At 42.6% G+C, this 142857-nt stretch overlaps 8 protein-coding genes across 15 annotated transcripts in view; 5 read left to right on the plus strand and 3 right to left on the minus strand.

Moving 5' to 3' along the window:
- The window catches only part of adprhl1 (ADP-ribosylhydrolase like 1), a 5081-nt gene extending 2394 nt beyond the window's left edge, over positions 1-2687 (plus strand). The window contains exons 2-7 of the mRNA XM_035627375.2: positions 402-566; positions 643-768; positions 965-1105; positions 1279-1406; positions 1500-1632; positions 1721-2687. Of these exons, the coding sequence (XP_035483268.1) occupies positions 402-566; positions 643-768; positions 965-1105; positions 1279-1406; positions 1500-1632; positions 1721-1890 (863 nt within the window). The 3' untranslated portion in view covers positions 1891-2687. The remainder of the gene's footprint in view (positions 1-401; positions 567-642; positions 769-964; positions 1106-1278; positions 1407-1499; positions 1633-1720) is intronic.
- A 5688-nt stretch (positions 2688-8375) lies between these two features.
- Positions 8376-17018, plus strand: grtp1a (growth hormone regulated TBC protein 1a). The gene is made up of 8 exons (XM_035627377.2): positions 8376-9081; positions 10555-10706; positions 10811-10969; positions 11943-12067; positions 13210-13306; positions 13739-13911; positions 15041-15226; positions 15321-17018. The coding sequence occupies exons 1-8, from the start codon at positions 8996-8998 to the stop codon at positions 15411-15413; spliced, it is 1071 nt and encodes a 356-aa protein (XP_035483270.2). The 5' UTR covers positions 8376-8995; the 3' UTR covers positions 15414-17018.
- Positions 16223-25323, minus strand: lamp1a (lysosomal associated membrane protein 1a). The gene is made up of 9 exons (XM_035627374.2): positions 24834-25323; positions 21462-21571; positions 21140-21359; positions 20187-20348; positions 19544-19728; positions 19323-19448; positions 19153-19219; positions 18885-19052; positions 16223-17272 (listed from the first exon to the last, which is right to left on the minus strand). The coding sequence occupies exons 1-9, from the start codon at positions 24886-24888 to the stop codon at positions 17133-17135; spliced, it is 1233 nt and encodes a 410-aa protein (XP_035483267.2). The 5' UTR covers positions 24889-25323; the 3' UTR covers positions 16223-17132.
- Positions 25324-26960: 1637 nt separating this feature from the next.
- On the minus strand, positions 26961-36165 carry cul4a (cullin 4A). Its single transcript, XM_035628732.2, has 20 exons — positions 35494-36165; positions 34218-34333; positions 33542-33645; positions 32790-32859; positions 32631-32704; positions 32389-32551; positions 32203-32292; positions 32027-32109; positions 31356-31423; positions 30886-31004; positions 30580-30772; positions 30375-30479; positions 30037-30147; positions 29738-29823; positions 29480-29587; positions 28660-28773; positions 28463-28568; positions 28199-28371; positions 27961-28113; positions 26961-27873 (listed from the first exon to the last, which is right to left on the minus strand). Exons 1-20 carry the CDS (start codon positions 35636-35638, stop codon positions 27778-27780), a joined length of 2277 nt encoding a protein of 758 aa, XP_035484625.1. The 5' UTR covers positions 35639-36165; the 3' UTR covers positions 26961-27777.
- Positions 36166-37500: 1335 nt separating this feature from the next.
- Positions 37501-49302, plus strand: tgfbrap1 (transforming growth factor, beta receptor associated protein 1). Of its 3 annotated transcripts, none has more exons than XM_035629412.2 (14): positions 37501-37746; positions 39382-40097; positions 40730-40924; positions 41069-41223; positions 41375-41457; positions 42157-42337; positions 42422-42582; positions 43093-43150; positions 43273-43416; positions 43574-43717; positions 44111-44270; positions 44532-45007; positions 45993-46127; positions 48687-49302. In XM_035629412.2, exons 2-14 carry the CDS (start codon positions 39401-39403, stop codon positions 48921-48923), a joined length of 2826 nt encoding a protein of 941 aa, XP_035485305.1. In that variant the 5' UTR covers positions 37501-37746; positions 39382-39400; the 3' UTR covers positions 48924-49302. The 3 variants fall into 3 exon arrangements, with proteins under 3 accessions (XP_035485305.1, XP_035485306.1, XP_035485307.1); XM_035629413.2 differs by having other exon boundaries at positions 39387-40097; XM_035629414.2 differs by lacking the exon at positions 48687-49302 and having other exon boundaries at positions 45993-48557.
- Positions 49303-49868: 566 nt separating this feature from the next.
- Positions 49869-58776, plus strand: LOC118302902 (F-box/LRR-repeat protein 3-like). The gene is made up of 6 exons (XM_035629416.2): positions 49869-50199; positions 52340-52559; positions 53683-53847; positions 53978-54100; positions 54546-54717; positions 54881-58776. The coding sequence occupies exons 2-6, from the start codon at positions 52341-52343 to the stop codon at positions 55519-55521; spliced, it is 1320 nt and encodes a 439-aa protein (XP_035485309.1). The 5' UTR covers positions 49869-50199; position 52340; the 3' UTR covers positions 55522-58776.
- Positions 58777-59361: 585 nt separating this feature from the next.
- LOC118302903 (LIM and senescent cell antigen-like-containing domain protein 1) lies at positions 59362-66951 on the plus strand. Of its 2 annotated transcripts, XM_035629418.2 has the most exons (11): positions 59362-59520; positions 60973-61129; positions 61303-61369; positions 62202-62322; positions 62519-62668; positions 62793-62943; positions 63826-63918; positions 64071-64119; positions 64239-64314; positions 64547-64716; positions 65238-66951. In XM_035629418.2, the coding sequence occupies exons 1-10, from the start codon at positions 59492-59494 to the stop codon at positions 64683-64685; spliced, it is 1032 nt and encodes a 343-aa protein (XP_035485311.1). In that variant the 5' UTR covers positions 59362-59491; the 3' UTR covers positions 64686-64716; positions 65238-66951. The 2 variants fall into 2 exon arrangements, with proteins under 2 accessions (XP_035485311.1, XP_035485312.1); XM_035629419.2 differs by lacking the exon at positions 64547-64716.
- On the minus strand, positions 66784-107013 carry nkpd1 (NTPase, KAP family P-loop domain containing 1). Of its 5 annotated transcripts, XM_047331700.1 has the most exons (7): positions 106811-107013; positions 106078-106122; positions 76853-76924; positions 73505-73621; positions 71973-72295; positions 69767-71227; positions 66784-69010 (listed from the first exon to the last, which is right to left on the minus strand). In XM_047331700.1, exons 2-7 carry the CDS (start codon positions 106115-106117, stop codon positions 68717-68719), a joined length of 2307 nt encoding a protein of 768 aa, XP_047187656.1. In that variant the 5' UTR covers positions 106118-106122; positions 106811-107013; the 3' UTR covers positions 66784-68716. The 5 variants fall into 5 exon arrangements, with proteins under 5 accessions (XP_047187656.1, XP_047187658.1, XP_035485308.2 ...); XM_047331702.1 differs by lacking the exon at positions 106078-106122; XM_035629415.2 differs by lacking the exon at positions 106811-107013 and having other exon boundaries at positions 106078-106132.
- Between the last annotated feature and the right edge of the window lie 35844 nt (positions 107014-142857).

Raw genomic sequence — 142857 nt, forward strand, 5'->3', positions numbered from 1 at the left:
CTCTTTCTCACATACACACACACACACACACCCATACAGTACACACATAAACACATTGTAAGAGGGAGGCTGGAGACTCTACTCCGGGCTCTCAGTTGACCCTAATGGTGTGTGGAAGTGACTCTCCTCGCTTCCGAGGCATGCTGGTCCTAATCTGTGGCGAGGCAGGCTGAGGCTAAACTTAGCCCGCCACCCACCACTCATCTCGCCTTGCATGCCAGTCATGAATGACTCTTGGTCACTATGCGTGTGTGTGTGTGTGTGTGTGTGTGTGTGTGTGTGTGTGTGTGTGTGTGTGTGTGTGTGTGTGTGTGTGTGTGTGTGTGTGTGTGTGTGTGTGTGTGTGTGTGTGTGTGTGTGTGTGTGTGTGTGTGTGTGTGTGTGTGTGTGTCCGTGTCCAGATTATTGGTGTCTAGAGGACCTATACCGGGAGCTGGTGCGTCTCTATGTGGAAGCCATGGTGTCTCTCCAGGGCAGAGCCCCTGATCCTGCCACAGTGGAGGGGTGCGTTCACCTCAACCCGCGCAACTTCCTGCTCGCCTGGCACACACCCTTTAATGAAAAAGGTTATTGGAGATTTTATTTCTAAGTGTATGAGTCCAACACAACTGCAATATATAAAAAACGTGTGTCTGTGTCCAGGGTCCGGGTTCGGGGCAGCTGCCAAGGCTATGTGTGTGGGTATGAGATACTGGCAGCCTGAGAGAATAGACAACCTGGTGGAGGTCAGCATTGAGATTGGCAGAATGACGCACAACCACCCCACAGGTGACAGTTGTTGGTGGTTTTCAACATATCCTAATAAATCTAGCAACTACAGACTGACTACTGTTAAACTGCAAGCCTCTCTATTTGCATTTTACCTGCCAGAACATTGATTCAATACTTAGTTCATTGGTGACTTTTGAGGTGTCATCAGACAGGACTGGCGTTGTGACTTTTTGGTGTCTCCCTTCACTCCAAGGCTTCCTTGGCTCCCTGACAACGGCACTGTTTGCATCCTATGCGCTCCAGGGGAAATCTCCTGTGACCTGGGGCCGGGAGCTCATGAAGGTCATTCCTCGGGCTGAGGAGTACTGCAGGAAGACCATACGACACATGGCTGGTAAGACTGTGTTTATGTCCGTGTTAGTGTGCAAGAGGCAGCATCATTTTACAGCTTAGCAGATTCATCCAATCAGTTGCATATATACAGTACAGTCATTTTCGGTGTGTGTCTGAGAAAGCATGACTATCAGCTGATCCCAGTAATGTGTGTGTCTGTGCATTTCTATGCAGAGTATCAGGAAAACTGGTTCTATTTTGAGGCCAAGTGGCAGTTTTACCTTGAAGAGCGAGAGATAGAAAAGGAAGGACAGAACAAACCTCTGTTCGCTGATCGCTACGACGCTGAGGAGACAGACAAGGTGAGTCCTGCCTCTGTGACTCGGGAACAAAAAAATTACAAAGCTCAGCTTGTTTTCTCTCCATCAGTGTCCCTCTGTACTTTGTACATACAGGTATATAAACGCTGGAGCTCAGAGGGCCGTGCAGGTCGCAGAGGTCACGACTCCCCCATGATCGCCTACGATGCCCTTCTGGCTGCGGGGAGCGACTGGTCTGAGCTGTGTAAACGAGCCATGTTCCACGGAGGTGAGAAAAATACAGCATTCTGTGCCTGCGAGGCCTTTTAAAACAGATGCTCACTGTGGACTCCTGTGCAAACTCTATGTCGTTTCAGGTGAGAGTGAAGCCACAGGCCTGATCGCAGGGTGTCTTTATGGCCTCCTGCACGGCCTGAGCCAGGTTCCCCCAGGCCTTTACCAGGATCTGGACAAAAGAGAGCGCCTGGAGGAGCTGGGGGAGTCGCTGTACAAGGCAGCCTCTGCAGAGAAATGCATAGACAAGTAATCCTGATCTTCACTGGCCTGAACCCTACTGGCTATCAGCGGAAACTGCACATGACTCTAAAACTGCTTCCCTCTGTCCCACACTACCCTCTAGCCCTCCACGGCAGTATCTCAATAGTCTTGAATGAGATCCTGTCCTCTGCTCACCCATCTTGCCCTATTCTCCTTGATTTCTGCTGTCCACCATCCACAGATCTGACATGAATACTTTCTTCTAGATAATCTTTCTGTTTCTCCATCTGGAGTCAATTAATGGGCGGGGATATACACAGTGTGACTTCAAGTCCAACTGAAAGACTTGTACACAAGGCCTGAAGATCAATTCCTTCTCTGACATTTTCCTTCTCTGAAGCTATCATCAAGCACAGAGTTGTATCATGGGAGTAATTCAAAACAATCTAGATCAAGTCTTTGTGAAAACATCGTCCACCATGGGTTTTGACAATTGATTTCAAGGTCTCAGCAGTTGGCTCAGCATACCTAATTTCCTGCTTTTATCTAAAAATATTAACTGAAACTAAGGCGCCTTATCAATTAATGTTTTCAATCTAGATCCAACATATCTATCTTTAGCGTACTGGTGCATGTACTGTAAATGTGGTTGAAATAATGAAATGATTTTAACTATTATGCGTACCAGTATTGAGTTGTGGAATAGTAGTTATGTTTTCTTATACTATTTCATACTGTTTGCACTGTGATGCTCTGATCTGGTACAGTGTACTATATTGTGAAAGCACCATTACATGGTGACTATTAATATGACATGACGATTAAAATGGACTCGGATATATATCACGCATGAGGTGCCTGTCTCTTTATATTAACTGCATCAATCATTTTGATGGATAGCATCTTAATGTTGTTCCTTTTCCTGTTGCACAACCGTCTCCTGAACTAATCATCTGTAACAAGTCCGCACTTCTCACCTCACTTGAAGTACTGTACTCTACTGGAGGGGTGGGATCACTACTGGTATCTCCAGTTCAATGGGAGTACTGTTAATTGATTCAAATATTACCATGTTAGAAGATTAATAAGTAAAGGTAAAAAATACAGTTTTTGGAGATTTTTGGAGATACAGGGATTAAGTTTTGTATGTCCTCTATTCTAGACCAGATTCTTGGAACACCAGTATCATTCCTGATGCCAATATGTTGAGGAAGTTGGTTAGAGATCGCAACTGCAGTCCAGTGCTCCGAGGGATTTTTGAGAGTCTCCTGCATTACCTAACGCAAGATCTGCCCAAGTGCTCCACCAGAAAGAGAAACCTGGAGGAGCCAGAGTCTGGTTCTGTAGCTGTCAGAGACTCAAGAAAAGATTGTCCAGATCAGAGTTCAAAGAAACAGACTCAACTTCAGCTCACCGAGGAGCATCAAAGGACGCAGAAAATGACTGCTGAGACCAGTTCCAGGGTCCTAGAAAAATGCTGTTCGGATCCACAGAAAGAAAGACTTTCAATAGGGTGTGGAGAAGACCAAAGAGCAGGAGACTTCATACCTCGGCGACTTACCACATTCCAGCTCCTCCAATCTAAATTCACAAGGTCTACACCTAGACCTTCCATCACCCACCAAAGGCAGGTAGGAGCCCTGTCCTCCAGCATTGGAGTGGCAGGTAAGGTGAACCACAGCCAAGATGGTGAGCATGACAATCACAAGAAGGACCAAGTTAAAAGACAACTAGGACAGAAAAGAGGAGGCAGTGTGAAGGATATGGTGGCCAAGTTTGCCATGGCTGAGCAGAAAGAAGGGAGACTAAATGTGGTACAGAACCAGCCAGTCAAACCAAGACTCATTGGAAGAGGGATCCTCTTATCTTCCTTGATGGAGAGGTTTGAGACCATCGCCACTGTATGCAAGGGGAGTGGCTTGAAACGTTCAAATAAAAGATCTTCGGGAGGAATTGACAAGAAGGTGACCAGTTGTATAAAGCAGAAGGTAGCTTGTTACGAAAAAGAGCAACAACAGGCGGTAGACAAAACCGTCCGCAAACGAAACCAACACAAGCCAATGAAAAGTAAATCTGTTGGACAGCAGTTGAAAATAAATCTAATTGCAAATGGAGAAGAAAGACCGGAGCAGGCAGTAGACATCTTAACAAAAGTAAACTCAAACCTGGGAGAAGTAATGAGGCAAATTGGTGACCAGCCTTCAGATCAAAAGGCTGCTGGTCATTGTTCATTAAAACATATGAATGGTCAAGCTTATGATAACAATATTGAGGGTTGGAGGTCGGGGGAAGATGGCAAAATTCAGACCACAGCTGATGAAACTCGTATCACCAGCAGGTTAAAATATGGATGTCTAGAGCTGCTCTGTTTAACTTCTGCCTCAGAGTGGTCACCACCAGAACCCTGCAGGCTTTCTCCACAGGTAGAGGCCTCCTTGAACTGGCATGTGGCAACCATCACGACCTGCTCTACTGTGTGGTCAACATGTGTGGATTCCTCCGCCAAACAATATCAGCAAGAAGAAACCAAACCTGAGACGTCAGAAAAGACACCAATTGTGAAGAAACACGGTCCTGGTGGAGCTCTACAATACAATACTCACGGCGAGACCACTGAAGTCACTGTGAAACCCAAGGTTCAGGGACTTTCTACGGATGCTGGTCATGACCCCATGGAGAGCAGAGCAGCGGAAGATCCAAATCGCCCCACAACAGAGACCATTCAGAGAAGGCTGCGCAAATATGTCATCACACGTGTTTACAGACTTGATTATGAACAAGGTGATCATCCTGATCAGACTAGTTCTTCTTCTCAGTCGGCACCGGACCGAGAAGCTATAACTCCACCGTCACAGTCTGATACTTCTCCAACTGCTCTTAACGCTGTGTTAAGAGCAGTGGTAACGGAATCTTTTCAAGCGCTACAAGACACAAGCTCTTCCAATCCCATCACCCTCCATAATATAACAAAAATGAAATCAGCAGAGGCTAAACCACGAGAAAACGACAGGGAGGCCGGGGAGGAAAAAGAAATAGTAACACTAGTGGACATAAAAGATACCGATATGCAGCAAAGACTGAGACTTTCTGAAGACACTGGAAATAAGGTTGAATTTGAAGACAGCAACAACCTTGATGTAACATTACCTGAGATAAAACCTGAGCGAGACAAACCAAAAGAGAGGCCAAAGTATACAACAATCAGCTATGGGGATCCTTCAGTCAAGCAAACATATAAACCCAAAACCATACGTTTTACTGACACCTTCACTTTTTAGGTTGGTGCTAATGGACGGACGGCGAACTCAGAACTAGAATCAGTGGTTGCTGGTCAAGCACTGTTTGCTTTTACAGATAGATTCTCTGTTTATATATGTCATTGACGATCACAGCTGGAGAAACAAAAGTACAGTGGAAGCAACAAGTAACACTGGTGTTTTTCCATAGAAGTTGCACACATATCCACAAACTACATGCTACTATGTAGTAGAGCTCGACTAATATGGATTTTCAGGGTACGATATTTTACAGAGAAATTTCTGATATATCAGCCATTTTATATTTTTAAAAAAAACTGGCAGTAATTCCTAAATTTCCATTTAACAAAGACAGATTTATATTATACTGTTTATCTAAAAATATTATTATAAATAGTCATAAATTAAAAAAAGAAAACAAATGCAACCACTTCTTTTTAGAATTATACAATAATAGACAAAATAAACATAAAATGTGAACATAGATGCAAGTCGCTCCTCTGCATTGTTTATTCTGTAAAATAAAAAGTTCTAATATTGGCGCATATTGGCAAACATGAACACAGATACCAATATGTTTGTGACAGGCGTTTTGGTCAACATATTAAGAAAAATACAGAAAAAGCCGATTAGCTAACTCTTACCATGTGTTTATTTGTCCTAACATTAATGATACAAAAATGATTCTGCATTGTAATATGTTTGTATCAAATGCTATTCAGTGTTTTTTGCATAGAAATCCATTAAAAGGGCTCGACAGATAAGAAGAAAGATTATTGATAGTAATAAAATAACACTGATAACCTCCAAGCGACATACAACGGTTTGTCTGGCCGCCTGACTTATCAAGGTTGTATTGTTTAAAACAGTGCTGCCAACATGGTTAAGTTTTTAAGTCTCATCTTTTCTACCTTAAAGAAAAAAAGCAGTGCACAAACAATTACACGGCATAATATGAAACAACGACTGGGCAACATAAGAGTTTAACCAGCATTTCATTTTGAACCTGTATTATAATGTAATCATTTGTTTGGTGCACACAGCTCCAGTGTGTCTGTATGTTGTTTATGTCAAATTGTTTAACATGCCAAATGCCTTTTACAGCTAAATTCCTTTTCTTTTCTTTCCCTGACTATGAAGACACAACACAGTATAATAATTAGCTTGTGAATTTTTTTTAAATAAACTATATAATGGATCTCTCTTTATGCTGCCTGATTTATTCATTACTGGTATACTGTAGTGGAGTGTGGTTGTTTTAGTTGATTTGATGACAAATATTTTGTATGAATAGAATTATTCATATTTGTATAATACAAACTGATTGCTGTGTATTCACATAACTTTGTGGGGAGCTGGATAAATATATGGTCAAAATGGTTACAAGGTTGTTTTCCAGGAAGCTAAAGGGTTTTGTTCCTCTTCAATCCACCACGTCAATGAGGACACGCTAACACACTAGCTGGACTTAGACGACCTTGTCTCTGGAACATTGCCTACTACACACCTACACAGAAGCCTAGTGTTTAAATGTGGTGACGAATGCTGAGAGCAGATGAATGGCCAAAGCAGCGGCGCCAAAACGCGTCAGTGGTGGGAAGTTCATCCAGTTCACACTTACAAACCTGCCGGCCAGCAGGATTACACTACTGCAGAAAGATGAGTCTGCATTACGACTTAAGTATTTTCACTAGAGGATGAGAGATTGAAGCCTTCATGAGCCATCATGTGTCCATCCCAAGGCTTATCCCAATGAGGAGTTTGGTGCTGTCATTCAGCTGTATGTAGGGCAGAAACACTTACATCAAATATTAAGTAATCAGATTTAAGTTAAGGATAACTTTCAACATAAATGGTGGATTTCCATGTAATCACGTTCTGTTATATAATGAATTATATGGGATATTTGTGGTGTTTATGACACTGTTAATAATTTAGTTTATCCTCACCTATCTTTACATCATTGTATTTCTATTTGTAACTAAAACATTATTTCTGACAGTGTTTACCATGTATAAAATTTAAAAAAAACTCAGCAACTCCAAAAAGGGCCACATCAAACAATATATGTAAGCTTTCAGTTTAGTTTTACAAGTGTCCTTTACCTAACCTCTTTTGAGTACAACTCTAACTTTTACAAGAAAAAAAGGCAACATGAACAACTTTAGAGGTTCTTTTGTGGTAAACTTGCCTGGAGCAGGATGACAGTGTTGGGACAGTGTCTGCAGCTCTGCTCCAGTTTCTCTCATCACCTCATAATCAAATTGTAGAAACTGGTGACTTGATGTGAGGTTTGTTTCAGTGTGATACTCGTCACCTTTTCCAGTAAGTGCAAGGTCATCTACTCTTACTTGTGCAAGTCTTTTAAGTAGTTTCAATGTTTACTGTGTTTTGGTAATATTGGCTCAGTGATAAAAAATAAACCTCAATAATTCATTATATGTTTCACGAAAGATGTGAAACTGTGCAGTTACATATTTTCCTATATTTCATTTAGAAAATAAATCCTAGATCTTTAATTATCATTGGTCATATTTTACTGCAGCACATATATTTGAACCCTAAATTTTAGCGGCGACCGATATATCGGTTGGCCAATAATATAAGTCGATAATAGCCTTTCACAGACACGTCGGTATACATACAATAAATGTTTATTTTCTTAACCAAAGTTCTAAATATTTGGTTGTATTTGTATTTTTTTTTCAATTTACAGTTATTTATGATTTTAAGTCTTTGGTTTGACTAAAATTTCTTTCTCATAAAGGTTTGATAAGAAAACATCTTAGGAATCATTGACAGATTTAAAATAATTTTTTAAAATCGGTCAAAGTATCGGTATCAGGAATCTTATACTCCTTAAATTCGATATCGACCCCAGAAAAATCCATATCGGTCGGGGTCTACTCTATTTGACTGGAGTACTCAGGTGAGCAGGCGACTGTATACTTACCTGTGCTACGTGGCTTTGCTGAAGAGGGCGCGGCTTTTTACCATGTTTGCTGCCTTCACGTGTTATCGGACAAAAGTGTTAAGGTCAAATGAGAGTCCCATATACAAAATTCTGAATAATCAATATGACTTCTTTTTTTTTTTAAACATTTTTTAAATAAAATAAAACTCGATAAATATAAAATTGGTTGTCAGTTTTCGTTGAAGGAATGGTGAAGATTTTCCCACAGCAAGAGCCTGTTGTTGTTTTTTACATCCGATAAGTCGTGAATGCACCATTCACTTAACCTCCAAAACAGGATATTTACGGGAGTCCTTTGAACGCACCATTGGGTCTGATTGACGTGTGTGTCCCGGGGCAAACGTCACCGAGTCCGAAATCCTCCATGGAGCCGCGAAGACCGCGCGAGACGGAGTGGAAGGGTGACTTGAACGATTTGAATGACGCCGAGTTGCCTTCACCTAACCAGCCGTTGTGTTTTTGTGCGTGTCGATAGTCGAGCTACCGGGGCCGGAGTGAGTAACACTCCGGGTAAGAGAGGAGTGGGACCAGCGGCAGCAGCAGGTGCATGTGGATGGCGATAAAACTCAAGACCAACTCCGCTCTCTCCGCACGGATTCGATAAAACACCTCCAGAAGCCGAGTTAAAACGAAGTCTCTATTCGACGGGAATCGCCTTCACTTTTCACCGCTTTCCATCGCCCGGAATTGTGCATTTTAATCCCCAAGAACAGCAGCGTCTCGTCCCGCGAACATGGAGAAAGTGGCCGCGAACTCACCTCAACTAACACGGTGACTCGGGACACTCGCGCCTGTTGTAAACTTTGGTGTTGTTTGTGGAGATAAAACAACAACACGGCGACGGTGGATTCATGGTGAGACTATAGCGCGGATTTCTTTCAGGAGGAGGACGTCACCGGAGCAGAAGAAGAAGAAGAGGTGCGATGGAGAAGAAGAAGAACAAGGCGGCGGCGACGGCGGCCGACAGGAGCCACTCCGCCGCCGGCAGCGCGAAGGACCGAGTGGGCAGGTACAGTGACGTTAGCTCAAAACGTAACGCGGTGGTTGTGAAAACATATATATATTTTTACTGTTTTAGAATGTCGGCGTTATTTTTAAGTAACTTACCTGATAAAGTAAATCCCGGAGCAGGTGATTACTTTAATCCTCATTTCGTGGAAAACGAGCAGTAACGTTAGCTAACTGCTACTTCCGACTGTTCCTCCTCGAGCCAACTCGGGTTATGTATTTTCCTGTTTCACTAAATTAATATAACTGATGAAGGTTGTGATAGTTGTATTTTTTGTCTCATTAATGTAATTTGTAATCCACAATTTTTTAATGAACTTCAATGAAATAACATATTAATAACTACATTTTTACTCAGGCACCTAAACGGACCTCTGCCCTCCAGCTGAAATAATTAGTCTCTTGATTGGTTGATTGACAGGAAATTAATGCCAATATTTATATATATATATCTATATCTATATATATATATATATATATATATATATATATATATATATATAAAGTATTCATTGTTTTAATAATAATTTAAAAAATCTTTTTAATGGATGATAAACTCTATATTTCTGGATTTCAGACGAAAACGAAGCAATTTGATCATGAAAATAAATTGTTGGTTGCAGGTGTACAGTTCTCCTATGGTGGAATAATATTGGTATACCCATTGTTTGCTACTTGGAAAAAAAAAGCAAATGACCACAATGTAAACTAAAACATTTAAGGTCATAGAACCTATGTTGACAATTTCCTTGTCAAGACCAGCGCCACAAGACTGACGGTAGAAGGTCATATAGCAGATTTTTTTTTTTGACTTTTAAGTGGTTCACATTTCTAACTAATGTAATTTGATTTTATTAATCAAATTATGTAAACAAAGGAGTAGTGTAAACCTGGAGCTTTTTGGGGACCTTGAGAGTCTTGGTTTCTGGGACAGGTACAGTTGGTAATCTAGCCTACATGGGAATAATGCACAAATTGTGCCCTCTGTATATAGACTTCACTTCATAGGTCTCTTAATAATCTAATTTGGCTTTTGCCTGCTAATGTTTGCGTTCACATCAGAAATTGGACAAATGGTAATTCAAGTGAAATTGAACTGTTGATAAGTGCCGTTGTCCTCTTAAAAACGGATGTCGCATCCCAACACATTGCTGATCTTTAGGTGCATCTCTTCTTCAGGCATGACTTTGCTCTCATGAAAGGGTTAAGCTGCAGGAAGATAATCGTGTTACCTAAGGCATTAAGTTGAGACACACATACACACACGCACACCCAACTTTTTTTTTTATCCAGAACCAGACTGTAGTTGTAGGTATTTCAGATACAAGTGTTTAAAAAAATTGTTGTTTAAGGTGCACAGTTCTTAATGTGAATGCTTGGCAACTCTTATAATGTGACACACTTGCCTGACAAGAATCCTTTGACGAATTAAATTAGTTGTTGACTGTTTCAAACCTCGTGCTTTTTGGCTCAGGCTGGATCCATACGGCTTTGAGCGCATGGAGGACTTTGACTACGACTCGTACGAGGAGCTCATGTCCGAGTATCTCGCCGTGCTCACAAGGCGGTCCATCAAGTGGTCCAAACTACTCAAGGGCAAAGGCAAGGTGCAGAGGAATGTAAAATGTAAGTGTGAAAACTGAACTCACCCATAATCCTCAAGGAGCGAGTCCTGAATTAAGTGAAAGAGGGGAATTAAAGTGGAATGTTGCCCCTCTCTCTCCCTCCAGTAAAGCGCTATGTGCGGAAGGGGATTCCCAATGAGCACCGGGCTCTGATCTGGATGGCAGCCAGCGGGGCTCAAGACCAGTTAGAGAAGAACCCAGGATACTACCAGTCGCTGCTCGGAGCCCAGCACGACCCCAAACTGGTGGAGACCATCTGCACAGGTCAGCTGTGAGCCCTGGCACACACACATCAAATGAAAAAGACACATAGATCACTTCTTTTATAAATTACACGTGAATCTCTTTGATCAGAGGAAATAACCGTTTGTCATCCAAACATCATGAACATCCAAACGTAAATAAGCCAATTTATGTCTTGTCAATGTGAACCTCATTAAAGGTCTCATGATTACGGTATGTTAGGATTACGAAATGTTCCAGCTGAAAGATTTGTTTTGTACTGACATTGGCATCGCGTGTTTTTTTCCCCCCAGTAAGTAAAATTAGAGATTTTGTTTTAACACGCTGTCAGGGAATTCTTTATTGGATGGCTGCCCCTGTGGCTGATTCAGTTCACTGATTCAGCTCTTCAGTTAATGCTGACAGTGGTGCCACCGGACACACTGCGAAAACCTAAAGGCAACAGTCGGCCACACAGAACACAATGACGATGCCCAACAGTTTGGTGTCTCAGAGCTGGTACGTTTTACAGAATGAGCTGTGTAAGTGACACTTCCCTTCAGCCGAACCTGCTAAAATGCGATAGAATGATATGTGAGATACTGACATCATGGTCTCCAGGATGAAAATGGCACCGCGCTGACAGAACCCCAGGGATGGCGCATTGTTTCAGGTACTGCTGAAATGAAGTAATAGAGAGTTACTGTATAGTGATTGTAAAATGATCCTTCTCCCCCCGAAGTGAAGAATGGGCAGAAGAAAGACTGTCAGTGCTTCGGTATTTAGTTTCCACAGCTGTCTTGAGCAGGGTGGAGTCCTAACAGCTGCACATGCAGCCACAACATCTAGAAAAGTTTCAAGTTACTGTTTGCACATAACGTCAACGTGAGAGTGAGGCTGCAGAGTTTTTCTCTCCCCTTGGTGCTTCTCATTCACTCACACTCATGTCTGTATCGTGACACAAGCACACAGCAACAGGGCGATGATTGGCGTCTGTGTGGTATTTTCTCTCAAGACTTGAACAGAACATTTCCAGACAACATCCAGTTCCGCAAGACGTCAAACCCGTGTCTGCAGAAGGCGCTGTACAACGTGCTGCTGGCCTACGGTCACCACAATCCCACCGTGGGCTACTGCCAGGTAATACTGAATAACTGCAGAATACTACACTTGGTATTGATTTTCTGAATCTGTGTTTGTTGTGTGGTATTGGTGAGGATTATGGGACAAAAGTTCACTCAAATTGTCCTTTTTTATCTTTACAAGCAAAATAAAGTAAACAATGCTTTTGAATTTATATTTTGACGTGTTCATTCAAGTAGAGATGAAACTGTTAATCGATGACCAAATAAATAGCCAACTATTTTGATAATCGATTAATCGGTTCAAGTAGTTTTTAGGGGGGGGAAGTCAAAATTCTATGATATCAGCTTATTAAATGGGAATATTTTCCAATTTCTTTGCTCTAGGGCAGCAACTCACGATTATTATCATAATCCATTAATCTGTCGATTATTTTCTCGATTAATTGATTCGTTTTTTTGGTCCATAAAATGTCATAAAATTTTGAAAAATGTCAATTGTGTTTCCCAAAACCCAAAACCATTTTTTTATTTCGTCCACACAAACTAAAGATATTTAGTTTATTGGTCACAGAGGAGCAAAGAAACCAACGACTTGAACCGATTAATGGATTATCAAAATAGTTGGCTATTAATTTCGTAATCGATTACTAAGTGATTAACTGTTGCAGCTCTTCTTTGCTCCTCTATGACAGTAAACTAAATATGTTTGGTGTGTGGACACAACAAAATATCATCTTGGGGTTTGGGAGACACATTGGTCGACATTTTTTTGCCCTTTTTTGTGCCATTTTATGGGCCAAAAAATGAATCGAGAAAATGATCGACGGTTTAATAGATAATAAAAACAATTTTCTTACGGCATTATAATATCAACACTTATTTCAGTCATTACTCCCAGGCAGGAAGTATGTTTTTGTGTCAGTGTCAGCTCTGTGTAGTCAAATAATAATGTCAATAATTTGAAAGGCAAATTTCCTTCACATCACGCAGCTTGTTTTGCAATTCAAACGAGCAGCAGGATGTTGATGGTCTCATCTCTTGTTGAGTCTTCTTAACTAGAGCCCATTCATCTCTGATCATACTCTGGTAGCCTGCTTCAGTTGGGGAAGGTTATATTCCCTCTTATTTCATGTCCACTGTTCACTTTGCTTTGTTCTAGAGCTCCTCTCCATGTGTGTCTCTCTCTTTTATCCACAGGGGATGAACTTCATAGCCGGGTACCTGCTTATCATCACAAAAGATGAAGAGAAATCCTTCTGGCTGATGGATGCACTACTCGGCAGGATTTTGCCAGGTGTGTGTGTGTGTGTCTGTATACGTGTGTGTATACACACTAAATTGGCCCCGTCCTGCCAACTGTATTGTGCAAGTGTATTGTGCTCTGGTTGTTCCTTTTGCTCCAGGCTCAGAATAATCTCGTCAGAGGTCACGTGATCTTTATCTGTCTGTGGCTTAAGACCTACACTGTGTTTTCATTTGGAACTTACACTCACTCAAATTTATGGAATGTCAATATCAATTTTAAAAAAAGTTGGTAGCAGTTTGAAAGGAGTAACAATCAGCTGTTTTGTGTGAGACAAAAAACACTCAATTCGGTTTTACTATTCTAGATGTAAATCCATCTTTTTTTTTTCTTTCAGAAATGCAGCTTATTAATTAATTGAGATGTACTGCAAAAAGTGAAACTCACAATCGTGTGTGTGTCTGTGTGCGTGTGTGTTTATAGACTACTACAGTCCAGCCATGCTGGGGCTAAAGACGGACCAGGAGGTGTTAGGGGAGCTACTGAAAATAAAAGTCCCCAGCGTGTGGCAGACCATGGTGGATCAGAACGTCATGTGGACCCTGGTGGTCTCCCGGTGGTTCATTTGCCTCTACATAGACGTCTTGCCAGTGGAGGTGAGTGTCAACACGTCACTGCAATTTATCACAATTTCTTTATATTAAAGGGGCAGGAAGTGATTTCTAATCCAAAACACTTTTTGTGAAGTTCTGTGTGTGCGCTGGAAAGAAATCCAGTTTATCGGCACAACCCTCTCTGTAAATTGAAAACAACAGTGTGTGAAATTGGTAAACATCACTCCCCGACACCTTAAGGAGACGTGCTAGCGCTACATGCTACAACTCAGGGGTTTTTGGCCTCGTGGTTAGCGCGTCGCAGTCCCGTACCCGAGACTGCGGGTTCGATCCCCGACCACGGCGGTCAGGAAATTAATAATCTTTCTCCAAATTCCCTTACTGCACCTTTAAGATGTTTGGGAAAGATTTGTGGTTTCTAATCTCCCAAACATTACAAAACAACATTCATAGCTCAGCACAATCACTCAATGTTTTGGTTTGCTGGTTTTAGTAGACTCACAAAACAGACTATGGCCAGTCCACCATATAAAACAATCCCTGTTGTTTCTTACTCCCTCTGTTGGCCTGGAGTGGGTGTGACATGTCACTCGTAGCAGTTCATGCTATTCCCTCAAGAATTCACTCTACCCTGAGGCACCTTTGCCAACGAGTAGCAGTTGTTAGAACATGACTTCTCAATAATTTCACCACCAGGATTGATTCAGAGTCACTGCCACACTGTCTGAGCTTCTCTCTTCTCCCCTTGAAACAAAAACACGAGTAACTTTTAAAGCAGATGTTAAAGTACTGTAGCTGGAATTGAGCATAACAGTGAAGATATGGGGGAAAAAAATACATTGATTGTTCAACTCACTTTATTTTCAGTTTTATGATGATTATTTTCATGTATTTTTCTGTGCACTAGAAATACAGCAAGTCATTAAAATATTCTAACAAATGATGACCAATAGTGTTTATGCATTTTCAGTAGTTCTTACACTCGCTGATTGAACTTGGATATGACTCTTTACACAACATACTGTAACTGGTGGTTGTTGTCGTCTAATCAGTCTTATCACTTACTAACATCTCTAGACATTTGGTCAATCCACAGGTTAAACTTCATAAACTTCATCACGACATGTTCCTGGTAGGATTTTCCTTCTACGATGTTGTTGTTTTTTTGCAGACTGTTCTGCGGATCTGGGATTGCATGTTCTACGAGGGATCGAAAATCCTCTTCCGCGTAGCCCTGACGCTGATCCACCACAACCAGGCTCCGATCCAACAGGCCCAGTCACTGCCAGACGTCTGCCAGATCTTCAAGCAGATCACTCACGGACCATTTGTTGACGAATGCCACACTTTCATGCAGGTAAAACGAGACGGATGAATGAAAGGACAAACATCCCTTTTTGTAATTGGCTTTCTTTAATTCCATAATCCTGCCGTTTCCTCACCTTTCCCAGAAAATCTTCTCTGAACCGGGAAGTCTCTCCATGGCAACCCTGACTAAGCTGCGGGCGACATGTCGATCTCGCATCATCGCAGAAGAGTCGTGACCCAAACTGACTCACCTGTCGCTCAATCTCAAAACACATTCCACGGGGGGGAAAACAACCCAGCAGCTTTTTTTGCACCTTTTTTCAGAATACCTGTCACAATAACTACATGTAGTTTTTTTGTCTTAATCATTTCCATACAATCTACATGTGTGTGTGTGTGTGTATATGATCATGTGAGAATATTCATTGCAATGTACTGCATGAGCTGACTATTCCATTTGAAATCAACACGTGCTGTAGTTTATCTTAAGTTAATATTCTTTTGGTAAAATGTTGAATGATGCACTTTACTACAAAAAGTCAGAGACACTGAAGAGAACAGATTTGGCGGCAAATTTCCCGGTCAGATGAAGTATGTGTTGCACAATGTCAACGCAGGCCTACTGCATTTCACATTGTAGTCTCAGTAATGAATATTATATGGGGGGACACGCCAAAACAATCCAGTGTGAATCATATTGATTTCATGACAGAAACATCTTAAAAAAATTCTTTATCTAATGTATTCATTTCAAGTGCATTATGGTAAAGCGATGTAAACACAATTCGAAGGGCTGCTCTCTTTTCTAACAATGGCATTTCAACTTTGTTCTGTGTCTGGGGTTTGTTGCCCTGCAGACAGCCGTAGTACTATTATCAGATTTCGATTCACTGGACAGAAATAACCTTGGTGTCGATCTAAGTCTTGTGTAATACACACCTGCTTGAACAGCTCTCAGTAAACGGCCCTTTTTTACTTCACACACTCCTCGATTAAACCAATCATAAACGGTACTGTAGCACGAAATACTCATGGGGAAAAAAACTGTCCTGAAATTCTAAGATCTTTATTAACTTTCAGTTAGATGCATAATAGAAAACGAGATCACGTCATTTTCTATAAAAAAAAAAAATAAAGGATCAAATCACTACAATGTACATTTCTTTTTTTAGGAGAAGGCGGCCGAAATCACGACTAGAGAATGAACCCATGCACCTGTTCACTCGTCCTGTTAAATGAGACGGAAGAGTTACGCAGTTACCTTATTGAGCCTCGGTCCACTGATGGGGCGGTTTAAGCTTTTAGCAGATTCCAGGCTTTCCCTTCTCTTAAGTCATCTTATGCTCGTGAAATTAAACAGAAAAGCAGTCGGCATGAGTACTAATAAAACTCCCAGGAAGGGGGCTTGGAGAGCACATACCTGTGCCAAGGCTAACACCCAATCACCAGGTTATAAAGAAGAGAGGTGAAAAATAAGTTCTGGAAGCGCACCAAATTTTTAATGGGTTCTTCGTTGGGTCATGTCGTTTTTTGTTGCGTGATCCTGATGATCAACAAACGGACAAACAAACGCAGATGGATGAAAACATAACAACAAACAGCAGTTCAAGCAAATTTCAACTGATTCCTAGAGCAGAGCCAAGCAGCTGATGGTCAACTTAGTAAAGCGAATTCAAACGTTCCCTCCATCCTCGATTATGTGGTGTCCTCTTCACGCTTCACCGTTTAAAATTTAGCAGATGTTTTTGCTTCAGGTCATTCCACGGAAAAGCCGAGAGGAAAAATAAAACATCCAGAGGTCACACAGGATGCGCACACACACAAAAAAAAACAGTACAACATGCCGTCACCACGGAGAAAAGAACTTATTCCATTCACTCATGTTCCGAGTCCAATTGCTCATTCACACGCTAAGGCTCGTCCCTCCACTGTTCAGTTCGTCGGGGGTACTCCATTCAGATGGTCTGGTATCCGGCGTGGCTCCTCCTCCTGCCTATTAGGTACGCGATGAGCACGATCAGCACCAGGCCGGCGAGGGCCGCCCCGACGACGATGGGGATGAGCATCTGGTCCTGGTCCATCTGACACTCCTCCGCTGCGGACGGAAAAAGGCGGAAAAATTTGAAATGTTCAAGCCCCGTCAGTGAACACTCGACCCAGAGTCTCTACTCACATCTCTGATTAGATATTATCTTCAGCGATTCGCATGCGGGAGCTGAGATCCGTTGGGTTTCCTCGGAGGGACTCGTGTACACCAGTCGTAGTAGGAAAAGGCTTCACAGTACGAAACATTTATTCCCCCTGTTTGTGAAACCTCACAGATGTATCCAAACCCAAAGTATTCTCCGTACAGAAAGGTATACCACGGTAAGAAAAAACCATATGGCTTGGTCGGTTTGTGAATCTCAACCGAACAATGCTAGTTGACTTCAAAGCGATGCTCACAAACTTTAAAGGCACAAGGCATCAAAACCGCTGTGACCTCAAAGCTACTTCTCTTAAAATGACAGTAACATGCTTCCCTAGTAAGACATAAAATACTAAACAAGATACAAACTGCACTTGTGTAACTTTTTCTGCAGCAGAAATGGCAACAAGCAGAGTTTCCAGACACACGATAATTTTTGCATTTGTGCGATAATTTTGCCCTCTGTACGATGCCTGATCAATAAATCCAAAATTCCTCTACTCAATGTATGATCATTTCATAATTTAGTGACGGAATTACGAGTTGTAATAATTTATATTGTAAAATTTGGATCCCACGTCTGTGTGGCGATGAACATGAACATGGACCATGTTTTTTTTTACACATCTCTTACGTCAGCACCTTTTTTTTAAATTTTGATTTAAAAAAAAATTTAATAATAGCAACTCTCATATCCACAGTGTTCCACCTCCGTGTGAAACGTCCAAGGAGAAGATTGATTACACTCGGCCAGCAATAGCTGAATTTTGCTTGGGGTAAAAACTGCTCAGAGGTAAACACGTCTAACTCTCTCCATTAATTAACTAAAGGTCACTGATTTACATGTTGTATATCTTTTGTTTAATCTGTACAATAATGTAATAATGATGAGCTGTGGTTTTCTGGGGAGTTGTATACTGGTATTCTGGATGTTTTCATCTTATTATTGGCAAGAAAGCAATTTATCAAAGCTACAGTGTGTAATTTTTGTACTCCTCTGGCGGCATCTGGTGGTAAAGTTGCAAACTGCAACCAACTGAGCACCTGACAGGGGACACTTTACCGTGACGCACCGCTGACTCTGATAATTCACTGTGAGTGCGACGTATCTTGAACCGTTTGGTGCAACAACCGTATTCAACACGACGTAGCAAACATGGCGACTCACACGGAGGTCGGGTCCACCTCATGGAACTATATTTAACTCATTCAAAGTTGACGAAAAAACTATACATTATACATGTATGAACACATCGTTAAGGAAAATATATTCCATTACTGTGAATAATTTCTCCTAAATATTACACACTGTAGCTTTAAGCACTTTTCCCAATTCGGCAGTGTTCCATTAAATCTGCATGTTTCTACAAACGGCATACAAAATGTTAACAGCTCGCAACCGCGCACTTTATTTGAATGAAAATTCCGTCTGATTATCAGACTAAGGCGGCCCAAGACCAAAGGACAAAAGGAAATTTGGAATACAAAGGCTTAAGGAGGGGGAAAAAAGCAGTTGTACCTGTTGCGAACTGGTTGGTGGTGAGTCCAAAGGGTTGGACCTGCAGTCTGAATGTGTTCAGAGAGAAGGTCGGTTCCACAACCAGAGTTTGCGCTGCGCTGCACATGTAGGAGCGGCCCAGCGTGCTGCGCAGGTAGTCCAGACTAGCGTTACTGGCTGAGAATGGAGCTGGGGAGAGGAGGGGAAGACGATTTCATCGAAATCAAACCATTAGAAAAACAAAAAAGGAACAAGGGCGCGTTCGCTTATCGTTGTACAATTCGCATACCAATCATATCAGGCCAAATGGCGAGCAGAGCTAACCCGCTCAGGTGGTACTTGCTGGTCGTGGAGTTCTGTGGACGGGAGGAGGAGGAACTGAGTGGATACTTGTATCTACGCATACACGACAACAAAAACAAAGCGCTCACGCAAACCAGAAAAGAGGGATGCATTTACCAAGGTGAAGGTGAAGTTGAGTGTGGTGGCTTGCTCTTGTGTCAAAACCAAGGTAGCTCTGCTGGCTTCACATGATCCCGACGCATTTGTCAGATGAGGAGTCAGGTTTACTAGATGCTGGACCGTCTGGAATACGGGGCGGGAAAAATTGGTTAGGGTCCCTTCAAGGTAGTTAAAAATCATTTCAACACTAAGTTTTCTGTGCGATGTCCCCACGTCACCTTATTCTGAGATTTAGACACGTAGGAGATGTTGAACTGCAGTCCCATCTGGGCCAGGAGACACACGCTGCCGTTGTTGTCTACAGAGTAGGTGCCCTGCTCGGGTGTCCCAGGAGGGGTCGGTACCGGAGCAGCAGTGGTGGACGGCGCTGTCGTGCTGGCCGTATCCGCCGTGCATACGCTTTCTATGACAAGAAAAAGGGTTCAATCGACCATAGTCCTCTTCAAGAGCGAGAACACAACTAAGCTGTTTTCAGACGTGAAGGTTTCCCAGAGTTTGCCGTTCACGTATGGAGAACGCCGCAGGAGATGGTCCCTGGGTAGAGCGCCCACTCCCCTTGCTATGAATCTTCCAGGGACGTCTTCTGGACATTTTTACCAGGGGGTTGGCAGGAAAAGTTGCAGAAAATGCCCAGACCTCAGTGCATGTCTCAAAGCAGCTCTAGAAGGAAAGCACATGCCCCTGCCAGGGGCCAAACGCCCTGTCTCACCATGTTAGAGACAGCCTGGATCCACCTGTTCATCCAGATCTGCCCCAGCACCACTCCACGCAATCTTAACGGGAAATCGGCTGAGTGGTTTTGGAGTAATCCTACCGACAACCACGCACAACCTCCTGCGGGGAAGGTAATCAGAGTCATACCTGCTGGACTCAGGTCATTTCCGGGCATGTACGCCTCCAGCTTCATGTCGGAGAACGTGACGGTGGCTCCGCCAACGCTGAATGCCGAGGGGCTCATACAGCGGAAGGTGGTGTTGACCGCTGCCCAGATCCCAACGGACGACGACACCACCGTGACCACATCTAGGACACAATCAAACGCGGCAAATGACTGACATCTGTTACATACGCTCTGTCGCGAATGAGCCCGTTTGTCCTGCGTGAGCGACACATTTAAAGGTGACATATTATGCAAAAGTAACTTTTTCAGTATGTGTGCACATAAATGTGGGTATTTGTGATGCGTGCCGTCCCACAAACTTTTAAAATAGGTTTTCATTTATTTGTTGGCTGGCTGAGCCCTACAGCTCCGAACAACTGCTTCAGATTTCTCTCCCACTGTGATGTCACAGTTGGACTCTTTTGGGGGTAACCCCCGCCTGCAATCTGAGAATCTCCACTCCTCTGGTAAAGGGGAAGTGACATTTTTCTACAAGTTTTGAAAGTGGTTGACCAATCATAACAGACTGGGCCAGCTGGCCAATCAGAGCAGACTGGGCTTTTTCATCGGGAGGCGGGGCTAAAAATAAATCCAGCCGTTTGCGACGGAGGATAAAAATAGAAGCTGCAGGAATGTGCAGTATGAGAACACTGATGCCTTTCCTGAACATTAGATGTAAAACTTCACAAGTGGTAACATAAATTAAAAGTACGAACCTGAATATGAGCATACATATGTCACCTTTAATAATCTATTCTGTTTAATCTGCTGTAGCTCCTCTTTGCACCATACACTGTTTTTTAGATTTAAATGCTATGATAAAATATTTTTTTACTTGCCTAATATTTTTGTTTGATGTGAAAGTTAACTTGTATTTAATCACACTTGACAACAACTTCAATCTGTACTGTTTGTGGGGAGTGTTTGCTCTCACCGGAGCTGTTGGCGTCCGGGAAGGTCGACGCGTCGCTGAGGTTGTACTGCAGCGTCAGGTTGGCGACGCTGTACACACTCCCATTGGAGGAGAAGCTCAGGCCCAGCGCGTGGCCCGGTCCGAACACCGCCACCAGCCACGGGAGGCCGCCGCCTGCGCCACACGAGCTGCTGACCGCATCGACTGTGGCGGAGGCGGGCAGAGCGAATTGCACTGTTCTCTGAGGAAAAGACAAAGTGTTTTTTTAGGCTGGTGATACAACTGGAGGGGAATCCGGCAGAGATTTGAAAACCTGAACACTGCTGTGGCTGGCTGTACACACTGTGCTCCTGGAGGTGGTGTTGTATGTGACGGAGAAGGACGCAGAAAGCTCCGCCTTAATGCAGGTGGAGTTCCCCTCGTTCACCTGGAGAGTAACAGCCTGAATACAACCTGCAGGGGAGAAAACAATGACCACGGATGAAATGATGAAGTAATAAAGGGGAAAACGTGTCAAGCGTTTGGATAAGTTTACAGCATGGATATTAGAATACAGTAGAGCTGCAACAGTTAATCGATTAGTAATCGATTACTAAATTAGTCGTTAACTATTTTGATAATCGAATAATCGGTTCAAGTAGTTTTATAGGAGAAAAAAAAGTCAAAATTCTCTGATTTCATCTTCTTAAATGTGAATATCTTCTGGTTTCTTTGCAACTCTGTCACAGTAAGACTTAATATTTTTGGTGTTTGGACAAATCAAAAAACATCGTCTTGGAGTTTTGGGAAACACAATCTTCATTTTTCACAATTCTATGACATTTTATGGACCAAACAACCAATGGATTAATCGAGAAAAATAATCGAGAAAAGTAATCGACAGATTAATCGATTATGAAAACAATCGTTAGTTGCCGCCCTGGAATACAGACTTGTAAATAAATATGAGTATTCATTATCAGGTTTTTATTTGACTTGCGTTGTTAAATAAATTGGCATGCAGCCAATTAAAACAGTGATGATTGGTAAAACATAAGCTGTTACATGAGTCCATGTTGAACATATACACTAAAGCAGTTCACACAAACCACCACCAGAGGTCAGCAGACGGCTAAAAGTGAGGCATCTATACCACAAACCCGCCCAGAATAGATCCTTTTTTATGACATGTGAAAGCAGGAAAACCAAAATATTACCACAAAAAGAAAGAAAGAAAGAAAAGATGTCAGCTGTGTCGCATTCAGGTGAGCAATTCCCCGGTTTTGGTTTTGCACACGTTGGCTTGTATGATATACACAATGGCATGCAGGAGGGGCTTCCTTTGATGGAACAAATGGCCATACTAATTTGAATCGAAGCAGAATCACTCAGCCAACTTGGCAACTTGTGCACTTGCATTTTAAAACTATGAGTATCTTTATGCCCTGGAAGCTGCCATCTCACGGTGTTGTGTGTCGACGAATGTGCCACAGGGGCTGTTCTTCAACAGGGGCTCTACGGGACTTATCATCCCCTACGACTCTCGTCCTTACTCAGCCATTTCATGACGCAGTAACGCCATACAGCAGTTTTCCAGCGCTTCAGACGACCCAGAAGTTGTCGAGGCAGCGTGTCTCTCAAATGTGGCAGACTCCTCCTCCTGGCCCCCCCCCCCGTGCTACTGGTACTAATGCCATAACTCGCTTACCTTGCGACACAGCGGACTGACTGAACCGCTGCCTCTTTCACTTCCCCTTATCTTCCTCCATCTTTCAACATTAATACAATCTACTGATCCTGATTGGAAAAACGATGGTGTGCTTCAGTCTGTTGGTCACCCCCCCCCCCCCAAACTGCCTCGCTGAAACTTGACCCCGGGGTAACCTCAGTTCAGCCTGCAAACCACACAGTTTACACAACACTTAAATGATCTGATCATGAAAGGGGGGGGGGGGGGGCGCGCGGCCGTGTGTACAAAGTATGAAGCTGCAGATGAAAGTCAGTGTGGTGAGAATAACAGAAGAAGGTGATAGCATCCGGTCGAGGGGAAACCTTTGCTCTGGTGGCTTTTAAAACTCCGCAGTTCACGCTTGAGCAAAAGAGCCTCGACGCGTTGATGAGTGGAAGACGAGACTGAAAACAAAAACTACAGTTGTATATGTTTTATAAAACATACTGCAACTTCTTGAACTACATCAAAATATCACTCCGTTTCCCTGCTGGCAGCCATTGAACGGGTCATAAACACACACGGCCAGGCCTCACTGTGCTGCTCTGTTCTGACACAAAGCCGTCATGGCAGTCACATGAAGCGCTCAAATGACACAACAATGAGGCCGATGTGCCGGTGCACAACATTAACAAAACCCGGGGATTACAGTGGAACAGAATAGATCCGAATAGAATAGAATAGAATGAAGTCCAGGGACTTCTCGGGTCTGCTTTCACCAGAACACCTACAAGGACAGCTGACCTTTGGATTTTGGACTTTGGAAAAGACAGTTTCCTGTGGAAACCTTCAAATGCCGTGGGTTATATTACACGCTGTACATCGAGTCAAGCCATGAAGTGGTCAAGTGGTTTAAAATGAAAGAGACTGACTTGTTCCTTTAACGTATACATAATGCCAAGTGCAAACATAACTGTATAGCTTCGTTTAGACATTGCCAATTCATCTGCTGTTTATCTTCTGTAATAATAAATGAGCTATAGGGCTACAATGGAAAATTGTTTTTAAAAATAATTAAACTATCGATCATTTTTGTCAGAAAAGGAGGAAAACCCATTTTTTGCCGAAAGCCCAAGGTGGCATCTTCAAATGTTCCGAATTCTACATGATAACTTGACCATCAACGGAGACCAGTGAAGAAGTATTCATATCTTTTGCTGGAGGAAAAGCACTAATGCCTTATTTTTATCTTATTTTGTCCATTGAAAGGTAAATTCCTGCATTGAGCATTATGAAGGAAAAGTTGTTGCTCCCTGTTACTGTCATACTACAATATCATTAGATTAGTATTACTGGTGCGCAGCCAGGTGAGGATTTAAGTCCTGTTTTTCTTCATGAATTGATTCAATTGGTGGTTTGGTATAAAAGTGAAACATTCAACTAGCGTGTGTTTGTATTTCTTATATTTTGCACTTTGATATTTTGTAAGGTGTGTTGCGTGACTGACACCTGCTGCTGTAACACAGTTTGGGATCAATCAAGTACATGTTCATATCTCTATATCTATCTAGCATCTACATTGATAACCAGGTAACTGTTTCAGATATGGTCAAGCAAAAATAGTACAAATAAATATAAACGTAAAAATAAATAAATAAAATGTTCCTGCTACTCAAATGAGGCCCTTTTTTTCTTAAATTTGGCTTTTGGGACTTTTGTTTGTGCAAAACAAGAAAATGCAAAGTCAATGTCTCCATGGCTTCTGTTTTTATTTTTCATTTTTAATTTGAATTACGAGTCTGATGAATGGACGAAGTGAACAATTGGAATGTTGCGGCCCCTGCAATTTTGCTTGGTCACATTTCACTGCTTGCAGCGTGTTGTCGAACGACTGCGTCGCATCTGCGCGATTATTCGACTCCTCGACGGAACCAGGGCAGGTGCAGCGACGCTCGGTCCAACGGCCGAGTCGCTGTTACAACCGCAAAGAAACAACGACGACGACAACAACAACAACAACAACAACAACAACGACGACGACGACGACGACCACCACGACGCACTCACCTGGAGCCGCGCAGCAGGCGACGAGCAGCGCGCACAGAGCGCCGCGGAGTTTCATCCTGCGCGTCACGGCGCGTCACGGCGCAGACTTCACCTCGTCTCTGCGCAGGAGGACCGGATGAACACGACCGACCGAATACCAGAGGAGGAGGAGGAGGAGGAGGAGGAGAGGGTTGTGTGGTTGCCGTCAACCGGCAGGTCGGTCGGTCGGTCGGTGGAGCGACGAGCTGCACTCGACTTCACGGAGCGTTCAACAACCCGATGCGTCACCGTGGTGGGGGTTGTTGTTGTTGTTGTTGTTGTTGTTGTTGTTGCTGCTGCTGTTGCTGTTTACGTTTTCCTCTGCGGTCTGACGATAGAAGGAGCCGAGTTCTGGAGTGTTTCGTGAAGCCGAGCAGAGAAGGAATCGCGTCGATGTCGGTCAACAGCCACAGTGACGGAATAAACCATGTCCCGTCATGTGAACCGCTCGTTCACAGCCACAGTCACGTGAGACGCCACCACCCCTCCCTCCTCCTCCTCCTCCTCCTCCTCCCTCCCTCCTCCTCCTCCTCCTCCCTCCCTCCCTCCCTCAGGCCAGTCAGAGCTCTATGATAAAACACATAATAGCCCTATAATAAAACATTCAAAACGTCACAAGGTAAAGCATCATTTTATCCTGTGTGTAAAAAATGATAATGCAATTGCTGCTGTTGACTGAGGGTTTTTTTACTGAATGGATATGTGATAGCGACACGGTGTGAAGAGAGAGACCCACCTGATGAGAGAGAAGGGGGGAATGAACTGCCAGGAATTATTATTACAGTGAAAACTCACACGAGAGACACAACAGGGGTTGATTCATTAAAATAATAATTATAATAATAATTAAAAAATGTAATAATAACATGAAGTAACTCGTTGGCTTCGGTTGGTTTTGTTTGGTTGCTTTGCCATAATCATCCCTCGCTCTTTCCATTCAAAATTCATGTTTAAATAATAATTAAGTGTAATCTCCTGAATACACTAATTTCCCTGATAGAATAGTGGACACCTGAATGCAACACTTACTGATCTAACAGTAAGATCTGTTATAATAATGGTGTATGAACATGAGAGATCTGGACCACAGCATATAGTTGGAACATGTGAGTGTCCACCACACACACACACACACACACACACACACACACACACACACACACACACACACACACACACACACACACACACACACACACACACACACACACACACACACACACACACACACACACACACACACACAACGCTGTTCCGGCTGCAAGTGAATGTGTTGTGGGAAGTCAGCTGACACTTTCATCAATTCACGAGGGGGTGAGAAACACTGGAAGGAACGCGGAGGCTGCTTACGGCCTCGGTCCAAAAGACTTTTATGAGGAGCCTGCTACATTCTCTCTGCATACTTCCCACCGTGCTTTTCTACAAAGGGACAAGCAGTTTTCCTCGTCTTTAATCCAAGACTGTAAATGCCAGACGAGGACTATAGGACGTTGAGGACAAGCTGCTCTTTCCCTGCTGTGATAGTGAAAGTGTCCAGAAAAAAAAACCTTTTTGATTTTCTGTTCCATCTTCCAGTAACTTGACATACTTCTCTTTTTTAAATAGGAAGGGATGGCTGGTATTTGTTGAAATCAGTGGAATACAGTAAATGGAATATTTGGGTTTTTCAGACAAAACACAATCAACATTTTAGGAATCAAACACCTTATCGATTTTATCGAGCAAATGAGGAACAAATGAATCGTTCCCGAAAATGATCTGTTAGTTGCAGCAGCCCCAGTACAGACAACCCTTCCTCTTCCTCATCGTATCATTTCGGCTGAGTAATGTAAAGTGGAACACGACAACTTGGTGCTGTGTAACAGACGTTCTGTTCCAAGAAGTTATGTTTTATTGCATTATGATAGAAATCCTCATCCTTCATTACCTTCATCTTGTTCTGTCTTTTTCTTATTTTACAAAGATAGTTTTGATTAATGAAACTAGACTTGTCAGCAAGAATTAATTACTCAGCAAACTTAAGATGAGGAAAAATTCATCACAATGAGAAAAACAAAACAAAAACAAAAAACGAATTCTCGCCGGTTCTCCAAAAATCATTAAATTGAATCATTAAATATCCATTTATTCAGGTTCACTTTTCTCACTCGTACATAGAATACAATCTGATCTACAAAAACATCACGCACGTGACATTGGACATTTTGGTCAAAACATACATGATAACCAAAGACATACCCAAGTGGCCTGTCTGCAAATCATTTAGCGTCTGTGTTACAAGTAATAACCCCTCCCTCCCCTCCCCTCCCCCCTGACCTAAACACATCTGACTCCGCCCCTCTGGAACACTTCGTCCATCCTCTCCTCTTGTGTCCTCAACAGCTGCTTCTCTGCCAAATCAAGCAACCAACCAAACCGTTGGAAGAGGAAACCCCCCAACCAAAAAAAACAAAAACAAAAAAAATCTTAAAAACTCATGACAAACCAACTACTGTAGAAAATAGGTGATTTTTTTTAGAATGACAAGTCAAAAGAAAAAGGAAGAAAAAAAAATCCCAATCCAGAGGATGGTCAAAAAAAACAAACAAACCCCAAAACAAAAACAAGAGGAAAAGTGCTAGTTATTTTCAGTTGAGTTTTGCATTAGCAGATTTGTAAGTCACATAAACCAACCATCAACAAACCAGGCCAGCCCCGTGTCAGCGTCCCACCGAAGATGTCGCAGGGTGGGAACAGTACGGCCAAGTGTCTCTCGTCGTCACCGGAGCCTTGAGTGTGAGATCCGGACGCTGTGTCCGGGTACTGTTGATGAAGGGAGAGACAGGCACCAGAGAGCTGGGTGGCTGTAATGCTGCTTTGATGGGGTGGGTGGGGGGCAGCTGTCCGCTCGCCGTGAGGAAAGCTTGGTGGTGCCAGTGGATCCCCCTCAGGCAACATAGTGGTACTGGTTAGGTGTCTCCTTGTCCCGTTCCATGTAGTCTCTGTCTATGAGCGACTCGATGCGCTTCTTGAGATCGCCCGGCTGCGGAGAGGGAGAACGGGTGAGACGCTGTGTGAGTGAGCTAAACGCTGAAACTATGAGAATGGGCAAGCTTGGAATATACGTCACCTTGACGGGAAACTTCAGCTGGTTGTAGAGCTCCGACACGAGGAGGTTGTGACTGAGTGTCTTTCTCATCTTCATGATGCGGACCACGGCCGCGTCGATTTGATACTGCCGGTCTTGAAACACGCGCTCGGTGGTGCTCACCTGCTCCTCCACCTGTGGAAGGAAAAAACGTATGTGAAAATGAGAACAAGCGCACCCTGGTGGAGGAAGGGTGTGTGTGAAGAAAAGTATATTTTACCGTCTCCTTCATTTGGATCTGGTTGATCTTGATGCGGAACAGTTTGTGTTTAAAATCATAGTTGAAATTGAAGCGGTCTCCGTCCTCCACCTCTTTCCCTCGAGGGTTCTTGTTGAGGACACGTGCTTTCCCACAGGCCAGGGACTGCAGCGTGCGCTTGAGCTCGCCCTCCTCTGTGCACAACAAGACACATTCATAGTGTGATACTCTCTCTCCCATAACAGGACGGTTGTAATACACATTTGAAGACATGCGTCACCTCACCTATGCCGGTGGCCGTGCGAATCTCCTCTATGCTAAATTCCTCCCCCTCGTTGAACATCAGCAACACCAGAGTCTGGAACAGGGAGACCTGCAGCTCCTTCTTACCCTGCGGGATAAAGGAGTCATTGTGGCTGCAGTTCAAACCGTCTCTTTTCCCTGCGCCCCCCCCCCCCCCCTAGGATTAACCAGTTTCTCACCTCTTTGAACTCTGATTTTAACACGGCGTGGCCCAGTGTCGGCTGCCACTGTAGCTTCCTCCCACTGTGCTTCCCCAGGTAGAACAGCTTGAACACCTCCTGGAGTTTTACCATCTACCAAAACAAAAAGAAGTGATTACATTTGTACCTAGTTGATGAGCAACATTAGCAGGTATTTCAGGAGGCAAATACCGCATCAATCGCGGTCGAAAGATATGATCTTCATTGCTGGTAAGTGTGCAAAGGCCATGTTTGATATTGGACAACACTACCCGGTCACACTTAACAGATCTAGTACTCTACTACTAAATGTGGGTGCACTGATTTGACACAACAAAAATGTACAATAAATTTATTATTGTTGAAGGAAAAAGTCACTTAAAGCCCCAGTGTATAATTTTGTACTTTTCTGGCTCCATCTGGTGGAAAAGTTGCAAACCGTAATCAACTGAGCACCTGACAGGGGACACTTGATGGTGGTGCACCTCTGATTCCATTTCTGGTTTCCCACAGCGCTGGAAATTGAGCGCAAATGCAAAGTATTCTGGTACCGTTCTGCAGCCGTATTTACAACCGAGCTGCGTTCCATTATACCTCAGTGGTTTTATTCCGACCTCCCGAGTCGCAGTGGAACCGGAACGCACCACAACACGACGTAGCAAACACGGCGACTAACACAGATGTCGGGCCCAACTCATGTTACTTTATTTTACTCATTCAAAGTTGACGAAAAAACATGGTTCTTTGTTGCAACTAGAAACCCAAAAACTAAATAATAATGTGCACAACAGAACAAGCTCCCAATTATAGAGACACTTACCTCCGGGGGCAGGTGGACCTCCATGGGTGTGTACGAGGGCCAGTAGCCCATAGTGAGGATGTTAACTGTCAGTTCTATGTTGCTGGGCTCACTCTGGTTCTGCATATACTGAGAGGAAATATCACGTTGATTATGCATGAAAGAAATGCATTTAAATGACCCAGCAGTGGAATGAACACACACACACACTCTTGTAAACATGGCATCATTATCTTCATGCTACACATGTACGTTTGTAAATGTGAGACCTGTAAGTACCTGTTTGAACTGGATCATGATGTCTTTGGAAAGTTCCATGTCCTTAAACATCCCCTCGAGCTTACTGGTAAAAGCTGCTCCGCATTCTGCCAGCACATTCAAATTTTTAATGTTAAATCATACATAGAATATACTGTGATTATACAGATCAGGAAGTGACGGCCAAGGGTTATATGATATCTAATAAATGTTAGATAGGCTGACTTCCTGAAACTCTTTATGAATATATATGCACGTCTCTGACAAGTATTTAGATTATTGACAACTTGGATATATAAGACTTCGGACGAGAGATTCACCATGTTTGAGCTTGGAGAGCATGGACTTTTCGGCATCCACAGACGCACTCTTGCCGACCAGCAGGCGCTTGGCCAAGTCCTTCTTGTAAAAGGCTTCAAAAACATCTTTTCCTGGAGGGAGAAATAAATCAAGAGCTCACATCAAAATAAAAACAAAACAAAGCTTCACAGCCATCAGTCACGGTAATTGACTGAGAAAGCAAACTCCCTGACATTCACCACAACCAACCACCCACACAAATACACACACACACACACACACACACACACACACACACACCCCCCAAACACACACACACGCACACACGGAGGAGAATAACTGCAGGAGTAAAACTGACCATGAATGAAACGGAAAATTATCATTATCTTGTCCAGGATTCTCTCCAGCTCCTCCTCTGTAGCCTCCTTGTTCCCTGCTCTCAACTTGGAATCCACATATTTAGCTGAAATCGAAAAACAAAAGAGCTCGTTATCAAAAACAGGAATTCCTAAAAACCACGTGCTGCGTATGCCGTGACGTCTCATTTCCGGGACCCGACCTACCGATAAGTTCAGCAGGTTTGTTGGGCCTCTTGTTGATGAAGGTCTCGAACGCCTCCTTCATTGCGTTGATGAATCCCTCGTTCCTCGTGAAGCAGCTCTGCGCCACGTTGTCCATCTTGTCCTTGAAGTCGAGCAGTTCTTGCACCATGTCCTTGTCTTTCTCCGGAGTACAAACAATCTCTCCGCCGAAGGACTAGGACCAGAGACCAGAGACCAGTTCACAATAATGTGCATCTGCGTTTCTTTGGAAATGCTTAGTGTTTTGTTCACACAGAATATGTTTGTTGAGCTATAGTTTGTGTATACCTTGATATAATCCCTCCAGAACTGCAGCAGAGTGGGAAGACCTCCCTTCACCTTGTTGAAGAGCTGGTAGAGGAGGGCCAGTTCGGTCACACGGTTCTCATCCAGCAGGGTGCTCAGGCCTGCAACAGGAATGTTACACTTAACTGTATATATTTTATATACAAAATCCTTTTTTTAGAACTAAATCAAATGTACAAATTCAAATATTCATCATAAATATTTCACAGCAATCAACAAAACAGATAAAATAAATGAGTCTAATTCAAAAAGATTAACAAACAGAAAACTAATTCTACATTTTTTGGAAAGAGGTTTTTCAAACAAAAATTACATTTTGTGAAATCAATACTCCTCTGGCACAGTTCAACAACAACAACAACAACAACAAAAACCACCATAAGCTAAACAAATGTATCATATGACGACAAACACAAACAAGTGCTGATGTAAAGGACTTGCTGAACACACACCCTTTTGTAGCATTGCAGTCATATGTTCTCCTAAAAGTTGCTTCTCGACACAGCTAATAAGTGGTTTCCTGTGAAAATGAAGGTGAAGAAATTAGAGAAAGCATATTGAAAAAGTTAGAACAGAGGCATAGACATTTCAAGTAATTTGATCCCGGAACCCTCTTTTGATCACACCTGGTGAAGCTCGGCAACATTCATCACTTAAATCTTTACTATTCTATTTATTGAGATCAAATGGAAACTGTGAGTTACTGTTAGAATTCTGGGGCCATGCGTTTACAGCTACTGGGAAAGTTAATTAAGTCATTAAGGCCGTATATGTTAACTCTGGCAGAGTGTTCATGTTTTTAAATCAACAGTATTAAATTGTGAAGATCATTTGTTTTATGGGGGAGTAAAAGAAAACCCCTCAAAAAAGATGTTCTAGGAGCTTAACATGAAAATATTTTTAAAAAATTAAAAAACTAATTATACTGGTCATTTTAGTAGAGACAAATCTTTTGACTCCTCAAAATGTAAGGAGGAGCCTAACAGCATTGTTAAATAAAAAAGAAGCAAATTTTTGTTTCCATTTAGTTAATGAGGGTTGATTTGTCCATGAGAGGTTATCATACGATGTTAATCATGTTTGCGGGACAATGATTTTTGTCTCAAGAGTTATCATAACTTACTGAGTGCTCTGGTCGAGGTAGCTCATGATGCGATCGTTCTCCTCCTCTAACCGACGAGCCACGTGATGCAAATACTCCGGCACCTGGCAGCACAAAAACAAACACACACACACATTCAGTACGTTTGCCAACTGAAAGAACACCCTTGAAACAGATCCATTGAGAGTCTCGCTCACATCTCTCTCCTGCATCAGCCGCTGTCCCTCCGCCGCATACAGACGATTGGTCTCGATCAGAAATCTCTCCTCGAAGGAATCTTTGTAAACCTTAACAAAATGCAACACAGTCGAGAGGTGAAAACAATGACACGTGTTCCGGCCACTGTCTACTGAGTGAACTATGGCGAGCAAGGGATCGGGTACCTGCAGGTCTGACAGCATGCCCAACAGGCTCCTGAGCAGACTGCGATCCACCGTCTCCCCGTTCCGCTCCATTTCGATCTGCTCCAAGATACAATCTACGGTGCGCTTCTGAACTGCGCTGTCACTCACAATGTGAGTGCGAAAGAGTTCCAACCCGGTGTCCCTGCAACGTAAAAAAACATAACATCAGCCTCCAAGGGCCTAAACGAAAAAAGAGCTATTTAAAAGAACTGTAATTTTACCATATGGAGGGAAGTAGGGAGTTCTGCAGCACGTATGTACGATCCAGGAAGAGAAAGATACTTCGGATCATTATCTATAAAGAAAGAAACAAATTGAGCATTGGATTTACACTCTTACAGAAAGAAAAAATTCTATGAGCAGACAAAAAAACACCTTACAGTTTGTCTGCAGTGGTCCTGCCAGCAGCGATTCATTCGCTTCAGGAAGGAGAGGCTGTCCAAAGACTCTGTGAGATCCATGTTAAGGAAAAAAGAAATCTTCCACATACTCATGTCATTCAACCAAAAAAATTCAATGACCTTCCTTCATAGCAAAAATAAACAGTAGGAACCCCTTCTTGGATCAAAAGGACTTGAGGACAACTGTCAATCAACTGGAGGGTATTTAATAGGATTAAAAAATCTACAGGTTTTAGTAAAGAACATTGTTAACTTCATGTTTTGTTATAATGCTGCTGCTTTAAAATATCATTATCACTTAGCATCTTAAATCACCGGCTGGTCAAAGCCACAGCTGATTTGTGCGTGATTTGGAAATTGAAAAACTTGCTATATGTTGACCCCTTGTGAGAAAAGACTGCAACAACACCTGCACTGTGCCAGCAGAGCCCGGATTTATGAAACACGACTCCAAACAAAACCAAACGTCTCCTACATCTGCTCTTTGACGTGAAGACATACCAGACCCGTTGTGTTTCACAGCCGACTGAGAACAGGCCAAGTGAAGTGTGTTTTACAGTAAATCGCTGGTAAAGAAAGAGATCTTATAAGAAACAAGGTTATATATATTATAAGTAAGGCTGAAATACCTACTGTCAAGGAAAAGGCTCTCTCTCACACTCAGTAAATGTTTCAGACATTCGTCTCACCTCATGTAGTTGTTGTTCACCCCCCCCCCCAAAAAAGGATATTCTCTGAACTGCTGGATCTGGGCTTGAACGTGATCTTCACAGACCTGCCGTAGCTGCTTATACAGCGTCGGGGAGACTTTATACGAACACAGGTTCTCCACCGCCTTCAAGCGTTTCAGAAGAGGCATGAAGAGGAAACAAGAAGACAAGAGACGCAGATTGTTCAAAATCCTACTACAGTCTCAACACCTGCAAGATTCATTCTGGATTACAAATTAACTTCTGCATATTATAGTGAATAATTGTAGGGATGCAAGTAACAATTAACAGTTTATATTTGGCCAATGGTTCGCATTTCACATTAGTTAAGTATGTAAATCCACTTTTGTCATGTGAAAAGGCAGTGGAGACTTTTAAAATCATTATTGCACATCAATGGTGCCCATATAACAGAAAAAAAACATTAAAGTAGAGACACTATTCATGCAAGTCTATCTCGAAAGAGTCAGAGTTCTATGTTTATTTTAACCCTTAGCTGGTATCAACCTCTAGCGAACAATACAAGTCTGTATTGGATGACCTGCTGAAAGATCATGTGTTTAAAATGATAAACCATAAAAGCATTTGTGTTGGTCATGTTCAGCTGTTTTGCACTGATGCATTTCTACAATTCACACTGCTAAATGCTTATCGAGGCCTGAGGAAAAGAAGTTAATAGAAAAGACAGACAACAAACCTGATAGAGCTCTTCCAGGTTGTACTTTATCGAGGTGCTGTTCTGAATGGCTCCCACCGCATCTCGCAGCTTCAGCCACGTGTCTTCAGTGTAGTTCTCTGCTAGTTTTGGCCTGTCTGTTAGAAAAAGTCAGCAATACTGTTAATTCAGAGGTCCAACACAAAATACCAAGCAAACTACCTAAGAAGTTATTGGTGTAAATTGGCATTTTGAATAAACATAGATTAATCAAATATTATAAGTTGCACGTTTTGTAATGATTGACTTTATTGACTATGGCCCAGAGCCATTTTAAGTGAAGTCAAGTGTTAAAAGTTAAAAAGTGTTTTCTTAAGAAGAAAAAAAAAACTTTTTTTTGATTTAATTCACGTTTAAGCGTGTATATTTGTTAAAATAAATAAATAATTCAAATTAATTTTATATTTATGTATATCAGGGCTGCAACTAACGATTATTTTCATCGACAATTAATCTGTCGATTCATTTCTCAATCAATCGATTAGTTGTTTGGTCCATAAAATGTTATAACATCATGAAAGATGTCGACTGTGTTTCCCCAAAACCACAAGATGATGTATTGTTTTTTCCACACACAAGATATTTAGATTACTGCCAAGAGGAGCAGAGAAACAAGAACATATTCACATTTTGGAAGCAGAAATCAGATAATTGTGACTTTTTTCCCGTAAATCCTACTTGAATCGATTTTTAAAATAGTTGGCGATGAATTAAGTAACTGATTACTAGTCGATAAATCGATTAGCTGTTGCAGCTCTAATGTGTATATGCATTTTTCAATCAGGACAATCGGTGCCACCTGTGCATTGGTCACATCGGGTTAATAAAACAGAAATCTAACGTCATCCAAATCACAGAAACCCCCTATTATTGACCTCTTTCTTATATTGTTTCTCTCATCTGACCAATAACTGTGTGTGTGTGTGTTGGGGGGGGGGGGGGGGGGGGGGGGGGGGTCAGTAGCTTTAAACATTGATTACCTCTAAATGTGTGGCTAGAACCAGATGTGCAAAAAACCCCCCAAAAACAGATGTTGTTTATAGAAAATAACCGAGTCACTATTACAATGAACAGGCCCTTTGTGAAGCAACGCGCTGATCACAGAGGTCAGAGGTCAGCGGCGTACTGTCTTCTTCACCACCTGCTGTCAAAACATAACGTGAAACCACCACAGACACAACTCAACTTGTCCCTGCGGTGGCGTAAACGTGAAGTCGGACGGAGCAAGTGGGCCGACGTCGACTCACGATGACAGTACCTTTGAAATTTTTGATCACCAACTTCTTGGAGGCGCCTCCACCTTTGGCCGAGGCCACGGCGGAGCTCCGGGCCATCCCGTTGGTGTTGTGCTCCGCGATCGCGGAGAAGCTGGCCCTCTTGTCCTGTCGGGTGTCCTCTGCCATTATCTGATTAGCGCGTCGGCTTTGACACCGAGTGTGTTGCAAGTGTTTTGCTAACTTGCTGCTGCCTCTTGTTCTGTGCACTGTGACACAGCACACGAGTCCCTTTCGTGGGCAACACTTGCCTTCGGGTGACGCTACGACGCGGTCGCAGTCTATTCAGAAACACACTCACACGCGAAGGCTGACCGGAGTGAAGTGAGTCAAACAGGAGGAAAAGAAAAGCATAACTGCGAGCTACATAAACAAGCTAACACTGTGTCATCTGAGACTGCAGCACACGTTAGCTCCCACTTATCGTCCGCTTCTTCAGCGCGCTTAGCGTCGCAGGCTAGTCCGCGTCGGTGCTAACTGCTCACGGGTGTTGCCGAGGCCAATTTTTGTGTTTTGCGACTGTGGACGAAAACATAAAAGCGACATTTTTTTGTTAGCGTTGATATAACACATCCATATGCCGATGGCTCCCTTTATAGCATGTAGCTAGCTAGCACAACAAAATGGCTTTTCTCAGGCAGTTCAGTTGGACAGGTGCATCTTGGGGGAAACGCGGCTGAGTTGCGTTCAGGGACGGCTTGGATTTTTCTGCTTTTTGTGACTGCTTTCGTATTTTTTTTGCCACACCGGCGTGGACACATCTGTATCTGGCAGTCAGTCTAGAAAATCATAAAACTTTAGTTACATCCATAATCTTTGTTTCCTTTTTTAATTGTATCAAACTTTACCCTGAATTTAAAGGGAAGATAGTTTTTCGTATAACTATATCTTTATAGATATCGCCTTTATATATATTTTTTTTTTAATTTTATTTATTTATTTTAAATTTCAGATATGTGACCTGAAAACCGTATTATTGTTAGAATGCTGATTATAACTGTCTGTGATTTATATGTTTTTGTGAAAGCACTTTGTGAAGCTACTTCTGAAAGGTGCTATATGAATAAAATTATTATTAGAAAATTATTATAGTTCACATATCACATTTTGGAGGGCTTTAATTTTGAAATTATACATTAAATGGACCTTGAATTGTCTGAGTGACTCTGTGGGGTATGAAGTGAAAATGTTCTGTGAAACACAGGACACTTCGTTTTGATTTAACTTTGACATTAAATGTGACTGAAAAATATTGTTGTAATAAGAAAAGGGGGGCCGAAAGTATCTTAATGAGTCAAAGGATAGATTTTAAAATATTTTTCTTGGTCTACAAAGCACTGAATGGTCTTGGACCAAAATACATCCTAGAGTTTTTAATTCCCTATGAAGCATCCAGACCCCTCAGGTCTAAAAACACTGTTGTTCTCTGCAGCTTTCCTATAAATTAATCTTAATAATTAATTATTGTCTTTTAAATGCACTTTTATGCTATTAAATAGTGTTTTATCGCTCTGGTTTCAATATCTATTTTAATGTAATGCTTTCATTTTAATGTCGTACTATTTTGCTTTTATTCTAAATTTTGATGTATTTGTCTTAATGTAATTCAATGCCTCTGTATAAAACTCTGTTACCTTGTGTATGAATGGTGCTATACAAATAAACTTGCCTTGCCTCGCCTTGCCTTAATAATTTCAGTATGAAAGAAAAAAGCTAATTTATTATATTTGGTATACTATCTAATATTCATTCGTTTTGCTATTGTATGTATATATGTATATTTATTATTAATAATAACAATAATAATAATAATAATAGTAATAATAATAATAATAATAATAATAATGGACTGAACATCTGACTGATTCATTGAATGAACGCTCACCTGAACGTCGCTTTCATTGTGAAACTAATGACGCGCTGTTACCGTAATGCCTGGTATAGAAACGCAAGACAAAACAACGGGAGTACCGTATTATTTATTTTTTTGACGCGGGGGCTGGCCTGACTGCTGCAGTTCCATCCGGGACGAGGAAGGACCCGCCGCGCCCGACAAACCAAGCAGGGAATGTCCGCTTGTAGGTGCGCTGCCAACCCCAGCAGCATGGGTACATCAATTCTTAAGTGTGAACATGTGTGGTGGCCGCTGATCCCGGAGTAAGACGACTCGCCTGTCTGCGGGATCACGGTGATCCCGCTTGCCGTCCTGTCCCGTCCCGAACGCTTGTCTTGCAGCGGTAGGTAATTGCTAACAGCTCCCGGAGAAACTAGGCAACAGCGAGCTGGGTGTGCGGAGCATCATCTCCCGGGGGAAGGGGAGGCCGGTTGAATATCTTCGGCCTTACACCCGTTGAGTGTTGCGATGTGACAACCATCGCTTATTTGTATACACGTTGTTAACGAGCCCTCCCTGTGCCACCTGCTGAACATGTAGCTTAGCGTCAATTAGCCTGCTAGCATTGACATCTACTAGGGAACAGCCTCTTTAAGCTAACGTTAGCTCGCCGGGCTAGCTGGTCCAGAATCAACTTGATCAATTCAAATCCAACTACGCCTTCCTCACACGCAATATCCACTTCACAAGTTAGTCACTCCACCTCCCGACTGCCACTGTTAACCAGCGCACTGTGTTGTGTTGCCGCCGTTAGCATTTATGGGTTCGGCAAGCTAGCTAGCTAGCTAGCTTCAACGTTATAAGCTATCACCAATCGATCAGAGTTGCATGTCAGATAATATTTATCCCCAAAAATGGTTGAAAATGCACCCCCGAATGTACTCAGTTCCTCCCATATACGGTGTATTACCAGTGCATGGATGAGCCCACTGACTGATAATCGTTTATAAATGTGTTAAAACATGATGTGCTAACATCTACGTTATAGTCTGTTATGCACCATTTATTAAGAGTCTTGAGTGTTGTGTATAGATGCATGACAGATTCATTTTTCCTTGCTAGATTCGGCATGAATACTGATTAGGACGCAGGACCAACTTAGCTGTTAGACATTGTATATGAGGTGTTTGTGAGGAAATCGATTACACGCTTGTAGGGAAAGAAATGAAGTTTCCAAACCAGTCCATAAATGGATGAAACAACATTAGCATCATTTGCTAATGAATGAAACAAACTATTTGTTTGATTGTAAATAATTATAGCTGTTATGTTGGTGTAGATGCATTTTCATTTTTAAGTGCTGTAAGCAATGTGTTTGCTTTCACAGGGAAATAATCAACGTCATAAGCAAGCAAAACATTCACCTGTATCATATTATAAATTAATAGTAAGCACTTTAATATGATGACTGTAATTCGTTAAAGCCTCTATAAAGCCTTGTGTCTAATATGTAATGCACTCTACGGTGAAAGTCACCTGTCGTGTCCGACACACTGTGATGTCCGGCTCAAATTTTCAGGAATACTTAACTAAAAGATTAAAATATAATGCCCAGAAGAACTTTTTTTTCAAATCACACAGGTAAAACTTCAAGTCCTCCTCTGGGGGCTGAATGGAAGTGTCAGCTTTTCACGCAGCCAAAGGCGAAATGCTAAATCTTAACCGAGCTGTGTGCTGATGAGGTTATACAGTATTTACTTTACTTTATTCCTTAGTTAATTCATTGCTTGTGCTATAAAATGTCAAAAGAAGAAAAATATGCTGAGCAAGTTGACAGAGTTTTACAGAGCCCACGGTGATGTCTTGTCCAAACAACCCTCAAATGAATGAAGAACACGCCTATGCCTTTAATATGCCTCTGACATTGCCAGTGAATTAATAATGTAGTGAGGACATGGTTTTGCACTATGTTTTTATATCGATTATTTCAATTAGTCTGCAGTTTTGTTGATGCCTGTCTTGTTTTTGTGTCATCCAGTGTAGATGCCTTGGCTGAGATGAGTGTGAAGGCTTTTGAGCTTGTCCCCGCTGTGGAGCGAGATCTCCTCATGGGCGACAAAGCTCGCATCAATATCGAGTGCATCGAATGCTGTGGAAAGCACTTGTACGTGGGCACCAATGACTGCTTCATCCACCACTTTCTGCTGGACGAGGTCACTTCCGCCAAAGGGAAGCTGAGCTACTCATCCCAGAAGCTGCTGCACAAATACCTGGGCCTCAAAAAGCCCGTTGCCGAACTGCGGGCTGCGTCCGCTTTGGAGCGCCTGATAGTGCTTTGCGATGGAATCGTGTTCCTCGTCGACATGGTGACGTTGGAGACCGTGCCGTCAGCGGCGGGAGGCGGGGCCAAGATCAGAGGCGTGGCAGCCTTTTGCATTAACGAGAACCCGGTGAACGGTGATCCGTTCTGCGTGGAAATGGGCATACTCTCCTCCAAGCGGCGGACAGTGCAGATTTTCATGGTGTACGAGGACAGAGTGCAGCTGGTCAAAGAGGTGGGCACTCCCGAGCAGCCGTGCGCCGTCAGCGTCGATGGTTACTTCTTGTGCTTGGCCCTCGCTACACAATACATGATCCTGAACTACAACACAGGAGCTTCCCAAGACCTCTTCCCTTACAACAGCGAGGAGAGGAGGCCCATCGTGAAGAGGATCGGTCGGGAGGAGTTCCTCTTAGCAGCACCTGGTGGTCTTGGTAAGTCAGGGGGGGGAAAACTGGGCATCCACAGGTCTTGAGAATTAAAAAAAAATTATGTTCAAAAAAGTTCTAAGCTTAATTTGCAAATGTCCTGGATATTTATTTTCTTGCCTTCCATGGACAGTAAGATATAATTTAATACATAAAACTTAATTGGGTAAAAGCCATCCTTCAATTTTCTGCCACTTATCTTGGTCAACATGTAAAGCCATCACTTATATTACAAGGAATTATTGGTATATAACAGCCGGGAAGTTGTGACACAAATTTTATATGAATTTCAATTGTCAATATGTGTACAAACATACTGTCTCTACTGGTTTTCTGTCATTCTTCGACCCGTGTGATAGACGTAAACAATTATATTGAATTGTGTTCTATGTAGTAAAGAACAATTGTTGAATTAATTTGGTGAAACGTCCTGAAATCTGAATTATTCTTGGTGATTTTTCTTAAATCTCACTGGTTACCCATTTCCAATAGTTTTGTTTGCTGAGTGGTTGCAACTAACAGTTATCTTAATGGCTAGCTACAGTATTTTAAATGTTTTAGATTAATGCACAGTATTTATCATGTAGTCGATGACTTATCAAATTCATTGAACAATAACTAATCTCCCCCCTCTCCAGGAATGTTTGCCAACGCAGAAGGGGTTTCTCAGCGGGCTCCAGTCAACTGGTCCGAGAGTGTGATTGGTGCCGCTGTGTGTTTTCCGTACGTGGTGGCCTTGGATGAAAGCTTCATCACCATCCACAGCATGTTGGACCAACAACTGAAACAGACCCTTTCGTTCAGGGATGGACACATTCTGCAAGACTTTGAAGGTATTGTTGCATAATGCTTTCTTAAGGATCTTTTTAAGAAACTGAAAGTGTGCTTTGGGCACCGAACTTAAAAAAATACATATATATATATATACTGTACATATATATATTTATTTTTAAGTAGTGTTTTGCGTGTGTTTGTAGGGAAGGTGATACTGGCTTCCACCAAGGCCGTGTACGTCCTCGTACCTCTGCCACTGGAGAGACAGATCCAAGACTTACTCGCCAGTCACAGAGTGGAGGAGGCGCTCATCCTCACGGAGGGAGCGCAGAGGAATATTCCCAAAGACAAGTTCCAGGTATCAAACCGTAATCGTTGATAATATCATAACTTTGCCCTTGACTAAGATATTTAGCTGTAATGTTGATCTGAATTGCATAATTGACTGTATTTTTTCTGAACTAAAAAAGAACCCAGTTGTCTCATATTGTCACTGTCTGCACATACAGATTTTGCACAAAAGAATCCTCCAGCAGGCCGGTTTCATACAGTTTGGCCAACTTCAATTTCTAGAAGCAAGTGAACACTTCAGGTAAGAGTCTGAGTCAGTGTTTGATCATTTCCCTTATTTGTTTAACAGCTTTGCTTGGTCATGATGACATTAAACAAAACCATTCAAGCACAAGGTTTTCCCAGAAATGTCTTAACGTTCTCCTCATCTCCCCTGCAAATATATTTTAAAGTCATTAATATTCCTGTAGAATTTTAATTTTTCCATTTAATTACTCTAGTTGACTGCTTTTGAACTGTGGATTTGAAATGAAATCACTGTTGGAATAAATTGTAACACCATGATTACCATTCAAGCTAATTGGGTTAACAATTATTTCCCATCTTTCTGTCTGTTCTCTGCCTATTAAATCATTATGACTTTGAGTTTCTTATTTAGGAGTTTTGCCTCTGCACATTCGCAGGACTGTTTAGTTCTCGATCTTTTAGATTACTTTACAACTTCATAATTTCATAGATGCCTCTGTCAAGGAGGTTTGAAAGTTTGGCTATTGAAAAATTAACCTTTGGATTTGTTTTTGGTGTGAATCTGAATCCATTTGAGGAATTATAAAATGTTGGTTTTTTTACATTTCACTGCATATTCTTCTGCCATACTATTCCAAGTATAAAAAAGGAAATAATTAAATTGTCTCCCCCCCCCCCCACAAGCCTCAAATGATACACTCATGAATGAATATTATTCAGCAGTTTTATTGTGATCATATCGTTACATTTTCAGGAAGGGACAGCTGGATGTGCGAGAGCTGATATCTCTCTACCCGCTGCTTCTGCCGACTTCCTCTTCGTTCACGCGCTGCCACCCTCCGCTCCACGAGTTCGCAGATCTCAACCACCTGGCTCAGGGGGACAAGGACAAAGTGCTGCGCTGCAAGAAATTTCTCATCAGTTATTTGGGAGAGGTAAATGGAGCGAACTGATTTGTTTACACTGCTATTTGCAGAGATTAAATTATTACAGGAAGGTTTTTTTATCCTCACACACAGGTACGAAGCACAGAGGTGGCAAACGGTTGCAGGGAGGACGTGGACACGGCCCTGTTGAAGCTCTATGCTGAGCAGGATCACGACAGCCTGCTAGACCTGCTCGCTTCAGACAACGCCTGCCTGCTGGCAGACAGCATCCCATGGCTTGAAAAATATCACAAGTGTGTACAGTATACGGTCCTTTTTATTTTATTGAAGTTAATATATAATTGAAATCAGTGAATTTACAACACACAAATAATCACTTTTATTGTCCGGGGAGCCTTCACCCCACACAACTCAACTTGATAAATGTCATCATCTTTTTGATGTGTGTGTTTGGTTTGACTGCATTATAAAGATTTATTTGAGTAAATTAGATTCAGTTTATTCCTGTCGTATCATGCTCAGAACTGGCAATTTAGAGGAGAAATTGACACTGTCATGGGCTCTGTGGGGATCAGTCTAATTTTCAGTAGTTATTTCAGTCACAAAATTAGTTACTTCCCACAGGGCGACAAGGGTTTCGTTGGGTAAATACTTTTTCTTGCCCCTCGCTTTTAATAGCCACCCGGGTGAAGCTTCACCACTGTGCCCAGTTTAGTTAATCCAGTTAAATTACTTTGAACAGAAATGTAATCTTGAGGGACGGGGCTCTGCTTCATTCATTCCTTCTTCTTTCTGCCACTCAGATATTTTGCACTCGGGCTGCTCTATCATTACAATGGTCAGGATTCAGCAGCACTTCAGGTACGTACACCTGCTAATGACCTATTATCGATTCTCACACATGAATCTGCACCGTAACAAAATGTTAAGGGGAATTTAGCCTTTTTCCTTATTAAATTATTTATTAAATGTGTCTTTGGCAGTTGTGGATTCGCGTAGCGGACGGGGATCTGCAGGACCCAACGAGATCTGACCTTTACGAGTACGTCGTGGACTTTCTCTGCTCCTGCTCCAACCTGGACCTCGTGTGGCAGTATGCAGATTGGGCCTTGCAGAAGGATCCCACCGTAGGTTACCAGCACTTTGAATGGCGTTAAAAAAAAATTTAAACCCCGCTGTCAAAGATTATTTGGCACCAGTCAACCAGCCAAGTTGTTTTTCTGATGTGCATGAAGGGGTAAAGCTATAGTAGTAACCTTGCATTTCTTTTTCTTTTTTTTGTAGATAGGCATCCACATCTTCACTAAGAGGCCTGTCAGTAAGGATTGGCCACAATTAAATTCTGATGATGTCATCAGTTACCTGGGCAAGCACGTCCAGGCGCAGCTGCTGTACTTGGAATACCTGGTGCTGGAGAGAAGGATACAGGTACAATAAAAGAGGATGTTAATGAGAAATGTGGGACCTGGACGACCCTGGTTCTTTTCTTTTTTTATTATGACACAATGTCACACAAATAAGATTAATTGGATTAAATGTTGAAGTGATGACGTTTTGTATCCTAAAGGTCAAAGGTCATCTTCACAGTGACAACAGGTAGAAAAAAGTAGAAAATGCTGTTACAACATTTTTTTTATTGAGAGTAGTTAATACCTGAATATTGCAACATGCAATCAATACAAAAACTGTCTTATTTAGAATATCTGCTTTAAAGAACAGCCATTTTTATGTGTATTTTATATATCTCTATTTTAATCCAAGCGAACTTGATTTAAAAAAAAGAATGTTAAAAAGTTTTTTTTATCTCTTCTTATGATACAGAAAGAGAAGTTCCACACACACCTGGCTGTGTTGTACCTGGAGAGGGTCACGATGCTGCTGTCGCAGTCGCCGATTGACGAGGCGCAGCTCAGCAGTGCGAGAGACCGGCTCCAAGCCCTGCTCAGGGAGTCCAACCTATACCGGGTACAGATTCTTTTAGGTGAGACACATGTCTGAAGATGAAGACACTATTGTACTTTGAAGAAGGATCTTTCTATTTTTGCATAAACGTAAATGATTATTTTATTTTAACCAGCTTGTTCTGAATTTTAATGGATTGTAGCACCACAAGTGTAAATCAGACTGAAGAGCAGTTCTGGGTGATGCTTCAAAGCAAGGTGTTCTTCTAAGGAGTTGACTGATCTCTGTGCAGGTTTGTCCACTGATGTTTTGTTTGTTCCCTTTCTTTTGCTGTCTTTAGGTAAGATGGAGAACTGTGAACAACTGCTGCTTGAGCGCGCAACACTACACGGAAAACTGGAGGAGCACGATAAAGCGCTGCACATTTTGGTGCACAAGCTCAGAGACTTCCGGTCCGCTGAGGCCTTCTGCATATGGGCCTCGTCTTGTCGCGATTCCGCCTACCAACAGCAGCTGTTTCACCTGCTCCTGGGGGTTTATTTAGACGGGAACCGTCCCGGAAAATCCCAGGCGGCGGCAGCGGCGGCAGGAGGTGACAGCGGAGACCTGGAGATGGCAGCAGTGGACCTGCTAAATCGGCACGGCGAGGTGTTCGATGCCGTCCGCGTCCTTCGCATGCTCCCCGAAGGCTGGTCGCTGCAGCTGCTGCGGCCCTTTCTGGGCCGGGCTGTCAGGGCCAGCGTGCACGCCTGCCGCACCTCCCAGATTGCTTTGGGGCTAGCCAACTCAGAAAACCTACAACTGCTGCATGACAGGGTGAGAGACACATACTAAATGCTTATATCAATAACTGATATACTTATTAAATGTGCTGTTATACATGCTCGGGTAAAATAAAATAATGTCCTTTACCGTTTGTTATTCAAGGTGTGAGACGGTTTTAATGTTACAAAGGGTGAACAGCAACAATAACAATAAAAGCAAAGTTTTTATTTTTCTCTCAGTGCCCCTCCAAGAGATAGAACAATCCTGAATAAACCGAATTAATTAACCACGGAAATAGAGCTGCAAAGAAAAGTCATTTAATTAAGTCAAACATTTGCTGATTCCAGTTTCTTAAATGTTGAACTTCATGCTTTGTGTGGTCATGAATAGTAAACTGGGAACAGAGGTTAATGGGCATGTCCTTTTTTTATGCCATTTTATCGACGCAACGTTCAATTGATAATAGAACCAGCAAATTCATTTATAATGAAAAAGGATCATTAGTTGCCGTCATCAACTGAACTTTGACCACGCTTCTGACAGCCATATAAGTGTGTATGATGTAATTAATGACCCCAGTGTAACATTAGCCATCTCAGACATGAGCTCAGGAAAAGGTCAGAAAAAAAATTGGTTTCAGACATTTTCCAGAGTTTGGCTGTTCACATATGAGGAACGCAGCAGGAGATCATCTCAGTCAGAGTTCACACACCAACGGGAACATTTCCAGAACATTGCGTGGCATCTGGGTAGAGCATGCAGGAGGCGGGACATGGTGATAATGCTGCCACAGAAAGCAGCGTTTTTCTTTACAGTCATCAACACACCCAATCCCTCGCCGTGAGATTTCCAGAGATTCTCCTGCCGTATTGTCCCATGGACTCACTCTGACATTTTTTGGGAAATTTCACTAGGGGGCTGGAAAAGTTCGGACTTCAGTGCATGTCTGAAAGCAACGGTCATAGGGTGTTATCTCAGTGTCCGTATCTGCTTCAACTTATTGACACTCTTGTCATATATTTTTTTTATCTTCCAGTTGAAAGAGCGCAAGAAGCCCATCTTTGTGTCCGAAAAGAAGGGATGCCACCTGTGCCACAACACCTTCAGTGAGCCTGATGTGGTGTGTCTGCCGGGTGGAGTGCCCGTCCACACCCAGTGCGTCGCCCAGAGAGTAAGAGACTCTCCCACCAAGAGACTGTTAACTAATAGCACTAACCACACGTGAGACTTCACTCGACCCGTTCAACTGTCACCTGATCTGTGATCGGAGGCGCCAAACTAAAGCAGGACCTGCTGAGGACTGAGGGGGTAAAGGAAACAAAAGAAAAGCACAGAGCACACTTTGCCGTAGTGGAATCTGCTATGGAGTTGATGAGAAATTCAAAGAAAGCTGTTCCTGTGTGTGTGTGTGTGTGTGTGTGTGTGTGTGTGTGTGTGTGTGTGTGTGTGTGTGTGTGTGTGTGTGTGTGTGTGTGTGTGTGTGTGTGTGTGTGTGTGTGTGTGTGTGTGTGTGTGTGTGTGTGTGTGTGTGTGTGTGTGTGATGCAGAGTTACACCACACTCTCAGACTGCGAGTTTTTTAAAGAAGTAAAAAAAAAAAACCCCCACAGCAGTTAAGTCACCGTGCCCTTTTTAAATTCATTCAAACAGAGAATGAATTAAACACTGGCTCCTGTTCAGTTCTGTGACCGTCCTCGTCTTCACTCGTCCACTTTTGAAACCTGACTTGAGAAACTACAGAAACCACCCCGCCCCCACAAAATCTGAATTCTGTTGCAAAATACTTTGAAGCATGAACGGTGTTACCACTCTTATGTTCCTTTTGGGCTAATCATCTCATATTGGTCATGTATTATTAATATTGTCCTGACTTGCTCCTTGAGCATGTTCATGTGTAAAACTCATCAGTGCTGATGGAAAAACAGAGTCTTTAATTGTGCGTCTCTCACTCTAGAGATCTGGTCTCGGTGCTGCTTTATTTTCCCCCTCGGCTGTAATGACAGTGGATGTTATAGTCATGGTGTTTTCCGTTTATGAGTCAGCAATTTGATCTGAGGCTATTAGATTTTGAATGTTCCATTTATTTCGATTATTGTCTGCGGAGCAACAGCGGCGTACAACGCCAAATGGGGCTTTTACATTGCTCCACCAATCACTGGTAAGATGATATTCAATTCAAATATTCAAACTGCACCATCGACCTTCTAAAAACTCGCTCAAATCAGACCAGGGCACTCTGAGAGCGTTGACCTCAGACAGGGCTGAGTGAGTGATCCCGCACCTTCACACTGTTCAACCCAAATCCCCATCTCGCAATGGTGAAGAAAACTTCAAAAACATTCCTGTTTCCCCAATCCCCAAAAATGAAATCACCTGTTACCATGGCCGATACCCGTCTTTGATTTAACAAAATCATGCAAATCAATTCAGAAACTTTTGAGCAATCCTGCTAAAAAAACAACAACAAACAGACAAACAGCGGTATAATCTTGAACGATAATGTCGTCATACATGTGTTAAACGTGGCAACCAAATGACGTCATGCTTTTGTAAGAGTAACTAAATTAGATAAATTGAGAGGGGTCTTCACTGCCCACCTGCCCTCACAGTGTTTGTTCGGCTTGAGTGCCCACAAATGATTTGGATCAAATGAATTTGAATCCTTGCGTCTTTCAATACATAAACAAATGTCCATCCCGGTCAAAATGTCCTGGTGGAAAGCTTGAATCATTTGTAGTAAAGGAGGTAGAATAAACATTGTCAATCAGTATCTCTGAGTTATTATTTTTTAACAGCTTACGTTTTTTGTTTAAGCAGTAAAAAAACGAGTGCCCACTAGATGGCAGTAATGCATAATGTTTTTTTAAAACATGAATGGACCTCAGGTGCATTATGGAAATGACTCTTTACTTTTATTCTTTTTTGAATGATTTTATTATCCTGTTTGAAAGAAACATCATGTTCCATCTCTTCCACAATCCATTCACACACACACACACGCACATGCACACACACTGGTCTTGGTTAAAGGGAAATGCTTTGGAAAGTCATTTGAACTATGCTATTAAAACATTTCCCTTGAAATTATGAAAAATTGCAAATCGCAGCATTGGTGTGAAAGTTGAGCGCTTCATGTGGACGAGGATGCATTTCTTCCACATTCCAACGAAAGTAGTGAATGAAAACTGCGAAGGCGAAACCTTTATCATCCACGGCGTCGAGAACATACAGCTTGATACACCTCCGCTTTCATAACTGTCTCCTTGCAGAGTGCCGGAGTTATGGCTTTGACCTTTTAGTCCCGACACCTCTCACAGGAATGGAGGTCGGCTCCTGTTCTGTCAAAATGAAGCCCTGAAATTCTTTACAGACTTGTCATCACAAAGCGCTGCTTTGTCTTTTTAGTGCTTTCCGAGTGTCGCGTACGTGTCGGATAACGATAAAGTGCTGGTTTCTCCCCCGGGCGGACGTCACTAATGGCAAAAGCTGCATAATGTGTCCGCGTCGCTACATTGTGAGAGCAGTCAAAATCAGGGACGTGTTTACTCAATGTCTCCTGGAGGTGATCCTTTTTTGTTAAAATAAAAAATGTCCCAACTGTGTCAACTTGACTTTGAAAAACTGTGTTCTCCACAGTGGCAGAAGACGCATGAGTTTCATAACGGAGGAATGAGAAGATGAAAAAAAAAAACCTGAATAATGTGTTTTTCTTTTTTTTTCTTTTGGCCTAGAAACGTGCCACTCTGTCCCACTGGAGATGCTCGTACAGTAACAAAAAAAGACACAAGGACAGTTTCAACTCCTCGGAAACAAATCCTTACTCACTACACACTTCAAACTCTACAAGAAGTTCATCAGAATTAGTTTATGAAAGTTTTCCGAAATCAATCCTACCATTACTCTCAAAAATTAGGCCAAGCACATCACTGTTGTGGGTGTACTCATTTCTCTGGTGCCTGTGCTGTTGATTGCTATAGCTTCCTGTATCTGTGAAAACATTTCTACAGGGGACTATTTTTATATCATGGAGATCTGAATGTCGTAGATTCTTTAGGGTTGACTCGCTTTTCCATGTCTGAAATGCACAGCATCTCTCTGTCCAAACAATTTAAGTGTAGCTTGCTTCAAAGTCCTCCTAAACAATGACTTCACGTAATAATAATTACAAAAAACAAAACAGCACAGTTCTGTGGAAGAAAAACAAAAGCTATTGTATTTTGTAAATGTATGTATACTGGTATGTATATACTGCATTTGTACTTGTTTGTTGCTTTCTTAATCAAAGCCAATGTGGATGGAGTGTACAAACTGTAAATCCGTCCCATTTTAATAAACATGAAAAACGTATGTCCTCTCACAGAGTCTCAATTTCACACCTATAAGTAGATCCACTGTATGCTGGGGCGTGAGAATTGTTGTGTTGTGTCTTTTATTATAATAATAATTAATTAATAATAAAAACTTCGTTTCTATAACAAGGTTACAACGTGCTTTAAAACACACATGAATAAAACTGCACAGAACAAAACAAAAATAAAAAACATTACATTACATAAAATTAAAAGACCAGATATTATTCAGGCATTAAAAGGCTTTCCTATAAGAATATGCTTTAAGGAAGGACATTACTAACATTACTCCAAATGTATTCGTTGAATCTGGTTTTCCTGTCCCACGAAGCAGAGAAGTGGGAAGATGCTGACCACCAAATTAACTATCTGTAAATTTCAATAATTTTTAGTGTATGCATGTTTGTCCTTTGTCAAATATCTGTTTTATGGATTGTACGATCATATCTTTAATGAAGTGTAAATGTGGGAATTTGAATGAAATCAAATTACTACTAACTTCCTGCAGAGTGAAACAACCGCCCCCTGCCGGCGGCTGGTCGTAACTGCAGTCCAGCCCGCTCTGCTCGACACAACCAACACAACAACAACAACAACAACGCCATCTTTCTTGTAGCCGACGGACGAACCACCGGAGCGGCAGGAGTTGTGAAGTGAAACTGGATCAGAGGCTCGGTACGAGAGACGACTCGGAGAGGCCTCGCCCCCCGTCAGCCAGTCGCCGCTGTCCGCAGACCTCCCGACGCACGGCGCCGTCCTATGGTCCAATGAGTTTGATCGGTCGAGCAGCTCGAACGCAGTTTTCCTCTTGTGTCGGTCCCGGTTGACGTTGAGCGACGTCGAGTTTTTTTTCCTTCTTCCATCCTGACGAACATCCGACGAGGGCAACAGACAGGTAGGAGGAACAGGACTGGGGGGTAACTTCCAAGAGATTATGCGTCTAAATATAAAGTATGTTTCCACTTATAACTTCACTTCTTGTCAGCTAAGTAGTTAGCTAAGTAGCTAGGCTTGGTTCGGCTAAGCTAACATCTCGTCGCGGTGGGTTCGCGTCGCCCACACTGCGACACTGAATGTGCAAACGTGCGCAATTTTTTAAAGGGTAAATTGCTTTGCGGGCAAGAAGCTCTTAACTTTGTTTTGGTCAGAAAGTTGTGTTGCGCTGAGGCAGAGGGAGGCGTGTCCTCCCAGTGCGGTGACTGCCATCATCAGGTCGGCACAGGAAACAATCACAGCTGAGTGGTATGAACACCTGGCTAACCTATGAACAGCTAACTTATGAACTAGCTAACCTATGAACTAGCTAAATTATGAACTAGCTAACTTATGAACTAGCTAACCTATGAACTAGCTAACTTATGAACTAGCTAACCTATGAACTAGCTAAATTATGAACTAGCTAACCTATGAACTAGCTAACTTATGAACTAGCTAACATATGAACTAGCTAACTTATGAACTAGCTAACCTATGAACTAGCTTACATATGAACTAGCAAACTTACGAACTAGATACACTGAACTAGCTAACTTGCCAACTAGCTAACCCACGAACTAGCTAGCTTATGAACTAGCTAACCTATGAGCTCAAAAACCCAAGAACTAGCTAATCCATGAACTAGCTTAATTGTGATCTAGCTAACTTATGATCTAGCTAACCTATGAACTATTTAACTTATGAACTAGCTAACCTATTAACTAGCTAGTGTTGAACAGGAGGAGGTTAGCCCTTTTCTGTGCAGCTTTGCATGTTATTCGCACACCTGTCAGGTGTATCTGTGCACCGCAGTAATCAGACGACCACCTTCCTGCATGCATCACAATGAGAAATCTAATATTTTCTGGGGCTGGTATTGTAATAAAGGTGCAATGGTATTGATACTAATACCAATACTTATAAAATAAAACAAAAAAATCAGAAAACTGTCTAATTCAAACTGAGGCAAAGTATTATACACAAAAAGCAGAGACGGAAAAGGAATAATTTAACATAGAATAAGTTTTTCAATTTAATTTACCTTCACAAGCTATTCCAAGTGGCTGGAGTAGAAGCCTTGTGCCCCATCTGTGTCCACACACTGGGGACGGACCAGGGACAGACACAGTTTTCCTGTGATCCAAGGTGTTTATGACAGGAGGATGAACTCTGTGGAATAAGTTTGCAGAAGAAGATACAAGGGAAGTTTGCCAAGATTGGCTTTATAAAAGTAAAGAAATAAAATAATGCCAGCCAACTGTACCGTACCGTACAGAACACAACGATGAGGTAGTGGTTTTAAGTAAGGGACCAGTCTTAATACACTGTGATAAAAAAAAAGAAATGAAGACGCTGTGCACTGGTGCTTTCATGTGTAACAAAGAACTGGTGGCAGCCTTTTTCCTGGCTCGCAAACATATACAGGACCTGTGTCTGAAGTTAAAAAGTAAAACCCTTAACTCCAGTCATACTTTCTTTACAATGCTTTCAACATGCTGGTCAATAGAAAGACAGTCATCAAAGTACAAGACATCCATAACAGACAACAGCAACCTTTTTCTTCCTGAGTTGGATGGGAATATCAGATATTGGTACTGGCTTTGAAAAATAAACACAATGGTGCATCTCAGTCCCTGTTTCAGACGTCACTGTGGGAGAAATTTGACGTCTAATATTATGATTGTTTAGCACTTTATGAATGTATTGTACCCATAGATTATGTAGAGACTAGGTTTTCATATGGCAACACTGTTGTGCCTTAATAATAAATAGATAAGTCATCAGCGAGATTTTAAAGTCTGTTAATTATCATCAATTTCATCATTTCCTAGTGACAGTGACACAAATATTTGGAGTTCCGGCTATATTCCATTACATAACGTTGTGAAATTGTTTTATTTATTTTATAAAATTTTATTTATCCGTAACTGATAATGACAATACTGTAGTAGCAGTTCTAGAAGAAGAAGAAGCCCTGCAATAATGGTGGTGCTACTCAAGAGCTTCACTTGTCCCAGACCATCTGGATTCTGTTGACTCCTCGTTTTTTTTTTACCCAGGATGAAACGAGTTCTCCAAGGGAACGAGCAGGAGGACGGAGGTGGCACCAGCGGCGGCAGCTCTCGGGAGACTCTTAAACGACCCTGCAAGCAGAGGAGGGCGACAGATTTGGAGGAGGAGGAGGAGGAGGAGGGCGCCCGCTGGGAGTGTCTGCCTCAGGAGATCCTGCTCCACATCTTCCAGTACCTGCCCCTGCTGGACAGGGCCTACGCCTCTCAGGTACCCACTTGTTCCTCATCCTGGTGCTTTTTAATAAGTCACTCTGATGTGTTGATTTTGTTTCACATTGCTGAAATAACGAGGCAGGCTGCACATAAAAAGAAATGTCATTATTGATGCAAAATCGATGTATTCCACCAGAGGCACTGCCGAGCACATCCCGCATAGAGCATTGTCATTGTGGAGATTCAGGAAAAACTTACTCACCGCCTCCGTAGCTACAAAGTTGCCATTCATTACAATGGATTTGACCCAGAATACACCTACACAATACTTTTCACATAACATTGACATTAAAGTATCTCAACTGTGGCTGAGATGTTCAGATTTTCTGTCCATTCAGCTTGTATTTTCCACATTTATCTGATGATGTTGAACATAAAATGGCATAACTAGGAGTTTTTACATGACTACCACCACCTTGTATGCTTGTAAGTATGAAAATAAGGGAGAAAGCACAAACTTTAATAAATTGTTCTCCAATAAACGCTGCAAACACTAAGTAGCTGCTTCGAGCACAAACATATTGTGAAACTCTGTAATGATCCAGCTCCCATTCAAGAGAAAAGGAATCAATGAAGCAAGAATTACACTCGTTCACATTAAAATGGTTGAATATACCAAAATATATACATGTATGTGTTTTGGGTGCATTTTTAGGGGTATTCGTTATGCGTCTATATACACCCAATCTCTTTGATGATGTGTTTGCCACATGTTTACTTCATATCACGCTCTGACTCAGAAACACTGTAACATGGAGGCCAATTCTCATGACGGGTCTCATGATTCAAAAGCAACGCATCAGGGTAAACTAAAGGTTTCGGCTCTCCGCTGGGAGTTTGCATTTTTTTCTGCTTGTCTCTGGTTTTTCAAAAAATGCTCATTGCAAATTATACTTGTTGTACAAACAGTAATCAGTTTGCTACTAGCACGTGAGTTTGTTGCTGATTTCAGCCGAATGCAATATAAAGACATGAAATTCAATCCAGCTTTTGTTTTGAATAACCAAACAATGCTTCCCACGCAAAATCAAAGAGGGATTTTTTTTCCTAAAAGAAACAGATCAACTGGTGTAGATTTTGATTGATTGATTTATTTATTTTTATTGATGTCGCCGCAGGTGTGTCGAAGCTGGAACCAGACTTTTCACATGCCAGAGTTGTGGCGGTGCTTTGAGTTTGAGTTAAACCAGCCAGCCAGCTCCTACCTGAAGGCCACACACCCAGACCTCATTAAACAGATAATCAAAAGGCACTCCAACCACCTGCAGTACGTCAGCTTCAAGGTATGAACTGGAGCGTGTGGCTGCGTCGGTTAAAGTGATGAAGTGTGCGGTGAAGTGAACTCTTACGTTCTGTTCAAAATTAAAGTGGGACTGGGTTTTTTAATTTTCTTTCTCTCACCGTACCGTTAAGGTGGACAGCAGCAGAGAGTCGGCGGAGGCCGCATGCGACATCCTCTCTCAGCTTGTGAACTGCTCTCTGAAAACGCTGGGGCTCATCTCCACGGCCAGGCCCAGTTTCATGGAGCTGCCCAAAGTGAGCAGCAGCAAGATAATTCATCTCCGTGCATCTACGGGCAAAGTTTAGAGCAGTAACACACACTGCTGCGGGGAAACAAGTCACCGGTTTCAAAGCCATGATGTCTGATGATCTGTCTCGAAAGTGCAGCTGGCCTGATTAATGCCAAGCGCCTGTGAGAGGAGGTCTATAATTTAACATCTCCCAGTTGTCAGCTGAAAACATTGCACTCGCCAATCTTGGCTTCCTGTTTGGTTGGTATCTTATACTTTACAAAACCCAAAGATGCACTTAATGTATCCACGATAGTGATGTGAAAGACATTTCTACCAACTGCAGAGGGAAGTAATAGAAATGTGAAGTGGGATTTAAATGGTGGTCGCTAGATACGTCCTCCATGTCACATTGTAGATGTAGGAAGCAAATGATTAACTAAATGTTAATGTGAACCCTGTTTGCACAGTCTCACTTCATCTCAGCGCTGACGGTGGTTTTCGTCAACTCCAAATCCCTCTCCTCCCTGAAGATTGACGACACGCCCGTGGACGACCCCTCGCTCAAGGTCCTGGTGGCCAATAACCGAGACACTCTCAAACTGCTGAAAATGAGCAGTTGCCCTCATGTTTCACCTGCAGGTAGTCGACAAGTAGAAGGACTAATAAATATTGTGGAAGATAGTGTTTAAAATCGACTAAATGTGACCATATAAACATGCCAGTTCATAACAAATCAGCTCTCAGCTCAGCTCTAAACTGTGTCGATCTATAGCCTCCTAATTTTCTTTTCTCTCTGACCCAGGCATCCTGTGTGTGGCTGACCAATGCCATGGCTTGAGAGAACTCGCTCTCAACTACCACTTGCTGAGTGACGAACTTCTTATCGCGCTGTCGTCGGAGAAACACGTTCACCTTGAGCACCTCCGCATTGACGTGGTCAGTGAGAACCCTGGCCAGCAGTTCCACAACATCAAGAAGAGCAGCTGGGACGCCATGGTGCGCCACTCTCCGAAATTTAATCTGGTCATGTACTTCTTCCTCTACGAGGACGAGTTCGGCCCTTTCTTCCGTGACGAAATCCCTGTCACGCATCTGTATTTCGGCCGCTCCGTGAGCAAAGACGTGCTGGGCCGCGTCGGGCTCACCTGCCCGCGTCTGGTCGAGCTCGTCGTGTGCGCCAACGGGCTGCGGCCGCTGGACGAGGAGCTGATCCGCATCGCCCAACGCTGCACACAGCTGTCGGCCATCGGCCTTGGGGAGTGCGAGGTGTCCTGCAGCGCCTTCGTGGAGTTTGTCAAGATGTGTGGCGACAGACTGACGCAGCTGTCCATCATGGAGGAAGTACTGGTCCCAGACCACCGCTATGGGCTGGATGACATCCACTGGGAGGTGTCAAAGCACTTGGGTCGTGTCTGGTTCCCAGACATGATGCCAACCTGGTAAAATGTGTGTCTCCCAGTCTTTCTCCTGCTTTTGAGAAAGGTCTTTAACACCATATTCTTTTCCTGCCCGAAGTACATGAAGATTTTACATATCTTTTAGTCTTGATCTGATAAAACATATGTTCATTGATTTCAACTCTACCTTGTCGTTCCCTTGTATAACTTGTTGATATTTATATGTATATTTATCTTGTCACTCATTTAGCACCTTGTTCTCTCAGCCATTTTTCAGGGTCTGTGAAACCTGGCAAATTTGTTTATGTACAGTGTTTTGGGAGTATTCAGGGGTGACACTTTTCCATGGGAAATTAACAGGAATTACTGGGAATGAATGAGAAATGATTTGAATCTACACAGGTTGTAATTACTTCATCATGTGTAGACAGATTTATTTTTTAACACGGTGAGCTGGCATACGTACAAATCCCTCTAATAGAGATCTGAAACTGAGTTTGATTTCAGTTGAGTAGCTTGACATGCATAATCAATAGATTTGTCATCATCACGCATTGCATAATGTCTTTCAGGTCAGGCAGTCTCCACTTGTAATGGGGAAAAAATGAGCAGTACATTAACCGGGGATCACTATTATAAATCCAATATGCTTTTGTTGATATTCAGTTAAGATTCAAAATTACCAACTTTCACTGTCGTGTAAGGTTTTTTGAATTGTCTCCTTCCCCCCCCGACACATCCTAAGTAGTGAGGCATTGTGACTGTACCAGAATCAGAAACATTTAATTTTAAAGGGATGGTCACCGTGTGTATGAAACTCTTTATAGAGATGGTCGATCACGTGACTACATTCAGGTGGGCAACAGCATATAGAGGTTCCACGTTGAAGCCGTATGTTTTTGTTTGGTTGTGGTCTCCATGTGTGTGCGTCATTGTTTATCTTCTTGTCTTTGATTTTGTTTCTGAGTTACTGCTTCTCATTCAGCAGTACAACAGAACTGTCTCTATCAATCCTCCGATTTGAAATATATATATATATATATGTTTGAGCATATTTTTGTAGCTATATTTCTGCGTTACCTGACACGTTTCTATATGTTAATTGTACATATCAGTGTCAAATTGCAAAAACAAGCAGGGAGGAAGAATTTTTAATCGTCAACGTTATATATATATATATATATATATATATATATATATATATATATATATCTGTACATTTACAGAATCCTACTGATCCACTTTGACTCTAATGAATGGCACAAGACGAGCTACAATGTCATTAGGGCGTGAAATTGACGGGTAAATTTTGGCAGTGGTCAGTAAATCTGCCAAATGGAAAAATGAAATCATCAGTTGGCAGCACTAAAATGGAAATCTTCTGGGAAAAGGGTTGAATCTTACATGCGTGACAGCACATTCATTGCTAATAGTCTATGCAGTCTTTAGTCCCGCCTAAGAAAGATATATTCTGCTTTAGCATTTGCAAAATAAGAGGTAAATGTACTTAAAGCTGCAAACTAAAGGGTCTCTCTGCTGGGAACTCGGAAAAAATGATCGACAGGTCTTTAAAAATCAGATTCATCATTGTTTACTTGTGATGTTTGCGAACGGCAGAGAAAGGACTTTATGTTTAATAATGATTCAATTGACAAACACAGATATATCGTAACAAAACACGACCAGTCCAGGTCTGCACAATTATGACCAGGGTTCGGATCGGGTTACTTGTAAATGTAGCCAGTTATTGCATAAAAAATGCGATAAATTTCTTGTAATTGAGTAATCGTATACATTGGGTTACAAAAGATATTCGTAATCTGAATAGTTTTTGTTACTTCAAACAAAGTAAGCATTGAACCTTTTTCTAAAAATGGATACAGCCACAAATTTGGAGTCTTAACAAAAAATGTTTTCTCTTGAAACAAATCTTAAAACATTTTAGCATATTCAGCATTTACATGTTTAGCTAATGAGATAAGCGACAGTTGCAGATGAAAATGAGCACTGCAGCGACAATGGTTAAAACGGAATTCAAGCTAAACCCCGCCCACCGTTAGTCTGCAACATTAGCTATCTGAGGAGGAAACTTACGTTGAAGTGGAATTTCAGTTCTTTGCAGATGACAACTGTATTTTGGACTTGCACAAATTGGACCCAGATGTTCTTGTGTTGGAACATTTAAGCATTTAAAGTGATGGTGATTTTGCCACGAGTGGAAAGCTAATTTGGAGGAACAGCTTCGGCTTGAACCTTCGATCTAGACTCAACACTCTTTTTTTTCTTTCCGTCGCTCGTCAATGAATGTAGCGCACTTGCGATTTTCGTTAACCGTGAGCATTGTCATGAAAACAATGTTCAGGATAATGTTTTTAAAATGTTATAAAAATGTCATGTGGTATTTGACAGTTTGTAAAGTGCAATCTGGGTTGATTTTTTTTTTTGAATCTGGTTATTTAAACCTGATTACATGTAATCTGTTACTGCCTAACCCTGAATATGACTTAATACTGTGTTCTTTGCAACAAGTTTCTCAAGATGTTTTAAGATAAGAACATATTTTGCTCAACTTCAATTGATGGTGGTACTTTAGATTTTGTCCTATTTCATATTTAGCTGTTGCATAAAAAAACAGTAAGCGTCTTACGGAAAGTAAATGTGAAAACTGGGATTTTTTTAATGGGGGGTAATCGTGCAGCCCGGGGGACAGGACTGTGTGGCAGCTGAATGTTGTTATAAATTAATGAATGTTTAGGAGGAATGTTTAAGAATGAAATATTCTATGTCCTGCAATAGGGTGAAAGAATAAAAGTTGGAACATGTCTTAAGATCTCGGACCGTGCAATGACAAGAGACCTGTAAATAACAATTTTCTGTTAAAATACATTATTGTTTAACTGGGTTGAAATGTTTTGTGTATTTTGTTTGAAAATGTTAACTGGAAAAAAATATATATTTCTTCATTTGTCACCCTTTAATAGGGACACATGATGATTATGTCTTGCTTTTATGTTTCTGAAGGTCAACAAGGCCTGTCAAAGGACAACGTGCCATTTGCTGGTTAACATTCACTGCATTTTTAGTCCAGTGCTTAAAGATGATCATTGTGATGTTGACCTATAGCCCGAGTAGTGGCTGCAGTATTTTTTTATAGTGTGCATTGACGGAGTGTTGTTTTCATTTTAGCTAAACAAGGCTGCAATTGTACTGGGATTTATTGGAAGGTAAACCTCTTCTACTTTCCCTAAAGAGATGTAATATGAAGTGAAGTTCATAGCCACATTAAAAATGCTTGGTTGGATATGTTGTCCATGTCTTAACTATGACTACGACACTGTTGCTTTGATTAGCTTTTTTTTTTTCTTCACTTGTCATCAGAGAGCTGAGCTGAGTTTGACCTTTTTGACCTCTATAAGATGCATCTCAAGTTAAGCAAGAAAGCATTTGGTAACACAGTCACGCAAACTACTGTTGGGGGGGTGGGGGTGGCAAATATTAAATTAGTAATCATAAATTAATTATGCCTCGACACCCTCAGTGAAGTGTTCCCACATTAAACTTTAATTCAGATCAGCGTATTTGTGATAAGGATTAATGTCTCGTGTTAACACAAGAGACAACAGAAGTATTAGTCTTGTCCACAGCCCTGCCAGTGGCGAATTATTATTTTTATTCTATTTTTTCAGTAATAATTTAATATTTTACACAACGTTATTATCAAAATGACAGTGTCCCCTAGTACTCCCTCATCAGGACCCTTGATTGGACCTGGAAGAGAAACAAAAGTGTGCGAGTCTTTTTGGTGACTCTCTTCCACAGACGCTCCCCCGTGGGGGTGGGTGGGCCGAGGCCCCCGCCCCCCTCTGCCAACCCGGAACCACGGCTCCGCCGGGAGGGAGGGGACGACCGCACCGCACCCTGGGAAAACTTTGTATGCGTTAGCGAGAGGAATTATTAGCTCAACAGTTCGTGTCAGCTCATCAGCTCCGGACCTCCGACGGCGGTGCTCGGAGGTGATGCTGGGCGTGGCAGGAATGACGGGCAGGTGAATATGGTTCCCCACTGGTTCGCTCCGGTCCGGCAGACGCAGACGTAAACACCTCAGCCGAATGCTGGTCTGAGGTTAGCTTTGGAGGCTAGCAAGCTAACGCTCACGGCACATTAGCTTAGCTAGCGTAGCCGTTGGGGTGGGAGTTAGCTCACCGTTACCTGAGCACAGATGCTCGACATTTACAAACGCGTTTGTATCAGCGCGTGTTTTGACAACGGTTAACATGTCGGTTCACAGTTGATATGTTATCGTTCGTCAAACAGTAGTAGCGAAATACCGTTTTGTGTGCTCTCCCACATTGAACCTAGCATGCTAGGTTAGCATGCTAGTTAGCTCTAACTTTAAATCAAGATTTAAAGTTAGAGCTAACTAGCATGCTAATAATTACTATTATTAGCCTCCTCCCCTCCTACACACAAATGATTCATATTGAGTAATTTACTTTTAACTAACCATCCAACAAATGAACTAACTACATTAAGTTTGGTTGGGTTATTTCAATTCGATATGCAATTTAATTTTAGACATATTTACGTTCAACAGGAAGCATTAGTCATAATTGGCCTTGAACTAAACTTGACCACTGAAATACATGCGGCATGTTATTTAACTTAGTTATTAATAAAACAAAGTCAGTGTGGTGGTTCTTAGTGGGTACATTAGTGTTGTGTGGGTGTGTGTGTATCAGGGCTGCAACTCACAACTATTTTCATGATCAACTAATCTGCAGATGATATTTCTTCGCTAATCGCTTCGCGAACTCGTCTATAATGTGTCGGAGAAGATTGAGAGGTGCCCTTCTAATTTCCCAAAGATTATATATTCAGATTACTTGTTCTTATTCACCAAACATATTGCAAAAATAATAAAAAAGTTTATAATAAGCTGTGACAAAGATTAATAGCAAATCGTCACATTTGAGAAGTTTGGAACTTTGGCTTGGAAAACGAAAATGACACTCCATTTTCATCATAGTTGACAAAATTAATAAATTTTTGAAAGTGATGTAGCTTTTGTGAACGTGTGTGTGTGTGCGTGTGCGTGCGTGCGTGTGTGTGTGTAAGAGTGTGTGTGTGAGAGTGTGTGTGTGTGTGTGAGCGATAGTTTGTGAGTGAGAGAGTGTGTGTGAGAGTGTGAGAGAGAGTGTGAGAGAGGAGAGGCTGCGCATAGTCTCACAGCTACTACCTCTATTCCTTATTAGGTGATGGCTGTGCAGCGAGTTATTGTTACTACCGAGTTCCCCCCACTGATTCACATATTATTTGCATTCTCTGTGCTGACAGCAGCTTTAAACAAGCTCAGCAGCTGATGCGGGGAGTGATGTGAAAAAATGGTAAACATTGGCCCAAGACTGGCATCCCAGGCATTTTTTCACAGGCCGGGGCTCTTGGGGGGGGGGAAGTAATGCACTAATAGACGTTTTCTTGTCTTGTCGTCATGCTTCAGCATTGCTAACGCCCTGGCCTCCGCGGCCTGCGAGCGGTGCAGGAGTGGCTTTGCGGCGACCGAGAAGATTGTCAACAGTAACGGAGAGCTGTACCACGAGCATTGCTTTGTGTGTGCCCAGTGCTTCCAGCAGTTTCCGGAGGGACTCTTCTACGAGGTAGTGCACTCACACAACACACAGGTCCCCATAATTCATTTCACAAAACAACACCGTAGCGACGGGCCGTCGTTTGTGTGGCGGTGATGCTTTCTCCGTTGCCGTTCTTTATACAGGAAATGTGCTGAATCACTCTGTCCCATTAACGCATCTCAACCTTCTTCTCCTCACAGTTTGAAGGAAGAAAATATTGTGAACATGACTTCCAGATGCTCTTCGCTCCTTGCTGTCACCAGTGTGGTGAGTGTTACAGGGTCAAAATAAAAGAGCATTTTGTATTCACATATATTCAGACTTTGTGTAGATGTAATTGAGATGGACTGCGTTGGTATCAGAATGCATCTCAGGTGTGCGTTAAGTGATTGTTTTGTGGTAGCACTTGGCTTCGTTGCCTACGTTTGACTTTGTTGACGGGGACTGAAGTCAGACAGAGAAGGAGAGGGGGTTGTTTGTTGTGGCTTTCAAGGATCTTGCTGGGATGAATTTGGAGCCGTTACCTCATTTGGCATTAGCCAATCACTTGTGTCATAACAGAAGTAGTGCCTCTTATTGCACATAAAGACATACAGTGTCTGGCTCATTGTCTGCTCTCACAGCACCTACCCATTTTCAAACCACTGCACTACATTACATATGTGGTTCTAATCTTCTCTGACCTTCATATGTTGTTTGTGAGAATCGGATCCCACTATGTCCTCCGTGAACTATAGGTACATTAAAAATTTCATTTAGAACTCCCCACTTGTGTTTAGATCACCCAAGATGCCTTTTAGTGCCACGTAAGATTGATTTAAATACGGCTCGAGTGTGTCTGGGGAGAGACACACGTGCCCTGATTAAATTAAATGGACAATTAAAACGCATTCAGCATTCAAGTGTCACTCTGAGAACACTATAGAAAGCACTGTAGTGCATTTTTAGTAACTCCAGGAACTCCAGTTACTATGGAGTGCTCGTTATGAACTGCTGTTCAGTACTGAAAGAAAAAGCCTCCAGTCGCAGCAAATATGGGAAAAGTCAAACTTACACTTGCCTTAAAAATGTCCTCTCGCTCATGTTTTTTTTTCCTCAGGGGAGTTCATCATTGGTCGTGTCATTAAGGCCATGAACAATAGTTGGCACCCAGACTGCTTCTGCTGTGACATTTGCCAGGCCGTGCTTGCAGACGTGGGATTTGTCAAAAACGCTGGCAGGCAAGTATCCCGTCTTATTGCAGACAATGTAACACTGGGACAGCCTCCAGAAATGTGGTTACACTCCTGTGAACCTGGCAACTCACTTCACTTTGGCTTTCCTAAAAAAATATTTTTGGCATTTTGAGCAACCGAGGCTGCGGCTGCAGTCTGGCTAGCAGACCATCATCATAGTGTGTTCTCCCTTCTGGTTCAGGCACCTCTGTCGCCCCTGCCATAATCGCGAGAAAGCTCGCGGCCTCGGCAAGTATATCTGCCAGAAGTGCCACGCCATCATCGAAGAGCAGCCCCTGATCTTCAAGAATGACCCCTATCACCCAGACCACTTCAACTGCAACAATTGTGGGTAAGTCTTCATGTTTTTTTGTTTTTTTACAGAAAACGGCACATTGTTGGCCTAGGAATACATTTTAGGCCCCAAAAAAAGCTCAAAGCCTGTGTTTATGTATCATTTGTACCTCTGTCTACAGGAAGGAATTGACGGCGGATGCCAGGGAGCTGAAGGGAGAGCTCTTCTGTTTGCCCTGCCACGACAAGATGGGTGTGCCAATCTGTGGTGCCTGCAGGAGACCCATCGAGGGCCGCGTCGTCAATGCCATGGGCAAGCAGTGGCATGTGGAGGTTTGTGAACACAAGCTGGCACAGTTAATCAATAGCACCAAATACAGTGTTGCATTCCTGCATCTTTCACAGTTTGTTGTTTTGATGCCTAAGGGTTTTCTCTCAGGAGTTTACTTTAGGAATCATGACTATGCTTGCATGTGTTCAGGATTTTGTATTTGTTTGAAGTACATAAGTAAGTAAGAGCACTTTCAGTTTTGTTTTTTCTCAGGTGCTGGAAAGTGTCAACTCGCCCAGACGTCATCTTTGCATTCAGCTTCCAACTTGACCTGTCCAATTTTCTAAAAAGCTCAAAAGAGAATTGATAATAATGAACCAACTCATTTGGTATTAATTGTTTCTGTGGAAATTTAAATTGTTTTGCTCATTGCACGTAGAACTACAGAGAACATCCTGACACATTAAGTATCGGACAAATGTCACGCTGACCACCTTTTTGTGCTATATAATATATGAAGTATCGCCTTTTCACAAAAGCAAAATACAAACCTACAATGACTTCCAGCATTTACTGATGCACAGGAAAATGAATTCATTAAATAAACCACTTTAGAACCAAAACACTGTAAATGAGCTCATTTGATTCGAGGCAGCGGTGGAGATGTGAGCGCTTGGAAGAAACAAATCGAGTGTTCGTCCGTCTGAAAGGCTGATGGATTTTAAACAGTTCGAAAAAGACTCAAGACTATCAAAAGTTTATGAAAGAAGATGACGGTCATTAGCTGGAATTAATTTAGTAACCAGCTACTTCCTGAACTCAATTTGGCTGTGTTGGAAAGGTAGCGCTGCTCACGCCGGGCGGCTGCACCTGCTCTTTTAGTCACTTGTCACATGAGCTTTTTCCCCCCGTTTCCCTTTAGTAACACTTGTTTCTGTTGACAGCATTTCGTGTGCGCCAAGTGTGAGAAACCGTTCCTCGGTCATCGCCACTACGAGAGGAAGGGGCTGGCGTACTGCGAGACTCATTATAACCAGGTAAGAACAAAAGGGGCAATTAAAATAATGGATTTGAAGTAAATGACACTTAGTTAAGTCTAAAAAAAACCAAAAACGACCTTTTATTGCTTCACCAAATAAATGTTGTGTTTGCCGTATGAGCCTAATCTCTCTGTCTCTCTGTTGTTAAGCTCTTCGGCGACGTGTGTTATCACTGCAACCGCGTGATCGAGGGCGACGGTGAGGATAGATAATAATAATAAAGCTCATGTTTAGTTCATAATTTTCACAGAATGTCGCTTTGACGAACAGTTTTAATATTTAGAGTCGTCCTCTTTTTTTTTTTCTCCCCCTCTCAGTTGTGTCTGCTCTCAACAAGGCCTGGTGTGTCAGTTGTTTCTCCTGCTCCACCTGCAACACAAAACTCACTCTGAAGTAAGTGATGGTGCTCTATAACTCCTTTTAAAATAACTAATATCGTCCTCTTAGATTTCTGTAACACTCCCACTTTACTCGTCCACATCCTAACACCTGCCTCTGCGTATATCTCACCCCATACGACTCTTCCTCCCCCCCTTTGACTCCTTTTTCCTCTCCCTCACCCCTTCTCTTCTTCCTCCAATTTCTCTTCTTACATGCTTCACTTGCTGCGTCTATGGTAATTCAGAGATAAGTTTGTTGAAATTGACCTGAGGCCAGTCTGCAGGCACTGCTATGAGCGCATGCCCGAGGAGCTGAAACGCCGCCTGGCTCGACGTGAGCGCGATGCCAAAGACCGCAAGAAAAAACCCGCCGTGTGTCTGTAGAGTTATTATTCTTCACCACTCGCCCCCGCTGGTTGGTCTTATCTCTGCCTTCCTCCCTTTTTGACAGTGTTGCATAATATGATTATTTATTTTCTAAAGTAAAAGCAAGACTCTGCAGTTGTTGTTTTTTTACGTCCTTGGTATTTGTACAAAACCTCTGAAGTGTACTTGTATATTGAGAATGAGATTTGCTCAATTGATGCCTATGAGAAGTGGAAAACTTTTTTGTTTTGTTGAAATGAGATGAGTAATTGCTACCTCGCAGCAAAGGGCAAAGCTATAATAAGGATCATTTCAATGAGTTCTATTATAAGTTGAGGTGATAAGATGGGTGTATTACCCTCCATAAAGTATGGCCCTAATTATAATACAATTTAAAGTGAGGAGATGATGACTTTGAATAAATTGCAACCCGCAGTGATAATAATATTTAGTTAAAAAAAAAAAACAACATGCAGGTGGGGGGCAAATCTGAAAAGGTTAATGTAGGCGAGAGACAAGTCATTAAATCACACATTTAGCATTAATACTCCTCCTCCTCCTCCTCCGCAGGAACAAGTTTGTGGAGTTTGACATGAAGCCCGTCTGTAAAAAGTGTTACGAGAAGTTTCCTCTGGAACTGAAGAAGAGGCTCAAGAAGCTGGCGGAGTCTTTGGGACGCAAGTGAGCTCGAAGCAGGCCGACGATATTCCTGCTACTGTCTGTGTGAGTAAGATACCTGCTGCTTTTACGACAGAAGAGCCTCGCGATACACTAGTACATCAATACTACACATGCAAATCAGGGATCCATTTAAAATATATATATATATATATAAATACACCACTGTGGTCTTGTCATTAATGTGCCTGTAAGCTGTTTGCTGTTTTTTTTTATACATTCCTAAATTGTGCAAATTTGTTTTTCCTCTCCAAGAAACATAGTGTCTGAGTTTATTTGACTATGAGCATTACTGCTGACAACTATGTCTAAAACAAGTTTATAATGGAATTATACCTTGAATATATGAACTGTGTCTTAAAATGCAAAAATAAAATGTAACGTGCGTATAGTTATAATACAGTTATACCGTAGTCTAGCTATCTTAATTAGACAAAGACTTCACGCCTTAATTCCGTATGAGTAATTTAGGGCTGCGATTATTTTCATCATCGATTAATCTGTTGATTATTTTCTCGATTAGTTGATTGGTCCATAAAATGGTGAAAAATGGCGACTGTTTCACTAACACCCAAGATAATTATTTTGTGTCGTCCACACACCAAAGATATTCAGTTTAGTGTCAAAGAGGAGCAAAGAAATTTGAAAATATTCACATTTAAGAAGCTGAAATTGGAGATTTCTTCTGTTCCACAATAAAATCTACTTGAACTGATTAATAGATTATCAAAATAGTTGGCCATTAATTTAGAAGTAGATGACTAATCGAGTAACTGTTGCAGCTCTAGAGGAATTACAAATGAACCACTGTGTTCTTTAGGATTATGTTATGTCTCTTCATGCTAATGTTTAAAAGAAATTGAGCTAATACCACGAGCAAGTCTCATTTACAACACAAAGTGTTAATGAATCCACTCTTGGATACGATTAATCCAACACGTATCCAACGGTGATGTTAAACGTATGTTATAAGTTACTATGTAATGATCAAAAATGTCTGCTTCTGGTGCTTCTTGTCCATATTTCATCCAAAGCATCAGCCCATGACTGTTAATTTGTCTGATCGGCCCCATAATCCCAATACCTTGAAAGTGCACATTTGACAAAAAATAGGAGAGTAGGAGGCGCTGTTGTGATTTGAATCAGTCGTGATCCTTCTTGGGAGCCTATTAGTGTTTGGACTGTCGGTGCGTACTGTTTTCCGTGTGTAATGTTATTGCTTGTACTGTAACTGCCTGCGGTTTGTCACTGATGTATTTAGCCAAATTCTTTTCCTGAGGGAAACGGTTCAAAGGAAAACAGATGAAATGAACCTTCTGCTGATTATTATTTAACATGCGAACACTTTGATGTTAAAAATATCACTAAGGAGTCAGCACATTTCTTGGGCTGTTCGCAGACGGGATTTAGCTGAAGTGACTTGCAACGAAAAACTATGTTTGCGTGGATGAGCATTTTTTATTATGGATTTTTTTTTGCATATTTCATTTGTCAAAGAGTTTACATTTTCTTGATTTTCATGAAATGGAGAATTGCAGTTCTCTCGGGAAATGTGCAGTACTTGGCTTTCTGATGAATGATCAATAAACTTTGCCTGAACAAATCACGGTGGATTTACATTGATGAAATAACCAAATATACATTGTTGGTGTCTGTGCATGAAGGTGACTCTGTCTCCGTATCTTGGAGATGTGCACATCCCAAATTTTTTTATTATAAAAGTAAATATTCTGTGGGGGTTTTTTTAGCTGTTTGAAACCTGCATCAGGCTAAAAACATCAAACCTTGCAAATTCTCTCAAGATTCCACACTAAAGTTACAGTACATTAAAAATGAAAACCATGCAACCAACCAAAACAAGAATAAAATAAAGTGTGAAAACTACAATCACGTTGCAGGTTTGTGCATGAACGAGCCTCTTATGGAAAAAAACAACAACAACTTATCTTCCCAAACAAAGGTCGTGCAGAATTGTTAAGTAACAATAACTGATTTGTGTTTCTTATCACACAGAGGTGATGTGTTTCACAGGTGAAATTCCTCATCCTTTTTTTTTGCCACCTTTTCTTCTGCAACACATCGACACATGGGGGGAAAAAAGTGTCTTGTAAAAGGCCTATTTCACAGCAGGCACTTTGGCGTGCCATTAAGTGTGTCAAAATAACAGTAATTATACCACACAGCCGAGTCAAAATGAGGTGATCCCCCCTTGGTCTGCCTCGTCCAATAAGCTGTCTGCCAATCATCCAGTGCCGATGTCAGTCTAAACAGGCCCGCCCCCAAACCTGCCACTCTAATATTTAAATAATTCTTAAATTAGTGAATTTAGCTACAACCACCTGTGGCAAACATTTCTTGTCTTAGTGTTTCAATAGAGAAAGTTGATGTTTTTTGAATGGATGTCTTATGGGAACCAGCCTCTGGTGGCTCTCAGTGGAATTACACTTTAGGGCAACTGGCTTTGCTTTTCAGACTTTGAGTCAAGTCAATGTTTATATAGTCTACGGTCACGGTAGTAAAAAAGCACACATTTTACTAATAACCTAAACAACAGCTCTGTTTTGTCAAAATGTCTCAGTGAGCCGTGACAGTGACTGAGCATGATGAGCGACGCCAGGACTCAACAAATTAAAATCTGAATGCAATTCATTGGGGCATCAACTGGTTTACAGATAATTTGATTAACAAATTAGCAAGTAATGTTTAAACTGTGAACTCTGCCAAATTGAGTGTTGTTAAATCACACAAGATACTTATTTTATGTCATTGTGTTGTCAGACTCAGCAGATATAAGACTATTTTATAGCTTTAAAAAAAAAAGAAGAGGAAACAACCACCTCTGAGCTACATACCAACATGCTGAAAATGGCAACATTTTCGAGAATCAATCACAGTATCAGAAACATGTATTTGCATTCTTGCATGGAGTGACATTGGAAGATACCACTCATGTCTGTGCATTAGAAATATGGAGCCAGGAGCACATAGCTTAGCAGAAATACTGGGGGCATGGGGTAACAACTAGACTGGCACTGTCCAAAAAAAACCCATAAAATCTTTGAAGACAACACTAAAGCTTTAAAGCCGGCTCATTAACATTCTGTATCTTGCTCGGTTCATCCATACATCAGAGCCAGACTAGCTATAAACCCCTGCACCTCGTCTTTATGCTCAGCTAATATATATTTACCTGCTGGCTCTTAGCTTCATATTTAGCATAGACACATGAGTGGTAATGGTGAGAGATTTCCCAAAATGTCACACTTTTCAATCAAGCATTTATTTCTGTATGTTATTTTTATGCACAGGTTGTATAATACTTTGCCAATATTTCACATGCAGATCATTTTTGGCATATCCTGACCTACTTCCTACATAGGGTTACTGACCAGACTGGAATTAGACGAGTAATGATGGGACATGTGTGTTTTAAATCTCAAAAGCTGGTTCTGAGGATGAGAGGAGGCCAGCGGCAGGTTCTTGTATTGCGATCGAAGGTGTGATGGTAAACCTAGGAAGTGCAGTCTGAAAGTTGCCCATTCTCCAAAGGTCATACCCAGGAGTTCTTTAAGGTCGTCTGTATTACCAAAGAGCAGCGCCAAACCATTGAGGTCGTTGCTTTTCACTTTTTCAATGTACTTGCTGGGGAATTTCATCCTCTCCAACTACGAAAAAAAAAAAGGGAAATGGAATTATTGTCAACACAGAAAAGCAATATTATTTACACTGAAGTCCTCACTGATATGAAAAGACTGATCCCAAAAAATAATCCAAAGTCCAAACATTTGATTTGTCCCATCATGATGATTGATGAAAACATTGCTTTGAATAAATAGTAATGTCGGAACAATTGTAGTAGTAAAATAGTCATATTCATCGTAAGTGGTGTACCCTGACATTCCCGCTGGTTTCAAATGAACACAGGAAACTATTCATGGATTTACTCATTTGTTACTGTTTGTAGTTCACTGTCCTTTTTAGTATTGTCTTATGCTGCTTTGAGAATTCTGTACAGCACCTTGAATGACCTTGCTGCTGAAATATAGTGCCAACATAGTGTTTATTAAAAAAAAAAAAACATCCGCAAAATCAGACATGTTTGTTCTCTGCATTTTTGGACAGTGGATAAGTTTTAAAATTTCGTAGCAGGAACTGGAAAAAGAGGGAGCAACCACAGTGAGCTGTTTGATGAGGAGCTGCAAGCGGCGGGCTGCACAACTCTTTAAGTTCTCCACAAGGCTATCGGCTCATTCAAGTGTACTGTTGTGCAGAAAAATGCTCAAAACAGGACTTTGTAGACGGGCACAGCAGAGGCTTTTCTGGTATACCGTTACCCAGCACTTGCAGTCACCACCAGTTACCAAGTTCATTGCAAAATCAACCAAGACTGAAATCTTGAAGATTATAACTTCATTTCTTACCTCTTTGCACACCTCCTCTGTATCCATGTTGATTATAGTTGTTATATGCAGAGGAGCTAGGTCCCTCACCCAACCAGAATCTTTCAGCCTGGATGTCCCTCGGATCTGGGCCAGCTCCTTCCTAATGGTGTGATCCAGGTTCACCGTCACCACCTCAAACGTCTTCAAGTCCTTCAAAGTGAACCGGAAATCCGCCGTGAGAAATCGTTCAAACATCTCCGGATCTCCGTCCTGCTCGAGGAGGTCCTCGATCTGTTCACTCATCACGTACAGCTCTGCCTTGGACTCGCTGAAGACTTCCCATAAGGTCTTTGAATCGTCGGTGACGGCCGCACTCCTGCGGTCAATATCTCCTCTTTGTTGGGCATCTTCTGCACACTGGATGATCCAGCTGAGTCGGCAGGGCCACCGAGTGGCTAAGACCACCCATGCTGCGATGCAGTCTGGTTCAGGGAGCTGTTTTTCCAAGGCCATCATGATTATCACAGTCACGCGAATGGAGTTAATCACCCTTCTCATAGACATGGCATCGTCTGACATGTACTGGTTTATATTTCTCTCATTGTGCGTCAGGATGCTTCCCACCAGCTTCTCTACTTCCTCTTCGTTTACATCCAGTGCTGCTGTGGTTTTATTGGTCAGTGGATTTGACTCTTCCAATGCAATGAGTACTTTTGTCACATCAGAGGAGGAAGATGTCTTTTTGGCGTTCCCAGTTCTATGCTTATCTTTCCCTATGCTGATATCTTCAAGGAATTTTGAATTGCTAGTGAGGCTGTAATATAAACTGTGCTTCGAATCGTCAGACAGTGGTGGGAGCGTGAAGGCCAGAGTCACTATGCGGTTCAACAATGCATAAGCTCTGTCCTCTTTGCTTAAGCAGCCGTCCGCAAAGTTCACTTTCTGCACAAGAACATCTGGGTTTACTGCCAGAATGGAAATGAACGGACTCTCCTCATCCGAAAGCAGAATGTTGATGGCCTCCAGGACTGCAACAATTTTCTTGGGGGCGCAACGGTCAAGACTGGTGATCTTCAGCACCACTCGAATCCGGCGCCTCTCAAAGATCTCCATAAACTGCACGAAGCGAGACAGGAACCACATTTCCTTCCTCACCTCATTCATGAAGCCAAGTTGGCTGCTCACCCGCTCATTGTCCATCCCCTTCTTCATGTTCTTGTCTTGGTTGAAGATGAGGTTCTTGACCATTAGAAAGGTAAATCTCAATGCGCTCGCTGCAGGGACTCCTAACGAGGCAATGATCAGGCCCTCGAGCATACCCACCTGGCCATTTGTTTTATCCCCCTGCCCGCCAGGTTTCACCACAGGTTTGGGAAGGCCAAATGCCAATAGGAATACCAGGAGGATAATTGGTACCACAAGAAAGGCCAAGACAAGGCTCCACAAAGGGCAGCAGCAAATCTTCCTGGACCTCCAATTGTTAGTACCATTCCCCACTTTCTTTTTATAAACACAAAACACAACACACAAGATGTAGGTTAGACACCACTGGCAGGTTGTTAGGTACGTATGGAGATGCCAAGGCTGGTAGGTTTGTTCGCCCACCACTTTAGTGTGGACTGAAATATCTTGACAAGTATTTAACTACCACTAAGTTTAGTACAAACATTCATGGTGCCCAGACAATTATTCCTAATGACTCTGGTGATCCCAAGGCCCTTCATTGAGCAAGTTAAATTTTAAAAAAGTGTCGTACATTCATGATAATCTCAGGACAAATTTTAAACTATAACTTTTGCGATTCGCTGACATTTTATAGAGCACCATTATCAGGTCAAAAAATGTCCCTGTCTTCAAAACATGACCAAGCTTATGAGGTGTCTGCCACTGAGACTAATCCAGGGGCAAATTTGTTTTATGACCAATGAGGACTTTCCCACAACCTTGGCTGCATTTCCCTTGTACCACTTAAAAGATATTAGCATATTAGTGAACTAGGCAAATTAAAATGGGCGAACAGGCCGAACATAATCTGCTGCCCCTCGGTATGTGCATTAAATGTTGTCATTATCTGTTTCCAGACATGACCTCTCACATGGGCTCACCCCGACATTTACCAGAGATTTCACTTTGGGTCTGACAGGGTAGGTAAATGTCCGGAGCAACATTTGCAGACATTTGTGTTCTCTCATACACAGCCCCTCTGAACAAGTTCAGGAGAAAGAAGTTAAGACTATCCACAAACCTTCTTCGTGATTTCCTCCTCTTCATCATGTTGCACCACGCGGTAGAGTGCAAGCTGCAATTTCCCAAAGTTCATCTGCATGGCCTGAATCAGTCGTATGACTATACCGGCCCAAAGCAGGTCACTGCCTGCGAAATGCCAGGCACTGAAATGCACATAGATGAACCGTATGTTGTGATGCCGCTGGTTCGTCTTAGTCCAAATAGGCCTGTAAAAGAGCAGCCGACCAATGAGCGCCACGAAGCCCGTGAGTGAAGGCTTGACCGAGCGAGGCCTTCCTCCGTGCTCACCCTCAATCTTCACTGCCTCCTCGTCCATGTGCACTGGGGAGACAAACATTCGCAAAGTACGTGCAGGTGAGGACAAACAATAGAAATCGAGGCAGAGAAATCTCAAGATATGTACAACAACTTGTTGGGTAGTCGACAAGGATTTAAATGGATGATTTTTGGTTTATTCTTTTTGGGCTGCCATGTCAAATATTATAGCAATAGGAAAGTTGACGAATTTAAGTTATTTTGCTCTCACCAACTGATAAAATTCCCTGAGGCATGGCACTAAAACCCCTAACGTGTTCCCGGCAAAACATCAGCCTGACCTCTCTGCAGAGATACAGTATATACTCCTACACAATAAAAAAAAAAATGATTATTATGATGTGACCGTCAAGCCTGCTCTAACATCTGGTGCCTGTCTGCCAAGGTCTAAAAGAAATCATCACGACAACCCTGTACCTCGACCTTCCGGCTAACACAAATAAACAACCCTTTTCTATTTGAGGCCTTTGCTACAGCTGCACATGTTCCATTCAGCCCCGTTCAATGTCACTCATGAAAAGTGATGTTCTTCACATATTTCAAATACAAGGTGGCAATGTACTCTGATGTCTCCGAATATGCCGGTTGTTATTGTTGCGCTTTGTCCTGTTTTGTTATTTGTCAGGTGCAAAAAGGCAAAAACATTTGCAGAACTTGGTTTAGCTGACTTACATTATCTTTGTTGAAAAAACCCTATTGAAGGTTGGACACAGTGGTAGAGTCTCTAAACGGGGCACGCTGTCTTTAAAGAAGCCGCTTGTCATTACCATTAATGACTATCCGTCCCAAATGGTATAAACGTGCAGAAAATTGACTTGGAGCGTGATGGGGGTACACCTCGAGCTGGAATAATGTGTAGAAAGTGTACGTGTGTATATGTGAGTATGAAGTGGATGTAAGGACGCAGAAATCCCACAGAGGGCCTGCACAGAAGAAATACAACGTCCACTTCTTATTAGGTTTTGAAGTTATTAAAGCCGTCTATTCACATACCTAGATTATGTTGAGCTGTATGTCGTTTGTGAAGAGGTTATGTTTAGTCAACATTTAGGAGAGATTACTTATAATTTTGAAGGACAAACATCCTTTACTGTACTTCCCAGACTGGACATTGTAACACACCTTCACGCCCTAGATCAGAATAAGAATCATTCAACACACAGGATGACCACATGCTATTGGATGCAGATGGTGAGACACGCAGTGTTTGCACACCTTCCATTTGTCCGAGGATCATGTTGATGCGATTCTGACACGGGGAGTAGAGCCCCACAGTTGCAGGGGATGAAACTTTCGTCAGGGTCTTGGACAGGGCATACGCATGAATATCGTCTGAAAGTTGATCAGCAAGAGAGAGAGAGAGACAGAAAAAAAACAGCATGGTCTCAATTTTAATGTCTAGTTTACATTCAAGGACATTTATCCAGAGGTTCTCCTGGGAGCCTAATCCTTGCTCTAAAAAAACAAAAACAACCAACCCTCATGAATGCTGGAATAATTTTTTGTGACACCTGCTCAATGCTGTGTCAAAACGAGTGCACAACATAACTGAGAGAACAGGGTCTCCAGTGGACACGCTCGCGGGATTAATTATTACCGAAAACGTTCCCGAATAAGTGCAAACATGTTTTTCCCCAGTCTAGCATAATCATAACGTGGGAAAGCGCAGCAACAGCGCAGGGTACATGACAGGTTTTCCGTTCAGGCGTTAATAAGGTGAGCGTTGGAATGTGTAAGTGGCATATGGCCTTCGCTCACAGATGAACTGTTTCCCGGAGGAAAACATGACGAGAGAACGGAGCTAAATGTGTCCTCTAGATAATCAAGTCAAATGAAGGTCACACATTTACAACGACCAGATTTGACCGTAGAAGAATGAAATACAATAATGTGCTCCAGCTACGGCAAACGCGCGGCCCCCTGTGACCCCTTTGCCTCGACCGAGGGACAGCCGGGCGCAGCCGGGCGGAGAAGCTCAGAGATGCATCGAGGGGCCGAGCCCAAGGGGTCGTTTGAAATTTGGCAATATTCCTTAGTTGAAAGGAGCGAGCCTTTCCCGACAGTGGTGATATGTTTGCAAAAAAGGTTAAAGCAGGTACCAGGGGCCCGGGTAGCTTCTCTGCGTCCTGGACGAGGAGACGGGGACCGGAACCAGACTGAGATCTGTTTTGCTGTCATTTAACCGAAGACGGTTGTTTTCTCCCATCCAGGCTTTTACTTCTCGGAGACAGTCAAGGAGAGACTTAACTGCATTACTGTAGTTGCCGTTATCACCATTATCACAATGGTTTTCCGCGTGGTATTTATCATATAGACTGTCACAGTTCATTCAGTCAGTCCGTCAGTTTCTATGTGCGTCGCCTTTCCAACAACCTTCATATAATCTTCTCAGCTCCTGCCACTCCCTCCTGGCCTGCAGTGAATCCAGCCCTGTTCCACCCCCTTCCCCCGTTACCTGACTCCCCCCCCCACACACACACACGCACACATACCTGTGCATCTCCCATTCCCTCTGTTAACCAGCCCACCTCCCCTCAGTGGCCCGGGGCCCGAGCGACGGAGCAGGATTGGCGGGTTATGGAGTTAACTCTGGTTTCCCAGTCCGAAAGCGAAGCTGGTCCACTTCTTCTCACCGGGGGGCAGAATCCCCAATGGTAACTCATTAAGCACACGTTACCTGCTCGGGGGCAGGTTGACTTCAGAGGCTCAGATCTAAACTACAAACCAATCAGATCACTGGAAAACCGGAGTCCACATTCCTACAGGATCTTGATAGGGACAAAATAGTTTTCAAGATAAAGAGAATTTTTTTATGGATCAGGGAAATTGTTTTGACTCTTCTCTAACAAAGCGAGGGAGAGTTTACCACTTTAAATAAACACATACTATTATTATATCTAAATATAGTTGGGTTTTTTTTTTAATTCTTTCCAACATGATTCCTGACAGTGTTGATGCTTTCACTCTTATTATATCACTGCAGCTCAGAACAACACGAGGAGACGAACCGTGATGATGATTGGGAATAAAGTCTAAACCCCCTGATGTCTTTTATTAGAAAAATTGCCCTCACACTGTTAAACGTTTCCCATGACATTTTGAAAAATAAATGAAATCGGTGTCACTTACGTTTGCTCGTCATCGGAGAAAAGAGCAAAAGCACTCAGTATGAAACCCTGATAAAAATAATAATCCCGGTACTTATTAACAGTCAAGCCTCACTTTAAGATCTAGAATTATTTCTCGTGTTTCTTTCATGTGACCATATTTTGTCCCCACATTTCTTGTCACTGAATTCGAATTCACCAGCAGGTATCAGCGTTTCTCCACGTGGGGTTCTCGCGACGACGCTCGCGACTAAACAGTCCTGCCTCTTTCACATCTACGCGCTCGTAGCTGGACGGGAATGCCCAGAGTTGACTGCGCCGGACGATGTTCGGCTTCGTAACACAGCAAATGTTGGACAATGACGTAGTTGAGTCGAACCTGTCTATTGTGCCTCCTCAGCTGTGTCTTTTCCAGCCTTTAAGCCTGTTTACACGCTGCCACGTTTTGACCCACCAGCCCGTCTCTTGACTTTTGCCTTCCCCTTTCGTCCCTGTCGCCCGCTGTTGTTGTTGCTGACCTGTTGCTGACTTTCCGCTCGCTTGCTGACGTCCCTGAGTCGTCCACTGTTTTTCTGAGCTGTTACAATAACACAAGTTATCTTGAACCTATCGTGAATACGACATACATTTGTCATTGAGTTTTTTCAGCCGTAAGGAAGGACTCACTGGCCCCCCAGACACAACAGTATCGCATCTGCATCGACACCGTTTGACGTCCAAGCTTTAGTTTTTGAGCACAGCAATATGATGTGGTCATGAACTAAATTCAATACAGAAATCCACTGAAAATGACAATGTCATCTGCTTTCTGAGTATCGGGTCAGAAAGCAGATGTCAGGAAGGCAAAGTGTGTGTGTGTGTGTGTGTGTGTGTGTGTGTGTGTGTGTGTGTGTGTGTGTGTGTGTGTGTGTGTGTGTGTGTGTGTGTGTGTGTGTGTGTGTGTGTGTGTGTGTGTGTGTGTGTGTGTGTGTGTGTGTGTGTGTGTGTGTGTGTGTGTGTGTTAACCAGCGTGGCAACAGATAAAACTATGAGCACCAAGTCCAATTGGATTAAACCAGTGATAAACAAATTCCACTTTTTTATGGACATAAATTTACAGATTGTAGAAAATGTGTGGTGGGCGGAATGTTGATTAGTGATTAATGAGAGACGACAAAAAAAAACGTGTTTCAGCAGGTGGTTCGAGAACAGCAAACGTACAAAAACCAGCTGTTCAGTTACTGTTTCCTACAATCGCAGCATTCAGTGACACAAAGAAACGAGGTTGACGACGACCCACACTACAAATCACAACACTGATAATGACAATAATGATACAAATGTTTTATGATTACTAGTTCATACACGGGGGGCAACACATCCTGGCTCAGAAAGTGAAAGTGAGGAGGAGGAGGAGGAGGAGGGTTGGAAAGCGGTGCCCACTTCCTGTAGGTGTCGTCGCCTGCAGACAACTTACCTTTTGTCGGATTCATCATGATGGCTGCGTGACGGGATGTGCAGCCTTTCCCAGAAAATACTTTTTTTTGACCTGTAAAAAAAAGAAAAGAGAAACAGCAAAGATCTCAGCGCAGGCAGTGCAGTGGAGGTGTGTGTGTGTGTGTGTGTGTGTGTGTGTGTGTGTGTGTGTGTGTGTGTGTGTGTGTGTGTGTGTGTGTGTGTGTGTGTGTGTGTGTGTGTGTGTGTGTGTGTGTGTGTGTGTGTGTTTGTGTGTGTGTGTGTGTGTGTGTGTGCGTGCGTGCGTGCGTGTGTGTGCGTGTGCGTGCGTGTGCGTGCGTGTCTCTTTCTCTGTGTGTTTTCTTTTGGTTACAGGTCCCTCCTCGTTTTCCTCTTCCACGTCTCTTCCATGTGAGGATGGAGGGATCAACATCACGCAAAATGGGACAAACCGGCACCATGTCTGCCTCTGTTAGCTCTTAAATATCCTTCAGAGCTGATATGATCGTATGTTAGTGTATGTTAGCAACACTGGACACCTGACGCACGATTACGTACGCCGCTCCAGGTTTCAGAGCAGCATTACCAGTGAGATGCATGTGCAGACTGGGGGGGGGGGGGGTAAGAATAATTGCCCCAAATAACTGAAAGCTCGTGAGGAGATCAACAACAAAAAGTTGTTTTAATGCACCACTGTGAGCCGTCTTACGGCAACACTACCCGATAATTCCTGCAATTTTTCGCGTAAAAACCGTCCGCAGCCATTGTGAAATCCAGAGATCAGTGGAGGTAGGTTTATCTTTCTTAGCTTTCGCTGAGGTAACAGCCAGGTTGTTTGTTTGTTTTTTTAACTTCTTGAGATAATGAACATTTCCCCCCTCATTACTTTTGCCATTCGTGCAGTCGAGGCTGTTTAATGAATATCGCGAAGGGCTCCGTCTTCTCCGACATGCTTATAGGATTTTCCGGTTTCGGGGAATCGTCGGCAGCTGACGGAGGAGAAGACGCACCGAGAAGACAATTGAACGGGCATGTGGAGTGTCTCTAATGGACTGAATTCTGTGTCGACACAGTTTGAGGGAATTCACACTGCAATGAGGTTCTCTGGCATTCGTGCGGCACACCTGGCAAATGTCCGGTGGCTTATATTTTGGCATGAGAGAGGAAAGAAAAAAATCATGAACGCTAATGTTACTCCTCCAAGAATCCCCCGGAATGGGACGTGCCAGTGCTCTTAACCGGCGCTGCAGAGAGCCGCGCCAGAACATTAGTGACTTTTATGCAAATGTAATGGGCCTCCTGCGCTTTCAGCTCTGCCCAAGCCGCCCGTTGGATGTGTTTGGACGCTCGCAGGTGATCTCTCACCAACCTATCTCTGTGTTAAGCCGCGCTTCCGCATCGCCACTGCCACGAGCTGCTGTTTCTGCAGAAGAACGCATTTAGGTCCTTGCCCGGTTTCTTTTGGGACAATTTCTAAATGTCGGAACTGTGGAAGCATGTTTTTTCTACTCCGATTCTGCATCCACATGCAACACGGACTGTTTCGACCCCCCTATCTCTACCCCGACTGAATCAAAGCACGTTTTGATGAGTGCACCGGGAATGAATTCGCATTCTGTCCAGAACGCCGCGATGTCTTTTTGTCAGGTCGTCTCCAGGGTCGGACCGTTTTACCTCGGCGGACCTTTAAGCAGTGCAGTGTGGTTCAGCTGGCTCGGGGTCGCCCGTGTCAACAGTTGCAGTCGGAGTAAGTTCATGTGTCAAAGTTGGACTCAAAGGACAACAGGGCTTTTTGGTTTCGCAATGAAAATGACGCATGCTTTGTTATAATTATAATTACGGGTAAACGTTTGACCAGGAAGTAAGGTAGTGTCTGTTCAGACGACAGGAGCTCCAATACAAAAAAAACAAAACCCCTACAGATTTGGACACCGGCGTTGTCGATTCCCTACGCTCAGGATTTGGTGTTTAAGATATTTGTTTGTTCGTGTACTACAAAAAAAAACCCTCCGCAGCTCAATGAAAAGCGCCACGCGCGGGATGAAAGTCCTCGACGTTGCAAAAAAAAAAAAAAAACCAAGCGTGAAATTCACAACGCCACCCGCGACTGACGGGCGCTTCAAGTGCGTCGTTTCAAGATCGCGTCGTGACATTCACGTGCAACAGAAATGTCAACAGCTCTGCCGCGTCGGCGAGTAACACGCTCAACAAGTTTCCTTCTCCCCCCCCCCCCGGCTCCCTGTGTTCCCGCCTGCACACGCGCCGAATAGATCCGCAGACAGCCTGGCGGACCGAAGGAACCCCCGGCGGACTCCGAGTTGGTGTCACTTTGATAGGACAACCTTTGATCAGTGTGTGTGTGTGTGTGTGTGTAAAATAATATCATTCCGCTGGCAAACTTAAACGTGAATGAGTTCCCTGCTCCCATAAAATCCTGACTGATACGGTCGATGTGTTACTGATTGAAAGACGCTCACCTGCCTGTGCTCCAAATGTCACTCCCGCTCTTTATGATGAATGATTGGAACGCTTCTTTAAAAAAAAGTTATCCGGAAAAAAACCGAGGGGACCGTGCAGCAGCAGCAGCAGCAGCAGCAGCAGCAGCAGCAGCTGAGGTGTGGTGAACCTTATGCCCCCGAGACTTCAGCGCTGCCAAACTTTACAACATTGATAAGAGAGAGAGAGAGAGAGAGAGAGAGAGAGAGAAGAAATCGCCACGGACAATGTCTGCAGGCCGGATACTAACCAGGAAGTGAGGTCACAAGTGAGGTCACATACCAGATCACATTATTTTTTGTGAGACGGATGGAGCTGTACATTTCTCCGGTCTCCCCTCTATTCACAGAACCTGAGTGAAGTGGCCCGGCTCCCCCGAAAAAAAAGCTTCGCAAGGCAGAGACGTCTGCGCATCTCGCTGCGGCCCCTGGTCTTTAACCGCCCCAACTTTTTTTGGGGAACAAAACAAGCGATTTCCCGCAGGAGGGCTCGGGGTCTGAATGTTTCATGAAGTGCAATTCTCCCGGTTCTGCAGGCCCTCAGGTGGAGGACGGCTGGAATGCTCCGCTCGGCCTGAACTGACACGCAGAGGAAGCCAAGAGCCGCAGCACCAAGGCCCAGAGCAGGATTTGTTTTGACATAACTGGTTAGTCAAGCTTTGAAATTCAAGCTAAGCTCGCAGCCTCATTTTCCTTTTTGGAGTCGATTTTTCTTCTCTTTTTTTTTTTCTTTCTTTTCTTGCATTAGCCTACTTTTACCATCTGGTGTCAACACACGGCCTTGACAAACAAATATATGTCAATCATGTCAGGGCGGCTTTTTAATACATTTCCAATGTTGCATTGAAAGCACGTACAGTCTCTTTCATGAGCAGCGTGGCTGAAATGATTTTTTTTTTATTTTGCCCGAAGCTTGTCTTTTGTACGTGATGGTGTTCATGACACACACACAAGCACACACACACACACACACACACACACACACACACACGCACACGCACACACAAAAGACATAACTATCGATGCAAACAAACATGGAACACAAGCGTCTGAACTTGTCTGTGATTTAAACTAAGCATTTTCCGTGTCAACGCTGTGCATCGATACTGATCTGATTCTCTATCACATCCGAGAACAAAAAATATAATTCTGGATTTTTTTTTAGGGGAGCTGCTGAGATGAAGTTTAATTAGTGTACTTTCTGATTAAGATTTAAAGTGCCTGGCCTGAGGGGAGCCTGATTCTGTCTTGACTCCCAGTACCTGATTGTTCGACTACTTTAATTAAGTTGATTGTCATAGAGAGAGCAGAGGTGTGTGTGTGTGTGTGTGTGTGTGTGCGCGTGTGTGTGTGTGAGAGAGAAGGTTATTGCCTGGCCAGAGGTCTTTTGCAAATCAATACAGAATGAATTGGTTTTTATCCCCCCCCCCCTTTTTATGAACACTCGCCACACGTCGCCCTTTCACCTGGCAATTAAGGTTAATGAATTCACCTTCATGATTAATCCACGATGGGTATCGGACGCAGATGAATTATATTTCGGGATTGGGGAGGACTTGAGAGTGAATCTTCTGATAACGGGCGAGAGGAAATTAAACTAACATTGTAATATGTTTTCTTGTCAGGAGCCAGTTGAAAATGTGCAGACTCATGAGTGAACCGTGATGCATGAGCAAGACGGATGATGGGAGATGTTCCTCTTTTTTCCTTCAAAGTGGTGTAGGCACACCAACAGAGGGCGCCAAAGCATTGTGCATGAAAGCGCCGCAATGACATCTGAACATCTGAACATCCGTCTTCACGCCTCTCCCCCCTGCTTGGTATGGAGGAGCGGACCCCGCGGTGGAGGAGGCATTTACTGAGAATGGGGTGCGGTCGCGGGCTCAAGATGAGCCGGAACTTGTGTAGGATGAGCTGATGAGCTGATGATCATTGAATGTAATTGAAAACACAACACACACACACACGCGCGCGCACACACAATTTTGTTAGGACATTGCATTGACTTCCATTTCATTGGAACCAAACTTAAGCTTAACCCCCTCCTCAATTCATCGGAAAAGGTCTCAGGTAAAAACAACACACACACACACACAGAGAGAGAGAGAGAGAGAGAGAGAGAGAGAGAGAGAGAGCAATATCTATCTGCCTTTATTCCTTATCCATTATTCCTAAGGGCAGACGAGCTCCAGTATTGACACGCAGCCTGACACCAGCCTGGCCCTCACCCAGCTTGCCTGGCCCCTAATTGGCCTCCAGACCTCTTGTTGGTGTGATCTATTGATCAGTTTCACTGCCGATGCGGCGAAGTCACAGGGAGCGGACGGAGGGATGGAAAAAAAAATAGAAAAAGGGGCAGATATACTAAAAGAAAGCACTGCCAAATCTGGGCATGATGTCTTAAGCTTTTTGCCACTCCCTCAGCGGAGCTGTGCAGCGAGCACGGATGACGACGGGGTCTTCACCCCCCGAGGTGCAGGGGTCCAGGTTCTGGCCACGAGCTGATTCTCTCTCTCTCTCTCTCTCTCACACACACACACACACACACACACACACACACACACACACACACACACTCTCTGATTGTCCTTTATTGTTACCGCGGGGGATGATGGCACCAACAAATGAAGGTTCCCGAATGACGTGACCCCCAAAGATCCATTGACACTGCCCCGCTTTCACCATCCCACCAGAGAGAGCGAGATGAAAACTCATCCACTTTTTTGTTTGATGCCTCTGCGGCAAATATTGGGGGGGGGGGGGGGCAACTATGAGATTGCCACCAGGGGTGAGTGGAATGGTATGCATGCTGATCTTGTATCCATCAGCACAATCATCCGATACATGATTATTTTTCGCCGGCACCTTCAACCTCCTCTCCATTCACATTCGGATCCAAGATCACATCATCTCACTCTCATCCATTTCCCTTTCCACTCCCTCTCCTCGCCCTGCCTCCCCTTTCTCGAGCACTACAGCCATTCCAGTGTAAATAGTGTCTATGCTCATCTGCCTCTAAATCCTCCTTCCTCTCTCTCTCTCTCTCTCTCTCCCCCTCTCTACAGCCTTCTCCCTTCAAATCCCAGAAAAACTCATAAGGGAAACACGCGCATGTCGATGGGGCCTGCCACACAATATGTCCTTTGCCACCTCGTAAAAAAAGCTGATACATTCCCCTTTATGGGACGCGCACATTTCACTGTGTGTGGTGTGAGGGAGCTCCATTGCCATACGGTATTACATTTGTGATGCATGACAAAGCTCACAGTTCTCCATCTCCGCTGCAAGCACATCAGAGCGGTCCAACAGACGTGGCTGCGACGGTGGAAAAAAACAGGACACATTTTTTTCCGTCTTGAGCGTGTGTGGCTAGCTCTTCTGTATTCCCGTCCGCGCCTCCCGTCTCCAATGCCGCTGTGTGGGAGGGGTCTGGCTATCACGGCGAGGTCTTCTCCGGGTGGTGTGCGCTCGCATGGGGTGTGCACTCTTGGGACCTTGTTTTTCCCGCCAACGCGCGAATAAACGCACACACACACATGCGCGGCCGGATCCTGCCTCCTGTTTTGTTGTCAATATCAGCCGACGCCGGGGTTGTTGGGGTTGACGGCTGTTGACAGGGGGCTGGGTCGCGGAGGTAGAGATGATGGTGGCTCTCGCCGAGACAGAATAGCTGTATCTCGAGACCTCTTGGCGGGTGTTATTAGGCCGTTATGAAGTCTGCTCACTATCAGACCTTCTCTGAGGCGGGGGGATGTAGCCGATGCAGTGCAAAGCACAAATGCTGACTCTCTCCCTTCTCCCCTCAGCTTTCTCTTATCTGCCCCTATGCCACCTTCTCTCTAACACACACAAACACGGCTTTTTTCTTCTTCCTCGTGTACCATATATTTTTTCAGTCAACGCAGCATGCAAGTCTCCCTGTGAAGGAATCGCACCTCTTGTTTGATTTCATTTGACTTCACACCGCTACCTGTCGTCAGGTTGCTCAGGCGCCCCCCTTGACGAGAACATTTCGGGACGTCAGTTACGATGAAAAACATTCGAACGTGGCCGGGGAGAGACAGCCGACAGGAACATTTCAAATAAAATCTTTCATTGTTGGCAAAATTGATCTTTTGAGTGCATGGGCAGCGCAGAGGAACAAAAGTCAACATTTGGGCTACTTCACTTTTTTGCCTGCGCTCTAGGGCTGGGCGATGAAACGATGACGATATGTATCGCGATAGACACGTAATCAATATCAATAGAAAATGCGTTTTTTTTTTTTCCTCGTTGGAAGAAACCGGAGCAAAGAGTCGAGCTACACCGGCACTCGTCCTCTGGTACCTAGCAACGTATGGAGTGACACGCCTGACAGCCAATCATGTAACAGTATCATGTTTGGTTGGGCCATCTCGTTGGCTCGTGTTTGTGTTTCTTAGGTCATAAAAATGATCAATAATTATCGATACCGATATGAAACACTTATATCGTGATACAGTTTTCAGCCATATCGCCCAGCCCTACTGTGCGCTTTTGTTTGATTGTGTTTAACTCGGCAACACGGGTGTGTTTTGTGTATTTCAACCTTCCTTCCGAGGGTTGCGATCACAAATCTCTGGATTTCTGTTCCGGGCCACACTGGCGGTGGGACGGCCGGTCTGTCAGTTGGTCCATCACTTTAGTCCCGACTGAAATATCTCAATAACTGTGGGAGGCGTTCACAGTCTCGAGAGGATGAGTCCTACTGACTTTGGCTATGGCCGGCCTTTTCATGCAGCGCCACCACGATGCAGATCATTTCCTGAAAATGGAGAGCTGTCGTGGGCTCAACTTCTGTAGAATGAGTTGATTAATGTAATTAAAATAAAGCACACGCACACACACACACACAAACACTGGATTGACAGTCCCACCTATAGACACGGCCCGTGGCTGGATAATCTTTTTTTTTTTTCTCAAGAGGCACAAAATATTGATGTTGTCCAGTAGTACCACATATATCTGCATATATTTTGTAAAATGTTTCTTCATATAGTACCGAGTCGCAACATATATAATCTCGAAGCATTTTAAACAGTGATGTCGGGGGGGAAACAAGCATCCTACAGCACCAGACTCAGTGTGGGCGGCCATCTGCCTTGACCGGTTCGGGTGAGAGGAGAGAAATGCGGGGGAGAGGAGAGAGAGAGAGAACGGGAACAATTGTGTAACCGTTGTTTCAAGCTCCGTCAGACTGGTTCTCATTATAGCTGCAACAGTTAAACGATTAGTAATCGATTTCTGAATTAATCTGCAACTATTTAGATAATCGATTAACCGGTCAAGTACTTTTATAGTGGGGGGGTTGCAGCCCTGGTTCTTATGATGACAATCATAACAACATCATTACAAATATAAGTGTCAGTACATGACATTTTCTCATAGACTTCTATAGAAACGGACTTATCTTTGCAACATGTAGAGTCTCCCTCTGTTGGTCATACGAGAGAATACAAGTTTTAGGCACTTCAGCATTGGCTGACGTCCATTTTCATATCCAGACTATAGAAGTTTGATGTTAGTATTTGGCTCAAAGCACCACTATGCTAACCTCACTGAGCTGCCAGCATGGCGGTTGAATCTCTCTCGTGTTTTTTATCTATGAAGATACTTCTGAGGTGCATCGATGCACAGGATGTGTCAAGATCTATTGCTTCTTGAACCACTTCATGAAGCGATGAAATACACTGGATAATCCACAACAACAACTGCAACACAACCAGAAATAAATGTGCACGCTGTACCTGTTTTCTGCTGTAGTGTTGTCTACTGTCTTTTAAGTATTCCCCCCGTGTTCTTCCAAATTGCAATAAAAACATGACTGGTGTGTTTTTGAAAAATACATATTTTCAAAGAAAAGTAAAAGGTGTTGGTACTGTTACAGCCTGCCTGCAACGCTTACAACAAAGAATAATAATTTCACTATACCCATTTAAATTTTGTTGAAGGAAAGAATTCTACTTAAAGGTAAAATACAGCGTTGCTACAGTTTGTCAGAAAAAAATGTAGACAATTCAAAGATGACTATCCACGTGCCATGAACATAATACGGCCTAATTGGTATTTTGAAATTCTTTGAGTGACGCGTGCATGTGTGTTATTCTTTTGACACGACAAAACACAGGATGCATTCACTCATCCACAATGTCATTTGTCAGAGTTTACGCACACACGAGCGCGTAAACTTGCACAAGGAGATTTGTCAGTCGTATGAGGCATCAAGATATAATAATAATAATCATGAACATATTTGCATATGCAGTGCAAAGGTCGTGTCTGCTTCCTTTTAACTCCTGCAGCTGTACACTGCTCAGATGACAGATCTGTTTGCACACTGCACGGGTACAGGAACTGCTCTAACAGCCTGGCTCGAGAAAGGCAATAGGTGGACACAGAAAAATTCTTACTGTGAATGTGAATCTGATTTGTGAGACAAAAAATCATATCAAGTGACTCTCACGGCTCATTCTAAAGCCCTTTCTGTCAACTGTGAGAGAACCCGCTCTAATCCATTGTCACTGGGCGGATTAATTTGCATAATTCCGCTATTGTGCAGTCCCAGATCTTTTTTTCTCTGTCTCCTCCTTCACACGCAAGAAGAAGAAGAAGAAGAAGACGACGGCGACGACGACGACTGTACTTGTTGCTCTGGAAACAGGGGTTGAAAAGCAAAAGAGAAGTACAGTAGAGCGAGAAGAATAAGAGAACTGGCAGAACAGAAAGGACTCAAAGGCAGTGCAAGGATGTCGAGATGAAGAGGGCAATGAAGACGGGGCTACGATGAGCGGGGAGCAGTGAGAAGGAGGAAAAAGTGAGTGGAGGGACAAGGGGGAGAAAGAATCAAGTCAGAGAGAGAAGTGAGAGGAAACTAGTGTTCAGTGAATGGAATACTGAGCAATTTTCTGTTACTTAAAAAGCAATTTATCTATGTCGACAGTCTATTAGTCATGTATTCGAGTGTGACCCCTCACACACACACACACACACACACACCCCTCTTTCACACCCGCACAGTGCACGTGTACACGTGTGTCCACGTTTGAGTGCTATTGTGTGTCCGTGTGTATGATGAGGCTTGTATTGCTCGTCCTCCAGGGAGGCGAGTCGCAGGGAAGATAGAAGCTGCTAAATTGCACAGATAAGATCAATATGTAGTTAAGGGGTGGAGCTCTGCCTCTCAGAATGAACACTGTGTAATATTGTGTTAGCCCTGCGCAGTGTAAAATGCATTATTCTTTAAAAAATGAAAAATAAAATGCAATGTGGAGTGCTCACCTGTCAAAGAACAAGCACAATCACTTATTGCCAAGGGTGGATGCACGTATGGTCTTCTTAAGAAAAACAATTTACGCAATGTGCAAATGGAGTAGGAACTATGATAGAAAGGAGAAAAGGTCCCAACAGTCACCATGACGACAACTGATCCTTAAAGCTGAAGTGTGTAATACCCAGATGAACGTATTCACAGAAATTGAATATATTGTCGATAACTGTGTGTTCATATATGTATAATCACCTGCAACAGAGAACCGTTGTTTTTTCGTCAACCTTTGAATGACTTAAATATAGTTCCATGAGGTGGACCCGGCCTCCGCGTGAGTCGCCATGTTTGCTACGACGTGTTGAACACGGTTGTGGCACAAAGCGGTTCCAGAATACGTCGCATTCGCCTTGAATTTTCAGCGCTGCCGGAAACCAGAAAAATGGAATCAGCGGTGCGCCGCCATAAAGTGTCCCCTGTCGGTTGCTCGGTTCTTTGCGGTTTGCAATTTCACCGCCAGATGCCGGCAGAAAATTACAATAATTACTCACAAAATTTCGCAAAACCAGAGATGTGTCAGATCAGAAAATGTTGTCATTGTGTAGCTGTGAGTCAGAGCGACTGTCCAGTCCAAAAAAAACGACATAGAACGTCTGTGTAAGAAGCTTAGTACGGCCCAAGTGTTATGTTTTAGTTTAAAAATTACATCTAGCAGTCTTTTCAGAGTGACAGATTCACGTTCAAATGTCTCTAGTAACTATGGCGGGACGAAAGGAGGAAGTCAGGTGACGTTGCCATAGAGCAACAGAGTCCTCCGTCAGGAGAAGGGCGGACAAAACATTAAACTGTAACACTTTTTTTTCTTCTTTTAACCATACTCGTGCTATAATCTTAACCCCAGACCTCGATCTTTCCCCAAATCTAACGAGACGTTTTTTCAGCCTAAACCTTTACCAAACCTTTGCCATAGGATTGTCTCATCACAAAAGGGGATAGTGAGTTATTATTTTGTTCATTGAGCGCATAACTGTGGTAGAAGAATATAAAGCAGGACACTGGCTCACACCGAACACTCTATTCCCCCGGACAATACGCTAAAGCTCGTCTGAGCCGGTGGAGATGGCTCCACCGGCTCAGATGAGCCCTCTCTGATGAGGATCCCTGAGGGTCTAAGTGGCAGACGTGATGGTGGCCAGTGTGTGGTCGATCTGTCTGTGTCACAAATGGAGGTAAATGAGATTTCATTTCGAGGACCCACGGCATTGAAAAATGACTTCTCAGAAACTGGCGAGCGACACGTCTGTCCGGGGATGGGACAATGCAACTTTCTTCAGCGCAAATATTCCCAGGAAACCGGTTGACACTGTGTTTTGTACATCGTCCAGAGTCCCAGGGACATGATGTTGCCGTTAATGTTTTGAATATTTTCTTAAAATAGTTTCATCACTGAATATCTTCAATTGCGTTATGTTGGACGTCGATACCTTAAACTGTTTTCAGACACCAATACAGGAAAGTTTGGTTCTGGACATTTTCCGGAATTAACCGTTCACACATGGAAAACAGCAACAGCAGATCGTCAGTCGTGTTCACAACAGCAGGAAAAATATCCGGAACATTCGGCTGACGGGTGGCGTCTGGGTAGAGCGCCCGTTCGCTCAGCGTGAATCTTACAGAAACGGACCTTCGGAGGTCTGGGGGCGTTCGCACGACAAGTTCCGGAAAATGTCCCGGGCAACATTTGCGGACATCTACGTCCTGACATACGGGCCCCTACGGATAAGTGAGAAAACATGTATCTATTATGCATATTAACCGTTTTCAAATTGGATTCAGGTTCAGCGAGACTAACCGGGAGCGAGTATCTCTTGCCCTCAGCCGAGAAGACCGCACACTGTTATCGCCGCTGGCACGAGGTGAAACCCCCGCAGAGCCGCGTCCTCCGCCTCCCCTGCTGCCCGTCGCTCTCTCCGCTCTCCCGCTAAGCGAAGCAGCATGTCCTGCAATGATCCTCATGCTATATTAAAGACAATCAGGTGTGCTAATCGGGTCATAATTAGGACGATTCATGCGTTCATTAGCGAATATTTGTCCGTCGGCGGATAGCTCTAAAACGTGGCCAACAGACCAATGGGATCTATAACTGTGGCCACAATATCAAGGACGCCTTTGTAATGTAAAACAAAATACATGAAGTACTGCCTTTATTAAGCTTGCATCTTTGGTGCGATGTCAGAGAGGCGCTAATTGTCTCTTAATATGTTCCCGTTATCACCATCTCCTTGTGATCACCATATCAAAACCCCTACAGACACCGATCCAGAAGCAAATGATGAAGCTGAGGCTACCCCAACACTACCAAGTTGAAAATCGCATCCATTCTAATATGTTTATGCCTGGTGTACAGAGCCCCCAAAACGGGGAACTTTGGAAACACTGCTGGTCCCGTCTGAGTTTGAAAAGTTTTGGAATGGACGGGCAGAAACAGAGACACGGAGATAATGACGCAGTCAACTGCGTCTGCATTTCTGCTCTTATTTTTCTTTCTTTTTTTTACCACTGCTGTTTCTCATTCATGGTATTTTCTGCAACTAAGCAACAACCTGCAGAGCAGACGGGCTACTTCCTGTTTGCACCGACATGCACGTGAAGGGTCACGCCAGGCGTGTCAGTACGCACAGAGAATATTGAATATGAAGCTAAAACACTCACTCGGAGATTGTGTCGGCCGTAAAATGCATTTTGCACAACTTGCAGGTGTGGACGTAGCCGTGGTTTGATAGTTGGACCACATGTGCTTCACTCCCAACAAATGTTGCCTGTTTTTGCTCAATAATGTGCTGAATATCATCAGAATAGAAAAAAAACCCTGTGTCCCCTTGTGTGTATTATATCTTATCATGGTATTCCCCAAGGAAATATATTCACACAACTACAGCAAACAAGACCAAGAATGCAGCTGTACAGTATTGAGCAACCAAATGTCACTTACATTAATACTAATTTAGCTAATTATTAAATTGCTTCGTGGACAGATTATATGGGACAGCCTTATCCAGCCTTATTGTCAAATAGGCTTAAGAATTTTCCTAAATCTTGACGTGACCCGGAAGTATTTCAACTGCAGCCATGATAAGAGCTGTTCGGATTCGCTAAATGCTTAGGCAAGGAGCTTCCTATGTGAAAGGAAAGGAGATATAGACGCCCCACAATTCATTAATGCACGGACGGAAACGATTCAATCCGAAGTAGAAGAAGAAGTAGAAGAAGAGTATGAATATGAGCCAGAAGAGACGCATGTCATCATGTCAGTTACTGTCTAATACGAATCATTTACATCTGATCTCACACGGTGGTAAAACACACCGAAACATGCTGAACATCGGAAATTTGTAGTTTCACCAGACGGCAGACGCGCGTCAATAGCATCCGCCGTCGCATGATGACGTAGTCTAGTGAAAGTGGAGTCGGCATCTCTGAGCAGCGCTGTCGGCTCTCCCTACGTCCTGTGAGTCGTCCTTTACACCTTTCCTTGAACTCATGACGTTTTCCCTCTGAGGTCAAGGAATAGTAGATAGGAAGGTCAATTCGACCGCACCCCAAGAAGCAATGAGGACACAGTTGGAAGTCAAAAGTAAAGACAAAAACACGTGAAGGATTGTTAACACAACAATGCCAGGGTCGGGGGGGGGGGGGGGGGGGGGGGGGGGTGGAGGGAGACGTGACAGGTGAGACGGGTACGTCTGTAGAATATTAGTGAGAGGCGTCAGGTTTTTTTTTCTGGTGGGAAACAACCGGATGTTCCTCGTCAGCCTGTTGCCATGATGCCAATCAGCCAGCGCAGGCACCACCGCTCCGCCTGAACTCACGCGACGCTCCGCCGGATCTGCAGGGGGGAGCTGGAGAAAAAAACGCGCAGCGCGTCGCAGATGATGTCTTCCTCCTGTGTGTCTCTGTCGTAGTGAAACAGACAAGAGGCACCATTCACCAGGACAGTCGGACATTGAAACCGACTGCAATCAATATTTTTTTTTTTTATATATTGACAATGAGACGCGTGACTACCCCCTTCGTAGCGGAGAACCCGTTGAGAATTATCGCGCAGACTCTGCCGTTCCGCCCTGGACTCTGCGGAGCATTTCAGCCTCTTTCGCAGCAGCAGGTAGTTGTTTCTGTTGAAAGCTCTAAAAAAGGCTGATTATCTGGTGAAGCATTTTGGTTTCTAGTGAGCCTGGAGTTGGGGCTATATCCACACTACTACGTACTAGTTTCGAAACGCATCACTTATGCTACCTTTACGCCGACGGTCCACACACGTAAATTTGGCTGGCAGCGTTTTTATCTGAAGACTCCAGGGCTACTGTGCAGTACGAAAAGGCAGAAACTGACATGTTTGGAAACGATGGTGCAGCCGTGACCGAACCAATGCTTCCTGATTGGTTCGGTGACAGCTCGACTGCCAGTGGTGAAGGCAAAACGTTGGAAATACTCCGGTTGAGCTCTGGTTCCACCTCGTCGGCGGTGGCCCAAGTTGTTGTGGCTGCTTTTCAATATGAAAACGTATGAATATTAATGTAGCAGAAGTTTAGACCAAAACAGAGCTAAAACTTAAAAATGAAAGGCCCAGTGTGTAATTTTTGTAATTGTCTGGCGGCTTCTGGTGGTATAGTTTCAAACCCCAACCAACGGAGCACCCGACAGGGGACACTTTATGGTGGCGCACCGTCGATTCCATTTCCGGTTTCCAGCAGAAAATTCTACGTGAATGCGACGTATTCTGGACCATATTCAACACGCCCTATAGCAAACATGGCGACTTACACTAGGTCGGGTCCACCTCATGTTACAATATTTAACTCATTCAAAGTTGACGGAAAAAACACCAGTTCTTTGTTGCAGGTTGATTATACATATATGTACACACAGTTATGGACAATATATTCAATTTCTGTGTATAAGTCCTTCTAAATATTACAAACTGTAGCTTTAAGCAAATGAGTTTAATGAGATAAAGTCAGAAAAATGAAGTTTTTAATTTAGGAGTAAACTTGTTTCAGGAAACAGGAGTTGGAAAGTCATGCATGACATGTTGTCTCAGAAGATTTTATAGTAATGTTTATTCATCCCAGAATATGAGTGTGCACACGCATTTTCCAACAATGCCTCACAGTCAATTACTAATCCTCGCAAGCTGTTCAGTAAAATGACAGCTCTGGACTGTCGGCCAATACTGGAACAAGACAGGGCTTCAGTGTGGGCCTTGCTCGGGGGAGACCGGGGGGGGGGGGGGAACTAAACCAGAAAATCTATTTCTCATAATTACGAATGAAAATTAATGTCCACAATTCACTGATCAGAGCTGCACGACACAAGGTTGGAGAAGGTTCCGCAGCGATGTCGATTGAAACCATTGATCAGGTGAGTCAATACATTTCATACCTACTCCGTCTTGTGCAACGTGCAATACGTAACGTTGACAATACAATCTGTGCTCTTAGAAAAGGGGACAAGGTGAATGGTGTTTGTTTGTAGCTGGGAAAGAAAAAAATCCATGATTCAAAACGGCCCCCTTCAAAATATCACATCAACACATAAACACTATCCTTTTTGAGCAGTAGCCATAATGAGGTTAATGACATTTTTTTGTGTCGCGTTAGAAGAAATTGAATCCCATTACATACTCATACAAGTTTGCATTGGGAGTGTGTGCGCGGCGAAGACCAGCGCTATATGTTTATTCATGTGAGCTCTGAGCCAAACCGAGCGGACCATCCATCAGCGCGCGCCGGATAGAAGCGACTTTCTTCTTCTTCCCCTTTTTTTCTCGTTCTCATGCCGCTCCACACCTCCTCCCTCCACCGGAGAGCAGAGCGCGCTTGACGATGCGTGAACGCGGCGGCCGCGACGGAGCCTCGCAGAAAAAAACAAATGTCGTCCCCCGGTCTGGCCGTGTCTGTCACGGATCATCAGGACGAGTTCATTGTTATTACTTCCACTGTGATACACTCGACGACGGGACGGCAGACAGGGGACTTGTTGTGATTGGTGGTTAAGACACGTCGCGCTCCGAACACCTGCTGGCTGGTAATTGTCGAAGCACGGCGAGGGGATACAATCGAGCCATGTGACGTGCCGCGTGCACATATACGTGATGCGCATGACTTGTGTGCACGCACGCACGCACGCGAGGACACTGTAATGGGCCAGTGTGGTTTAAATTCTCTTTGATGCGGTGGAGACCCCCTGCTGCTCACCACATTACTCTGCACACATCAAACAGGTTGTTTTGAGAAGAAAAAAGGGACATGATGACAAGACTGTGGTTCGCTATTCATCTCGCTGGGCTCTTTATTCAAATAATAAATAGGCTCCCCCACCCTTTTTCTACTCTCTCTTAGTCCCTCTTTTTGCCTCTCTGTTGCTCTGCCGTTGTTCTCTCTTTTCGGCGCTCTGTGCTTCACAATATCATATCCTCCCTCTTTCCTCTTTCGCCTTTTTCCTCCCTTTGTAACTCTTGCATCTTTTTTTCTCCTTCGCCCAAACCACTCCGGCTTCTGCAGCGTCCAGGTCTGTCTTTATTATTATTTTTTCCTCGTAAGCTGCCCTCCCCTCGCATGCTCTTTTACCCGAGTCGCACGGAGCTTGTCGCGGTACGCCACCCCATCATCGATGACCATCCAGACAATGTCAGCGCGAGTCACAGTTCGCAGATGATTGTGACCCCGGCGCAGCTGCTCTGTAACCAGGGGACACACTGAGCTCCTCCGGACCACGTTCTGACCTCTGTGTGTGTGTGTGTGTGTGTGTGTGTGTGTGTGTGTGTGCCCATGCACGCCTGCTTCAACGTGAGTGTAAACGGGTTTGTACGAAACTCCTGATGTTCAGAGAAGCAAGCGGGCAACAAGCGACACGTTCTCCCCTTGTGTTGATTTGTGACATGTGTGCAGTGGTCTTACTGAGCAGGAGATTTGAACGGCGATGTCGGTGCACGAGTCTATTGGTATGGATAACGTAGTGTGATCTCGAGCATGATCTGTGTTCGCAGCCTCCCTGCTGGCCCCCCTCTCATTCCCATAATTCCAGCGGTATCTCCAAAGCCCCCTCTAACCTTTCTCCAGCACACCCATCTGTCAATCACGTCCACTGCAGCATAGCAACATAGGGACACTTGGTGCAGTGTTAATTGAACCCTCGCAGTTTACACTTGAATAAACCAACATCCCTTATCTGTAATTCCTGAGCTAACCCCCTTTGCAGAGCCATTATTAATCATGAAACACGGCCGCGGAGAATATCCACTGGCTTATGAAACATTTGGGAAAATGGGAAAAAAAATATCGGGTTATACTCGCAGATGGGTTGACTAAAAATTGACATACATGTATGAGTTTTGAATTGTAAATATTGAAACGCGTCTTTTCTCCACAGTCTGATGATTCCGCCGAATGAGCTCCCTTGAAAGATACTATAAGAACACAAGTTCCCATACTGAAAGGTCACGCTTATTAAAGGCATCGCTGTAGCTGGTGCATATTGCATCAGAAGACAAATTATGCAACGGAAATGCTTTTGATATTGTTGAAAAAAATAAGTTTTTTTCTTCTTCTGAGTGCAAAAAGCCCCAGATGTTTAGGGGAGTGTGTTCCTCTAGTCATCACGTTGAACATGTCACACTGGGTAACACTCCTTTAGCCAACACACTTTCTGCACTGAGGGATGTTGGAGTACTACGGTAACTTTTCCAACACCAATAACAACACAAGCACACCCTTTTGTGTTGGCAAGCAGGCAAGAGCTGAACACCTTTTCAACCATTTTTGTTGTTACATTGTGCAGCTACATGAATTTTCTTGCTGTACGACCATGTGCGACGTTGCATTCCCTGTGATTCTTGGTGTTTAGAAATGACACACAATAGGGGGCAGTTAGGTTCATTTCAAGCACAGTGAACTCTTAAAGCTACAGTGTGTAATATTTAGAAGAACGTATTCACAGAAATTGAATATACTGTCCATAACTGTGTGTTCATACACGTAGCATCACCTGCAACAAAGAAACTGATTTTCGTCAAGGTTGAATGAGTTAAATATAGTTACATGGGGTGGACCCGACCTCCGTGTAAATTGCCATGTTTGCTACGTAGTGTTGTGCCGCGTTCCGGGCTCCGAGTTCCGAGGTATAATAGAACGCAGCATTAAATACGGTTGTTGCAGAAAACGGTCCAGAATACGTCGCATTTGCGTTGAATTTCCAGCACCGCGGAAATGGAATTAGCGGTGCGCCACCACAAAGTGTCCCATGTCGGGTGCTCAGTTGGTTTCGGTTTGCAACTATACCACCAGATGCCGCCTGAAAAGTACAAGAATTACACACTGGGGCTTTAAATAAAACAGGTTTTCCTTTAGAAGTAGGTACAAAGTCTGCGTTGAAGCGCTGCATCCTCATTGGTAGTCCTGGACAAGTTAGTCGCCGTTCAAAATGTCCGTATAATCAATCCTGCTCGAATCCATTTTTGACCGAATGCCTTCATCCATGCATCTTCATGCTCTCGGTGTATAGCTTACGCTTATCAAATTATTCCTGACATCTTTATTTCTGCGCTTATTGAATATTTAATCACTTTCTTTTTAATATATTTTTTAATTCAATTGAGTCTTGGCTTGATAGATGATATTCCCTCTGTCAAACTCAATCACTTCAGGGTGAGCCCTGCTGGAGAAATACTCTGGAGTGATCCACATTACTTTGTTGATATAAAAATGGTGCGTACATAGTTTGGGTACAAAGATGAGGGATACGGTTTTACTTTAAAGCAGAGCATTGCACAATCTTGCATCATGCGTGTTGCCACTTGGAACCAAAAATCAATGCGAAACACGGAAATAAAAAAGGATCTTTCTGATTGTTCTGTGACAGCCGTGTTTCTTGGAACAGCTCTCTGCCTCACTCCCTGCTCTCTGAAGGAAATGACGGTACAACGGTGCAATCCTGGTGACAAAATGTCATGTCAGTAATTTTCCCCAGTTGCTTATCTGCTCCGGAGCCAGGAAGGACTTGTGGACAGTATTTCTTTTCTCTGTCTCTCTCTCTCTCTCAATCAATTCACTAATGAAGGAAAAAAGAAAGAAGGTTCTCTTCTCACAAGCTACCATTCCCCACCTTGCGGGAGAGCCTTGGATAGACATCAGACTACAATCAATTAATTGTCTGTGTCATTACAGGATTAGCTCTACCTGCGCCATGGTCACATACATTTGGAAGCTTGCCCGGTAATGGGCAGGCAACGGAGCAAGTGACTGCATGTCCCCTGGGGAAGATTAGTGCTCCGTGTACAAGACTGGAGTAACAAATGACATGCAACAGCAATAGACTATACAAAAAAGGAAAGAAGAAAAAACTAATGTAACCCTTAACTTGAACATTTTAAAATCAAAATTAATCATGGCCTGTTGGATTACACACATACATGAAAGGGCTGGAGGAAAGAAGATAAATAATAAAAATGATAGTCTTAATAAATACATCAATAAATGATATGCGTTGTAATGCGACTTTTGTAAAGCGTTCTGAAAGGCGCTATATATGAATATAATGTATTATTATTATTATTATTAGAATGATGTCAATCAAACTTTTAAATATTGTGGATGCAGTTAATGAATAATAAAGTGGTTTACATTACGTATGACCATTTTTTGTGACTCAAGAATGAATATATCAGTCACTGGTTCTAATTGAAATATCTTCATTAATTGCCGTGATTTTTTTTTTTTTTTCAGACATTCAAAATCTCCAGAGAAAAAATCTTGATGATTTGGTGATTACCTGACTCTTCCTGTAGAGCCACCCTGATGATGACATATGTACAGTAGTATGTGAATTAAAGACATCCTTGTACCATCTCTGGGCGACTAGTAATGGTCACAGTTCATTGAAGTTATTCATTCATTCTCTGCCTGCCCTCGCCAAATATCGCTCCCATCTGCGCTGTTGTAACCCCCGCCCTAATGGCCACCTCGCTGCTCAATGCTTATACTCACCTGTACCTCATTCCCTAGTTACACACACATATATATATATACATACAGGTCAATTTCCACCTACACTCTCCCAGATTGTCCACTGTGCTTTCCATGTCATACCTTTCCAGCCTCGCTTATGGGTTCTAGTTTGTTTTGACCTTCTGCCTGTTATGGACTTTTGCCTACTACTCAGCTGTTTGCGCCTGGTTCTCCTGCCGGCCTGCTGGGGATTGGATTACTGACCGCTCCCCGATTTCCTCTCCCTGTTTATCCCTATCTGATTGGAGTTGCTGAGTCTCAGAGTGCCTTAACGACATGGTGTCGAAATTATGGGAAAAATTTGTTGCGGACTGGGAAAATGCACTTGAACACCAGCTGAAGTCGGAACAACTCGGAAAGTTGTTGAAATTTTTGGTACGAGTTGCCGAACTGCTGACATCATTCAAGAAAAAACATTACGGAGGAAAGACAGAGTTTGGTTGACTGTAAGAAAATTTAGATTCATAGTGCAAATTTATATATTGCTTATCAACAGTTAATTTGCAATATGGTCCGCGTAGTGACCTGGATTAGTAAAAAAAAAAATCATGATTATTTAAATACCTGATCCTTTTCCTTTGCTCTTCAAATATTGGAAAGAGGTGTCAAGGTGTCTAAACACACAAATACAAAACAGTTTGTGTCCAGCATACAATCACAACTCTGGAAATGGAAACTCTGGAAAGAGTCGTATTGCTGTAATCGGTGATGGATTGAATTGTACCACCTACAGTGTAAGTACAACTGTCTTGGCACATTGAGTCTACCCCTGTCGTATGAAATGTGCTATATAAATAAACTTGACTTGGATGTAATAGTGGGGAAATGTCAACATAAAGGTCTGCTACACTGGTTTTGTCAGCCTCTTTGAGTGAAACACACACACAGACACACCTTCACGATTATACCATGTTCAAGTTAGTTTGTCGAGAGAGGTGTTTTTTGCGTCTCTGTCTCTGAGCTTGTATATGTCTCATTCCTCTCAACAGTTCCTCATTATCCAGCCTGCTGGTCTTTGAGTTTGATTGATTGTCCATAAAACATGCATGACCCTAGTGAATTACTGTGAGAGAACATCCAATAAATTGTTTTAGATGGCTTATTACAATAATGTTACTGGCCTGGCATATTAAATTATTTGCAATCCTGTAAATCACAGAGGTGATTTGAAAATAACCCATTAAAGGCATCACGGTGACATTTCTTCACTCTTCCTACGACGTAACCAACTCTGTCACAGCTCATTTTAATCAAAGGGGAATTTTGTCATCAATCACATTTCTAATTGGGCCTTTAATAAGATACAGGCAGAATCTGAGCAGAAGAGGAATCTGGGAGAGGAGTTTTTTTTTATATTATTATGTTAACAGAGATTAATATTACGTGAATATGAAGACACAGCTGTAAAATTCTTGACTTTCAACTGTCTTTTAACAAAATACATCGAAACAATTTAGTGTAACACATGTTAAATGAAATGAGAGTATGCAAAGTCAATAATGGTTACATATAAATGCAATAAAGTCATATATCTACATAATATTGCATTTTCAAAGATCCAAAAGTAAAGGGATAGCTTTTAGCAGATTTCAACAAAATGATTGCTTCGATTCATCATTCAGTGTGTAGCCATTTGGACTGAAAAAAGTTTAGACCAAGTTTAGATTTAGCGTTGGTTTGTTCAAATTGACAAGAGTTGGCCATGCGTTTGAGTCTTGTGACCCCCAGAGTCCCCCCTGAGTCCCATGGGTGAAGGGAAGACACAGTGGGGACAGGAGAGGTGGCCGAGGGCAGAGGAGTCGGGAAAGCAAGAGTTCACCCGGGTGCCTCCGACCTTTAGGCCCCAAAGGGACGCAGGTCAAAACAATAAGAATACAGAAGAGCAGCCACTGGGATTTCCAGAAACAGACTCGAGTGGCCACTTTAGGTGGCAAGTTCAGCACCGCGTTGCCTCAGATCCGACTCCATCTTTTATCAGAGGGATGGCTGAGGGCAAGATGTGGATAATTCTCCGCTAAACAAGAGTTGTGTGTGTGTGGTGCATTCGCTTTCAATAACTGAAGTCATTTCTATGTTAACAAAATACAGTGAACTAACACTGCTGTGCTCGCATGGGAGACAGTTTTTCTAACGGCTGTCGGCTTTCAAGGTCCTCAGCCCCACAGAGGTTTTTCTTCTTCACACGTTGTCCAGCTTAGTCCTTGAAATCAAATTATTTCTATGACCAACAGGCGCAGGGTCAAGTATCGCTTTTACAGCCAGGTTCCAACGTCAGAATTATTCGAGCCACAATTTCATTTGATTTGAGCAAATTTATTCAAATTAAGATTCAAGAGTTGTAGTGAATGTGGCTCCTGCAAGCGTAGACATGAAAAGAGCCATAGATGAAGGGAGCGGGGCCACGGAGGGAGTTGTGTACATTCACCACCTACGTGCACACACTGTGTTTGATCCGAACCCCTTGCCTTTGAAGTGTGTATGCCTTTGTGCTGGGCCAAATAGGTGTGTGTGTGTGTGTGTGTGTGTGTGTGTGTGTGTGTGTTTGTGTGTGTGTGTGTGTGTGAAAAACCTTGCATGCAAGTGATGTCATCATTTGCACACACACACACAAATGAATGCGCACGAATTCACGTGCGCAGTCGGAAAACTAAATTGTTCGAAATTGTTCCTCAGACCCTTTTCTTTTCTGACTTGGCGTGTCTTCGGCGATGGAGCAAATGTTCACTTTATCAGATTGCGCTTTTCAGCTGGGAAAGGTGGAAAAGCCGCCTGTTCAAGTTAGAGCTGCAACAGTTAATCAAAAATAATCCCCTACTATTTTGATACTCGATTAATCAGTTCAAGTGGTTTTTATTCTCTGATTTCAGCTTTTCAAATGTGAATATTTTCTGGTTTATTTGCTCTGTGACAGGAAACTAAATATCTTTGGTGTGTGGACACAACAAAACATCATCTTGGAGTTTTGGGAAACACGATCGACATTTTTCCTCATTTCTGGACCAAACAACTAATCGATTAATCGAGAAAATAATCGACAGATTAATAGATATGAAAATAATCGTTAGTTGCAGCCCTAGTTAAAGTACAAATATTAGTAAGTACTTTTTTTGTTCAAAGCGGCTATGATAAATATGTTTATCACATTTGTATGTGAAAGCTGTGGCTCATAGCAACGATTCCACAGAGAATTATCACCTGATTCAGCTTCCCCTCATCTCTAAGGAGCATTTTGTGAACATGGCTAAAGAGCAAGATATTCTCCTCAGGAGTTGATGACGAGCAAAAACAGCTTTGCTAGCCAAATGTATTTTGGGGTTTGAAGCAAGTGATTCTAGTGCTTTTAAATCGGTGTGCTTCTGTCCGTTGTACTTGCACGACCGATGTTAAACCAGCAGGCTTATTTGCGGCAGGTTGAGCAGTTTCAGAGATGCTGGAAGCTGCGTGCTTGAGTTTAGTCATGTTCAATCCGTTTTCTTCGCACAATCAAACTCCAGTTACTATTCCTAAACAGCATACCTCATCAAAACAAACCCCACGGCTCTCCGTCTGCACCCATTGCCTACTGCATTTCTACGAGTGGAAGTTGGCAAGACTACACACACACACACATTAAGCAGGAAAGGAATCAGCCATCAGCAGGCGTTGTGCGAGGTTGGGAAGGAGACGGGCTGCACAGAAAGCTGCCGGGAGAAACCAAAGGGAGCTGTGGTTCACTGCAGGGACGACTAGCAGCAGCTTTTGGATGCACGCAAAGTCGAAAACAGCTCCTGTCTGGTTTGAGCCAAGGAGTGGACAGGAACATAATGTATTGTCGTAATCAATTGCACTTTGTTGAAAACCAGCCACAACTATATTTTTCATTGACAATTGATTGTCCAAAATTGGTAGATACCATGCCCCCCCCAGTAGATCTGTCCCATTGCAATATGCGCAATGGTTTACTTCAGTAACAGATATCAGCCTTGTAACGCAAAGGTTGTGAATTCTGAACCAACGACTTTAATAAATGGTAAAGAAATTACTGTGACAACAGAAACTGTTTTGTGTGACAGAATATGCAAAATCTTGACAACAATAGCTTTAACAAAACACAGAGCCTGGCTTCCCTTTTATATAAAATAAAACAGCTTGTGAATGCTGTTTTACCACCATTTACCACCAATTGGTAATGGTGTTTTTCAGAGGCTTTACGTTCCCATAAGAGGAAAAGAGTCGTATAAAGTTTGTTTCATATCTGACACTTTGATACAGACAGATCTTGGCTATAAATTAAGAAAAAACAAATACACTTGGTGGGTTCGTAAAGAAGTTTAACAAAAAAGATTTAGGAGCTTTCTATTCTCCATTGCATCCCTGTCTGTGACCAGCTGTTACAGAATAAATCAAGCCAAATTGCAATCTTCAGACCAAAATTTTCTAAATAAGATGCAATTTGTTCTGCGGGCGACAGAAAGTTTCACTCAGAGCGAGTGACCGAGTAAAAAAGACATCAATATAATTCGATTTTTACTCCTCATAAAATGTGGACATGGGGGAAAAAGGGAGGGGAAAGAAACAACAACTGGCATATAACTTCAGACAGTCGCCGGTTTTGATCTCTTCTCATCTTCATCCCTATCCGTCTGAATCGTTCGAAATGTGTTTTGCGTGCCTGACTGCGTGTGTAAACACAGACGCGTTTTTATGTAACTGTATGCAAGAGTATTTGACTGCAAAAAAAAAAGAAGCAGTTTAATCATAACCCCCCTCGGAGGAACTCTTCCTGTTGTGCAGTTAAGTGTCAGATGACATAGTGCGAAAGGAGAGAAGAAAAAAAACAACAAGAAGGGAGAAAGTGAGCTATGAAGAAGAACAGGAAACAAGAGGAGTGGAGGAGCTGTCAGTCGCACTCGGCGTTCTTAGGGTTTAATATCTCTTTTTCATGCACACATCTAACCCTCCTCGTCATCGGCTGTCAGTGAATGCCAGCGAGACGTCACTTTAGCTCCGGATCCCCGGCTCATGTCAGAGGAACTGAAGGTCAATTCACTAACAGCGGGCTCAGTTTAATGGGACTGAACATAAACCCTTGGTAGTCTTAAAATACACGGAGCCGGTTTCGTTTCGGGGGGGGGGGGGGTTGATCACGTTTATCAGTGTCTGCTGCACATCCTGCAGACCCCCTTTATTCGTTATGTTTAATAGAGTGGGTGATAAGCTTCATGAAAATGTACTACGGGTTGACACTGCTGTACAAATAGGCAGTGTAGGTGAGGTATGACAAAAGTGCTGCACTCCACGTTATCAAGTAATGAATAATACGGAGAGGCAGAAACCAGACCTCACACGGGCAGAAACACCGGTTTTTTTCTACAACTGTCGCTGTGTATTCAAGGAGTCTGACTCCTCTCAATGTGGTTAGGATAGATAACTAAAGGCACCGCTATCTTCGTGGCTACAACATCTTATATTCTAACCTTGTCTCGTTTGAATTTTTTTTCATATTTGCAAGTTAAGTTTGGCTGCCGGATCAAGTATATTTCCTTGAGCAAGTAACGCGAGTGAACACAACCCAACTATCCGCCCGTTCTCTGTCGGCCGCGGGTGTCAGTGAATGAAGGTAAATGGCTTTTGCGACTTCGCCTCACATGAATATTTCAAGTTCAAATATTTCAACTTTCAACTTATATGCCAACTTGCATTGAGATCCTCCCTACGTCACTGTCGTCAGATGTCCTGACATTGTATCAGTGGGGGGGTAGTGTCGTTTTTACACTAAACAGTTCATGTTTACGTGTGTGTGTCTGTGTGTGTTCGTTTCAGAGGAGGTCTTTTGTTAGAGAACTTGGAAAGAAGAACGGGCGAATATCCACGGGTTGCGTTTATTCGCGTGAATAATGTCAATGATGCAAATAAGCAAACATCTGCAAGTAACGTGACGTATAATTAATTAAACATAGCATTATTTGCATCATGTCATTTGCCAAGCATGAGTAACGCCAAATTTGCATCTACTTGTGTCTTTCTTTTAAACTTAGTTTTTATTTCAGTTGCCACATCATATACAATAACATACTGTATACAGTAAAGAAAATATAGTTTTTTTTGTTTTTAGCTGTACCTGTAATGTTTGCCAACATTTTAACATATCAATATAAAAGGCAAGACTTGCGTCTTTGCATGGACTTTGTATGTAATCTCTTTGCGCGGAATTTTTTTTTTCGCGTTTGGTGATAATGCACCATTAAGTTGAGGGACCAGGAAGACTTTGGTTAAGGTTTGGAGAAAATTATAGTTTTTTGTTAAATATGAATCAATTAATCTAATACTTCCAGTGACTTTAGTGTCTGTAACCAAATGCTACCCGAACATGCGCACATATTACGTTTATACTGCTTGAGTTGCTATGAGCCGAGGGAAACACATCAGCAATGTTTTGTGAATGAATGTTGTGAAGATAAAGAATGTTTTGAATGAACATTCTGCGACATTGCAGATGCATTCATAAAAAAAAAAAGCCCATAATGTTGATGAAGGATGTGAGCTGCATTTGGTGTTGCAATTTAGTAGCACATGAATATCATTTTTTAGGAAACAGGGCTGTTGTTGAGACCTGAAAAGTCAGACAAGGTAAGAGACAGTTAGACGATCATGCAGGATTTACTCACTGGGACACCCAGACGTGTTTAGAAGGGAAATGAAGGTAAACAGTAAAGTTATAACCCAAACTGTGCTTTGTACACATCCATCACAGCTTACAGACAATGAAGGGATTATTACTATTTGCTATTTTGGGCTTTAGGTCTCACCTCTGGCTCATATAATCTGGCTAAACTGTTTGCTTGTTTACAACCTTTATTTTGTTTTTGTCCGTCTGACTTTCTCAGATCTCAGTAATGGCTTTGGCGAGTACTGCGGTAATCATATGTAACACAACAAAACAAGACCCACGCCGTAATAAATCAGAGCGCTCCTTTACAGAAGGTAGTAGGATCTATTGTCACATGAAAAATGACCCATCTCCTCGCTCCCATCTCGTCCCATTACGGGGTTTTCCTCCTTCTCCACTATGGCCATCAAGTACAGCAGCAGCAATAAAGATCAATTCATACTTACAGCTGCGGCATCAAAAGCAGTTTCACTTTCATCCCAGCTGGTCTTTTAGTTTGATCAAAGAATGCCAACAAAGTCAGCGTCGTTAAATCTATTCCCGTTGAACGAAAATATTACATTATCATGATCATAACCATCAGCCAATTTTTATTGCTCCAGTCATTTATTAACTCGCAATGACGCATTGATCTCTGATTTGGCCCTATTATGACCGATGACAAAATGGAACTAGTAATGGATTTTTGATTTGGACTAGAAGCTCACTGAGGGCAAGCAGCATCTGACATGACAGGGATATATCTGTTTTCATCTGGCAAGAGTGTGTGTGTGTGTGTGTCCTGCTTTTGATTTTGAGTGGGAGAGTGAGTGTGTTTGCGAGGAAGGTCACACTTTGTGAGATATCAGAAAAGCAATATTCCTTCAAGTTGAGCGTTATGTGTTGGAGAGAAGACGACCACAGCAGGAAGAAATGGATTGTGGGATGTGGCACTGATAGTCATCTGTTGTTCACTTGGACTATGTGCATTGCTGCTGGCCTGTGTGTGTGTGTGTGTGTGTGTGTGTGTGTGTGTGTGTGTATTGTATGTGCGGGCAGTGTGGCCTTACTGAAGTTGCAGCATCTGAGCCCGACGTGATGTGAATGCATTTTCAGTATTTAACCAACAGCCTTTGACATGGCAATGCACATAATATGAACAATAATTATCTTAGTTATCCTCATCAACTATATCAGATAATTAGATACGACAAGTCTTAGAATTTATAATGTTTTCTAAAGATTTCCCCTACCAGTTTGATCTTACACTTGTTCTGTATTTTATATATTTTTTTAACTGCTTCAGGGCTGTTAACTGTGTCTTTTGTTCATTTTGTGCTTTCTTCATTCATGTATCTAGCTAGCTATCTAGATCCTGGTTTTTATGAGTGTTTCACAAAGCATCTTAGCCCTTATGAGAGCTCCTACAGTGAACATTTGTTAAGAGCAGGGAGGAGGACTTTATCTAGTTTCTTAAACAGAGGGGGAAAAAAGATTGAAATATAAAGAGGAAGGAAAAATATTCTCCAAATGGTGGATGACATTGAGTTAATGAAACGCTACAGATTAGATTGCGCCGGGATAATGTTTGTGGTCGATTTCATTAGAGATGTGATCACATCTCCCAATGACGCTATAACGCCAGCAATGAAAGTAAACAACTCGGTAAAAAAAAAATACTCAGACATTTGGCAGCTGAAAGAATGCAGCAGTGCTGCAGTGATGACTTGGGCCTGTCACAACCTTTCATCAGCCGAGTGATCACGCAAAACAATTACGGCTCTTTCACAATCTCGTATTGGGACAAAGTTGGATGTTCACAGCTTGCAGGCTCACAGAAGGGCAATCGTGGACATGGCGGGTGTCCCCTGTGTTTTTGATATAGCTGACTAGACACACATCTGTATTATTGCACCGTTGGCCACATACACACACACAGACACACACACACACACACACACACACAATGCCAGGAATGTTTGAGAGTGTCCAGAGACAGCTTTTTAAAGGACATTATGTTCCAGCCATTGCCACTTGTTTGTTGAGTAGCTATTCTGGTCAGCCAAGGCCTAAATTACCACAACCGGCCTCAACAGTAGGCTAGCAAAGAATTATTATGCCTGGAAATGGAAGAGTTTCCAATTCGTTAAAATATTTTTTTCTCAAATAGCCCAAACTGTTGTGTTTAATTCCCATTATTGGCTACTGTGAATTTGATCCTGCTGATTTGTTTGTGTGGACACACAAGAAAACACCAGTAGTAGTTGAGTGGGATATTGAAGGAAGAGGCCGTTTCATGTGTGACGTGGAGAGGTGTGGCTGGCGCCTGATAAGCTCTGGGGAGTTATTACTGCCCGTGCTGCGTTTTACAACATCTGCAAAGCTGGACGAATCCCCGATCATCTCGGGGGCAGTTATGGTGACGGTGATAAAGACGAGGATGATAATGAAGAGAGTCATGTTCTGCCGGGAGGTCCCAGAGTGAGTTTCCTCACAGAGCTCAGTTTACAGATTTGAATTTTGGTCGAATTACAGTGGATCTAATATAAAAAGTGGCGGCTGTATCGAACCAACATACCAAACATCTTTACTAGGTTGTTACTGAGACACGTGAAAGCATTATTTCCATTTGTCATGAAAATGTATTTTTTTAAATACAGTCAAGCTTATAATCAAGACTACTGTTTAGTGGGTGGCCCACACCCTAAAATCAATCCGGTATATGTGCACATACGTATATAATCATGCATTTAAATTAACTTTGAGTGGTAAAGCGCTCACCTGTGTATGTGTGCTGCTGCGATCTCCCTTCTCCCTTCATTCAGACTGCAACACAACACTGATCATCACACTCCTCATAGATTTGCACAAAAAGTGGGAATGAGGCATTAATCTGCTTCATATTCTCCCCCAATGTCGTCGGCTTGCTCTCCTCAAAATGGTGATTGCTCTCCTCGTCAGCTGATTAAGCTAATAGTAAACACCGCTCCTGAGTCCAGTTGGGTTTTAATGGCCCTTTAACTCCTTTCTATTGCTCTTCGCTGGTTTGCTGGTTAATGTAGATTTATATGCCAACCAACATCACTACTTAGATGGACTGGCCAGAATTCAATGAAAGCTGAGACATTTTTCCAGCAATGAATAGAATAGCTTTGCGTTTTCAAACGTTTTGAAGGTTACTCCTAAAGCCAACCGTTTAAATTAATCAGATTGTATATTATCAGCACATCCGACTCAAATCAGCATCCTCATTAAAACATTAAATTATTAATTAAATTTTACTTTTAAAAAACGTATTGACTAACTACATAGAGTAACTACATAGGCATGTCGGTCTGCTATATTGTAAATCGATATATGTAATGATTTGTTATCACCTGTCGCTCTGAATAATGGATTCTAATTGCTCGCCAAGAACTTCCGGGAACTATCAGAAGCCCCACCCCCTCATGACGCAGACCATCCTCGCCTGATGACTGGCTGAGTTAAAAAAAGGAAAATGGCGCGTACTCACCGAGGCACACGCCGAGGAAGAGGCCGGGCCGTCCAGGTGTCGCTAGCTCGCGTCAGTCCCTGTCGTCGCGTGGTTCAGTCCGTTGTGTGCTAGGTTCACTGCCGTTCCACCGTCACCGGATCCACACGTCACCCCGTCTCTCCCTCTGCCCGCTGTGTACATCAGCGGAGTCTGCTGCTGCTGCTTCCGGGAACTGCAGGTAACGCCGGTAAGCGCCGGCGCACACAACATAGCTGCAAACGGGACAGGAGGTACCACTCCTACTGACTTTTGGGCGACCTGAAACGGACAGACTTTGTTCATATTGACTGAGACTGAGAAACCGACCCAGGGGTTGGGGAACAGTATTCTATGTTGTGGTTGGTCAAGTGCACTATTGTATAAACACTGTGGGCTATGTTGAATCTTTATTGCATTGTGTGTTTTTTTTTCTTTTTTCTGGCTTGTGTGTGTTCATTGCTGGCTATGTACTGCTCTGCTATGCTTGGTGTATATGCTCACATTTAAAAGGGTGTGTTCTGAGTAGCTCTTCCTTTTGTAGGGGTCTTGGTTGTTCAAGAAAATGATATTCATCCATCCATCTCCAATGTCACAACAAATAAAACTATGCTGCCATTTGCGTGACAAATTCTGTGACATTACTTAAAGCTACAGTGAGTAATATTTAGAAGAACTTATTCACAAAAAATTAACACATTGTCCATGACTGTTCATATATGTACAATCACCTGCTACAAAAGGTCCTGAGTTGGTTGCGGTTTTCAACTTTACCACCAGATGCCAGCAGAAAAGAACAAAAATTAATTTGTCAGTTGACATGGTTTCGTTGGCTTCTGAGGTTGCCAGTCCAATTTCCATCAGCAACAAATGCAGGTGTGTAACACTGTGCATTGGGAGGCTCAAACCACAACTTGTATTTAGGACAGTTACGACACGCCTCCCTCCTGGAGGGGGACCCCAAGTGTAGCCCAGAACAAGTCTTACATTGCGTCTTTTTAAGCGTGGCGTACAATGTATTTAACAGAGATATTCATTACAATAAACAGTATTTGTAAATACACAGTGATAAAGAATAGATTCTATGATCAGGCTTGTCGATAAATATAATATGATATCTATTTATTACACCTTGTAAAAGAATGCTTAACACTTCTTCTCATATAAATCACGTGTGATGTTTATATAAGAAGTGTATCAATGTGTGAACCTCTCGATCCGCCTCATCCCCATCCAAAAAACTAAAATAGAACAAACTCAGCAGCTTGAGTCTGTTCAGTCAGTCTGCTCAAACTTCCAAATCCTACGCTTAGCCTTTAGAAGTGAGCAGCACGTCTCCTGCTCAGTCACACTCCCAATGAACAACGCAGTGTCAGAGTTAACCACACGTGACATAACAAGCGGCAGAACTCCCACATGCATGTTTTTACCATATTCATTGTAAACGAGTGCACTTCATATCAGTGCAGTTGAAGTTTCAAGTTTGCGCAATTAATGAATGGCCATTTCACAGCTCTCGGCGTTGACTTTATTAAAGAGGCAATGCAATCACATCCAGTCTTTGACATATGGTGAGCTAAGTGGCTTGCTATGAAATCAGTTGGTACTTAACCACTCCATAGCATTCAATCATACTTTAGAAGGGAAGATATGTACTGCTGGGTCTTTGTTTGGATTTTAACCATTCTGACTCTGAGTCTGACTCTGCTTATCAATGCCAGTTCTGATGATTTCGCATGATTCTTACACTTTTCAGAGTATTATCTTCATGGTTGAATGCATATATTGTAAGTTGATTTGGACAACATGAATGAGATGTAATGTAATGCATAATTGACAGAATAAACAATTTTACAGGGGGAAAAAATGACTTAGAGGGTCAAACCGGCTGGGATGACCAGACGGTGACAGTCTAAAAACCAATTAACTTACAATTTAGGCAGTGGCAGCCCAAGTGGGAGGTGACAGGGAGAAGGAGGATGGTCTGTAGGTGGAAAACTTCCATTAAAGGCATAGATCATGATTAAGGGCAAGAACTTATTAAATATAAATTCAGCTGTCATATATTAAAATTCTCCTCTTCCTTTTCCTCCACTCCTTCCACGTCCTTGTGGCTTTTCTCAGACTGCGTTGTGGCATCACTGTCTTCTCCACTATCATTCTGTGTACACTAGGGACAAGGTATTTGGCATTTAGATCAAACAAATGACCGTGGGAGGGCTGCATGAGTGACATTTCACCTACTCAGCGTCAAGTCAGCTTTCCAGCCAGGAACATCTGGTCCCAGATAGTGGCACTGTCGTCCACCTTTTGTTTGAAGCATTGGCCACTTCAAGAAAGCTCCTAATGTCAACTCTATGTAAAACATATGTCCTCTAAATATACCAGGGGGAACGGGAACAACCTGCTACAGCTTGGGCAGGAAACTTGATTCTTATGGTTGGACAAAAAAAATCACATCCCTCTCTTAAACTGAAAAAATGCGTCTCAAGCGAATTGGAGAATTGGAAGGATCTGACAGCATGTGATTTCATTTTCAGTAGAAAAGCAGTGCGTGGACATGAAACTCATCATCTGTTGATCTGTCTTGTTGAACTCTACGTCTCTTTATGCGTCCTGGCCGCTCCTCGTCCAGAAAGCAGTGTCATCTTACAACGATGGCCCCGTCACATTTGTCAAGCAGTTGGTGTTCTGTGTGCGCTGTCCAATTCCGGTGCTTTTGGGAGAATCTCCCCTCTTCCAATGATTTTGTGGCTGAGCTGTGAGACTAATTCTGACATCGAACTTTTCCTCAATCCCCTGTGGTAAGCCAACAAATCTCCGATTTGTCTGAATCAATTTTCAAGGTCCTCCGCTCTGAATGCTAAAGCTGTGTTTGCCATTTCAAGTTGATCAATTCTTGGTGTTAGCTTAGGTAGCTCATCATTGTGGCTGGTGAGTGTGCGCATGGTTGGGATCTTATGGTTGTGTGAGTCCAGTGCCGCGCTGATGGTGTGTAGAGACGTCTGTATAGGTGAGCTCCTGCTCTAGGCTCGCAATGATTGGCAAATTCGCCATCTTGCCTAACCAATCATTTGAAAACTGAGTTACTGTTACGTTTTAAGTACATTTTTACAATTTTAACTCGATGATCCCATTATTGGTGCTATAAGAAGTTTTAACGAGACAGAGAGATTGATTCATTATTATTTTCGCTACCTGTGTCTACCAGAAAGGAATAGGAATATATGGACAAACAAGATTGGCATTACTTTGCTTTTCTCGAAGAAACATTTTTGTTTGAACCTAGGAAAGAAAAAAAAATGGAGTGGCACTCAGTAAACCGCAAACCTCGAAACAGTCTCCTCATATTCAAACAGGCCTTATATCAAAGCCAACAAACAATGCAGATCCTGAAATCGAAAATTGGACGCAGTCAGATATCTGTCCCCTAAATATGCAACATTTTTTATAATGAATTTCCATGTTTTATTCCCTGGGAAATCTTTGAAAATGTCAATCTGTCAATGTTAGAAAGAATACTTCCAATGGGCTGACATTTAATGAAAAAGCTGATCTTTGTTTAAATTTACTCTTGTGTAGATGCTATTACCTGTTGCATGTTTTATTAATTTTTTCATGTAAAATGACAATTGTCTGCTTAGCCACTTTACTGCCTCTGGCCTCTTTAACTGCGTTTTATTTGCTGGCTCCATTTGCATCTACAGTATGTCCCTCCTTGAAAATGTCTCATTATTTTAGTGTTATATGGGTTTAATGTTATTCCGGCCTTGTTTTTCGCCTTGCCTTTGAATCTTCTGATGCTGCTTAGCAACAGGCACACACGCACACCTGCTGCTTCCTTCAGCTTTCCAACTGAAAGCCGACATATTTTACGGCCCAAATGCTGCGGATCTTCCACACATGCTAAATGCCACACATGCAATCAGAGCTTTAATATGCTATGATTAGATGTGTGGCTTATAAAGGTTTTTCCTCATTGTAAAGACGTATCTGCTGCCGTTGTGAATTGAGCATGAAAAAACTTCCAGCTTATTTTCATACATGGTTAAAATTTTCATTCTTACATTCTCAGGTGTTACCTTTTTGTTTTGAAGTCTCTGAAGAGAGAGAGTTGATCTTTAAAAAGGTCAAACTCTGATATTTCCATGTTTCAGTAACAGCAATATACAACTATAACTACAGCTGTTCCCTCCTTTAGTGCGTACCTATCACTTTAGCAGAACTATAATGGTGCTGTGGGACATTACGGGTGGCCTGTTGTACTGGAATGCACCTTTCTCTTTGAATCAAAATGTGCTGGCCCTTTAGCCAAATCCCTATTATGGACAAAGCATTGGCTGGCAAAGAGTACTTCAAAGAGTGGGCCATCTCTACAAAGCAACAGTTCGAGCTGCAGAAACGACTACAAACAGGGACACTAATGGCCACAAGCCACAATGCGCCTTATGACTGGATGTATATGTGTGGTAGGATGGGGTGAGTCCCTCTGATCAAATTGTTTTAATGCTGGCTGAAGTTGCACTCTGAAAACTCAGAGTTCAAAAACAGATTCATTTGGGAAAAAAAAGGAAAGACAAAGAAAATAAACATTATAAAGAGATATAAGAACATTGATGCTGAGTGGAGCCAGGGTACTTGCATACAGTTGCACGCTGAATATATATACATATATATATATATTTCACCAGGGAATATGAAGATCAAAATACCTTTTTTCTGGTTCCTGCCTGAGGCGGTTTTCAAAGCTGAACCAAAATTAACTTAACATCAGGTTGAAAAGCAGCATTTGTCCTCTCTGCTTGAAAGTTTAAACTCAGTTTCACCTCAGACCGCACCCTATCATAAGGGAAAAGCAGAGAGCGCATACCACTGCCAAGGCCCAACAGTCTCCTTGAACTCAATCAAGCTGCTAAAAATTTTTACACATTCACACATCAGTCTCCTTAGAACGGCCGTTTTTTCCCCCCATCAAGATCTATGCATTATTACCTGCAAATATCATATATATATATATATGAATGAATGTATGATAAAACACCAACAGTAAAGAAAGTGATAACAATCCCTGGATCCACGTCTTTGTCAGGATGTGTGCTAAAATTGAATGGGTTCTATTTTTGGCCGGTGTCTCATCTTTTCACCCAAGTTCCGTGGAAACCCGTCCAGTAGTTTTTGTGTAATCCTGACGGAGAAACAAAAAGACAGGGGAGAACATATAACCTATAGGCGGAGGAAATTACTCTGCAAAATTCAACACCCTCGTGGATATGACCTGGATGAATGAGAATCTCCGCAGACATGGCTTCGCTGCAGAAGTACTTTACTGTCACACCAGAGCCATAACATATTTGGGCTCACTATACGGAGAGTCTAAACCTGTGACTTAGAAGTGTTCAAAAACAGTGGTTTTGCTTGTACACTAACTAATAAATGAAATGATGTCATTTAAAATCCTCATGTCATTGTCACTACTTGGTCCATCGAGTGCATATGGCTGGTTTGTGAAGTTGCTTCTGATCTTTCACAAAGCAATGAAAAAAAAAAAAAAAAGAAGTACGTTTGATCTAAACCGTGCTCAGAAAAAAATGTATTTGAACCTGTTTGCTATTTATCGAATCAATTATTCTATTTCATTTTTATTTAATTTAATAGTAATTAGCCACTTCAGTTGAACTACTTGGCCAGAATTGATTCTGGATGCGAGTCAACGGTAACAACAGATGTGACATTTTTTATTTCTTGCCACAGTATGATCCTTGTACAGTTTATCTTAATGTTGTTTATGTGTTGTGTGATGGAGAGTTGATGTATCTTCATCTGGTGCCCTTCATTGACCTTTTTATGGACTCATTAACCCATTTTGTGTCTGCGTCGACTGCTAGCACTGCAACATGCAGTCCCGCTGATGGGAAATTTGTTATTCTTTTATATTTTCTTTGACGGCTGATTAATTAGACAGGCTTATCTTTGTGAAGTCATTAGAGACAATGCCTTATGATCATACAGAATACTTGCAGGCTATCATCATTATCTCACTGTCAGACATGGATCGACATTTTCTTAATTGTCACCCACCATTCTTCTCTGCATCAGTGCACTTGCGGCATCAACTGATTTTTTTAGGTCGAAATTCAATTTTGCCCAATCATTTGGTTTATGATGAAATACCAAAAAAACGAATGGCATTCCCATCAGCCAAGGCTGTTTTTAGTGTTTATTGCTAAATACCATAGGCATGTTAGAAGGCTGGCAATAGCAAATTTGTCTTGTTAAATTCTGGCTACAGGGCAAGTTGTCGTTTTTGTCAGAATGACACAAGGACGAGTCAAAGACATCTATGAGTACAGTCAGAAAGTTTCTTTCTGAAAGTGTTCCTGACAGTAAGGGATTCGGGGAGAAATGCAACGAGGAGGGATTGTATTTTTTGGCATTATTTTCAATCAAAGTTATATTGACCCTTTGAGAATTTCAATAAAGAACCGCTGGTTATGAGTGAAGCAGCAGCAGGCCTCGGAGACTCTAAAGAGTTGCGCATAAAGTAGATTTATCACAGCATCTTTCTGGTTCCCACAAGTTTTCACTTGCCTCTGAGAAACATTTTTCCAAAAATAGAAACTTAATTAAGGCTATCATTAAGGCTTTAATTTAACTGTACAGAATACTTAAATGGATTACACTGCGTTAATTTGGCAGATGCCTCGGTCCAAAGCTTCTTGCAATAAGCATACAACCTACAGGAGAAGGAGTATTTACTACAATTAATCAACTATATGAAATCCATCTTCTTAAAAATGAATTGGCAGGATGATGAGACAAATAAAAAATGCACAAATCCTTCCATGAATAGATATTGATGTGCTGTTTCTTTGTACAAGCTCATTCTCTGGTGAAGAAAACTGCAGGTGAATCATTATCGTAGGCTAATTGCTGGAGGATATGCTAAAGGTTTTAGCAGGTGATTTAATAAGTGCATAATTACCATAGTTACCACTCCACTTTGCTGCAGGTGTCGATTGAAAACAGCATGTCACGTGGAGGGGGAGGGTGCACTTAACATCCACCGCCATACCAAGAAATCATGAGGAAAGTAAAGCTGTTTTTCATTGGGTGTCTGAGTTTGCTTGCTCTGGTGATCACTGCGATCGCAGTATTTCTGGAGGCTCATGAGCTTTTTCTATTTCACTTTTTTTTTTTTTTTTTTTTTACCAGGGACAGACTCTCTTGTTTCACGATGTGCACGAGTCCAAACCTGTCTTCCCACGCTACTTTTCACGGTCACGGATCATCATCCCCTCTAACTCGGATATTTCAGTCACTGAGCAGCTCATAAAATCCATTACAGGAAGGGTGTTGGAAATGGGAGATTGGTAGTAAACCGTCTTCTTGGCAAATTATCAGGCGGGAGGATGTAAGTTGAGAGGCAGAGTAACACAAACGTGATCTATTCTGACCAAGAAAAGTGTCACAGAAACCGTGAACGGCAAAAGATGGTGCAGAGTGTTTTCCTTACTCAACGCAACGCTGCTCAACTGTGAGCTCAGTGCGGCCACTGATATACACATGTATTACCCTTGTTTTGTGTCGCTGCTGCGGTACAGCTCTCTTCTGGTGAAAAGTTCATAAAACATTTCTGCTGAATCATTTTTGCATTTTCATATAAACCTACAACTGAGGGCTACCATGGGTCAGAGGCATGTGTCTGGATAATACTGTATATAAAAATTGGACTAAGTCATCGGGTCAAGTGCCTGAAGCCTGTCTTCTCCAGAATGACCAGCAGAGGGCGACTCCACTGGTCACAAAGAGAAGTCCATTTCTATAGTAGTCTTTTAGAAAAAGACCCTACTTCTCACTTGTTCAATCTCTAGTTTAACGTCTTCTTCAATACAGCACGATGTTCACTTTTTTAAAAATCCTCTCATTTAGAGTACTTTGAGATTACTTTTAGCAATGAAAAGTGCTCTATAAATGAAATTTATTATTATTATTATTATTATTATAGTGAAATAGACGATAAAGCACGGAATGCCGGTACCGGCTGTGATGGACAGCCGGTACCGTTCCAATCGGTGGATGGTTGCAGGCGTAGGTGGGAGCGCAGTGGACGAGCTCTCAGTCAGAGCAACCTCCCGCTCCTAAGTAAGTTTCCTCAAAAAGAAAAAAAAAAATGCCGCTGCGCAAAATACTATTCTCGAGGTTTCAAAACGTCAGTTCACGAACCAGTGGGTGATTGTCACAGTGGGTTGCCACTTGGTTTGGATATCGGATGCCCAAAACACGAGAACAGTTTAATAAACCCCTTTCTCCTCTTTCCCCCTGGTCCACCCGCCCACTCTCGCTTTCCCCTTTGCATTCATTTCATTATTCTAAACAAGGGCAGAGCGCAGCGTATAATTCCCTCTGCAGGGAAGGCGATGGGCTGCAAACTGCCGTTCCCCTCGACACCTGTTCACCTCCAGGACCCCGGGGCTTGCAGGTAAGATTGCGGACGACCCCTCACACCCCGGACACACAAACCGTTTGAGACGCTCCCTTCTGGCAGAAGGCCACGACCGTCAGGACCAACACCTCACCCCACAAGAACAGCTTCTCTCCCTCCGCAGCTGACCTCATCAACAAGGTCAGAGACCCGCCACTGACACTGACCCCCCCTCATGGACATGTGTTAAATTAACGCAAACACCGTTGCACATCCCACCACATGGATACTTGGCACATTTTCTCCTGCACAACCTGTACAGCTCTTGGAGACAGATCGCATATATTTCCATATTTTACATACATGTTTACTCTTCTACATTTTTATATACTGTATATAAGTTTCTTGTATAATCATTCACTTATTCCTCTTGTACTTTAGGTTCCTGTCTCCAACCTTCTCCTTGTACTTACAGTACTTGTTTTTTTGTTTGTTGGAATAGCACCAAAAACACCAAAGCAGATTCCTCGTATGTGTAAACCCACTTTCCAATAAACACAATTCTGATTCTGATGGAAATTGACATAATCAATATTATGCGTCAATTTTGCCAAACTTGAAAAGAACCCTTCCTTATTATTTCTGTTGTTGTTGTTGTTGTTGTTGTCTTGGTACCGAGTTGACAAGGCAGTGCATCAGTGAGGAGAACCGGAGAGCGTTCTGTTTACAGAAGGCCTTCCTGTTTACTCCGTTCTAATGCATGTTTGTGAAATATGACAGGAATGGGCGTGTGTGCATGTGCGTGTTATAACTGAGGGGAAGCAAGATGAACATGCTTTATGGCAGTAGTAAAATCCTCCATGGTCCGTCTGCTAGGGAAGAGCCAAGGGCAGAATGTTTATGGCTCCCAAACATTATAAACTACCTCTGTGCATTTACCTCAAGCTGCTGTGTTTGGCCAGCCATGTCCCTCCGCAGCAGAACAGGCGTCGCAGCGGCGTGCCTCTTCATGAATACTAACTATACCTCTGTTTCACTATCATGAAATGCATCTTTACCATTGCCAGCCTCACCTCGTCCGCTGGTAAAGTCGGGAGCACCGAGGCGTGATTTCATGCGGTGAATATCAACCGGCTCGCCGTCAGGTACGCGGCCTCGCCGGTTGAATGCCTGAATATCAGCTCTGTTATTACAGTTAATGCAATGCAAACAGGAAAACACAACCGATGTCTCTGTGTTTTAGACCCGGCCGGGCGAGAAACTTGAAAAAGTACATGGGGGAAAAAAAAAAACAATCACGCGATGCCTGTCTGGGGATCCACAGTACAAGTGGACAGGTTAGCCACTGAAAACCGCACTATGTACAGGTGCCGTCAGTTATCAGTCAAAACCTGGCGCTCGAGGCTGCTGAAAGCCTCCTGGACAGTTTTATTCATCGCCGCTGTTTACCTTTGTCAGCATATTATTGAAAAATTAGACATAAGGAGACTACACCCCTCAGAGCTAAAAGCCTGTTGTACCAGGTGAAGACAGACCACAATTTTTAATCTCCACATGTACACCCAGCAGCCAGAACACCAACAAACAAAATCTGCAGAATCACATAAAATAGCTGTGGCCGTGAATTATGTTAAGCTCCCCATATGCCGCCCAAATTAAAACCATGTTATCCTTCCATTGGGCAGCAGCTCGGCGAGTGAACGGCACCGGCTCTCGGTGAAAAGAAAAGGACCTTTCTTCATAGTGTGCAGAGTACATCGTGCACGCCCAAGTCCTGGTGCACAGGGGCACTCCATCTGAATCTTAACACCATTTTACACTCCGACTGAGAGCTGCTGTCAAGGGATACGAGATTTATTTGCCTGTAATTGCCTAATTTTGCCTTTCCTGTCGTCTCGGAGGGAGCCGCGGCCCACCGGTAGACAGCCTAACCTTGCCTACTGAGGAACAGTCCAAGGATGTAATGCTGTCAGCTTCACATAGCACTCGCTGGTGATTTATCATCACCGCCTTCCTCCTTCCTGCCTCCTCTTCCGCCGCCGCCGCCGCCGCCGCACTTCTCCCCCACCTTCTGCTTGAACAAACACTTAGTGGGTTGTTATGGCGTCGCTCATCGAAGGTAAACTCCGCTGAATGTTTGCCTTGCAGCGCGCGGCAGGGATCTGTTGATAGAGGCAACTTTAGAACTGAGACATGAGGGCATGATGTGCTGAACGACTGCCGCACGCCCTGGACGGGCTGTTTGTCGGGATCAATAGCCCGGCTTGAACAAGCAAGCCAAGGAAGTGTCTTTGTTGTGCCAGGGTGGATTCAGGTCAATGGCGAAGACTGATTGTGAGTCTTTTTAACTGGGGAGAGTGGCATCTCAGTGAATAATCGACGGCCTCAGCGTACTGTATATATAATTCCCAGTGCCATTTTTTTTCGTTTCGCAATTTTCTTGCTGTTGCATGTGCATTTGCAGAACTATATGGACAACTACCAGTTGTTTAGTCAGACAATCGAATACTTTGTTGCGCACAAAAGGGAAAGCAATGCTGTTGTCCTACTTTTCATAGTTTGATGAAAAAGTCAGCCTCTCTGGGAGCCTGTAATGGAATCTGTACCTGGGACATGTTCGAATAACAGGTCGACCGGACAGCAGACGGCAACACCGTGATGTATAAGCTGAGGTACATGATGCGTGAAGCCTATAGCCTATTTTCCACAGTACATGTGGCAGAGCATGCTCAATTCTGCCGCTTATCTACAGTCACTCTCTGGCTGCAGCTGGGATAAAGCGGCAATTGCTCTCTATACTGCTTATGCAGTTTGAAGACATTCTTAGGCTTATGGCGCGAGTGCAGAATTCTGACAAAAATGCTTAAAAAATAAATAAATTCAGACTAAAAAAAGATTTTCCCTAAAGCTTTTGGGGAAAAAATAGGCCTAATATTCCTTTTTGTTTTCAGGACAATTTCTGTGAAGGACACAAACAACTTTTTCATTTTTCATTCTTGGCACAGACATGTTTTCCGGTAGAGACTCAAATCGACCATCATTTAGTTTGATTACGATGGCTCCTGTTGAGAAAATGTATTCATAGTCTCAGCATGATGTGTGTTTGTAAGAACAATGTTCAAGTCCTGGTCTGCAACTCTAAACCAGCTGATATATTCATGTATAGCATGATCTTGCTACCACGTGGCAACAACATGCTTTAATTGGTATCCCGCTGTTCAGGGCTTTTAGCATGATTATGGAAAAAGTGCAGAAAAATCCTCCCACAGTAAAAATAACCTCCTGCACAAGCTGTGATAGGAAGCCATGGTGGGAAGCTGGTCATTAATCACAAGATAATGTATAGCAGGCCGGTTATTATCACTAAATAAATCTCGACGGGCTGAATTTGAATCTGATCGCATAACTAGAAACACCTGGTCCCCCTGTCATATTATTCCCCTTTAAAACGAAACATGCAAAACAAATTAATCTTTTGAACGGGGACATCGGAGAATTACAAATAAAGTAGCCCAACGTTAAAAGCATCCATCAAAGCAGGATTTAAGTTCTTGAAGGGCGGGATGATACAGAAAACCTTGCTCACATTAAACGCTTTAATTAAGGAGTAACTGGTGACATTAATGATGGCTCCGTTCAATTTATGTGTCCCGGTGAACCGTACCTGGGAGCGGGCATGTAAAAATACCAGGTATCTGGAAGTGGCACACCAAAATGGGGTGCAGCGATTATTAATGTTTGTAATTACGCCTGCTCTTCCACGTGTCATGCTGCCCGCTGTGAGGATTTCAGAGTCTTAGAAAATGGCACCTGCACAGAAGTTTGAACTTATCGTGTCCATCTGTCCTCTCGGGACAGTAACCGTCACCCCCCTCATTTCTCCTCTTACTTTAGTTCAACCTGTAAAACCCCGTCTCCAAGAAAGGTAATGGCTACTGGTTTGCTTGTTTTTTTCATCAATGCAATGAGGATTTTGCGATGTAAGGTATTTGGCAAGCGGGAAATTGTGTTAATACTTATAATACATATAACAAAAGAATTCTCAGACAACTTCTTTTCCAATAGAATATACAATATCCGTTTGTAGTTCCATCCATACCGCTTTACGGGATGAATCCAATCTCGGCTGATATTGGGCGAGAGGCGGGCTACACCCTGGACAGGTTGCCAGTCAATCGAGGGGCCAACACACAGAGGCAAAGAACCATTCACACCTATGGTCAGTTTAGAGTCTCCAATTAACTTAACCCCAATCTGCATATCTTTGGACTGTGGGAGGAAGCGGCAGTACCGGGAGAAAATCCACGCAGACACTCCACACAGAAAGGCCCTGGTTGGTTGGCCCGACCTGGGATTCGAACCTTCTCGCTGTGAGACCACCGTGCAGCCCCTTATTTGTAGTGATACGACAGAGATCTTTTACGGTTTTGTGTAGTCACTCAGGGAAAACTTTTTGCACCCTGGTTTATTATAGAAAGTGTTATTACACATTGCTATTCACGCTTTCTCCAGGCAATTCTGATTTTGTTTCTTAAAATCGCAACTTGAGGACTGACTTTGCCAATGATCAGATTGGATTTGTGTGCTCAGGCGTCACCAACCTATCCGCATGGGTTGCCGTGTAGGCGTAGCGATGCTGCAGGTGACACAAGCGTCCACTGTGGAAGGATGAGAAACATCAGACGTGCTCAATGATGGAGGAGGCTGGTGTACATATTGATGTGCAGCCATGGCGGGCTTCATTCTGCAGTAACAGGTGCGGTGCCATCTGCAGAGCACCGACTGGTGGCAACGTGGCATAGATTGGAGCGAGCAGCAGGGATTCTGCTTTAATCCGTCACAGTTCTGGATTTGACTTTGTCATCGTGTGCCGTGACTTTGAAACCCCGATTTGAGCCGTCAAAGTGACGAAGACGCATCTGTAGGAATTTTGTTTGAAAAAGCAATTGCTTAGCAAAAAAAACAAAAAAACACAATCCTTATCTGAACTGATCCAAAGTGCGTTAATTGCTGAACCATAGTGGATACAAAACAAGTCTTTGGTTTTAAAGCCGTCCACCATCCAGTTCCAAGTAACTCTCCTGCTATCAATAAATGTAGTGTTTCATTCATTAAAAAACATAATAAAAATCAGCACGTCCTTATCCGAGGATCTCAAGCTACTGGCTGGTTTCACACGGATTCAGAATGACCATAATCAGTTCATAATCAAGGCAGTCGGCGCAATCAGATGATTCACTCGTGGATGAGGTCAAATTGAATCTTACTTTTTATGTTCAAATCTGATGAACTCGGACCCACATTTGAAAAAGCGTAGCCCCGCATAACCCGAAATGAGGAACCATCCTTTTGACAAACTTTCCACTTACTATCAGGCTACAGCACCACCTGTTTCATAAGGACACAAATTTCACTGTGCCGCCGACCGACCGTGTCCTGCGAATTACACCAGGTGACCTCATGTAATTCGCAGCATTCCTGTACAGTAGGTCAGCCAACTTTAACCAGAACAGAGGTCTAATTAGCCAGAATATCTGGAAAAAAGAGAAAAGGCCTTTGTAGGTCAAGGGGATCTTGAATCCAGTCTGTATAATAACTGTGATTTTTCTTTCTCCTCCCCCTCATCACATGCAAATGCTTTAGTTGTTGTTTTCGGTCCGTCGATGGTTTATATTGTCTTATACAAACCATCCAGTGATGTGGCTCACACACTTGTCAGACTGACATTGAGTGATGCTGCATATTCCTTCCTATCACTCACCTCTCCACATGAATATTAATCCCATCTAACGGGGGCTTTGGATATGAAACAACTTTGTTGGTGAAACAAAGCTCTACTTGACCTTTAATGATAAACTTGGGTGTCATTAATAACCACTGATGGAGGTTAGGAATCACACTCTTACTGGTGACACTTTTTTCATTTTATGGGAAGGTCCTGGTTAGCTAAGCTGCCACCTCAGTTTGACCCCTCAATTTACCATTACATTGATAATGGGTTCATTCATCAGTTTGAATTGGCTAGGTTATTTTCCCCCGCTCTCACAGAACTAAATGGCAAGATTATTTTAGCAAATTACAGCTGATGAATGGCCTACTATGAAAATCAAGCATCTGGGGCAGTGTTGTAATTGTAATCTGTGGAGTTTTTCTCTCTCCGTCTGTCACAGTGAGAACGTGGGAAGTGTTAATCCAATTTTGATTGAAACATCGCAAGTTGGTCGGGGGCATGGTGTGGACCGTTAGAGGTCAAGGTCCCCGCATGGTGAAGGCAAACACTACAATGAACAGAATCTTTGGGATTTTTGTCCAAACTTGCCATGCAGCTTTGCAAGTCTGAGATAACCATTTCTACTATAGATGAACAAGACCGGTCGAAAAACATGGCCGCCATTAATCTAAAACATCAGCTGGGCCAGGTGCTCGTGTCGGTCGCGGAGGAGCGTGGGGAGGAGCGGCCCTGGTCTCTCTGCAGACTTTGCGTCAGCGCTGAAGGTGACGCTGGAGGGTACGGCGATGTCACCTTCCTGAGACGGAAATAACAGGGGCCTGGTCGCCCAAGGAGGCCGGGAAAGGGGACAAACCTGTGGCGGAGCTGGCCAGGGAGTTACTGGGTGTATGTACTTAATCCATGGAAGCAGGGCACTGCAAAACGGGTTAAACTGAATGTAATGATGACACGACATCCTCATTGGTTCTCTGTCTTTAAATAGTCTGGGTAAAAACCAGACAAACACTAAACCTCCCCATTGTGGGACGAATAAAGGTATATCTTACTAACACTGTAACGTTGTGCAAATTCATTAGGGGATTATTACCTGTTTGTCAACAGTTACAACTAATCCCATTAATACATGTTTTTATCATTACATCTATGTTTTACTGTATTGTGATTAATCCTGTGTTTATTGACAAATCTCCACTTATTGGAAGTACAGCAGTTGTTGACAAATACATAAATTAACACCTATATCTGCCAAAAACTACACGCAGCACTGCTTATAAACGCCGGAGAAGTTCAAGTTAAGTGTTTCCACATATGATTAACTTTACTTTAAAGGTGAACCATTGGTTAAGTGATATTTTGAAAACAATTTTTTGAGTTTCAGTTTTTTGTTTGCACTGACTAAATGAAGGTCTCACACATGTTTAAATATGTTACAGTATTTACTGAATGATCTGTAATGACAGAACACTGTCTGTATATTATTATTATTTATTATGACTTGACATATATGTCTAATTAGTACCTTACAAAGATATTTTTTGGCAAATGTCCAAAATATGATTCATAAACCGTTCCAACCAGTGACTACTTTTCTTGGTTGTTAGCAAATTCTGTGAAAAAATTGTCTGTACCCTCTCAGGACTATGGACGTGCCGTTGAGCCTTTGGACAGTTGCTTGAACAGAACAGATGAAACGCCCACAACACTCTTTTGTTGTAACTATGGTGATGAGACGCTTATGGAAGCATTTCCTAAAATCTTCTGCATCCCTCCTCATCACAGCCCTGTGTAATAATGGTTTCAGAGCAAATCTGCACCAAAGAATGAAGCCTAGAGGTTCTGGAGGTTTGTTCCTCCATCTAGCAGTGATGTGTTGTAAAAGTTCCTCTAAACTTACAAACTAACTTCCACAACCTTTTTTTTTTTAAACTAAATTAAAATGCATAAATGTTACAAACCTGCAGTTATTGGCACAGTCATATGTCAAAAACAAACCTGTTTGTGTTTCAAATGACAAAGCCAGCACGTTTTCTGCCTTTTTTCTTTGGGATTGAAACGATCTATGTAATAACGCCTCCTGCTGTGTTCACAGTATCACTGATGGCGCCACTTTACTTTTTTCTGGGCTTGTTTCCAAAAAGTGTTGTTTCGAGTCCACCTGTTTAAAACGCAGAAAACAAAACGGCCAGACAAATCTGAGTTAACATGCACGCTGTCAATCCTGACCATCCACTGCCTTGCTCTAAGCTGCACTCGGTCTTTGTCCGTCCATCTCTTTGAGTTGGTCTGTTTTTCTCCCTCTGCCTCTCAAGACAGAAAGCTATGGTGCCAAGGAATACATAGCGTATTTGACCAGGGACCGCGGGTATTCAAAATAACTGAACAGAAACAGAGTAGGCATCTGTGCAACAACAATAACAAGATGAAATATTCTATAATACTTGAATTCAATTTAAATTCAATGGCAATAAAGTGGAAATCAAACAGATTCAGGATGCATGTGTTGCATTTCTATCCGTTTTCCTAGTGGGACATCTTAAACAAGCCCCCCAGAACATGTATTTTACAGCAGATTTGTTTCCCCTATTTGTTCAATCTTTAATATTTACAGCCCTTCTTCTCCAAACTAATACATTTCAGTGTTTTTTACAATATGCAGAGCAGCACATTTTGGCACTTAGGTATGGTCTAATTATTTTTCAGCTTTCACACACACGCACACAGGTCTTATTTGCTACTTTTCACAAACATGCAGATTAACTAATGTCAGAGTCAAAAGGCAAACAACACCTCCGGTGATTGGTGTGAAGTCGTTGCCGATGGGCACCCTACACCGCCGCCGAAGTGTGGCTGTAAGACGGAGATCCAGGTTAAAGAGGCTTTTTTTCTTCTCTTCACATGTCGTTCTCTGTATCAGGTTAACACGTTTGTTGTTCGCATAATTTGTAATCAGTCAAAACCTTTGCATCTGAAAAAAAAAAGCCCATTAGCTCTCTGTCATAAGCTTGAGCAAACTTCTGCAGCTGACGGTCTGCGTTCACTTTTGTCTTACGTCTCCCACTTATAGAGTCTGTAAATGCCTCTTCTCTTTATCCCCGTTTGAGGATTTTAACTGGAGACAAATCACACCGATATAGCCTCCCTCCCCGAGTTAATTATGAAAGTCTGGCAGTTTGTGCCTTCTGTGCGTTCATCTGGCATATGAACGTCCCTCCTCAGAGGGTCTGTCCTTTAAAAATGGGTGAGTGCTCTCAGCGATGAGGGGGGGGCTACAGTGATGTCAGAAAGTACCTAGGCTTTTATGTAAATTCATCAGCTGGCGATCCACAGCACCTCCAGTTATACGGAGGTGGTGTGGCGTGAAGATCGTGAACGGAGCCACTATCGTTTCTTAAGACGCCGAAGGAGTGAAATAAATGACCTTAATGCAAATGGTTTTAGCGCTGAATTTAAATCGTTTACTGTGTTTCGGAGTCGTTGTATATCTTTGGTGGAAAAGGGCAAACTTGCTGAAAAAAAAAAAATGTGTGCTGTTTTTCCAAACAGCTTGTTGGCTCCCCATAAGAGGAATAATTTAGCAGACTGTTGCTTGCACAGTTACTGTTGTCAGGCTACTGGATAAAATGAGTGAAATGCTTATCAACTTCTTTTCCTTTTATGAATTTAAAGCACCGAGATGCAAAACACAACTGTTGGCCGGAGCACAACAACAAATCCACAATGACATTTTAGGAACATCATTAACAATTTTAAAAAAAACTGGAAGGGAAAGAACAACAACAACAGCCACAAAACGAAAACACACATATTAAATGAAGTATGGATCATTTGGTTTGGAACAAAGTGTTGGAAACAATGTCGGTCTCGTTCGTGTTCGTACTGACGTTTAATTCGCGCTGGTCCCAAAAGAGTCGATGACTCAAGTCTCCAGTTGAGAAGATCTGGAGTAAAGTATCACGTTGAATCAGTGACGACATTAAAGTTTAAAAAAAACATTTTCAGATGTGCTACTGTACGCTGAATTGCAGGAGCCTTAGCATGGCAGGCTAGAGATTGGTGACGGGGAGCTGAGGGCAGAAGGACTCTTACCTCCTCCTCCCCGAAGCTGTCGATCCCAACAAGTCCTCCAACATGTACAAACATAGGCGTCATTTGGTCCTCACTCCTTCATATGTAAAGAATAAGACGGAAGAATTTCCTGATGATTTATCAAACTGTGTAGGCAGTTAAATATTGTTTAAAAAAAAATGTACAGACTCACTTTAATCTACTAATAAATCCCCTCTCACTTGCAGCACGATGATGTGTCGGCAAGTTAATCATTTTTGGAGTCAAAATTGGAACACGTTTGAGCATATTTCAACAGAACTGACTGCCTTGTATTTAATATTGTTGGTTTACGGCTGTATTTCAAGGATGCTTTTTCACAGTTTTCTTATATTTATATTCAAGCTGCACCAGGACTGCTCAACTGCATAAAATGCTGTTCAAGAGTTAATGTGGTTTACCTAAAGCCACAGTGTGTAATATTTAGGATAGCTTATTCACAGAAAGTGAATATATTGTCCATAACTGTGTTCATATTTGTATAATCACCTGCAACAAACAACCAATGTTTTTTCGTCAACTTTGTATGAGTGAAATATACAGTAGTTACATGAGGTGGACCCGCCCTCCGTGTGAGTCGCCATGTTTGCTTCGTCGTGTTGAACGCATTTGCACAAAACGGTCCAGTATCAGTCGCATCCGCGTTGAATTTTCAGCGCTACCGGAAATGGAATCAGCGGTGCGCCACCATAAAGTGTCCCTTGTCGGGTGCTCGGTTGGATGCGGTTTGCAACTTTACCACCAGATGCCGCCAGAAAAGTACAAAAATTACACACTGGGGCTTTAACTACCCCAAGGCACTCGCTCTCTTACTTATCCACTGTACTTACTTTTATTCATCTCTCCTTTCCATGGCGCACAGGTCGTTTACCACTAGAGTCTTCTGTCCAGGGCACTTGCCCTCTCAGTAGTAAAATAAATAATCATGCCTCTTGGGTGGAGGAATGCTTCTTGCTCCAGGCGAACACCAGCCCTGTCCGGGAGCATTTATCATAATAAAAAAAAAAAAAAAGGTTTCTCGGAGCCATGATAAGTCACTCGAGGATTTTGGAGTCAAACCCTTCAATACGTATTGCCTCAACCAGAATGAAATATGACATGCATCTGTTGGACAGGAAGAAACGTGTTGTGTGTGATTCGCCGCAGCGTGTCTCCCCCGCATCGGCGTGAAGCTCCGCTATTCAAAGTGGTTATAATGACAGCTCAAACAGGGGGGCCTTGTCTGGGAGTAAAGATAAGGCTGTGTGTGTGTGTGTGTGTGTGTGTGTGTGTGTGTGTGTGTGTGTGTGTGTGTGTGTGTGTGTGTGTGTGTGTGTGTGTGTGTGTGTGTGTGTGTGTGTGTGTGTGTGTGTGTGTGTGTGTGTGTGTGTGTGTGTGTGTGTGTTACGAGGAACGGGTTACAAGGGTACGGGGCAGTAAGGCAAAGAGGAAAAGACAGTTGATAGAGAAGAGGGAAACAGACTGAGGGAGCGAGAGCGGAAGAGAAAATATCAGGGAAATGGCCGTTATTACTCACCGCAGAATAACTTAAAGTACGACACTCATCAAAATTTATCTATTGCCCTTTCTCTCTTTCATTAAACTTTTCTCTCATTGTCTGTCTGCTCGTTCTGCTTTGCAACGGAGGAGATCATATTTATCGTCGGCGCTCTTTCAAAAAGCAGTGTCACGTCACACAAATGATAAAATTGCTACCCCCCAAAAAGGTCAAGATTATGAACCAACAAATTCAACTAATAATAATAAAGAAAAACATCACGCCGAGCCGGCCCCTTTAAAGCAAAAACACAAAAGCACATTTGTAACCACATCCCAGCGAGAACACTGTGAGATTCAAGACGTTGCACTTCGTTGGAGAAAACTCTCCCGTTAATTTCCGACCGAACTCGTACTCGTTATAAACTGAGAAGAAATGCACAATCCAACCCGGAGTCGAGACGGTTTCTTGGTCCACTTGGTTTATTGCCAACTGCGCAGAGAATTACAGCCGAGCTTGATCTTGAGAGCAACTTCTGTCACAACTTCTCTGTCCTACTTTTCCACGTGAACTCCAGGAAACAGCTCGTATGCGTCACAGCACCTGACATCGCACCCTTTATTTCTACCTCTGAGACAGGCCTTGTTGGGTTTTTTGTGGGGTTTTTTCTTTGCAATTTTACTTCTGGACTATACTATTTTTTCAGTTTGACAGGTCGAATCCTGTTTTGACAGTAAACCGTTCCCAATTGTCGTCTTTCATCTCAACTCTCTGCATCTGACGTCACACACACACGATTCGCAAAACCATCCTACTTGTCATGCCCTTGGGCCACATTTTTCTCAGGTTAACATACTCTCTTCCAGGAAATGGATAAGATGGAAAAATACTTTTATAGATAAATACTTACTTGATCCTGAGGGAAAAATAGACATCCAGCTGTCATTGTGTGACGGTTACAAGAATTTGTATGAATACATTTATAAACATAAAAATATGCATATTTAGACTCAAATATATAGAAAAAATGAATAAACTTAAAAATATAAACATGAAAATATATAAATGCAGTAGTAATTGTTATAAGACTTCTCATACATTCGTGTATACTCAGTATGCATGTCTAATGTTTGTACAATTTCCAATTATAACTGGTTGAATGCTCCTGTTTGAGTTCATTGCATACACAGGAATATTCAGTTTGGGATAAACCACACTAGGGACCGTAGCGGAGACCCTTCCTGTTCAGAAGTTTCCTTCACTCTACTTTAATCGATCAAAGTCCACATCGTGTCCTGTATTCATGTATTTGTGCTCTGTGGTCTGCCAGCCCGACACTGAACTTGAGCTGAGGTTCAGTGTTTGACTGGATGGATGTGAGCAAGACGACACGCGGTGAAACCAGAGGTGCAGAACAAAGGCAGAGGGCAGGTGAGGCAAAAATAATAAAAATAAATAAGAGAAGAAAAGTGTAGTCCATGGTAGTGTTCTTTTTTTTCTTTCTGTGGTACTTTTCCAAAAAGATGACAAACATTTTGCAAAGTGAATGTTTGCCGTGAAGCGCTGTGGCCTCACCGCAAGAAGGCTCTGGGTTCGAATCCCAGTTTCCGAACCAACCGGGGCCTTTCTGTGTGGAGTTTGCATGTTCTCCCTGTGTATGCGTGGGTTCTCTCCGGGTTCTCCGGCTTCCTCCCGCAGTCCAAACGCATGCAGATTGGGGTAAGGTGTTCCACATTGAAATTTGCGTCACCGGCGTAGCTACGCCTACACGGCAACCCATGCGGATAGGTTGGTGACGCCTGGGCACACAGATCCAATCTGATCATTGGCAAAGTAACGGTACAGAAAGTCAGTCCTAAAGTTCTGATTTTAAGAAAACAAATCAGAATTGCCTGAGCAAATTCTGAATAGCATTGTGTAATAACACTTTCCGTAATTAACCAGGCCACAATGTTTTCCCTGAGTGCCTACACAAAACCGTAAAAAGTTTCTGTGGTATAACTACATATGGGGACTGCATGTGGTCTCACAGTGAGAAGGTTCTTGGTTCGAATCCCAGTCCGGGCCGACCAACCAGGGCCTGCCCAGTGTCTGCGCGGCTTCTCTCCGGGTACTCCGGCTTCCTCCCGCAGTCCAAAGACATGGAGATTGGGGTTACGTTAACTGGCGATTCTAAATTGTCCCCTAGGTGTGAATGTGGGAGTGAATGGTCGTCCGTCTCTGCATGTCGCCCTGCGACAGGCCGGCGACCTGTCCGGGGTGTGCCCCGCCTTGGGCCCAATCCCAGCTGGGATTGGCTCCAAAATCTGCGAGGGTAGAGGAGTCTACGGTTCTTTGGCAGGATCTCACGATAAGGGTTCACTGCTCGTCGAGCACAGAGAGGAGCAATAATTCAATTGACCAACAACTCTTTAACTGTACATCAGTCATGTGAAAAATCCATCAAGTCGCTCAAATCTATGCACTGAATCGCCAACGTGCTTCCACTTCGCAACGATGCATATATTGTTACTGTGCTTTTTGAGCTACCTGCAACTTTGCATCATGTCTCACCGTCCAATGTCACGTTTGTGCGTTAGAAGCATCAAATAAATGAAATGCAAACCACATAAAACAACACTGAAGGTGTATGTGCTCAACCAAAACACACTTAGCTACTGTCTTAATAAGGCGATGATGAAAAAAAGGAAAGAAATAATTCCGTAACACTGCACAACCTACAGCACATCACCTCCAACTCTGAGCAGAGATACTTCAGCCGTCTCTACGACTAAATTATCCAAATGAAATCTATCGTCTCGGATATTCTTCCCGACGGCTGACTTACTCCAAATGAATCACATTTGCATCGGGAGTTTGTCGAAAAATTACCACCCACTCCTCCATGATCCTCGCGTTTGCTTTGTATTGTGAAACCAAGTGTCTGGACTGCTCAGCAGTTCATCCCTCCGCGGGCAGAGTCCCACTTTGGTGCAAAGCTCTCGCTGGCCTCATGCTAGGAGAAGCTTTGCGAGGCCCGGCCCTGTTCGGTCGGGGCAGAGGCCGGGCCTGGACCTATAGGTGGATATTATAATTCATGCAGTTTTGCACACACACCAGCCGGGGATAAGCTCACCCCAAGGTCAGGGAGCTGTGAGTGGAATACTCATCGGGAAGTCTGGGCTTATTTTCACATCTCTGCAGATCCTCCTCCATCTCCGCGCAGATGTGGAAAGATTCTGCGACGTGGGGCAGAGCCAGTGTGTTGGAGCACTTACCAGAGGAGGAAAACTCTGGCATTGGAAATGCTGTCGCTCTTTTTAGAGGTACTGTTTATCTTTTTTCTCAGTAAGCGTACATAAAGTGTGGTGAATTGCCAGAATAAATCACAGAAACTCCTCCGATTGAATGCAAGTAAAAGTAAAGGATGAAAAGATATCTGCACCATCCTTTAGCCATGCAGGTTTTGCACTTTTTAAAAAAAAAATTTAAAAAAATGCAAATTTGTGTTTTGATATTTCAAACATATCCTTTCTGCATATGTCTCCAAAAGGATGAAGTACAAGTGTGGGAGTCTCACATACATTTCTCATTCCACATTTTTATTCAAAAGACATCACCATGCATATATAATGTATGTGCTGTACTCCACACCCATGCATTCCTACATGCATCCACAAAAATGTAAAAGGAAAATAAGTCCTAGATGACTGCGCACACACACACGCGCACACACACACACACACACACGAACGAGCACACACGAACAAAAGGAGATCCCAGGGAACACCGACAAGTGTGTTTACCATAGCCCGAGGTAAAACAGAAACAAAGCAGAAACAGGCTGCTCTCTAGATATCCATGACAATAACAAATTGATGGAGTTTACTTCTCATATATTATTCATTTTATTTGATAGGGTTGTAGGCGATCTACATGCGAGGGAAATTATGCAGAGGATACAGAAGATCTCAGAAGTTTGTTTGAAAGGAGCGGTCTCCTCGAAGGCTTGTTGAACGCATGTTTTTCATCCGTTACATTTACCGTACGCGTGTGAGTGGTACCTGCGCTTATCTCACGATGCACCTAATCACCGATGTCGGTATGCGGATTAAGAAGTTGGCAAATGGATGTGTTGGGTTTTGTTTTTTTGGAACGCATCCGACGGAAGATCCGAACGACTCTAAGTGTTTGTGTAGGAAAGTGGATGTGATCATTTTCGAGGTTTAGTTTGTATCTTCAAGCATCTCTCTCTCAGAGGACGAATAGAAGTTGTGACCCGATGATGGTGCAAGATGTCAAAATCACCACTATTATTGCGTTGTTTTTTTTCCCCCCTCCGGGGACCGTGAACAGCAATTCCATTCAATAGGTGATACAATATATTTCAAAGTGAACCAAAGTGCTGAACTAGCTGACAGACTGTCAGTGCCCCAGAGCCATTCCATGAGCGTGACTAAAAAAAAAAATCAAGGAAATGAAAACATATGAACCACACAATGGAAGATTTTTTCATTTTTTTTGAAAGAAACAGAAAAGCCTAAGAAAACAAGCAGATTTGCATGCGCACTCATTTTGGCTACAACTGTCGTAGTCACTTTTGAATATATTGCATTTCATAAAATGGAACATGACATGGAAACAGAATAAAATGCAGATTCTCTCACTGCTCTTTAGTGCGTTTGCTTTCTCTCATTATCATGCGTGGTTTGTGTTGAATACAGCGGCAAACACTACTTTTTGTCAGACACGAAAAGGTTCCTCCCATTTTGGGTTCTGTGTGAGTGGGTTACATCAAGGATGGTGGCGAATAGTCTCTCTGAACACTCAAGTGAGCGAGGAGTGTTTTTGGTTCATGGGGACATTTTCCGTGCTCTGCATGAGCGTGATGGTCCACCACTGTGTTACCAGGGAATCAAATCTCGACTACTTGAAGGGATATCATGCCAAGTGTGTGTGTGTGTGTGGGTGTGTTTTTGAGATTTAAGGGGACCGCCTGCTGTTGTTACAGCTTCCTGTTTTGTTTAAGGAAGTAATTTGGCCTTAATCCACTGCCTTAATATCGGGCCCCCGCTAATTATTTGCAATACCGCTCCTACAATTTTTACTTTGAAGAGGCGGCTGCTGTGAACAAAGCCCGACACGGGAGCGTTTCGGTGATTCCGACTCCCATTACATTATTTGAGTTTGAGGACTTTAGGTTTTCCATTTTGAAAATCTAATTTTGAGGAGTGGACGGGCAACAGTCGAAGACAGACGGACGAAGAAAAACAATGCGTTTGTTTAAAGCAACAGTGTGTAATATTAAGAAGAACGTAATCACAGATATTTAATATATTGTCAATAATTGTGTGTTCATATATGTTTAATCACCTGCAACAAAGAACCGATGTTTTTTCGTCAACTTTGAATGAGTTAAATATAGTTACATGAGGTGGACCCGACCTCCTTGTAAGTTGCCATGTTTGCTACGTCCCCGACCCGACTTTCGGGGTCTGAGTTCCGACGAACGCAGCATTAAATACGGTTGTTGCAGAAAACGGTCCAGAATACGTAGCATTCACGTTGAATTTCCAGCGCTGCGGGAAACCGGAAATGGAATTCCCGGTGCGCCACCACAAAGTGTCCCCTGTCGCGTGCTCGGTCGGTTGCAGTTTGCAACTGTGCCACCAGATGCCGCCAGAAAAGTATAAAAATTGCACACTGGGACTTTAAGATACTATTGATCAAATCCTGTGGTTTTACAGGCTGTACATCTTCACATGAACCTCCTTTTCCCTCTGTTAATTGTGTCTTTATTTAGATTTTAGTGCGTATGTATAAAGTGTCCTTTAAATGGCTATTGTGAGTATACGTCCATGATGCAATTCAAATACAGCTAGCTTTGTTTAGTTAGTTTTTCATCTGCAGTCCCTGGCAGTTTGATGGTAAAACTCACTCAAATGACACAAAGATGTGTGTAAAAATGCAGAAGTTCATACACAGTCGCTTAGCATTCATAATTAATAAATCAATGACACAACTGTATGACATATGTAAACAGTGACAGAGGCGCAAAGCACATGGAAGTCACAAAAATGCAAATGATTATTGAAACAATGTAAAGGCATAGGCGCATCAAAAAAACAAATCAAAACAACCAACGAGAAATGGACAACAAAAGTCCTCGGAGGCAGACTTGTTTATATTTGGGCGACATAGTTCAAAATTGGAACAACTTGAACTGGCCTTCAAGTGCAAAAGAATAGACAATGCATCACAGTGGGGTTTGATCTTTCTCTCTATCTGCAAGGCAGCAGCACTGACCACTAAACAATACCATTGCCCAGGAAAAATTGCTCTGTACCTGCCCATGGAGAGAGGGAAATTGCACTCATCCAAAACCCAAACACCTTGGCGCGCCGGCTCTATAAACTTATGTCGGTTTGGCTGTAAACAAAAATCACACCTCTTAGCTTTGACATTTGGATGGAGGAGGCAAGACTTTGCCTTCACAATCAATTAGAGGGCCGCTGCAAGGCTACTAGTCCTGCGGGTTCGTTTTTTTACTATTTCAGGGAGAGCGAGGCTACGGAGTGAACATCAGGACCTATTTTATATGTGTGAGAAGAGGGTAATCGGCTAACAAACGACACACACACACACACACACACACACACACACACACACACACGATAACATCACAACGTGTGAAAACATCTGAAAATAGTTGTGATTCAAAAAACAAAAAGTGTCAAAAAACAAATAGCTGTGATCTGTTGGGTTATAATGACGTTTATTGCTTGAAAATATATGAACTCACACACACAGTGTTAAAAAACTTGATTTCCATTGGAGAAGGAGTCAGCTGAGCTGCGTCATCTCTCACACAGAATAATTAGATGTGGAGTTCAGACGAGAACACAAAGATATTAGTCAGAAACACGAATTCCTCCCTCTACAACATCACCTACTGTATCTACATTAGTTATACGTTATGCCTGCAATTTAATACTAATATGAATGTGTCACACACAACAAACAGAATAACAGAAAATAATTATTTCAGTTCAATAAACTTTCTCACAGTTGGACTTATTGAATGTCAAGGTAAGAAATAGAGGAGCTAAACAGAAAAAGAAAAGAAACTGATAGATTGCATCTTTAGATACAGTGTGAGTGGAGCCTTCCATCCTACATGGACTGTCCACACATTGGTTTTCTTAATGTAAACAAATTAGCTGTCTGAATCTAACCCTGTACACTGTACATCAGTGCGTACATACCTTGATGCTGCTGAAGTTTCACACTTCGCTGTTGTTGTGCACAAGCGAAATTGTCATTAATTCACTTTTTCTTTTCACTGCATAGTCTCTCAAAGGGTTAAGCTCATTAATGTATGATTTAACCTTATTGATAATATTTGAGAGTTTACCATTTCTGGTTCGCTTCGCAACATTTGTACGAAAATATTGACCGATTGAATGAAAATGTGTCCAGACACCTCAGGAGCAACTGGTGTCCATCATAGCTATAATATCTCCTTTTGTTGATCTACCATTCCATAACCATTGTGGGCCATAATAATCCTAAACAAGGAACTATTTAACAGTAACACTACACTGTATGTTGCAAAATATCTGGAATGTGGCTACCTGGTGCCAGCAAATCTTCAGACTCTACTAGATTATGTTTTTACTGAGCATATTTTTTTCATGGCTTGTGAAGCGTCCATGTCATATTGTTCAGACCCTAATAACAAGTTGTGTCACGTCAGTGTCCCACTACGAAATTGTCTAAGATATCAGGGAACTCTAACAGCCAAGATATTGAACGAACGGAATCAGAGTAGTTTTTCAGAATCGATAATTATTAATTATTAGTAATTGACCCCTGGGGGAGATCTGGGATTTTTTTTCTTTGCAAAAACATGCAACAAAACTTGCAAATCCTATGCAATCTAACTCTTGCAATGTTAGTCAATCAAAAGCAACCAGAAAACAGAACCTTGTAGGATTTTGTGGTAGTGTTGTTCCATATTCTGTATGTGTTGTAAACTACCACTTAGATATATATTTAAAAAAAGACCTACGTGCAGGAAAATCCTCCTCTGCGTTCTGTACTGTGCTTTTTAATTAATGGCAGACGTTCAGCTTCCGATTGTACTGACAAGACAACGCGTAGATGAAAATGTGTGCGGGCTGCAATAAGTGGTGTCTCTATATAGTGAACGAGCCGCATGAGCTGAGTTGATATTGCTTCGAACTGCCCTTCAACAGAGCTCCTCCTGACTGAAGGACAGACTGGCCCCTGGTGTCCACTAGGGGACAGAGTGTCTCCTGCAGAGGTTTGCTCTGTTGAACTGATGCGAATCAAGTCTCTTTCTTTCTCTCACTCTCTCTCTCTCTCTCCTTCATTGTCTCTATTGTGACCCTCTCACAGTAAAGGACGTTCCCAAAAGCCCCAAAGACAGGCTGTTCAAAAGAGAAAAAAAATCATATTAGATATGCGTAACCAATGTATGCTGGCTGAGATTAAAAAAAACAAAACACTTTAATTGTAGCCATGGTATTATTTGACAAGTGCACAGATTCCCACTGTCTGAATCCAAATGAGACAATGACCAATGCACCAGTTGCCTTTTTTCCCCTTTTTCACGCATTCGTGCCTTCGCCGTGCCCGTGTTGTTAACAAGCTCCGTATTTCTGGCTGGCACTTTGCACTTATACGGGGCCTGACTTGAAATTCTATTCTAATTTAAACACAGAGAGAACCACAAAGAGAATGGGGGAGGAATGTCTGTCTTTTGTTCTCAGCCCTAATGATGACTTTATATCTTGCAGTGATACAGGCAGAAAGGCTGCATCCCATCTGTAGGCTCTGGGCTGACTCTGACTGCATAGTAGATCTGTTCAGTTGGGAACTCGCCCCCCCCCCCCCTTATCATAGGGCTATAGGTACGGCTGCAGGAATACAAAGCACACTGAGACAAGACATGGAAAGACACATCTCTTTCCTCTCATCTGATTTCACCATGCTATTTTGATTTATCACTAAATCAACCCGTTTAAATGAACACAAATGTGCGTGTGCACATTGTCCTCGTCTTAATTAGTGGTAATAGTTGGAACTGTTTCGTACATTCTAAAAATATTTTTATTTCACAAAAGCAGAATTCTTCCTCTCATAATAAGGGAAATAGCAAGGCTCGACTCACCGACTTCTTCTACATTTCACGTTGGCCAGGCCTGGTTGACGCGGTGCGACTTGGCGAAGCCCGGTGTGAGTAATCTGGATAAATGCATGTTCACGTTTGCTTTTCTTCAAACGACCACAAGGTCAATCACAGACTCACTGGCGCAGAAAACGGCGACGACGCATGTTGCATACTTTCCCCCCTCCGTTAGCAATGGCTACTAATGGAAGGGTATGAGGAAGTAAAGCGTATGAGGTGTAACGTCATACGTGACCGACAACAGCTGACGATGATATCAGACGATATGAGTCTTTCACGGATATATCAGTATTGGCCTTTGTTTTTGCTGATGTGTGCTGATATCTAACCATTTCACACAAGATGTGCATCTTAATTGTACTGACAAATAATGTTTATTGTTATTTATTATACGGTTAATGGTAAAACTATATCAAGCCTAGATTACATTTCTTCATCGTAAAGATTTGATAACTCTATCTTGGGAATCATTGCCATTTTATATATATATATATATATATATATATATATATATATATATATATATATATATATATATATATATATTTATGGCCAGATGTAATGGTATCTGGAGTTACTTGTCATTTTTACAATTTAACAGCTGTATAACCTTGCTTTAAAAGTGACCAACAGAAGTTAATGTCACTCAGGGCATAAACCATAAAGATGAATTACAACTACTAATCCACAACGCTAGAACATGAATATATATATGAATTATGGCACTGTATGTTACATGCAGATTGGACAAAAGAGGACCTTGCAATAAGTCAACATTACATTTTACATTTATGTTGATTACAATGTGCAAATGAGGCGTATGCATTACTTAGAATGTTCCTTCTCATGTTTTTATGTGTTTACTGATTTTAGCAATGCCCCACCAGCCACGGACTCTGTGCCCCTCTTTCTACAAGGTGCATTATTCCAGTATAGTGCTGCACATGGAACACAATCAACCATGTGCACCGTGTGTTATGTTGACAGTCTTACATTGGCTTGCAGCGACTGGCAACACACTTGCTCTGGTCGAGCCACCAGACAATGACCTTAATCCAGTGTGTATTATTCATTAAAGGCATGGGCTTGGCACCTGTCAGCACAAGGTCAATACAGGTTGTGGTGAACGTGACACTTGTGGAGGCACTGACTGCTGCGGACTACGAGGAGACTGTGTCGGTGGACTCCAGAAGGCCGGAGGTATCATGTCGGGTTTAGTGGAAATACTTATTTAGTCAATAATAGGAGATCTGTGATGTGGTGCTCATAGAGAAATATATTTGTAACAGAAACCCAGACGCTGTGCCGCCCGAGAGCCAGATCTGCACCCAAATTCAAGTTACCGTCAATTTTGTTTGAATTGGAAAGGTAACGACGATGTACAAAAAGTGCTTTCAATGCCAAATGCTCCAATGGAGCAGCAAATGTTCGGCTTTGCTCCGATTGCCAACATTTACGAATGCATACAGTATGAGAAGATGCCGCTGAACAAAAACCATAGAACGATACAGATCGTCTGTTGGATGATGAGGGCATGTGCTCAATCTTGAGACCCAGCAGTCTGCAAAAGGAAGCGTATACCATCTCCCCCCAAAAAAAACACCCGGTATCACTCATGCATGACTCACGGCTGCATGACAGCAGATTGATGAACTTCACTGATCCCAAACTGAGAATTCCTGGTGTCGCCAGCAGCAGGTGTCAGTCACGCAACACACTAAAACAAAATGTGCAAAAAATATAAAAAAAATATCAGACAAGATTTTATTTCTAACAAATACCTTTCGTATTGGTTGGTGAGTGTCACTTTAGAAAGTAGGACCAGTTCTCAGACATGTTTTGCAATGAAACCTCAGACCGACCAGCATCAGGACGTAATTAGTGACAGTGAATTTAAATTAAACATGTGGCGACAGCAGCCGACAGCGTCTTCATGCATTAGAAAGGTACAATGTAAGTTTGCACTGGTTTGGCGTGAAATTGTGCCGGAAATTCCTGCTGAGCTGCAGGTTGAAAGCAAATTTGCTTCATGCGGCGGAGGCACAATCCCACAGATATCCCCCGAAATCCTTTACCCAGTGAAAAAGTGAGTGAATAAATAAACAAAGCAAAGATCCTGTGCAGTTTGTCATGCTGTTCCAGCACTTCCTCATCTGTCCACCGCACAAAAGCAGTGCTTTGCAATCCGGCGGCTAATTCCTCCGTCAGCCCTCGTTCTCCCGCCTCACGCGTTGCTTGTTGTCTCATTATCCCCCGTGTATTTAAACCCCTGTCACTGCCGCTCTGTTAGATCTTCTGCTGCCTTGACAGTAATTTCATAGTAAAGAGTTCTACCTGTGTTTCCCCCGCTGCCTGTTGCCAGGTGTCGACGTTTGGGTCCTGCTCCCAGAGTGCGACATTAATTCGCTGTCAATTTTCTGATTTATTTTACCAACTAGGCTCATGTTTTTGAATAACGCTATATTTGATTCAACAAGTCTCCTGGCAGGGGCGTAATACATTTAATCATTGAATTATACCGAGGGTAACATAATTGGAAGCAACGTCAATGGATGATCTGTTGCCGTTCAATTCTTTTATTTTTAAACAGCTGACAAGGGCCGTGAATAACAATCTGCTCAAAAAGTAAATTGCATTAACATGCACATTGATGCCGCCTTTTTATTCAGGATATTCAAGTCTTCACATTTGTCAAATGTCAATTGTAAACAGCATGTCCCATTTGTTGCATTTGTAAAGACGCTCATATAGACAAAGCACATACAAGGAAGAAGCACAAAACATCGAGTCGGAAACGTGCTGTGAATCCAGAATCCAGTCATCCTTAGGGAGCCAATACGATCGCACCACCATGACATGTCAAAAATGTATAGAGGCGGCAAACGACATGAGAAGTTTTTGACCCAACTTTTTGACCTATTGTTATTGACAACGTCTCTATGCAGATGGGTAGATGAACAAACTGGTGGATGACATCAGGCCAGTTTGACATCACATTTGACAGTATATGCTGAGAAAAATATTCTGCTGCGCTGCTTCGACAAATGTGTACGGAAGAGTATTAGGGCTAGGCATAAGAAAAAAATATGAGGGGGATGATTTTTCTTTTTTATTAATGAAGGGCAAGATTTTCTTTTTATAAATTTAACATTTCGACAATAAAGTCGAAATGTCGAGAATTAAAGTAGAAATATGGAGACTAAAGTCGAAATAGCCCTAAACATCCGTGTTGTGGGACCAGTTCAGCTGTCACTCATCCACGTTAACTAACGTTAGCAAAGCTACGCTAGCTTCGGTAACTGCGGGCCTCTCAAAATTCATTTACGGTTGTTGGCAGTTGAACTTTATCGTGTCGGGACACACGTCGAGGTTCATGTGCAAACACCCGTTGTCACCGCTTTTTTTTCCTACAGATTCAGCCTGTCAATCATAATATCGCAACTTTACAACTTGGTTAGCAGCTAGCGTTAGCTTAGCAAACTGGCTGGCAAAACATCAACATCCGGTTGTTTGGTGCTGCTGGAAAATGCTTCCTGGTCACAATTTTATTAGTAGTATTTCAAGTTTATTCTCGACATTTCTACTTTATTCTCGACATTTCGACTTTATTCTCAAAATGTAAAAAAAAAAGAAGAAAATTAAAGGAAATTGCCCCCCTCATTTCTTTTCTTTTATGACTGGCCCTAATACTCTTACGTAAATGTGGATTATAAGTTGATCGCGTTATTCATTGGCATTTCGCTTCTTAATAGAATCTCTCCGAATGACTCAAAAACACGTGTAGGAATGTCAATTAATGTTTTTAGGAAGAAGCTCAAACAAACAATCCAAACTTTTTTTGTGGAAAAAAAGAATTTAGTCTATTGTTTTCAGATGATGAGACGATTTGTGGTTTCTTTGTTAGGTAGGTCAAATGTGCAGCTTTGATATACAGCATGTTCACTTGATTCATTTTTAATATGCCGTTTGAAGGTGTGTGTGTGTGTGTGTGTGTGTGTGTGTGTGTGTGTGTGTAAATTGTGTAGAGCTTGTCAGAGGGGATGCTGGGATTATGGGAAGGCTTTAGTAGTCTGACGGAGGTAATACCTGTAATTAGCATTCACTAGAAGAACGTGAGAAGATGGACACGATCAAAGATTGTGCCAAGGTATTTTATAGGCAGACAGTTCGACGTCAGATCTACAAACCCACATAGTCGTCTTGTGAAAATGCCAACCGAATTCATGGAAATTAAATTTTTCACATTTAAACCAATCAATACAACAAAAGTATACATTTGATTGATATTTTCATCATTAGAAAACATCACGGGCGAAGGCTGATTCAGAGAGATTAAAAAAATCTTTGCAAAGCAGGAGAATAATCAAAATGAATTTCACATTTAACCAAATGAGGTAAGCCATTAGTCTTCATTACAGTCTCATTTATGTTACATTAACTGAAAAACAATGGCAGGAATGAATAAAACTCCATTTTTTTGCTGGTTTGCCTGACAACACACACATATAGTCGTGCTGGCCAACCGCCCCATGTTAGAGGAAAAAAGGGGCTGAAGATTTGTTTGAACGGTACGCCCATAAAAAAAACTGAAGAGGAGGAAACAGCAAAGTGAATCATAGAGTTGCAGAGCGTGAGCTGCATCCTAATTTCTAGATCTCGGAGCCGTGTGCCGAGCGCATTAGTGGCAGAATTACATCAAGCTAATTGCGCGGCCCGAACCCTCATCTGTTAATACTGTGCTTAGAGGTGTGATTCAATGACGCCACTTTGATTTTCAAGGCCACATTTCCGGGGCCATTTATGTTGATTTGTTGCCCAAGTGCTGCAATTAACGGACGTCCTTCATTGGCAGGTTGACTTACACCCACTTAACAGCGCTGCTCCTCTGTCGACCCACCGTAGCCTTAGATTTGTCAACGCTGTGGCCATCAGTGCCAGGGAGAAGGAGATGAGAGAACAAGACCTATGAATTAAGGCTGTATTCATCGATATCCAGAGGCACCCTGAGCTTACCTCCATTCAATTTTGTTTGCGCAGCACGCCCTTGTTCACCAGCTGGGCAGCCGTGTGCTGTTTCTGACCACAGATGACCTGAAATTGCACCTTTTCCAGTTTTACACTGATGGACAAGGGTCCTGTTTGTTTTGTGGGACATTTCTGCTTCATACACCTATTCTTTTTTTCTCCTTTTTTTTCTATATATTAATTTATTTAACATTCTGAAAAATCAACTGAAGATATTGTTTCATCTGGTTAACTGTGGCCGACTTAATGGTGAAAAGGATGACAAATATCGGGAGAGGGGGAAAAACCCAAATCTATTCCAGACTGTATAAACAATGTTAAACAAATAAATTGGAGATCACAGTCCAAGCATTCATGACTATGTGATGTCTATGTAAATGTCCGTCTTTGTCTATGTAAATACCTCTGTATTGCTGTTTAACATTTCCCTTACTAATGCAACACTGGGAGCCTCGTCAGCCCCCGTTGGGCAGTCTGCTGAGGTCAGCATCCACAACACGACAGGTCCTGCTGCCCATCTTCTTCTGGGGCGCGGCATTACCATATAAACTTTGTTAATGACCTTGTCATTTACACAATTTAATTACCAGAACTGTTTCCCCTGAACATCTTCCCATATGAATTATACATCAGGAAGGGTGGCGTCAGATAAGGGCTTAGTAAAGGTACTGTTTGCCAGCTCAATGCTTCAGTAAGCAAAATAAATAGACCAACTGAGAGCAAGAATCTTTTTAGGAGGGAATGGGGAACCTGATTTATAATGGAATCACAGAGCAGCCTGGGATAATGCAAGAATGCTGCAGTTGCATTATTGTGAGGTTGGCAAACCACATTTGGATAATTATTGCTGGTAATACCTTTTTTTTATACCACTAGTATTTGATGATGATCTGATGAGGTTCGAGATGTCAGTGTGCTTTAAATGAGTCCTCCGACTCGAACGCTGCGGTAAAAACGACGATAAAGTAGCTCCTCTACTCGGTTACACGAGGATCACCACAACCACTTTTCGCGTCTGTATTTCTCTTGAGCTTGTAAGGGTGATGGTTAAGGGTGAGGGTGTAAAATGCAGTTGATGACTGTGAACGCTGTCGCAGTCTTAAACCCAAGGTCTCATTTTTTTTTGTTTGAATAATGAAATGACCGGATTTCATGGTTTGAAGTAATGAGTGGAAAAAGATGGAGCCAATATGTTCTTTTAATGAGCTAAACCAAAACAGAAATCCCTGGAAAGAATTAAAAGGTTTTGTGTTTTATTTAGTAATCACGAGGGCTGCTGATATGCGGCCGAGATGCTCACTGTCAACCCTCATCACGCACGCACAGATTTATATTTTAAAGTAATTTCTCTATTGGATTCCACACCTGCAGGGATATTGTGAATTTTTAAAGCAATCTTTTTTGGTTATTCAAACACTTAACTACTCCAACACTTCTTCTCAAAACCTCTAACCATGGCCTTTGTCAGTGTTCTGCTCCGAATCGGTCTTTGTGTCCACACATCGAAATGACTTTGCTGGGAAACCTCACAACAGTGTGACTTCTTACACTAAAGAAGGATGGTTACATTTCTTATATACTGTCTCTGCGAAGCTGCTGAGTTTCTGCCTTTGTAGGTTACGCTATGAATTATCCGCGAGCTAACAGCACTATCAGAATGATCACATTATTGTTACTGGACGACGATCTAAAGGTAAACTTACTCCATTTACTGGTCAGTTGCTCGGCCCAACTCACCCCATAGGAACTGAGCACAATAGTGAATCTGCAGAAATCTCACAAGTGCTCATAGAACTTTGAGGCCAGCTGAGCTGACTTGGTAATACATTACAATACTTTACAATACATAAAGTCACAGCATTTTCAGTATAGATTTTAAAACTGCGATTGACTAGATTTGATTTGAATCGCCCGCCCACTGGTTTTCACAACCAAAACCTGAATTCGTTCACCATAAATGTTTGTTTCCTCTTAGAAGCACCGGTAAAGAGCCAATGTGTTTAGCACGGTTATATGGACGTTGCTCTGCTCAGTATATACTATGTTGTGTGCTCAGTGAGTTAGTTAAGGTCGAACATTCTCCTCCCAGGAACGACAG

This window comes from Scophthalmus maximus, chromosome 4 (genome assembly GCF_022379125.1).
Source record: "Scophthalmus maximus strain ysfricsl-2021 chromosome 4, ASM2237912v1, whole genome shotgun sequence".
NCBI classification, from domain to species: Eukaryota; Metazoa; Chordata; class Actinopteri; order Pleuronectiformes; family Scophthalmidae; genus Scophthalmus; species Scophthalmus maximus.

Excerpts from the sequence above, each read along its gene's own strand:
- grtp1a (XM_035627377.2), top strand. The coding sequence starts at position 8,996 with ATGGAGAAGAAGAAGAACAAGGCGGCGGCGACGGCGGCCGACAGGAGC. Across the intron at positions 9,082-10,554 it reads GCGAAGGACCGAGTGGGCAG|GCTGGATCCATACGGCTTTG; the intron begins GTACAGTGACGT and ends TTTTTGGCTCAG. Across the intron at positions 10,707-10,810 it reads GGTGCAGAGGAATGTAAAAT|TAAAGCGCTATGTGCGGAAG; the intron begins GTAAGTGTGAAA and ends CTCTCCCTCCAG.
- lamp1a (XM_035627374.2), bottom strand. The coding sequence starts at position 24,888 with ATGAAACTCCGCGGCGCTCTGTGCGCGCTGCTCGTCGCCTGCTGCGCG. Across the intron at positions 21,572-24,833 it reads CGCCTGCTGCGCGGCTCCAG|GTTGTATTCAGGCTGTTACT; the intron begins GTGAGTGCGTCG and ends TCTCCCCTGCAG. Across the intron at positions 19,053-19,152 it reads CATTTGGCCTGATATGATTG|CTCCATTCTCAGCCAGTAAC; the intron begins GTATGCGAATTG and ends TCCTCTCCCCAG.
- cul4a (XM_035628732.2), bottom strand. The coding sequence starts at position 35,638 with ATGGCAGAGGACACCCGACAGGACAAGAGGGCCAGCTTCTCCGCGATC. Across the intron at positions 33,646-34,217 it reads ACCTGGAAGAGCTCTATCAG|GCGGTGGAGAACCTGTGTTC; the intron begins GTTTGTTGTCTG and ends AAACGCTTGAAG. Across the intron at positions 28,569-28,659 it reads TAAAATCAGAGTTCAAAGAG|GGTAAGAAGGAGCTGCAGGT; the intron begins GTGAGAAACTGG and ends TTTATCCCGCAG.
- tgfbrap1 (XM_035629412.2), top strand. The coding sequence starts at position 39,401 with ATGAGTGTGAAGGCTTTTGAGCTTGTCCCCGCTGTGGAGCGAGATCTC. Across the intron at positions 41,458-42,156 it reads GAAGCAAGTGAACACTTCAG|GAAGGGACAGCTGGATGTGC; the intron begins GTAAGAGTCTGA and ends TTACATTTTCAG. Across the intron at positions 44,271-44,531 it reads CCGGGTACAGATTCTTTTAG|GTAAGATGGAGAACTGTGAA; the intron begins GTGAGACACATG and ends TGCTGTCTTTAG.
- LOC118302902 (XM_035629416.2), top strand. The coding sequence starts at position 52,341 with ATGAAACGAGTTCTCCAAGGGAACGAGCAGGAGGACGGAGGTGGCACC. Across the intron at positions 52,560-53,682 it reads ACAGGGCCTACGCCTCTCAG|GTGTGTCGAAGCTGGAACCA; the intron begins GTACCCACTTGT and ends ATGTCGCCGCAG. Across the intron at positions 54,101-54,545 it reads GTTTCATGGAGCTGCCCAAA|TCTCACTTCATCTCAGCGCT; the intron begins GTGAGCAGCAGC and ends CTGTTTGCACAG.
- LOC118302903 (XM_035629418.2), top strand. The coding sequence starts at position 59,492 with ATGCTGGGCGTGGCAGGAATGACGGGCAG. Across the intron at positions 62,323-62,518 it reads TTTGTCAAAAACGCTGGCAG|GCACCTCTGTCGCCCCTGCC; the intron begins GCAAGTATCCCG and ends CTTCTGGTTCAG. Across the intron at positions 62,669-62,792 it reads TTCAACTGCAACAATTGTGG|GAAGGAATTGACGGCGGATG; the intron begins GTAAGTCTTCAT and ends CTCTGTCTACAG.
- nkpd1 (XM_047331700.1), bottom strand. The coding sequence starts at position 106,117 with ATGAAGGGAGAAGGGAGATCGCAGCAGCACACATACACAG. Across the intron at positions 73,622-76,852 it reads CATGATGAATCCGACAAAAG|ACGATATTCATGCGTATGCC; the intron begins GTAAGTTGTCTG and ends ATCAACTTTCAG. Across the intron at positions 72,296-73,504 it reads GATCCTCGGACAAATGGAAG|TGCACATGGACGAGGAGGCA; the intron begins GTGTGCAAACAC and ends TTGTCTCCCCAG.